At 45.4% G+C, this 139,461-nt stretch overlaps 3 protein-coding genes and 1 non-coding gene across 12 annotated transcripts in view; 3 read left to right on the top strand and 1 right to left on the bottom strand.

Moving 5' to 3' along the window:
• FAM81A (family with sequence similarity 81 member A) overlaps positions 1 to 9,415 on the top strand; it is a 23,192-nt gene extending 13,777 nt beyond the window's left edge. The window contains exons 4-8 of the mRNA XM_035132252.2: positions 17 to 146; positions 4,384 to 4,490; positions 5,232 to 5,367; positions 6,859 to 7,054; positions 9,309 to 9,415. Of these exons, the coding sequence (XP_034988143.1) occupies positions 17 to 146; positions 4,384 to 4,490; positions 5,232 to 5,367; positions 6,859 to 7,054; positions 9,309 to 9,415 (676 nt within the window). The remainder of the gene's footprint in view (positions 1 to 16; positions 147 to 4,383; positions 4,491 to 5,231; positions 5,368 to 6,858; positions 7,055 to 9,308) is intronic.
• Positions 9,416 to 19,900: 10,485 nt separating this feature from the next.
• Positions 19,901 to 66,421, top strand: TBC1D2B (TBC1 domain family member 2B). The gene is made up of 13 exons (XM_035130903.2): positions 19,901 to 20,442; positions 24,830 to 24,983; positions 30,663 to 30,828; positions 39,082 to 39,233; positions 40,342 to 40,559; positions 44,361 to 44,756; positions 45,735 to 45,845; positions 46,480 to 46,673; positions 49,822 to 50,316; positions 52,953 to 53,070; positions 54,194 to 54,379; positions 55,684 to 55,805; positions 62,156 to 66,421. The coding sequence occupies exons 1-13, from the start codon at positions 19,960 to 19,962 to the stop codon at positions 62,349 to 62,351; spliced, it is 2,991 nt and encodes a 996-aa protein (XP_034986794.1). The 5' UTR covers positions 19,901 to 19,959; the 3' UTR covers positions 62,352 to 66,421.
• LOC118093335 (small nucleolar RNA SNORA72) lies at positions 61,212 to 61,345 on the bottom strand. Its single transcript, XR_004693626.1, has one exon. It is a non-coding gene; the product is annotated as a small nucleolar RNA SNORA72 (small nucleolar RNA).
• Positions 66,422 to 73,772: 7,351 nt separating the features above from the next.
• DAPK2 (death associated protein kinase 2) lies at positions 73,773 to 137,300 on the top strand. 9 transcript variants are annotated; one of them, XM_060282979.1, is made up of 12 exons: positions 73,788 to 73,899; positions 75,126 to 75,164; positions 85,794 to 85,877; positions 89,687 to 89,785; positions 111,389 to 111,610; positions 113,330 to 113,468; positions 114,464 to 114,593; positions 115,229 to 115,277; positions 116,158 to 116,184; positions 119,708 to 119,860; positions 121,332 to 121,377; positions 123,021 to 128,548. In XM_060282979.1, exons 4-12 carry the CDS (start codon positions 89,709 to 89,711, stop codon positions 123,669 to 123,671), a joined length of 1,494 nt encoding a protein of 497 aa, XP_060138962.1. In that variant the 5' UTR covers positions 73,788 to 73,899; positions 75,126 to 75,164; positions 85,794 to 85,877; positions 89,687 to 89,708; the 3' UTR covers positions 123,672 to 128,548. The 9 variants fall into 9 exon arrangements, 8 of the variants coding, with proteins under 8 accessions (XP_034986821.2, XP_060138962.1, XP_060138960.1 ...); XM_060282977.1 differs by having other exon boundaries at positions 75,126 to 75,213; XM_060282982.1 differs by lacking the exons at positions 73,788 to 73,899; positions 75,126 to 75,164 and adding exons at positions 128,557 to 128,640; positions 130,952 to 137,300 and having other exon boundaries at positions 75,865 to 85,877; positions 125,753 to 125,842.
• Positions 137,301 to 139,461: the final 2,161 nt, after the last annotated feature.

The raw sequence follows: 139,461 nt of genomic DNA, 5'->3' as shown, positions 1-139,461 counted from the left end.
TGTTGTTCCTGAATAGGTGTGATACTGGGCTAGCCAGATTGTCTGCTGAACACAAAGTTACCTATGAAAGACTACAGAACCTAAGCAAAGATCAGCAGGCGACCAAGTTGATATTGGAGTCTAAGATAAAAGAAGCAGAAATACAGGTAAGATATGAAAAAACAATGGATCCCACATAATTCTTAGTTACTGTATCAGATGTATCTGCTTTTCAGTTATGAATATCAAGGAAAACTGGAATATTTCCCAGTCCTAAAATAATTCTCAGCATAGGGCAGCCTGAAAAGGTGAACACAACCCTCAGCTCCATGAAGGAGAGCATAGTGTCCAGATCTTGAAAAGTCACATTTACTCTTTATTCCATTCTGGGTACTACATTTAAGAAGAGTGTAGACCAATGGGAATGTGTCCAGAGAAGGGTGATCAGGATGGAAACCAAGTCCTATAAGGAATGGCTGAAAAATATGGGCCTGGTTAGCCTGGAGAAGAACAGTTGAAGGGGAGATGGGTAGGGCAGTTTTTAGCTATCTGATGGGATGTCTCTCACACAAAAGATGGAGCAGGCATTTGTTCTCTCTCGGGCCACAGGGGCAGGACTAACACCAAGGATGGAAAGCAAACTGGAGTGAGACAAACCATGAGCTCAGGAGCTGACAAGCATGCTAAGCCAAGCCATAGTTTAGTGCAGCCAGCTGTTCAGCAGCAGCAGGACCAGAAGATGAGCAAAGTGGCTGTGATCTGTCTGGGTCCACACACCCACACTAAGCCATGATTTGGCTTATTGCTACATATGAACCACACACACACACACACACACACACACCCAGATGGCCATGAAATGCAAAAGACAAGAGTCTGTGACAATTCTATGTAAACAAGAGATGTGCTTTGACCATTTAGAAGAGCAATAACTGACAAAGGTGGGATCTGATTGTCCAGGGAGGGTCTTTTGAGAGGTGGCAATCTCTGTTGAGTGTTTTGAAAAGAGAGTGCTGCCACAGCTTGGTGTAGGTGACACCCTCCACCTCCAGCTAAGGGGTTGTGGGGGACAGAGCCTGATGCCAACAGTGTATGTGCAAAAGGGTTGGCAATGGAGAGTGAGAGGCAAAGAGAGCTGTGAGACAGCTGAAAACACCTTGAAGCTGAGAGGCTTCTCTCCTGGAATCTGATTTGGGTTAGTGGATCTGTTGCTTTCTAGGAGTGCCACCTGTTTTCCCTCCACTTATGCTCTGCTGGTATATGTGAATATGAACCAAATGTTACAAAACACCTCAGGTCCTCCAGGGGAAACCCAAATCCAGACTGTACACCTGCTGGAAGGTGGGAGCTCGTTTTGGCTTTACAGTACTGGCATTCTGTTTGAGGCAGCCCACAAAGATGCACACAATGCCAATAGAATTCTACAATGCCCTCTGCTGGAGGCCCACCTGGCTTCATCACTGCTCACCTTTCGAAGGTGACAGCTCGTGAAAGTCTTTGTGGCAGATGACTCTCATGTTGTTTGTAGATGTGGGCTAATGTAGTTGTTGAGCTGAGTTTACGGCTACCTATCTGTAGTTGTTGAGGTTATGCCGTTCTGATGCTTTTGCCTTGTTTCGTAATTTTTATTAACTGCCTTATATCCTTTGAAATCTGTTCGAAACCACCTGGGTTGGGGAATTCTTTTGGGATTGGAAGGCAGCAGGGAGAAAATGTCACAAACAGAAAATGTAAATGAGCCACCTGCCAGGCATGCTGTAGCAGCGGCTCTCCTGTATTAGCCGAGGTGGATCAGCAATCTCCTACCTTCTCAGACCCAGGATCCACCTTTAACCCAAATGTGCAATTGGGGACCCATTTTGTTAATCTTTTGCCATATATTTGCATGGTGGTGTTGCCCCTGATGCAACCCACCTTGGATCAGGCCACAGCCCACCAGTGGGTCTGGACATACCAGCTGAAGACCAATGGACTAGATGAACTACCGTAGATGAAATAACTCCCAACTCTATCTAGAGTTCTATGCACCACAATCCTGCATTTCTCCCCCACTGCGTTCTGCCGGATGCCTTTGGGAAAACTGCAAACAGGTCCTGGAAATGTCTTCTGACCCATCTGTCTTCTTGAAGAAAGCTCGTGTTTTTTATCCTGCCTTGCCAAGGCCCACTCACAATCTGGAAAGTCATTTGCAAGGAAATTTGTTCCATAAAAATATGTAAAGTCATCATCTCTCCCCCCCCCCCCAACATACCCAGCCTGCATTACTCTGCAGCGCTTTCGGTCTATTAGTCACAGTGGAAAAACGATCCCATGACATCCAAAACATCTGTACTGTATTTAGACATCTGTGGTTTTCCTCAGTAGGGGAAGAAGGTGGTCATCCTAAATCCAGCAGGCTGGCTATGCCTGGCTATTCAGATTCTAAACTGGGAAATTAGCCCCCAGTTGACCCATTTTAGTTTTCATCTTCCAAATGCTGTGCAGTCTTGAGGTTCAGCAGCAGGGATGGTGGATCTCTTTTGCTCCTGAAATTCCAAACAACCTCCCATCACACTTACACTGTGGTACTAAACACACCACCCAGGTGTGGGAGAAGCTGTGGGAGGCTGCAATGAAATCAACCAGATATGTTCCTTTTTGCTACCTTTTGAGTGTGGCCAAAAAGTGTGGCTGGAGATATTTTTTTAATAAATAAAATTGTTATTGTTTCACTGCTTTTTCTATTGCTTGTTGCAGGCTACCCTGGAAGGCTACCTTTGCCCTCAAAGGCAGAATATATAAATAAGTACACATTATCTGGATTGAGGCAGTTTAGTGCTACTGGTTTCACGGAGCTTGAGATGAATTTTCAGTTGCTCCCTGCACCAGCAGTTTAGTTTGGGATTGTCATCCTTGGTTCACTCCATTTTTACATGGAAGCCAGTCAGCCCATTTTATCTTGCTGTTTTCTGTATATATATATTGCTATTTGTTAAAAAGAAGAAGAATGAGAAGAAACTAATAATTAACCCCCCCAACCACCACCCCAGTGGAGAAACAAGGATGTACAACATGAAAGAGAAATTCAGAGAGGCTCATCAAGGAGCAAGTAACAGGCTCCTCACGAGTAACAAGTGGAACCTGAAACAAAATGTTACAGTACATTCTTTATATCCTCTCAGGAGTGGTCCTGCCTGCCAGCCAGGCTCTCCCCTAGAGGACCATTCCATTCCGCCCTCCTGACCCTCCCTCCTTTCCATCTTCCTTTTCTGATATTCACCGTTGACAGATGAACATGCTTGGTCCACATTCAGCTGGAGTGTTTTAGGCAGTGGCAGGTGGGGAGGGCTTCGTTTTTTCTTTAAAACTTTTTTAAAAAAACAACTACTGCAAATATCAGGGTTTATGCCAAGCTCTTGTGTCTCAGTGGACCTGTCTCAACTCCAGTCGTTTCAGTACTCAGCCTCCTCACCTTGCTTTTAGAGGGAGTGATTCCCTACTAGGGGCCGTGAAAGGGGACAAGGGTCCTGCAAGCAGGAAACGTTTAATCAACACTGGAAGGGACCTTTGCTGACCTTGATGTACTTTGGAATAAACATTACAAAAACATCTTAGTTGTGGGTAAGGGTACCGCTGGATAAGGGAGCACACACTCTTAAGTGCTGCGTGGAATGAGAGCTTTAATTCTGCTGACTGCAAGTCTGCAACAAAGCAACACCTCATGAGCACTTAAAGTCCCCAGTGTGCAAGCAAATGCAATCAGCGTAAGTGAATGTATACATATATCTATATCTATATATAACCCCATGGTTGGTTACCTGGCTTTGGGAACAGGCATCTGCGATGTCTATTTCTGATCTCTCCTCTCTCTCTCTAGCTAGGAATGTGTGGGTGGTCAGTGCTTCCCTCTCCTCTTGCCCCAGCTTCTGCTGGGTGTTTTTCTATACAGTACAGTGCTTCTGCTAGTCCCTAGCAAAAGCTCACAACAGTGACAAAATCCAAACTTAAGCCTTCATAGGCAAGACATCTGTTTAGCCTCCAAAACAGCCACTTTCTGCGTGATCATTCAGGTGGTTTTCATTCCAGGCAACCAAAGGTATAAGCACAGGTGTCCCCTCCCTTGGAGAAAGGGCCAAGATGGAAGATCATCTCCATCCAAAGGGTCTCTATTCTTTGGGGGGGGGGAGGAATCTCTCACTGTGGATCACTGTTACAGGATGGTTCTCATTCACTGGGTGGCCTTTTGTTTTCCTGAAGGATGTTGAGGAGTTTCATAAAAGCAAAATGAAAGGAGCTGTTTTAAGTTTCAGCTACTTTCAATTTTATCAGTTTATCAGTTTTCACTCATTTGCAGAGGTGTTTTATCCTTCGAAACCATGATTAAGTAAACAGGTAGCGGAAGAAATGTTCTTTCCTCCCTTTCAGATTTCACACCTTTTAAGCAGAATAGAACAATCAATCATGCAACAGGAAGCCAAACTGAAGCTCACCTATAAAGAGAGCAACCAACAGCTCCACCTTCTGGACACAAAGTGAGTGTCACCATATATTTCAAAATCCAGTTTTCTAAGTTTGTAAAAGTTTGGTGTGAAACCACAGAAGACTTTTGGGTAAGCAACCTTCTGAGAACTAAAATAAAAGGCTTGTTTGCAAACCACAATTATCTATATTTGCATAATGGGAAAAAAATCAATCAGGAAAAAGGTTTCACGCTACAAAACCTTTTTTAAAAAATTGGACAACTTAATTGGGGATAAGCCTATTAAAGTCTGTTAGTTAAATAAATGGAGCCTCTTTGTTAAAAGGCAGTGTAGTTCTAAGTACCAGATGTCAGGGGATGAACAACAGTGGAGAGGAGGGCTGCTTCTGTGTGATCTCCATATTCCCCAGGCTACTGTTCACTGCTGACCACAAATGAAAGTGGAATGCTGAGCTATAAGGAAGCAATGGGGTAGTTCTTGCCTCTTTAACCTTGCATGTTTCAACATAAGCTCATTTTCCTCAGGTCAGAGTCTCTTATGAATCCAAAATTATTGTTTTAAAATTCATTTATGATGTACTGTGTAATTAAACATTAACATTGTCTCAGATTTTAAATCACTAACTGATTAATTTGCCAACATTTGGTATTTTACACTTTTTCCTTTTACAAAAAGCCACACTAGAACAATATAAATTTGAATATTTGCAAGGAAATTCAGTTCAGTTCTGCCAAATTCATTCAGAGGTTATGTTTAAAAAATATTTTCTCTTAATTCATTTTATTCCCCTAGATTACAGGATGCCATTGATTACCTCAGTAACCAGATCTCATCTGCACGAAGCTGGATGGAACAGGAGCATGACCGGTTTGAGAAAGAGTTTCTGCAGAAGATTGATCAACTGTCCCTGGCCATTAAGGAAAAAAGTGTACGTTTCCTGTCTTCCAAAAGCTCCTGAAAAGTAATTTTACAATCCTGGCCACCCACCCACACAAACACACCTGGAAAGACCTTCACAACCCCCCCTTCTAGATCTTGCTATGGTGCAATTAGGGCTGGACCTCATGCCTGATATCCAGGGCCACTCAGCCCAGGGGCCCCCCAAATAACCACCCAGGAGGCAGCAGCAAACAGACTCACCATCAGCAACTGGGTCCACCGGGGGCCGATGCTGGTCACTATTATATCCTTGCTTTCCTCTGAATTATTAAAACATTTTAGAGTTAGTGGGTAGCCAGCCGGGGATGTGCATGGTTACAGATGTTCATTTTAATTAGCAAAAGCAAACTCCACTCTCTTCCTGCAGATGTAATGTAGACTTTTGAGTTGTGAGTTTAAATTGAGAAACTACTTCTGTAGAGTATTCTTTTTATAAAAAGATCAGAGTTGCCAACTGTTTTTTTGTTTTCTGCTCCAATATATTAAGAATGTAAAACTTTACAACTTAATAAATATACATTGTGCCTAAAGGGGACCACTGAGTCCAAGGCCTAAAATCGCTTAGCCACACCAGTGCTATGGGCTCTGGAAATGTATTGTTACTTCAACACCTCCCCAAATCTTCCTATGCCCTCTATAGAATGGTTCTGAGGCCCCTCACCATACATATTTGATCCTAGTTTCTTTTAACTAAGCATAATTAGAAAAAAAACACAGTTCCCTGATTTCAGATGTAATAGAAAACTATAGGTAAAGGTAAAGGTAAAGGTAAAGGAACCCCTGACCATTAGGTCCAGTCGTGACCGACTCTGGGGTTGCGCGCTCATCTCGCATTATTGGCCGAGGGAGCCGGCGTATAGCTTCCAGGTCATGTGGCCAGCATGACAAAGCCGCTTCTGGCAAACCAGAGCAGCACATGGAAACGCCGTTTACCTTCCCGCTGTAGCGGTTCCTATTTATCTACTTGCACTTGGATGTGCTTTCGAACTGCTAGGTGGGCAGGAGCTGGGACCGAGCAACGGGAGCTCACCCCGTCACAGGGATTCGAACCGCCGACCTTCTGATCAGCAAGCCCTAGGCTCAGTGGTTTAACCACAGCGCCACCTGGGTCCCTAAACCATCTCATCCTAAACCAAATCTGAAGCTTCCATTTTCCAAGGAGAATGAAAAGAGCATGTAAGCCTGAGATTTGAGCAGATTTATTCTCATAAGAGCGAGCCAGTTCCCCATTATATTTGAACTGAGTTTCAGCCTCCTGCTGTGATGCCTTAGTGCCTCCTGCTGTGATGCCTTAGTGCCTCCTGAGGCAAGCCATCTCACCTTTATTTGTGCCAGGGAAATCCTGCAAAAAAGAAAAAAACCCTTGCAGACCACAGGCCTTGGTTCATGTGGGGTCTTCCTGAATGACTTAGCCTAGAAATTAACCATGTGGCAGTTTTATCTTATCATTGCAAGTCTTAAATTGTTTGACTGATCCCAGGAAATGGACAGCAGCGCCTTAGAGATGCAATTCAGCGAGATCCAAGGGAAACTTAATAAAATGGAAGACGGGCAAAAGATCACCACAGAAGAACACGGAGCAAAGAAGACGGAAGACAGAATCAACATCCAGCTCAGCAAGCTTCAGATGGATATTAATGAAGATATAAAAGAAGTGAAAGCCGAGGTTAATGCTGGTAAGAATGCGTTTATTGATGTAATAACCTGGCCAGCATTGTGGCTCCCACTCAAAAATGACAACAGGGGCACTTTATTGGAAGTAAAGAAGTGAACGTTTCTATAGCAGACTAATGGGGCCAACTCAGCATTGGAGAAAGAGCGACTATCGGGGCTACGGTTAAGGTGTCCAAATAAATATATAAATTAAAATTTCCACCAGCCCTGTTAGGCGGCCTTTTTCTTAAAAAACCTTTCATGCTGATAAATAAATTGGGATTACTTATTGATGAAAAGCTTTCATGGAAACCCTGTCTGGATGCAATCAAGCTATTATCTGCCCACTCTACTGGACAGGTTCCTCCACAACGAAAGTGGGGCAATTAATCCAGCCATCAAGATCTATATGTCAAAGATCATTGCACAAATGCTTTATGGGGCTAAGATTTGGGGAAGCAGTATCAAATCAGAACTAGAAGCCCAACAAAATAAATTCATGAGGCAGATATTGGGGCTTCCACCAGCGACGCTGGCAACTCACCCCAGAGCCCAATTGGGTCTCCCCTCAATGACAGCCAGAATAGATCAAACCTATCTGGTGCAGACTTAATGCCTTTGAGGACCATATCCTTACCAAGCTCTGTTAGTTAGAGCAACTAAGAACAGGTGGCTGGGTGCAAAAGTGTTAATAAGCTTAGGGCTTACAATCTACAAATCTATATATATATAAAAGTAAATGTCTGTTTGTACAAAATCAAAAATCTCCGAAAGTTCTTGACCGATTGTTTTGAAATTTCGACACAACGTTCCAATCGAATATGGGAGTGTTTGTAGATTATTAGATTATATAGATGTAACACCTGTGACAGGTAAAAATATGGTTTTTTGGAAATGCAGCGCCATCTATTGGACGTCAAAGCAACACACCCTATGGTAAAGTTCTTTACTCCCAGGATGCCTTGGGGTACGCAGTGGCGTCCTTCCGGTGCGCCCACGTAAAGGTACTAGGAGTGGATGGCCGGCAGCTACTTCTGGGAGAGCAAGGGTTCGATCCTCTCCCTTTGTCGCCAGCACCTCGGCTTTCCCCGCCACCCTCGGCATGTCCGCCTTCAATAAGGACCTGCAGCTGACTGACTGCCCCCTCGGCTGCCAGAATCTGCCAGGGGAATCAACCACCCCCTCCCCAAAATGTACATACAGTAGGCGACTCCTTTTGGGAGACCGGGGGCTGGATCCTGTCCCTTCGCCGCCACCGCCTCTCCTCTCCCCCCCACCCTCAGTATGTCCGCCTTCGATAAGGGACTACACCTGGACTGCCTGCCCCCTCGCCCACCAGGATCCCCCGGGGGAACCACCCAGGCCCTTCCCAAAATGTGCATACGATATACAAGGGGGAGAGAGGGATTGGGGTGGAGGGTCATGTAACGTGGGGGGAAGATGATGCCACGCGCCGGGGGCAACAGAGAGAGGGGTGTCATTATGTCATCCCTCTCTCCTGGGAAACAGGGACCCTGACTGAGCCACAGCAACGCGGGGCCGGGTACACCTAGTGGATAAATATTTAGTCCTCAGTCCATGTGACCTAAGAAATTTGATATTTGCTCAGGATGCCAACCAAGATAGACCATCCATAATGGTTGCCCGTTATTCTATTTGGTGCCCCCAAATCAAGATCAACCACTCAAGGCCCCATTACCTTGAGACACTGACTTTCCCGCAGCTGTGTAGGGCGTTTGTTGAACTAAGGTTCCAACAGATGCCCTCAGAGTATTTAGAGGGGAGATACCTGGGAATTCCCCATATGGAACACAGGTGCATATATGGATACAATCAAGCTGGGGGTGTCGCACATTTCCTGCTGCTTTGCCCTTTAAATTCAATGCCCATATAATGTTTTTTATCATTGGTTCTTGACTGTTTCTCAGGGCAATCCCCCCAGGAGATGACAGTTGAGCTCCTAGCCGATACAGATATCAAGATTGCTCATCCGGTAGCTAAGTTTACTCTGGCAGCTAATAAGTTCTAGATATGTGAATGATTCCTAATTTTAAAACCTCAAACTGAAAATTTTCATGTTTCAACTTTTATAGGTCATGTTGCGTGATTTCAGCCTTGATCTTATCCCCTGCTGCACATTGTAAAGGCCTTTGGCTATATACAATAAAATGATTGATTGAGAAAGATAAACTGAAGATGAGACTTGCTTTTAGTGTCAGCATAGTTTGTTTCAAAATAAAAAAGATAGCAAATGTCATTTCAATTCTTCCCGTTTAGGATTTGCGACCATCTATGAGAGCATTGGATCCCTGCGGCAAGTTCTTGAAACCAAAATGAAACTGGATAAGGAAGAGCTGCAGAAGCAGATTCAGCAAATGAAGTAAAGGCATCTGAATGCAGCTCACCTGAGCAGCTGGAATAAAAATGGATCTGGTCTGCCTATAATGTTATTGATCCAAGCTGCGATATAAATCTGATGCATGGACAGAGCTATGTGCTCCCGATCGTGTGGAGCTGTATGATTACTGTAAATAGTAAAAAGACAGCATTGCTATCAAAAAATACTTTTTACGGAAGACCTGTGAGGACCACTGCCCTGTAACTCCAGATCTAAGCCCCATTGACTCCAGAAGAGTTATCTCACATAACTTGGGTCACAGATTTTTGTCAGGGACTCCAAATGCTTGAGCAGAGCCATGTATTCCAACATGCCGAAGGATGCAAGATCTCCAGTCTTCAGGGCACTTAAAAGCAATTCAGGTCAATTCAATCAAGTTTCATTCACCACCATGGGACTGAATTGGGTTTAAATCTGTGTTGCCATCATTGGTTTCTGTTGTGAGGCATAAAAGTGCTAATCTATATTCCACTAAAATCAAGAACAAAAATCCACCAGAGAACATCCATAATCAGTCAGCTGGCCAGAACAGGTGTTTGCAACACAGCCTGCTGCTGAAGGGCTGATGCTCTATTGCATGTTACGCTCCTCCGTTGGTTGCACAGATGTATACCCTGCCTTGTTTAATTTATTTATTTAAGACAGGGATGGGAAACCTGTGGTGTCCTTCCAGATGTTGTGGGACTCCAATGCCCCCCCCAATCCCTGATCACTGGCCATGCTGGCTGCTGGGAGTAGGGGGCCCATCTCTTTAGTTACGTACCGCTGCTCGGCAAACCTCAGAAAGCGGCTTTACATAAAAATGTTAAAACAATAAGTATTAGTTAAAACCATGTACAAGTAAAAGAGACAAGCTACAGGGAAAGAAAGCTTTTTGAATCTGAGATCTCTCCTTGCCTCTGGAAAGGATAGTTCTTGGCCAGCCTTCTATAGGCGGTTCTTGGGGGGAAAGAGAGGCCACCTCAGCTTGCAGGGCGTGATGAGGCGATTGCCCAAGCTGCTCTGTGTCCATTTTCCATGCAAGGAAGGTATTGAGAAGGTTACAGTATTATTGCAAATGTTTTGCAGCTTTGGGGCTTTCCCCATGAAAATAATCTCTTAAAGCTCAATCCACAGAAAACCTGAATTGACATTTGCTCCAATTCAGCTTCAAACAGCAGGTTTTCATGGGGAAAGCTCAAGGCAAAACAAGAACAAAACACTTGGACAGGGAGCGTTAAAGCCTTGACCTCTGCCTAGAAGGGGCAGAGCAAAAGGTAAGCGTGGATAAGCCCTGACTGTTCCCGGGATCCTTAATTTTCCCCTCCCCTTCCAGGCCACTCTCTCTTGCAACTCTTGTATCTTCTTGTGTCTTATGCCTTCCTCCTGGCTCCCTCAGACTCTTATTCCTGCCTTCAGAGCTCTTGCCTTCTCCCTGGCTGAACTGCTCAGGTCTTTGCCATCCTCCTGCCAGGCCCCTCTGTCGTGGTAGGCTACCTCATCCAATCACTGCCAGAGGCTTCATGGCCACTTGCTTTCCACAGAGGAGACGCCAGGGCCAATTCCCAGAAGCCTCTTTGATTAGAAAAAGTATCCCTTAATAGGATGATAGGCAGCGACTTTCCGGGGGTTTCAGGCAGGGAGTCCCTTTCAGTCCAACTGGCGATGCCACGAGGACCTCCATTGGACCCGAGACCTCCTGCATGCAAAGCAGGTGCTCTGCTGCTATCCCTTCCTCAAGTTTACAAGTGAAAGGGAAGACATTTTGCTCTCAGAAACTCTGGAGAACCATAAGCTGCTCAGAAAGGACAACACTGCCCTACAGGCAGCTGTCTATGTCCACTGCCACCAAATTCCCTCATCTGTTATGAGACCCCGCTGCTTCACAAAAGCTTGCCAAGCCATCTAGACCAAGGTTATCAAACTCCTGCCTTAGTTTCTCTCAGACAGAGTGAGGAAACCTCTTGGCCTGAGAGCTGAATTCCCTCTTGGCCAACCCTCCAAGGGACAGAGGCCACAGTGGGCATGGCCAAATAGCACATGTACAACACACATGTACTTGCATGCAAAGAGTATGCACACTAATGTATGCATTCCCTCCCCTCCCCTCACGCCAGCAATTAGGCTGAAAAGGGGTATTTTGGCTGCTTTCAAGCCAAACTGCTGGAGGAGGCAGAGGTATTCTTCCTGGAGATTGCAGGAAGCAGATTGCTTCTTCCACCCTGCAACAATTGGGCTTGGTGGGTGAGGGAGCCAGCAGAATACTTTTTTCTAAGCCTAATTTTGTCGTGGGGGCTGTTTTCAGCAATGGGGGTCTCTGTTCAATGGGAGGGGAGCCTAGAGCTAATGCAGCAATGGGCTTCTATACCCAAGCATGTAAAATTTATATATAAAGGTAAAGGGACCCCTGATCAATAGGTCCAGTCTCGGACGACTCTGGGGTTGCGGCGCTCATCTCGCTTTACTGGCCGAGGGAGCCGGTGTACAGCTTCCAGGTCATGTGGCCAGCATGACTAAGCCGCTTCTGGCGAACCAGAGCAGCACACGGAATACCTTCCCGCCGGAGTGGTACCTATTTATCTACTTGCACTTTGATGTGGTTTCGAACTGCTAGGTTGGCAGGAGCTGGGACCGAGCAACAGGAGCTCACCCTGTCGCGGGGATTTGAACCTCCAACCTTTTGATCGGCAAGCCCCAGGCTCAGTGGTTTAACCCATAGCGCCACCCACATCCCTAAAAAGCCATGGTTAATTGTTGCTGGAGAAACCAGAGCCTGTTTTTTAATGCCAAGACCACACGCGTGTCCAAATTATGCATTTTGAAGCCCCATTTATTTTTCACAGGAATTAAACACACCTGCAACCAGGGCTGGCCCAATGTAGATGTTTATCACCAACTCCCGTTCCTGATGTAAATCTTCACTCACTCCTTCCCTGGTGGGGGTGAGGGAACCATTTTGTGGTTCGCCTCAAGGCAAACATGTATTGGGCCAGCCGTGCCTGCAGCTGTTTCCCACTGAAATCAGCGATACTTAACACTGCACTGCCACTGCAAACCTTCGGTTTAATTTGTGTTTGAGCCTTTCTACAGGACCCTTTCCCTGCTGTCTTCAGCCAGAACAGCAGGTGACTCTGTACAGGTACTTTGGCAAGCAAGCACCTTTTCTCTCTCTTGTGTTTCATTAAGATTAAGGGTCAATTTTTTGTAATAGCGCACGGTGCTGCTGGATATTGTGCAACATTTCCTTCTGATTCATAAGAGTATAATGAAGAGATACACCAAGTGAATAGAAAATGCAGAAGTGTAGTGTATATTGGTTGTGCCAGGGAATATGTTGGTGGGTCTGCCCCACTCATGGAGATTCAGGGAAGAGCCACAGCTCAGTGGAAGAGTAGATTCAATCCCCAGCATCTCCAGGTAGGCCTGAGAAAGTCTCCCCAGCCACCCACCGTCTGAGGCCCTAGAGAGCCGCTGCTGTCAGTCAGTGTGAGTAATACTGAGCTAGATAAAGCAATAGCCTGACTCATGTACAGTATTTGACAGCTTCCTATATTCCTGATTTTCAGCTTTAATTTCTTAAAAATTAAACCTTTTTAGCCCTTTTAAAGGGAAAAAATATACAGGCAGAATTCTATCAGAGACTCTGTTAAGTCACAGACTTGCTCCCACCTCCCATTGTTTTGACCAATGAGCACAAAGGCACTAGTTTGACTGACATGTTTGATGTTTATTTCATAATTCTATTAAAATGTGATTTTATTACAATCTTGCATGGGTAAACAACCTTAGACATATTAAGTTAATTGCAACATAGGGCTTTCCTGTATTGCATGACATACTGTGATCCTCCTCCCCCCCCCCCGCATACAGTATTCCCTATTTCTGGCTATGGGCTTCAGTCACATTGCTTGCCTAATTTGGGGGGCTCCTTGTGCAATAATCCCACCTGCACTGGATTTGGAATGCCTGTAGGCTGATCAACAGCAAAGCCTGATAGGTTTGCTCATTTGCAGTTTCTACTTTGATGGTTTAGCTGGTGGTGGGAAGAAGCCATGCAGGAGTGTTTCATGGCATCAAATGCATTCATTCATTCATTCATTCGTTAAATTTATATACTACCCTTCATCTGAGTCTTAGGGATGCTATGGTTGGCTGATTAATTTACTGTTAGTAACAAATTTATCAGACATGCTTTGACACTTTTCATAGTCCAAGTTGCTATCTCCAGATTCAGCCCTACACTTAACTATTTTAAAGGACTAAAATAAGCCACTCTTGATATACTCTTGGACTGCACTTGACTGACCCCTCTTTTCTTGTTGCCCATGGCAGCCATTGTGCACTGGCAGCCACAACACTTTTATCGAGCTGTGAGTATCGGCGGCACCTCATTATTTACCAGTCACTGGGTAACTGTAAATTCCTGAAAGCACGGTGGAGGTGTGTGGGTGAGCATTCATCCAAGTTTAGTTCTGTTCCTTTTGGATTCCAGTGATAGAGTCTCCAAAATGCACGAAACACTTGCTGCAGAAGCAGAGCCATACCTAGGCTCCCTTGCACCCTTGGCAAGGAGCTGTATCAGCTCCTTGTGTGCTCCTCCAGACTAGGAGCAGACTAGGGAGTGTGCGCATGTGCAGGCAGGCTCCTAGCCACTCTGAGCAACAGTGGAGAGCTTTGATTTTTGCGCCCTCCTGGGCCTGCACCCTTGGTAGAGGCCAATCTAGCCAACCCCTAGAAGGGAGGGAGGGGTTGCAGCAGGCCTCTCTCCCTCTTGTGGCGCACAGAGCCAGTGAGTCTTAAAGGGCAGCACCTTCCCACAATCCAAGGGTGTATTTGCAGCCTCACTGCTTATGCACCAAACTCCGCTCTGCCCACAACTTTCACCTCCAACTTGGCAACCCACCAAGCACTTGGATCAAGATGAGAGCCATCACAACTGGTTCTGGGGCCGTGGGCTGCTCTGCCCATGACTGCCCTTTCATTTTTCTTCCTCCTTGCACCAGCAGGATGGCACAGAGCAGTCTGACTTGCTCTGTTTTACCCTTGCAGGGGAAATCAGAAGGTACCAACCATTCTCCGCAATTGGCTATGGCCTGAGCTCCCACTTGAAAAGCTTGGTTCCTAAGGAAACAGGCATGTCACACCAACAGTATCTGTGCTAAGGATTCTCTGGGAGAGAGACATGAGCTGCAGAGGGACAGCTGTCTGGGTCCCCTATTACTTTCAATGGTGCTTGCTCAAGAATTGGCTCATATCCATGGGTTAGAATGCATAAACTGTTCTTACGTACACTCTGCGTATGCAGATTTTTAAACCAGCTTACTTCTCAATGGGGATCAGTCAAATAAAAAGCTCTTTGCTTCAGTGCTTTGAGACTGTCCTGCCCTGTTGTTGGTACAATCCAGTCCTGCAGCAGCCCAGAAAACACTACAAGTACCTTACAGCTCAGTTTATGTCCTTGTTTGTGCAGTAGAACTCACTTTTCAGGATCAATATCTGGAGAGCAGAGTGGGCCCCTGATACTACAGAAGGTAGTTGTACCACCAGGATTGTGAATAAAGCATCACAGAGGAAACACTTCACAAAACTAGGGCTGAGCATTTTTTTTCTTCAGTGATGATAGTTCCATTATAAGAAAAATTAAAAAGTTGTCAAGCGACAGTGTTTACCCACCAGCTGTGCACCTTGATTTGCAACATCTTGCAAAAGAGCTTACCAGAGGCTATTTTGACTCAACTTTGTTAATGAAGTATAACTGCTTTAAAATTCAAATTCAAATGGCAGCTGAATCTTGTCCTGTTTACACAAAGCTAATGATATGAATAAACATTTCCAGGTATTTCTTCAACAGAATTGTGAGGGGAAAGAAATACATGTATTTTAGTTATCAATCTAGCAAATATGCAGCCATAAATATTAGGAGAAAGTCCATTTAGCCTTTTATAAACAATAAAATACAGTTTATTGGTATTGTAAAAACTATAACTGTGAGAGGACAAATGGAGGAAAACAACAAATATGTATAGATTTGAATAATTTTTCCTGTAAAACTTTGCACAGACAATTAGATACAACTTAAGACATTCCAGTTGGTTACCTGGTTTTTGAATTATCTATTTTAAAAATCATTTAAATCTGAATAAAATTGACATTTTCATGCTATACATTATACTCTGTATTTTTTCCTGTCTCAACAAATAGTAATTTAAATCAGAATATGAATGGTAAGTTCCGAAGTTGTTGATGAGAAACCTTCTGTTCTGCAAACCCAGAAACTTGGGTGTATGTTAAGGAGAGAAAGAGTAAGTTTTTTGCATACCGGTATGTGTCAATCTTCCAACCCCATGATCTTCAACAGGACCGTGTACTGTTGTTAACATTTATTTATAAACTTTTACAACTTTTAAAAAGCACAACAAAGCAATCAGCAAGATTAAATATAGCAATGCAGAAACAAAACAATGGCACAATAAAATATACTCAGGGGCAGGCAGAAGGTAGAGATCATGCTCTCTTGGTATATCTTTTAGTGATTTGCAGTAGAATTATCGAGGTTCCTGATTCTCAGTTGTTTAACAACAGTAACTCCTCACCCCCTCAATCCAAATTAGGCTGCTTAAAAGAAGCAACTTTGGGGGAAACCAGGAATAGATTTTTGTATGAAAGGAATGTGATATCAGTTATGGAACTAAAAACAATTTCCCAGGCTAAGATAAACTGAGAGGTGCCCTGTTTCGTTATTCTCCCTCCTTTTCCTTACATTTTTATTTTGCTCTTGGGTGCTGGACCTCTGCCTTGTAGGAGAAAACAAATGTGGTTCAGATCTGTGCTTGAAAGTGTGTATTTCTTCCACAGAAGAACTAACCTGCAGAAGTAAAATTCACTGATGCTGTGACAGCTCAGAGGCATGTTTCTGGTGATAAGGAAAAACAAAACTTGGGATGTGGGATTGCTCCGCTGCCCAGCTTGTCAGGGTGCCACTCCTTGCGGGTCCCTCCGGTCAGCAAAGAAAGAGTCTCCAGTCAAGTTAGAAGAAGCAAAACAGCAGTCAATAGACCCAGTTCTTTATTGTTGCAACAAGGTTCAAAACCCACAGCGAGTAAGAACCCCAAGCAAGGGGTTGCACAGACTTTTAAAACTTCTCTCCCCACCTTTCCAATCATATACTTCCAACAGCATTATCAGTACATCACAAATTTGTCATATAGAAGGAGGGGGTGGCATGTGGAATTCGAGCCTGTCACCCACTCCTGTCAATCACCCCTATTTTCCACACCTAATTAGCAGCTTCCCTAAGAACAATAAAAATATTTACACTTTTCCTCTGGACTCTGGACTTTCCTGTTTTCAGGCTTTGAAAGTACAGTACCTGGTCTCAATCCACTCTACCAATGGATTTCTGTCTGGGTCATTGTTACTCCCAAACACATCCTGTCTCCTATTGTGTTAATATCTATGTAGGGGTAGGGAGTATGTGACTGTACACTTGGAGGATTATGGAGGAAAGCGGTGCCTTGGATCCACATTTCCAACAGGAGCAAAATGCCATTGGAACCGAGGGGATTGGTTAAACTAGGGGTCAGCAAACTTTTTCAGCAGGGGGCTGGTCCACTGTCCCTCAGACCTTGTGGCGGGCCAGATTATAATGGGGGGGGGGAGAGAATTATGCAAGAGCGGCAGAGGGACAATGAGTGGGGTGCAAAAGGGCTCCGGAGAGGGGCTGCTTAAAATGACAGCCGCTCAAGCGCTGCTACTGCTGGCACCAACAAAGCCCAGTCCCCTTCCTCCTCTAGGCAGGGCGGGAAGAAGCCAGGAGAAGGGAGGGAGGGAGGGAGGGAGGCGGCGGTGGTGACACCGTGTGCGGGAGAGGGAAAGAACGTGTGTGCTGGCGATCCATGTGGCGATTCCTGGACTGTCCGTGGGCTGGATCCAGAAGGCAATTGGGCCTGATCTGACCCGCGGGCCTTAGTTTGCCTACCCATGGGTTAAACCGCTGATTTTCTGTTAATTTCTGAAGGTTTGTACAATATGTATTTTCTACTCAGCCAAGTTCAAAACTACATTGTATCACTTAGAAGAAGAAGAAGAGGAGGAGGAGGAGGTGGTGGTGGAGGAGGAGTTTTATCACTACCCGAAGGAGTAGAAGCTTTATCACTGCCCGAAGGAGTCTCAAAGGGGCTAACAATCTCCTTTTCCTTCCTGCCCCACAACACACACTCTGTGAGGTGAGTGAGCCTGAGAGACTTCAGAGAAGTGTGACTAGCCCAAGGCCACCCAGCAGCTGCATGTGGAGTGGGGAAGCAAACTGTTCACCAGATTATGAGTCTGCCGCTCTTAACCACTACATCACATTAAGCAATCAAAACCAGAATGGATACATTTTATGAACTCTACTCCCATTGTTGATTCGTCATGCACAGCATGGGAGGCACCCAGTGAACTGTGCAAGGCTGAGCTGGCTGTCCTGCACGGGCATTGCAGTAACTTCCCTGCTTATTGTGTGTTCCAGACACTATGGGCCACTGTTTTGCAACATCTGATTGGCTGCCTGTCAAAATCTAACGGTCCTGATTGCAGAAGACCGTTCCAGAAGACCGTTCAAGTTCTGAAATGTTCAAAAACTGAAAACTCAAAATGGATATCTCAATACGGAAATGGTAAATAATTAATTTAATTATGTGCTTGAATAATGGGTCATGGGACTTGAGACTCCAACTTTAGAACTCTTGTGTTTGTATGGCAGAAAGCCTGGAAGTTAGTTCAGCATCCAAACTTGTACATATAAATAACATGTGCATCAACTCAGTAAGGGAGAGTTGATTAATTTTTTAATTAATTTTAATTCTAATTTTGAACCCACATGGTATGGATTAATCATGTGAGAATAAATGATAAACTTTGTTTCTAATAAATCTGTCACTGCTAAAAATTTGTATGAATAAACCCATGATGGAAATAAGTTATCCTGGAGTAAAAATAACTGCCCATAACTGTAACAGTTTTTTCTTCCATAATAATTTTGCTTTCTACAGGTAAGGAGTCTGGAAATTCTTACTGCTCTCTACAGCAGAATGTTTTCTATTGTATTTGAATTACCAAAAAGATTTTCTTTCTCTTCCCTCCCACTGGCAACTAGGTAAAGGAAATTAAGCAGATAACAGGAACAGTTATAAATAAACTAGGATGAATAAATTTTCTAACTTAAAAACTTTATATGGTTTACGGCTTACAAAAAAAGGATCATCATTTTGGAAAACCCTTCACCTGTTTATCATTTGTAACCCCCTCCCATGCTAACTAACTATGTTTTCAGTCCCAGAAGCAGTTTTGTTCTCTCTGCAGACTTAGGTGCTCCAGAGATGCATCTCAACCCTCCTGATTAATGGAAGAAATCTGCCAGGAAATCACTTAGAATAATGTTACAGGTAGGTAGCCGTGTTGGTCTGAGTCGAAACAAAATAAAAAAATTCCTTCAGTAGCACCTTAAAGACCAACTAAGTTTTTATTTTGATATGAGCTTTCGTGTGGTATCTGATGAAGTGTGCATGCACACAAAAGCTCATACCAAAATAAAAACTTAGTTGGTCTTTAAGATGCTACTGAAGGAATTTTTTTATTTAGAATAATGTGTTTATTGCAAGCTTAAGGCTTCCCAGATAACAGCAAAGTATCAACAGCTATTTATTTTCATCTGCATGAAACCAGGACTTGTGGGGTGGCAGGCAAAGGGGGGCCTGGAGGAAGGTGACTTGCAAATATATATTTTTGGACTACAACTTAAGAGTTGAAGCTCCTGGAGATTGAAGATATTTGTGAAAGCAGCAAGAATTTTTTCAAGACCAAGAGATTTCCATAAATAATTAGATATAGAATTGGTATTTTGTGTTATATGGTAGTTTGAATTTAGTTGGAACTGTAAATTGATGTATTTAATTGGGTTGTACCAGATTATTTAAAAGTAGGTATGAAGGTTTCCCCATGTGTTTTATGTCTTTGAATAGATCAGGTTTTTGTGAAATCCAAAATTCAAAATAGGTCAATAGGTGACCACATTTCTTTGTCTCTACATGTGTCCCAATCTTCCCTACCGGTATTGATCCAATGGTTTCAGGAGAAGCACCATGGGAAACAAGTTAATAGTAGCACATAAATATACAGTATGCTTTGATACAGTATGCCTTGAGCTCCTTGTAAGAAACGCGGTATGAAAAAGATTTCAGGAAATAAACCACTAAAAAGCCAGCAATAATGCTTATAATTTAAATTAACCCCACCACCACTAAGCAGAACCCCCTTGCGCGCCTCCTGGCCTATGTGTCAGGGGCAGCCCTCACCCATCCCTCCTCGGGGCCTACCGAGGAGGGCGGAGGCGGAGGCGGCCAGGCCCTTCGCCTCAGAAAGACCGGACTACAAGTCCCAGCATGCTCCGGGGGCAAAGCCAGGTCTGGGGAGGGCGCTGCGGAAGGCAGCCCAGCCCTCTAGCCTCACACCCTCTCAGGAGCGCAGAGAGGCGGTGGTGGCAGCGGCGCTGTTGCTGCTCTTGCCGCCACGATGCCTTCTGCGGGCTGCTGCGAGGAGGCAGAAGGCGCCGCCGCCGCCCCTGGGGAATGTCCCTTCTCTGCGAGCCCTCCGGCGGCGCCCCCCTCGGCCTCGGAGAGGCCCCGGCTTTGCGGCTACCTGCAGAAGCTGACGGGGAAGGGCCCGCTGCGGGGCTTCCGCAGCCGCTGGTTCGCCTTCGACCCGCGTTGCTGCGCCCTCTACTACTTCAAGGGCTCCCAGGAGGCGGTGCCCCTCGGACGCCTCGACATCGCCGGAGCCTCCTTCAGCTACCACCAGCCGGCCGAGGCCCCCAGCGCTGCCGCCCCCAGCGCCGCCGTCCCGGCCTCCGCCTCCTTCTCCGCCGCCTCGTCCTCCTGCTCCTTTTCCGGCGGCGGCGGCGGCAGCAGCAGCGTCGGCGTCGGTGTCGGGGATGTAGAGGCCGCCCTCGGCAGCACATTCGAGATCCACAACCCCGGCGGCGTCACCGTCCTCAAGGTAGAACGGGGTCCCCCCCCAGGGTGGGTCCGGGGTAGCTGCCCCGCTTTGCCGGCCCCGCCGCACGTTCGTCGTTGGGAGCTCCCCAAAGGGGTCCTGAGGGAGGGTCAAGCGGGGCAGGGAACTCTCCGAGGCGGGGATGGACCTCCAAGTCAGCCCCCTTAGGCTTGTGGGGCGGGGCTTGCTCTCAGGTAAGTTCCTCATGTAAGGTCGCTTACAGTAATTATTTCATAAAATTTACATACCGCTTGATTGTTGGTAAAAACAAACCTTCAAATCTCTGCTCCTCCACCAATTGCCCTGTCTGAAGGAACCGGATCCCAAAATCATCTGGGCTCAAGCAGAGCCTGCTTCTACTTAGAGGTTTGTGCAAGTGCCTTCAGCAGAGTTAGACCATTCCTCCATCCAGCTTAGTGTTGACTGCTTAGCAGGGGTTCCCCAGGATTTCAAATGGGTATTTCCCAGCCCTGCCTGGATATACCTGTGACTGTTTGTATGCAAAGCATGTTCTGGCACAGAGATATTCTTTCCTGATAGGTTAACCTGTCTGGGCATATCGTCTGGCACTTCCTTGGAAATCCTTATTCATCTATATGCAGGATCAGAGGAAGAGATTGTTGGAGAATTTAATTTGGTTTGCCTAACCTTGTATTTGTGTTACCAATATGATTACACTAAAACACACACACAAATCAGCATTAACTAATCTGGATCACCTGTTCTCTTTCCCCTTTGATAACTTCTGGTTCTGTTTTGAATCTCTTTCACCCAAGCAAGAAAGACTGAGGAAAGGAAAACCTTCCAGTTTCATATCCAAAGGTACCTATCCCTAAAGCATGGCTAAAGTGCACACTTATCAATGTCATTGTGGGCAGTACCTAGAGAGCTGCTGAGCTGGGATGGTGGCAAAGACCACATGGCACCTCTGTCCAGATAGTGTGTGGTGTAAGCCAAGAAACCATCAGTCAGCATTTGAGGAAGAACTGGGACAATTCACTTCCCCGTTATAAAACAAGAAAAGCAAGGTGAAAAAACTGAGTTGCAGAACAGAGCTAGACCTTTTACTCCACAGTTCATACCAGAATTATTTCTTCAGCAGAGTAGTCTAGCCCCACAAGCTAATAAAAAGTATTTCAGTGCTGTCTGTGCCTGAAGCCATATGCCACGTGTAACTGCAATACCAAAACATGTCCAAACAGTAATAAAAAACAGAAATTGCATTTACTGCTCTGCCTTTGGTATTGCTATCCATGTACAAATAATTTAATAAACAATGCATTTAAAACTGTAAATGAAAATGTTTCTCTGATTTAACCAGTTCTGAGAGAGCTGTGCTCTTCAGTGTTAAGTTTCCATAAGTAATTTTCTCTTGTAGGTATTAGGTGCTCTGTTACAAAATCATTCTGAGAATTCTAGCATCTTGCTCAGTAGGTTGGAGTTGAGGGCCTGAACAGCAATCTGTATACAGCATGAAGGCAAAATGTGGTATAATAGCTGGCAGCATATTTGGAATTAAGTCCTGGTGAACATTGTGGGGTTTATTTCTGAGTAAACATACTTACAGTGGGACTGTAAAATGATGAATTGCTTCAGTAGCCAGGATGAGTACAGTATGTTAAAATGCACCCTGGATGTACCTGCTTCCAACATTTGAATGTTGCCTTGCCAGTAGCCTTGACCTGTGACTGCAAGAGGCATACCTTTCCCTTTTCTAGTTGAGTATCAATGCAGTAATTTCACAGTACCAGGTGGCACTAATGTTTGGTGGGGTGGAGTGACAAAAGAATAAGGTGGTCAATTGGTTCTTCCTTAATTGTTAGTTTTATCATTTTTGTTGGGCTTCTCTTCCCTTTTGCTCTGATGTTGCTGAGCTGGCTTTGAGCCACCTTCTGTGACTTGTTACACTTATTCTTTAGCTGTGTTCGGGCCACTGTATTTCATCTTAACATTCTGCTAAATGAACAAACCTTATTCATTCATGTGTTGCTGCTTCATTCTTTTCCACATAGGAGTGATCAAACAAGCCATAGCTCCCTGTTTTGTCCAAGCTGGGAAACTATGGTTGATGAAACATGGTTTCATGTTCTGTAGCTGTTCACGATAGTAATAACCTCCTTTATCTTGCAAAAAATCCAATGATGGCTCTGTGGAAAGAACATCCTGGAATATCCAAGCATCTTGTCCTACTACATTGGCTCTTAGGGTTTGGGTGTGAAGAGGATTCCTAAAGCCTATTAAAAGAATAATATTTTTGCTGCCAAATGTTTAGTTTAGGCGTTGGTGTTCCTAAATATTTATTTCAGGATTAAACGGAGCCCATTACTGAATTTGTGCTTTACATTTCAAGCTTACTGGATTTATCCTTTCAAGGAAAAACTCTGTATAAGAGCAGAACAATATTTTCAAGGAAGAAAGTCAAATCAAACATAGGCTTCTTCATGCTCACATGCTTTAATATTCCTAAACTTGCTGCTTATTCACGGTTTCTGAATGTATCATTGTCTGGACTCTCCCATCCATTATTCTTAATATTATAGGAGCACTAAAAACGACTTGGAAATATTAAATCTGTGTCCTTTGGGGAGTTTTTCCAAGTCACCACTTTACAGCTAGCAGTTGTGCTGTGCTTGTGTAAAGCAACTTCAGGCCTGTTGTACTAGTGCAGTGTGGCTTCTGGCTGCATTGGGGTGCTATTCATTTAGGCAGCCTCCTGTTCCAAGGTCAGATATGTTAAGTGTGCAAAATGTGATGTAGGTAATGATGTGATGATGCTTTCTGAACTATATTGGCTTAAGCTGGAGGTTGTGAAAGCCATAAGGAAAGAGCAAAATGGTTTTAGGTCTGCCAGCGGGTAGCACTCTGGGTTAAACCACAGAGCTTAGGGCTTGCTGATCAGAAGGTCAGTGGTGTTTCCGTGTGCTGCTCTGGTTCGCCAGAAACTGCTTTGTCATGCTGGCCACATGACCTAGAAGCTGTATGTCGGCTCCCTCGGCCAATAATGCGAGATGAGCGCCGCAACCCCAGAGTCGGTCATGGCTGAACCTAATGGTCAGGGGTCCCTTTACCTTTTAACCTGAATCCTAAGATAAGAACCCACAGGCTCAACCTTGATAGACAGTTATGACTGAAAAGTTGCACAGCAAAAAAATTTTTTGCAGAAAAGCTGTGTCTGTCGCAGTGTCACTGGTTGCTGTGAGTTGCTTCCAAGTAAATGTTGTACATCCTAATTGAATACAGTACTTGTTTACCCAGACATGCACGCCACTGAACTCCAATCTTGTTAGGCCTACCTGAGAAAAAGTTACAGGGGTTACAGTGGGACTTCTGAGAATGGTGCTGTTATTCAAGCATGGTGCAATGCAGTTTCTTGACATTTGGCTTCCTCTTGTGGGTTTTTCCTATTGAGTAAGAACATCCCTTCCCTTAACTAGCCATCAAGCACTGTCTCTTCCAGATAATTTCATGCCTTTGACAAAGTGAGCTCGTGCCTATGAAAGCTAATGTCACAATCAATTCATAAGTATTTAAGATGCTTATTTGCCTGGGTGATATTGACCTTTATTGCTTTTGCTGTGACAGGAAGATGAATTAACTTACAGCATATGTTGTGGTTGCCTGTTTCTTTGAAGTTTCAGCTTTCTTTCCTGTTCCTCGATCTTATCGATGTGTAACATGTTTTCTTTATAAGGAAGACAAACTGTAAACATTCATCATTAGACAGATATTTTAAGTTTTGGAAAGGCAGTCTGAAAAATGTAAACCACATCATGAAAAATGGACTCCCCAATAATCAAGGGTCCATTGTGGTCTCCCCATCTGCCCCAAGTTGCTTTCTATATGAGATTCATTATTCTGAAAGTATTCATTCTGTTACTAAACATGATCCTATTATTATTATTATTATGGGGAAATCTAGATCAGTTTGAAGAAAGTAGTGGCAAGCATGGATAAAGTGTGAACACATAGAGCACTGTGCTGATGCCTTCCAATAACAACATGGCAATAGTAGTCAAATATTCCTGTTGTCAACTACAGAGAGAGGTAGACATGTAATGGGATACCAAGCCATTGCAAAAAATGCAATAGCTAGGCTTGCTTGACAGGTCCCCAACTTAGATGAAATTTGGACTGCATGAGCCACATTCACATATCAGAACTGCATCTTTTATCTTGTAAACGAATACTTAGCATAGAAGGATGCATATCCCTGAACACAGTTGTTGGTTTATTTCCATTTTAGTGCAGCTTATGGCCGACCAGCCTTTCTGTATTTTCCTACAGATGACAGACACCTTATTGTGTGTCCCTGCATATGCAGGCACCTTCCATTCCTTGTGCATTATTCCTCTTGTAATGTTTTCAGCATTTTTGCTTGTGTGTGTAACAGGCACCAACACACCAGGATATGAAGTACTGGCTTCAGGAGCTTCAGCAGAGGAGATGGGAGTATTGTAACAGCCATGATGCAACTAAGAGAGTCAGTCAAATTTCACCGACACCATGTGACTCCTCCAAAGGGCTTGTTGCCAAAGACAATACTGGTAAGCTAATGTTGAGACCGGTCGAGAATGTGATTCATATAACTTTGTTGGTGGCAGTATCATAATGTTTTTCAAATTCTAAGTGCAACTGCCAACTCTGCACATAGCTCAACTTAGTTTTCATGAAAGGTAGATGGTGGGCACATTTAGCTGAAGTGTAGAGAGGGTGCTTGATAATGTTTAGTGGATTGTGCTGTAACTGCTTATTCAGCTTTTAGTGGCTTCTTTATTTAATATTCAATTTGATTTCCTGTCCTGCTCCAAATTCTCAGGGTGAGTTGGAACATTTCAACCACTGGTGGCATAAAATGCAATGTAAAACTTTAATTTGTCACCGGCATGACACCAGCACCACTATATGCTAAAACATAAAATCTGTCATGTTCGACCCATCACAGATGTCAAGGTTTGTGAAGTTCATTAGATTCTCTTAATCCTGAGAAGAAATAAATAAAGAAGAAATAAATCTATCAGTCTCATGTAAATAACATTTGGAACAGGAAATCTTAGGATAGTAAACAATTCAAGGGTCATCCCAGTTGCTTGTTGGTTTTTATAGGATCGCCCTGTAAGTCCCAGTGTTATCTCCACAATCCTTCAAAGCAGCCCCAGGTATGTTTTAACCTTTGTGTGATGTTCAGTGCTAGTAGTATAATATGTGTATGTTATAAATGGGTGGGAATAGTAATACTGGTTCCCCTCCATATTTTTGTGAAAGATATACAGTATATAAGTACATGAACATTAGGTAGAGCACAGAGCCTCCAAAATGTGGTTTTAATTATAAGAAAGCTCCGGAAATAGTGGAGTTGTGCCAGTAATCCAGCCGCATTCAGACCAATGAAGGTCATCTTCTGAAGAAAATACAGTACTGCATTTTCACAATTTCTGTTCTTTAGTTAGATTTTTATTTTAAAAAAAATACAAAAACAAACCATATTAACTATATGGAAACCAAGATTTAGAAAAGCTATAAAATGCTATTCTGACTGAAAACAGAAAGTATCTAGCATGTAACATTTTTTAAGAGTTCCAAATTTTAGCTGTCAATACAGTGGTACCTCAGGTTACAGATGCTTCGGGTTACAGACTCCGCTAACCCAGAAATAGTACCTCGGGTTAAGAACTTTGCTTCAGGATGAGAACAGAAATCGTGCGGCAGCAGCGGGAGGCCTCAATAGCTAAAGTGGTACCTCAGCTTAAGAACAGTTTCAGGTTAAGAACAGACCTCCAGAACGAATTAAGTTCTTGACCCGAGGTACCACTGTATTGGCAATAGACTTTGTAGATCAGCATTATTGGCATAAGCAATAAAACCCCACTAAGTAGCAGAGAGAGCTTCTAGGTCCTCAGTGCCTTTCAAGAGTTAACTTATCTTATCAGAAATGGCCGCAATTCGTTGTCCCAGGTTTTGAATACTGAGCTTGAGTGAGATTTCCCCATAAGAATGTGAGGTTTCCTCACACAAGTCATGGATTGAATCTTTAAGATCAGGTAAAGGAAGACAGGAGTGCCTGGCGTGCTATGGTCCATGGGGTCACGAAGAGTCGGACACGACTAAACGACTAAACAACAACAAAGAAAGTACATGTAAATTGGGCCAAAATAATTCTGTAAGTGCATTGCCAAATGTCTGTGTTCTGACCAGTAGGCCAAATTATAATTGGTCAAATTTTGTTGAGACAAAATAGGTACCTTAGTAATATCCTTACCCAAAATACAGTTATATGTGGGTGTGATTGCTTTTCTCTTCCCAACTAGTATCATGCTTTAAACATTCAGCTTCTGAAAGTTACTTGGCAGTTTTATTTTTAACACAATTGATCTGGGAAGTGGGATTTTCTACTTAATGGGCCATCTTTTTAATTTCATTACTCCTGGAATTTCATAAATCTGCTGCAGAATAAGTACAGTCATACCTCGGAAGTCGAAAAGAATCCGTTCCAGAAATCCGTTCGAAAACTGGAACACTCACTTCTGGTTTTTGTTTGGGAGCCGGAACGTTCGACTCCCAAGGCGTTCAGGAGCCGAGGTACAACTGTACAACTTTTTTGAAGCTGATTTGAGAAATAGCATTTTTAGAAACCTTATTGATTTTATGATAGTTATTCAGTTATGCCGATTGTACCTTTCTAGACCCAAAAACTTTGCGATAAATAAAATGAGATACGTTGGCAATCTACTATTGCTGGGGTTTTTGCTGTTTGTTCTATGACTTATATTTTTAGGGATTGTAATTCAAGGAAGTAATTTATTGTTAACTGAATTTTTGTAGACAGCACTGCCATGTTTATAAGTCAAGATACAGATACTTTAAATATTTTAAATGAAAACTTTATATTACAATTTACAATAAGTGTGATTTTGCATTACTGTTTGTCATCCAGCTGAAACAATAAGGCATTCATGGTAGTTTTCTTCCTAATGTTCATGTTTACAAAGAAGTGGGCAGTGGGTGTAAAATATAGTGCAATGTTGTGTATGGGGACCATTGTACTACCAGCATTTGGAAAATTATTCCAAATGAAAACTGCTTTGAGCTTTCTCTGATTTACGGTAGATTTTGTGTGCAGAGTCTTGTCTTTCTGGCTTCATTCCTATATTTGTATGTAAGTGAATACAAGCAATAAATAACTGCAGTATTACAGATAACTGAGGAAATTGTATGTATTCATCGGGTGCTGTTATCAGATCATAAGGTAATTTAAATAGCACATTTCTGACTGCATCATTTTCATTTAGGTTAAATTGTATTTATAATTGATATAAAATAAGTAGTGGAGGTATCTTTTGTTGAAACACCTTCTGTGCTGGTAAAAGTTTTATGTAAGGTCCCACCAAAACCATCCTTTTGAGTAGATGTTTTTAAAAAAACCTAGATGAGAACCCAAGCAAGGTTTCATGCCAGTCAACAGCCTGTTGTTCCAGTAGAATGCCACAGGTGTCCTAGTCATGATTAAACCGGCAATGGACAGATGATATGGGGCACTCCCTTCCAGTGTTTGTATTAAGAGTAAGTTGAACATAAATTACCTAGCAATTGAATAACTTGCTGCCTCATCATACTGTTTTTCTATGGTCACCAGTAGGGAATGCCACTTATTAATCGCCTTCTAGCTCATAATTACCCTGCCAAGACCACAGTTGCAAGCACTCTCAGGCTGAGAGTTTTGTGGTTGATCTCTTCCAACACCATGGTTTTTCATGAAGTGAATGAGCCTATCCTGCTACCATGCTCTTCCTCCTATGTGGTTGGGAGGAAGGCTTTGGAAGCCTTTACTCTCAGTTAACTATGATTTCCCATTTCCTCATGGCCTGACCACTGACAAAAGTCTGTTTCAAAACAAGCCCACTTTAAACAAGCTAGCCTGTTTAAAACACCCAAGTTCCCCAGTTCAGGTGAAACCGTAAACAACAAAAAGTGAAAGCTCCCAAACTCCTCATAGCCATTTTGTGGAAAGAGAAGGTTCCAGGAGGAGGATCAACCCATTCACATGCCACTAAGACATTGTTTAGATTTGTGTCTCAACCTAGGAGTCTCTCCTCCCTTGCTAATCACAACAGCCCCAAGAATGAAGGTGAGGGAACTTCATGTTGTGGGGGCACATTACATGATGAATATTTGGGAACATGCAGAGCTCACTTAACTTAGAAAGGTTGTATTTGGTTGTCTTCCACTGATGTAGCATTTTATTTGGCTAAAAGCTTTTCCTGCCGAATCGTTGATGGTTGTAGTCTGTTTTATGTAATTTTAATAACTGAGTGTTAAGCAGATCTTTGGCTTCATCCAAGCTGAAAGACTGTGTCCTTGATTGTAGGTTATGTAAATGTCCTCACAACACTCCAGCATTCCTGTGGATTTCATACTGGTTGTGATCTGGAGAAGAGAATCCATACAAATGTGATGTGGTTTTACATTACTGTATATGCATTTCTGTCATAAAACAGCAAGAAGTGTGGGCATTCTGCAAACTGTCTTGTTAACTGGGCATGAGCATTCTTTCCTTGGGCCGTGTTGGTTGGGGAGGGGAATTGCTTTGCTTTGCTTCATCCGGCTGGTTTTCACACAGTACTCATTTTAGCAGAGTGCTGATAACTTTGTACTGTAGTGGAAATTGTTGAAGGTGTGTCTACAGCTCTAAACTTTGCTTACCTTGGAGCAGTGGTTTTCTTGAAACTTGTAAATCATTGAATGCTTTAGATCCAGGGTATACCCCTTGTTAATGGAGACAAAGTCTTATATGGTGCAGCCATCAAATGTATGCAATTTGGTGCAAGGAGGAGGAATACTTCAATAATCTTTTCTCTCTTTTTCTTGCTCTATTCTTCTGTGATGCTGATGACAGAGGGAAGAGTACTAGGAAGGACTACCTGTTAATCTATCACTCTTGATAACACTGAGGGCTAGTGGGAGGTGAAGGAAGGAAGGGCCTCCTTGCTAAGAAAACTGGGCCCTATGGCTTTCGCGTGCCTGCAGAACTTTGGAGGTGGGCTGTCCCACTTCAGGTGGCATAATAAATGAGGAAGCTTCAAGGTGTATGTAAAGATGCTGCTAGACTGCCCAATGATTGCCAGCTCCTCTCCATGCTCTGGGCCCTTTGACAGAGCAAAGGAGGAATATGGCCCATTATGAGTGTACCTCTTGTACTTCCTGAGATGGTATGTACTCATTCGAACTCTTGAATTTGCACTTTTAAATACCTGTGTGCATTTAGTGGGGAGGGGGGCTACACAATTACACATAAATAATGTTTGGCCTAAAGGTACGCGGGTGGCGCTGTGGTCTAAACCACAGAGCCTAGGGCTTGCCAATCAGAAGGTCGGCGGTTTGAATTCCCGCAATGGGGTGAGCTCCCATTGTTCGGTCCCAGCTTCTGTCCACCTAGCAGTTTGAAAGCACGTTAAGTGGGTGGGAAGGTAAACAGGGTTTCCATGCACTGCTCTGGTGCACCAGAAGTGGCTTAGTCACAGACAAACGCTGGCTCCCTCGGCCTATAGAGCGAGATGAGCGTGGCAACCCCAGACTTGTCCGCGACTGGACCTAACGGTCAGGGGTACCTTTACCTTTAATGTTTGGCCTAATCCTTAGGTACCTGAAGCATTAGAATACCTGCATGTGCTAGAATCTGTTGTGAGAGACTGACATAACTGTTGGTTTATCTTGGTTGGTTTCTGTTACCCTTCCCCACACTCATTCTGAATTCCAGTTTTATTCTCTAAACTTTAATGCAGAGCTTTTCAAACATTAGTGTGTCAGCTGCAGTGTGCAGGTGTGTCACTCAAATGTTCCCCATGCTCCTCCCAGGGCTGGAAACGGGTTAGTTTAACCTCCAGTTTGCTAGTAAAACTGAATTTCTGTGTCACAAAACGATGCATGTCTAAAAAGTCTGTCACCAATATGAAAAGTTTGGAAAGCTCTGCTTTAATGGCTGCATGAGATGCTGTGAGTTATAGCCAATTTGCATGACTTTCTTAGCTGGCCTTGAGGCAAGTATTAACTCTTCAGCACCATAGTTCTTGGACTGCAATAGTTTCCTGAGCTACTTATGAGGGGAGCTCAATACCTTCCTTCATAACATGTTAGAAGTCCTCTGTATTTGCCCTCCATGAGCCTTGATGTGGACTGCCGGGGTGTCACCTGCATTATTAAGTTCTGGTGGTATTTTTTGCCCTTCTTAGATTGGACCACCATGTTTTCAAATGCATCAGCAGAGAAAGCTAGAAATGTCCTAATGACGGAGGCAGCACGCACAGAACTGGTGGGAGAACAGGCAGCATGCCAACCAGCCCCAGGCCAGCCAAGTGCCATTAACTTTTCTTTGAAGCAACTTGGTACAGATATCAAGTGAGTATTGTGTGTTGTGTTACTTTCAGTGTTCATCTGATGGGATTGGCATAAATACTACTATGTGATTGCAAAAATGTTTATGTTCAGATTAAGGCTGTGGAGCAGATTATATTTCTTCCCCACCCCCAAAATAATACATTTGGAACTGAAGCTGTTCATGATTTAGCAGAGGTAACATTTGGACCTAGGTTTCCAGCAGCAACATTCAACTTGCAGCCCATTGGCTTCCATAATAACCTTATTATGTTTCAGGAGAAACATGTAGGCTAAATCTAAGCAAGGCTGTGGAGATGGAGTTAAGCTGACTAGAGATGCCAGTGATCAGGGAACAGGGCTTTAAGACAAAGTTAAAACAGTGGGAACCTATGAAAATCCATATGGGAGTCCAGTTCCCAAGTCAGTTTGCTACCTAAAGCATCTCAAGGGTGTGGAAATGGAGTGATTAGAACAGGGGTCCCCAAACAAAGGCCCGGGGGCCAGATGCATCCCAATTGCCTTCTCAATCCGGCCCGCGGATGGTCCGGGAATCAGCATGTTTCTACATGAGTAGAATGTGTCCTTTTACTTAAAATGCATCTCTGGGTTATTTGTGGGGCCTGCCTGGTGTTTTTACACGAGTAGAATGTGTCCTTTTACTTAAAATGCATCTCTGGGTTATTTGTGGGGCATAGGAATTTGTTCATATATTTTTTTCAAAATGTAGTCCGGCCCCCACCACCCCAAGGTCTGAGGGATGGTGGACCGGCCCCCTGCTGAAAATGTTTGCTGACCCCTGGATTAGAATGTACTAGAACCTGCTGCACAAGGTGCATCTCTGAGTAAAAAATCTCTTCTCATAGGAAATTTTGTCCATGGTGTGATTATTTTCCATACCGTGTTTGTGTTATGAGCAAATGGTGGTTCTTTTGTTGAACAGCTTTTTCCTCACTGATGCTTTCCACCAGTTTGCATGGAGCAGAATTTAGTTGGCAGATTTGTAATTTCATAATAAAAAAATACATTGGTACCTTTCAGCTTTCTGGTAAGGAGAAAGTTTTAGCAATGATGAAATGTAGCCTCTTACCCACCATGCTGCACCAGCTCTTTTGATTGCCCTTCGAAAAGGACATAATACCCTGTTCACATAATACACTGTTACTCCTGTTTAAAAAGTTCTAGATCATTTATCTTTGAAACAATATTGGTCATTGACCATAATAAAGAGATTGATTGATACAACTTTAAAACAAATGTCTTGAAACATTGTAAAGAGAAACACCCCATAAATATATCTCTGCCTTTGTGTTCTCTTTTTAAACAGTGGGAAAGGCACATTGAATATCTAAGAAGTAACCATTTATAAGGCCTGAGCAGCTGCTGAAGTCACTGTTTTGACCTTGGCCAACTTCTGGCAACAGTTTTGTGGCAACTGACCTCCAATCACTTCTCTTCTTGCATTTCTTACCATCCCCACTCGCACCCTTTCATTAATGCTGAAAGGCTGCCCAGGGGAGTAAGTCTTGCAAGGGGGCAAAGTTTCAGTACTTGGAGGATTACCCCCCTGCTTACTTTTCCAGATGGTTAAGGAGCAGGGCACATGTGGCAACTGTTGCCTTGTTCGCTCTGGAAAAATTAAACCACATCCTTCTTGTGTTTTCAATGAGTGTGATTGATACCCCCACCCCTATGCTATTGAGTTGCACAAAAAGGCTTTTGAAAGGAAAACGTTGGATGTGCAATTCTGAATATGGTCTAAGAATTTTTCTCTGCATGTCAGTTTGACCACAAAAATGTCCACAATGGGATTCTGAATCTTGCATACTGTTTGTAGGAGAACTAAGGCATCTCTGAATTACTCCATATCCTCCCTCCATGTGATGACTTTTAGCTCCTAGTGTATAATGTTAACTTTTACTTCAGGCATAACATAGGGAAATATCAGCCCTGCACAGAACTTCAGCCACCATCTGTTTTGTGTTACTGGTCAAATTGTGTTCCTAGGTGGCAAACTGGTTGTGTGCATAAAGTAGCCTTTACCAACCTGGTGTCCTCCAGATGTCCTGAACTACAGCTCCCATCAGCCCCAGCCAGCATGCTTGTATGGTACTCCTTACTTAGGAAATCAAATGAACATTTTTCTTGGCTGGATCAAGCTTTTGTGGACATTGTGTGGAACCTGCAGCCCTCCACATGTTGCTGGACTACAACTCCCATCCTCTCTGACCACACCTACATGATATTGTGGGTTGATGCCTCAAGATCTGGAGGGGCACAGGCTTCCCACCACTGTAACTTTCACGAACTTGGTTCCAGGGCTTGCCCAAGATACTTTGCTGCCTGAGGTGAACCAGAAAATTATGCTGTCCTTGGGAATTGTGGTTTGTTAAGGGTTATCAGGCTAAGGGACCAATGCAACCTTCCAAACCTCTATGTTGGGGCTCAGGCCACCCCTCTCCAGTACTGCTTTGCACCCTCAAGTTTTGTTTTGTTTTGTTTATTGACTGAAATGGTTCTTTGGATGGAGGACGGTACTGTGGTGGTAGAAGAGCACCCCCCTTCCCTGCAAAAATCCCCCCATGCCTCCTCTTTCCATTCCACTGACTGACCTGGCTGGAGGCTGAAGCTGCTCTCTTGCAAAGCTGGAAGCCTGCATGTCTGGAGGGAGCTGTGCACACAGCACAGAAGCTGAGTGGGACTCTGTGGGCTAGAGGTTTGATAGAGGTATAGAAAGGGAGGGGAAGTAAGACTCTGAAATGGGGAGGAGAAACATTGTGGTGAAGCAAGGGGGACTAAATGGAGAAGAAAAATGGGGGTGAGGAGGGAAAAAGAGGAAAGCCAGAAAGCAAGGGGAAGGGTGTGCAGCCAAGGAGGCAGAAAACAAGTGCAGGAGGTGGAAATGTTGCTCCTTGCAGCTGTGTGGAGCCTGCCGTCCTGAGGCCACTGCCTCAACCTTGCCTCATGGTGCCCTCCAGATTTTATGTCTAGAGCTGTGGGAGCTGTAGTCCAACATCTGGAGGGCACCAGGTTGACAAAGGCTGGTTAGCATCTCTCACAAGTACTTTACCACTAACTCCCTCCCCAAATATATGAAGGAGGTTCCAAGATCTTGCGGAAATTGTAGAGTCAGCCAAGGGAAATAACATTAACTTTACCAAGTTCCCCCTTGTTGACTGCTTAACAAAATTACCAGGCTTTCTCTTTCAGAAATGCAGCAGTTTTATCATGTGCTTTGAATGTTTCTCTCTGCAAAATTAGCCAAAATGTGTTCATGTGTTTTAACAGCTACTGAGCAATTTTAGTACAGTTGTTGCAGATCCATAGTAAAGAGTGGTTGCTGTTACCAAGATTGTGTTACACAAATTCAACACTGCACTTTTGACTTCATTTCTTGGCAAACATGATTGCTTGAAATACATCTGTTCTGGTAAACTTCCTGAAGCTCGGTGCAGATTAGCATATCTTAAATGCATGTACTGTAGTAACCCTTGAGTGGTGTAATCATATGTTGAGATGTTGCAACCGGAATTCTTATATCAAACTAACAAATGGCAGTTTTCACTCTTTATACGTTTCCTCATAGTCTTTATAAAGTTGCTTTACATGCCTTGATTTGTTTTAATATATATTAATATATATATATTAATATATATATTATCATTTTCAATTTTACAATGAATAAATTATAAATTTAAAACATACAAATTAGGTCAACTTCCCTCCTCCCCTTCTATGGTTCCCTTCCTTTTCTCCATTTTTTTTTCTGCATATCCACATTTTTCCTTATTTGTTTATTTTACTTCCAACATTTCCCCTTACAATTATATTTTAACAGCTGAATTTATTCTAATCCTGCTAGCGTTTTAAGTTGCTTACAATAATTTTTCAGATAATCCTCAATTTTTCCCATTCTCTATTGAAATTCTTTTCTTCCTGGTTTCTTACTCTTCCAGTTACAGTAATTTAGCCATTTCTGCGCAGTCCATCAATTTTATCTGCCAGTCCTCCTTAGTTCTGCATCTTCCTTCTATTTCTGATCATAAATTATCCAGGCTGCTTTTGTTGCATACATAAACACTCCCCCCCCCCAAGTTCTTTGAGTACTTCTGAACCTATTATTTCTAAAAGGAAAGCTTATGGTTTTTCAAAAATAAAATATATTTTCAGCATTTTCTTCAGTTCATTATAGATCATTTCCCAGAAGGCTTTCGCTACCTTACATGACCACTATGTATGGTAAAAAGTAACCTCTTTTGCTTTGCATTATCTGATTCTGCTTTATATATCTTTGCTAATTTACTTCATGTTAAATACCACCTATATATCATTTTCATAGAATTTTCTTGTAGTGCCCAACATGCTGTACATTTTAAATCCTTTTTCCAGAGTCTTTCCCATTCACACATTTCACTATTGTGACCTATATTCCTTGCCTAGTGTGGTGTCAATGCTGACTTTACCAGCTCGTCTTTAGTCTCCTATTCCAATAGCAATTTAAACATTTTTGAAATTACTTTCTCATTATTTTCTATGAGCTCTCTTTCAGATTGTGAGCTCTGATTTGTAACACCATTCCTTTTATCTAGTTTAAATATCTCATTAAGTTGATAATACTGTAACCAATCCGTTACCACTCCTTTAATGTCTTAAAACCTCTTGAGTGTTACTTCTTGCTCTGAATTATTTAACATGTCTTGATTTGTATCTGCTGATTGTTATGCTGAGTCTTGAAGTACAACTTTTGCTTCCACTGGTTTTTAGCTCTGCAGTTGAATCTTTATTGATGTTTGATTTCAGGTGGTGGTTTGTACAAAACAGGGCCATCTCAAGCTTACCGGTATCTGGCCCCATGTTTCCCTCCGGGCCAGCAGCAGCTGGAGGGAGCCTAAATAGCACCATTCTCTACATAAAATGTTTACTCTCTCAAATCCATAAGAGGTGTTGCCCTAAAAAAACACAACCCACAAGCTTTATTGCAAACCGTCTAGATTTGGACGTGTCCGCTAGACTCAGAAAACACAAGATTTTGGATATAACAATGACAAAAGATTCATGGTCTAATTCTTCCTGGCACCCAGTTTTTTAAAGGAGGGGGGAAGCAAAAGAACACAACATATGTACCATTAGAGAGGTGGGTGAAAACCCCCGATTCCTTCTCCCACCTCATTCTCAGTGTCAGTCGCCCAGTAAATCTTGCAAAAAAGACACAACGGAACACGACAAGAAGCCAACAGGTGGGGGGGGGGTGCGAGTTAAAACATTTTCCTAAAAGAAAAGAAAAGCTTTGTGTTCATTTGCAAAAAGCCATGCTCCTTTCTTTCCCCTCTTTGTAAATCGGAGGGACTCAAGCTTTCTGAAACGCGATTAAAAAGACAAATACATACCGTGTTTCCCCCTTTTTAAGACACCGTCTTATAACTTTTTTTACTCAAAAAAACAGACGGTGTCTTATTTTCAGGGGATGCCTTGTACCTTAAGGCCTCCTCGGAAGGGCCAGGCCACTGGCTCGGGGTGCTGCTGGGCGCTCTGCGCGGCACCGAGGCGGCAGGCTGCTGGCTCGGCGCTCCGCCCAGCGCTGCTGGGCGCTCCGGGCGCTCGGCGCTGCAGACCGCTGGTTCCGGCGGCGGGGGGCAGGCCTCGGGCAGCTCTCCCCCCAAAAGAAGAGGCCAGGCGCTGCAGGGGGCTCCGAGCGCTCGGCGCTTCGGAGCGCTCCGCTCTGCAGCCGCCGGCCTCGGGCAGCCAAACAAAAAGAGAAGAGGCCAGGCGCTGCAGGGCGCTCCGAGCGCTCGGCGCTTCGGAGTGCTCCGCTCTGCAGCCGCCGGTTCCGGCGGCGGGGCGGCAGGCCTTGGGCAGCTCCTCCCCCCCCCCAAAAAAAGAAGAGGCCAGGCGCTGCAGGGCGCTCCGAGCGCTCGGCGCTTCGGAGTGCTCCGCTCTGCAGCCGCCGGTTTCGGCGGCGGGGCGGCAGGCCTCGGGCAGCTCCTCCCCCCCAAAAAAAGAAGAGGCCAGGCGCTGCAGGGCGCTCCGAGCGCTCGGCGCTTCGGAGCGCTCTGCTCTGCAGCCGCCGGTTTCGGCGGCGGGGCGGCAGGCCTCGGGCAGCTCCTCCCCCCCAAAAAAAGAAGAGGCCAGGCGCTGCAGGGCGCTCCGAGCGCTCGGCGCTTCGGAGCGCTCTGCTCTGCAGCCGCCGGTTCCGGCGGCGGGGCGGCAGGCCTCGGGCAGCTCCCCCCCCCCGCAAAAGAAGAAGCCAGGTGCTGCAGGGCGCTCCGAGCGCTCGCTGTTTCGGAGCGCTCCGCTCTGCAGCCGCCGGTTCCGGTGGCGGGGCGGCAGGCCTCGGGCAGCCCAAAAAAAAGAAAAGAAAAAAAGAGGCCAGGTGCTGCAGGGCGCTCCATGCGTTCACTGCAGCAACAGCAGCCGGTTCCAGGCCCCTCTGGCTGGCTGGGGCGCTTGGCGGTCTCGCATGGAGGTATGTCTTATTTTCGGGGGGTGTCTTAGATTTCACTAATGATAAAAAATGCTGCCATGGCTTACTTTCTGACTACGTCTTAAAAAAGGGGAAACACGGTAAAAACCGTGCTAAGTTTGACCTTCTCATTAAGCCTTGTGGCCAGCGAGAACAAATTTTAACGCCACAATGAAACAATTCCCTTGGGTGGGTTTCTTTTCTTACAATGGGGGGGATGGGGGACTGAGACGCCTGGCAAGGAGGAGGAAATTACCACCACCACCCCTAGTAGGAAAAGTGCCCCCTTCCCCCTTCCTTCCCTGCCCTACTCTAGTCTGAGCCCTGCAACCTCGGTGCATCTTTCGCTCAGTAGTAGTGGTGGCGGCGGCCCCAAATCTGGGCTGGGTCTTGTGCAAAGGAGGCCCCCCCCCCGCCCCCCAGCCAAGAGGGCTGCTGCTTGCTAGGCAAGCAGCTGCGGCGGCTGCTTTTAGCAGCAGCCCTTGCACTCTCCAAAGCTGTGAATGAAGGAGCAAAGGGGAGGTGGGAGAGAGGAGGGGAATCTTGGAGCTCCGAGGCCGCCAGCCAGGAGCCTGCTGCTCTACTCGCGCACCTCTCCGCTTGCCCAGCAGCGGCACCCGCCCCCCTTCTCTCGGACCTAGCGGTGCGAGGAAGGAGACGGAAAGCGGGGGGGGGGGAGAAAAGAAGTGCAACTGCAACCAAATAACAGCGCCTACCAGGAGCCACCTCCAAAACATGCATGCATACAGAGAGCGACGGGAGGGCAGCTCCTCCGGCAGGGAGGAGGCTCCAGCCTCAGTGCTGCATGGTAGAGGCCGGTGAGGGTGGCGCTGCCGTAGGAGCTGGAGGGCTGCTCCTCTGGCAGTGAGGAGGCTCCGGGCATGCATGGCATGGCAGAGGTGGATGAGGGCGGCGAGCTGATGCTGGGAGGTGCAGCGTCCAGCTTCCGCCTCTTCCACAGCGCCCTCCAGAACTTGGTGTCGTGGTTCCCTGTGCCACTAGCTCCTATGGTTAAGACGCCCCTGGTACAAAATGTCATCATTTTCTAGAGGCCATTAGGAAGAACTTCCTGACAGTAAGAGCTGTTTGGCAGTGGAATTTGCTGCCAAGGGGTATGGTGGAGTCTCCTTCTTTGGAGGTCTTTAAGCAGAGGCTTGACAGCCATCTGTCAGGAATGCTTTGATGGTGTTTCCTGCTTGGCAGGGGGTTGGACTGGATGGCCCTTGTGGTGTCTCTTCCAACTCTATGATTCTATGACTGCTTATCTTTGTTGTCCAGTACTTTGAATTTAAGTGTAGTAGGAAGTGATTTACTATTTGAAGTAGAAAGGCTCAGGGACTCCTTGAGTGATCCATTGTTGCTGTCATAGATTGTAGCAGAGTCACTTATTGCATTACCATATGCTACAAATGGCATTATGAGGATTATTTGGAGCAGGCTGTCATTGACAGGGTGGGAAATGTCTGAAGCCTAGTCCAACCTTCCCCACTTGATGTTTCGGATTGCATTTCCCATCAGCCATAGCCAGTGCGTGTCAGCTGAGCACCTTTCTATATCATCCTGGGAATAACTTTTAATCAGAAGTGTATAAATTAAACTCTTAGCCCTTGATATTTAAATGCACATTTGGCAAACTTTTGTTGTGTAGGCATCTGCATCAACCGAGTTCTCTGCTTTGGAGTAAATTTGGAACCAAGGGAAATTGAACAAAACCGTAGTTTTGTTTGCTTTTGATTTCTACAGTTGTGTATCCTTTATTTTAAAAATTATACTTCTCTCTGTTTGTATAACTACTTCTTAATTTCTGTACTTGCCAGGAACTCTGTGTCTTCACTAAGAACTGGAAAAGGAAGCAATGACAACCGTAAGAGTATTTTTTATACAGAGGAGTGGGAATTTCTAGATACGAAGGATTTGGAGGAGTCGATAGTTCAAGATCGGAAGAGGTTTTCAGCAGAGCAGAGCAAAGGTACTCCAGTGTTCCTTCTCCCCACATTTCCCGTCCCTATCTTTTCTACTATTGTACTTTCTAAGATTCTTTATATTTCTACACCATTGACCCTTAGGAGTTGATGAAAATGCAGTCCACTCCTAAAGGCACACCATGAAAATGGGTTATCCATTGATAAAGAATGCTGATAATATCTCTTATTGGAAACTGATTTTTATAATTTGCCTTTGGATTCTTCTGCTTTAGCTACCGGGATACCTGGACTCAAACTTGCACTGCTGTGACTTATTTCCATCAGATCCATGCTGTTGTCAAGGCATTTTTCTTGAGTGTACTTTTAAGCACAAATACCTCTTTATTAAACGATATGTTGCAAATTGGTTATATTGTACTATATGCAAGAGTGAATTGATAGGGGTTTAGATTCAAGTAGAGAGGTTGTGGGAGGTGGGGAGACTTGAGTTCAAATCCACACTCAGCCATGGCAATTGTGGCTAAACTTCAGTTACAGGTAGGTCAGTCTGAAGTCTGAGGAGGAAGATGGATAGGATACAAATGTGATGATTTAAAAAATGGTAGGAGTTTGTTTCAACTTTAAATTGGGAAGGTCTTCCATCTGATCAGAGTTGTTTGTGGTGACTTGTGGTTAGTCTGATGAAGGAAATACGTGCTTCACTACTCAGTTTCCTTTCCTATTGTATTGAGTTGGAGCTCACTACAGACAACGGATTCTGAGGCTAAATCTCCAAATGTAATCCTAGTACTAACACAAACCACAGAGGATAAATGAGAGTGCATACTAAGGGCTCACTTCCTTGTAGTGGCAAAAAGAGTTAAAACTAACATCCACTGAAGTAGCAGGCACTTCTTTTTTCAGTTCTAATTTTGTCCTGGTATATGATTTCTTAATTGTGCATGGTCTCGCTGCTTAGAATAAAAGGGACAGGGAGAAGAGAAGTGAAGGGAACAGATGAGTTACAATTAATTAACCAACTTGGAAGTGCTTGTTCCAGTCTTTGTTCCAGATTTGGTGATTGAGTACAGTTGTGTTCTTTTAACAAAGTGAGGAATATGTCCAAATACATTTTGGTCTGAATGAGGAAAAAATATATATCTCCTTGTGCAGGCGTGTCTGGTCCAGCCTTTCCATTTGATTTTGGCCGCATTCCACACAGAACAAGGCGTCCTTTAAAGGAAATGATTGCAAGCAGCAAAAACCGGAATAGCACAGAGTCTCCTCCTGATGAGTGTAATGGAAACAAGCTGGCTTCCGAGATGCAGCTGAAGTTCCAGAGCCAACAGGAAGAGTTGGAGAGTCTCGAGAAGGAGCTGTTGAGTCAAAAGGTAGCTGGTCTACAAGCTAGAGAGGAACAGTAGCTGGAGATGAAGCCAGCATTGGCATCATATGGCAGGTTTTGCTAAGCAGTACAGGAAAACCTGCCTGGCACACATTAGAGGCGGGTGGTTTAGACTACAGCGCCTCTTGGGCTTGCTGAACAGAAGGTTGGTGGTTTGAATCTGCTTGACAGGGTGAGCTCCTGTTGCTGTGTCCCAGCTTCTGCCAATTTAGCATTTTGAAAGCACGCCAGTGCAAGACTGTTGCAGTGGGAAGGTAAATGGCATTTCCATGCGCTCTGGTTTCCATCACGGTGTCCTGTTGCACCAAAAGCGGTGTAGTCCTGCTTGCCACATAACCTGGAAAGCTGTCTGTGAACAAACACCAGATCCCTTGACCTGAAAGCGAGATGAGCACTGCAACCCCATAGTCTCCTTTGACTGGACGTAACCGTCCAGGGGTCCTTCACCTTAGAGGCATGTTAGAGGATGTAATGAAACACTCCCAAATTTTTGTATGTGCATCTTCTGGGACCCAGCCCCAGGCATTCTGCACCTGCCCTGAGTTCTTTATACTACAAATGTGCAGTTGCCAGACCCAGGGGTGGGCCAGGTTTTCCCTCTGTAGCCTATGTGAAGACAGTAACTAGCATGCATTTTTTTAAAAATAGCTAGCTGACCTCTTAAACACATTTTTAAAGAATTACAGAGACCTCACTGCTGTTAAGAACTTTGGGGGAGGGTTGTTTGTTTTTTGTCATGCACAGGAGCTGAATAGAAATTTAGAGATGGCTGCTTAAAATGCTGTCCAGCCCAACATGATCCTTGTGCCTTGGTGCAGCCTTTCCCACCCTCATTCTTCTAGATCTTGAGTGGGTGACATTTGTCCTCCCCGACACAATGTTGCTGAACTGTGGGATGATGGGAGTTGCAGTTCTGCAGCATCCGGTGGGGCAAATTCCCCATCCCTGTTCTAGATGTTGCTGTGCTTCAATTCCCATCATCCCTGCCCATGCTAGCTAGGGCTGGAGTCTGACAGCATCTGGAGAGTACTATGTGGGGGAAGGCTACCCCTGTTATCTACAGTGAGAGGGGAAAGTATTTGATCCCCTGCTAAATTTGCCCGTTTGCCCTCTGACGAAGAAATGACCAGTCCATATTTTTAATGGTAGGTTTATTGAGAGACAGAATAACAACAGGAAAACACCCAGAAACCCAGTCAGAGATTGATGTGCATTATAATGAGTGAAAGAACTCACTTTACTTACCTGTAAAGGTAAAGGGGCCCCTGACCATCAGGTCCAGTCGTGTCCGACTCTGGGGTTGTGGCGCTCATCTTGTTCTATAGGCCGAGAGAGCCAGCGTTTACCTTCCCGCCGGATCTACTTGCACTTTGATGTGCTTTTGAACTGCTAGGTTGGCAGGAGCTGGGACTGAGCAACGGGAGCTCACCCCGTTGCAGGGATTCGAACCGCCGAGCTTCTGATCAGTAAGCCCTAGGCTCTGTGGTTTAACCCACACCGCCAATTGTCCCCAAATCAAAGCCTTAAGCCAGGGGTGTCAAACTCAAATTCATCGGGGGCCGCATCAGCAGTTTGGTCACCCTCAAAGGGCCGGTTGCGTCTGTAGGACTATGTGTCCACTCTTTATTATCATAAATTATTGTCACTGCATTCAATTATTACTGTTTTTTGTAATAACGTAAGCTCATTCCCGCCCCCACGCGGATCACATTCCTGCGTCGTGGCGCGTGTGTGGGAGGGGATGCAAATGAGGGAAATTTGAACAAAAGGTGGGGATTGACGGCTTCCGGGGGGGGGCGCTCAACTAAACCTTCGGCAGGAAGGAGAAAGCCACTGCTGGGATTAAAAACCTGCAGATGGAAAGAGCGCTTCCCTTTCCCGCCCTGCGCACACCCAAACCCCGCTAGGCAGGATGCCACACGCTGCAACCCACCCCATGCTTTGGAGAGGGGCAGGAACATGCGGTGCAGCGCCAACTCCCTGCTTTGCTTTTGCATCCTCCTTCCTCAGCGGACGTGCATCTTCGCCTCAGAGCTGCTCTTCCCCCCACCCGCGCTGTTGTCGTCTTCGCCGCCGCCTCTCCCTACCGGGACTGCAGGCAGAGGAGGCTTGAAAACCTCCCCCCCCCAAAAAAAAATTCCCCTCCCACCTACTCAAACCGTGAGGCGACTCCATCTGGAGCCCTACATCACGAGGGGCTGAGAGGAGGAGGCGGTGGCAGAGCGGGAAGAGCAGGAACCTGTGCCGTCGTTGCCGCCTCCCTCCCGGCCGCCCCCCGGGGAGCAGCTCCGCCGGAACTGAGAAGCCAAAGGGCGGCTCGGGGGTGGGGGGCAGAGCAAAAGCCAGACACCCTCCCGAGTGTCTATGAGGAGAAAAAGGGGGAAGAGGGAAGAGAAACCCGGCTCCATCAAGAGAGCGGCTGCTGCGCTTCGCCTACTTCCCCCTCAGGCTCACTCCGCGTCCCTTTCGCCCGCTCGCTCGCCCACCTCCCTGATGCAGCCGAGGAGAGGAAGGGAAGCGGCGGGCGGCGGCTCCCCAGTGCCGCCTCACTCGCTCTCGGAGACAACAGCAAAGCCCGCCAAAAAAAAATCCAGCGCTGCTCCGTCCCGGCACCAACTTTGCCAGCGGCGCCTGTAGGGCTTTCCTACCTCCTCGGCGGGCTTCCTCCTCCTCCTCCTGCATCTCACTTCCCCGTCTGGCCGCTGTGCCACCGCCTCCCTCAGCCTCATTCGAAATTGAAATTCCCTGGCCAAGGCCGTCAGCGCGGCTCCAGCGCCCCGGCCTCCACCTGCAGCCCCGCCCCCAGTTTTGACCCTCGGCTAATCGCAGACTCCAGAACTACTGTCAGCGGATATTGTCGGCGGTGGCTACGCGGGCCACATGACGAGGTCTGGCGGGCCGGATTAGGCCCCCGGGCCTTGTGTTTGACACCCGTGCCTTAAGCTGTCCAGAATTTTTTTAAATGTTTGTAGGTGTGGGGAGAGAGATTAACTTGCAGCAGAATTTTGGTGGGCTTGGTTTAAAAATGGTACCAGTTGCTATCCTAATTGTTTGTTTTGAAGATCTACTGTAGGTATGGGCCAAAGGCTGGCATCTACCCAGAGATTTGATTCTTCTCTTTAAACAGAATTCAGTTTCATGTTGCAATGGTTCTAAAACTTTCCTCAATTTAAAAATTGGTGTAATGTCTGTCACGAGGGGTAGATGCACAAGTGATGGAAGTTAAGAACCCTCTTGGTTGCACAGACCTAGTTTATCTTTTATTTACCCAAATAGATTTTATTTATTTGGTTTATTATTTATTGTAAAACAAACCTCTAAGCAGTTTACAAAAATATAAAATATTGGGACCACTGCTTCTGCTCACTCCACTTACCAACCATGTCTATCTGCCAACCGCTTTCCAAAGCCCCCCTCCTGCCAGCCTTCTCCTGGTTCAGAATAGAGCTGCTATGCTAAACGTCTGTGAAGTGCCTTGGTTAAACCTTGTTGCAACTGCATTTAATGGAGGCAGGTGCTTCAGAGTACCATAGCTTGCTAAACTAGTCTGTGAAGCACCTCTCCTTCCTCCTGGCTGCCATTTGTCACACTGGAGTTGGCATGGGGGCCATGATGTACATGATGTATATAGGAAGAAAACAAACATTCTCCGTAAAAATAATTAAGCACAAGCATATAAAAGCTGTCAAAGGAGGAATTAAAATCAACAGTGGCTAAGAGGTAAAACACATCTAACTAGCACATGCCACCATGTTCACCAATATCCTTTTTTTCCTTCTCCTTAAAGGAACTTGTGCGGCTTCTGCAGCAGACTGTCAGATCTTCACAGTATGACAAATATTTTGTAGGGCATCTTTGTGATGGAGTCCCCAAAGATAAGTTAGAGCTGCTTCATGAAAAAGACAATCAGATATTGGGTCTCAACAACCAGCTTGAAAAGCTTAATCTGGAGAAGGACAGTTTGCGGCAGGAAGTAAAGAATTTGAAATGCAAGGTGGGCGAGCTCAATGAGCAGTTGGGCATGCTTATGGAGACCATTCAAGCCAAAGATGAAGTGATCATGAAACTTTCCAGGGAGCTGAGTGAATGTGAGGGCCAGTCATCTGGCCAGAGTGGAGGATCAGCCCATTCTCCCATGTCTTCTTCCATCAACAAAGAACTGCAGGAGCTTGACAGGCTGAAAGTAAGGAACATTTTTGCTTCAGTAGTGGAGGCCATGAGAATTCCATGTGATGTGCCCTTCTGTAAGCTGAATATTTTCAGGAAATAGTTTGAACCTTGGTTTGGAAGCAAGGCACATTTCACTAATTTTGGACACAAGGGCTAAGTTTGGTTGGCAAAAACTATCAAGTAGAGAATGTGAATGGAAGAGAGGTGGATTGAGGATCATTTGAAGGTGGCCCTGACTTGCCAGACCATGTTTTGGCATTGCATCTATCTGAGTTGAGCTGTAGGGGACCCAATTCTCAGATCACAACAGGTGTTGCAAACAAGGTTTAAGGAATGGGGTCACATCCAAGAATAAGTAACAAAATGTCATAAGAGCAACAATATGGGAACCCAGATAGCATGATACAAACAGGGATTAAAGAGAAATAGATAATATATGTGGCAAGATGCTGCCTTATTTGACAACCTTCAGACCTGAAGATCGAGTCTTCGGGGAAGGCAAAGCCCAGCAGAAACAGTCACAGTTTAATAATTTGAAAATATAGAACTCTTTTATAAAATTTCCCTATTTATGCTTGAGACACATTTGATTTTTAAAGTAGAGCTTCTCAAGAAACTCAGCATGATCTTGAGGGATTGAGCAACAGTTGGAAGTCAGTGAATCAGATCATTGTTTTGTCATTAGAGTTTCATTGTACAAAATTGGAGAGCACAGTTTTACTAGTTTTCTAGCCCTAAAACGGTCCACCGTGTCAAGTTCTAATGAGTGGAACTTATAGCACGCATTTGAGTTCTTTGACTATCTAGCTCACCACTTGCGCACTTTCTCTGTAATTCTGGAGTCGCCCCCCCCCCGTGTCAATATACTGTTTTAAAAACAAAAGAAAAATAGAGCTTCTTGGGTCAAGCTTCGCTAGTCTTTACTGCTTGTATTCCTCATGATAGATTTTTTAAATAACCTATATTTATCCATATCTTTTGTTGTTCGCAGGATAGTCTTCAGGGTTATAAGAACCAGAACAAATTTTTAAATAAAGAGATCCTAGAACTGTCTGCTTTACGGAGAACTGCTGAAAACAGAGAAAGAGACTTGATGACGAAGGTCAGCTTAACACAGATGCTCATTGTAAAGCTTTCACTTGACACTGAAAGTAAAATCCTGCTAGCTTTCATTGCCAGAAGTGAAAATTTCAAGCAGTATATAGAAAGAGGAACTTAAAACTTATTGTTATGCTGATTTGCAGAAACCTCTGTCTTTTTCTGGAATTGCAACATCCTCATTTTATCTCAGAGGTGGGGAACCCTTTTTCAGTCTTAGGGTTGCAGCATTCCTTCACGGGCAGCCTTCCAGGCGACACACACCAGTTGTGGGCAGGGCAGATGCACAAGTGGATGTGACTCTTACCTTTGTGCAGAAGATTGTAGCCATGCAAAATATCATTGGTTACTGCACATACGCATCTCTACATCCTCCTTCCAAGTCAAAAAATTCGGTTGGCCAAGCAAAAGCACTTCAGGAGGTGTTACGGTCTGGGGAGAATCCCAGGCATAAAGTTAGAGAAGTGTAGGTAGCTGCATTTGGCCTCTGGGACTGAGGTTTCTCAACCCTGTTTTGTTTAAATGGGAGAGGGACAACTTGTGCACACACACTTGCTTATTGAAATGGATTTCCATACATCACTGAAATGTTTCTGCAAGTGCCAATTTGAAAGAATTCTTTGGTGTATTCTCTGCAGTATACAAGCCTTGAAGCCAAGCTCTGCCAAGTGGAAAGTAAGTATCTTATCTTGCTTCAAGAGATGAAGACCCCAGTTTGCTCAGAGGAGCAGGGTCCTTGTCATGATGTGGTGGCCCAGCTCCTGGAAGATGCCTTGAAAGTGGACAGCAGTGAGCACCTGGAGCAGACATACTTCAAACCTCACATGGTCAGGTAAACAGAAGACTCTTGATAACTTCACATTTGATACAACTATATAAATAAAGTAAAATTTAAAAACACCACAGCCTTTTCTGAGAGCTAGTGCAGTGTAGCAGCTGAGGGAGTGAGCTGGAACTCAGTTTTAAATCTTAACTGCAACTATGTCTTTGCCTGGTTGCCCTTTGGCAGTCCTTTTGGACCCGAAAGAGGGCAGAATCGGGATGGGGTGAAACGGGGCGCGCTTATGCGTGCTCCACACATGGGGGCTGGGGCTGGGCCCTCTGTGCGAAATGGTTGCCACCTGTACTAGGATAATACAAGACTCATGTTCTTAGGACTGTTGTAAGAGTTATGGAACTACCTCAGTGGCTGAGCGCCTGCGTTCAAGCCGTCAATTTCCAGGAGAGAATCCCCTGCCTGAAATCCTGGAGAGCTTGTGCTGAATTGGATGCCATACACCAGACATCCCCAAACCGCAGCCCTCCAGATGTTTTGGCCTACAACTCCCATGATCCCTAGCTAACAGGACCAGTGGTCGGGGATGATGGGAATTGTAGTCCAAAACATCTGGAGGGCCAAAGGTTGGGGATGCCTGCCATACACTGAGTGAGATGATTGGTCTATCTAGCTCAGTATTGTCAACACTGACTGGCAGCAGTTCTTGGATAAGATGCTTATGAAGGACAATTGTCTGGAGTTCTATGTTTAGAATACTATCATTCCCTCTTCTCTCCTCATATCCTTCTTCCTTTTCCTTTCTTGTTTTGATCTCTTTATTGTTATTACTGCATTTTGTGTACTAGAAATTGAACATAAAAGCAATTACCAGGGGGGGGGGAAATTAATTGGCAATGACTCCAGAATTCTAGACCTTCCCTTCTCTACATGGAGATGCTGCAGGCATAACCTAAGACCTTCTGCATGCAAAGTGCCCTAGATAGTTCTGTGCTAGCTGGTCATTTGTCTGACTTGTTAGAAGGCAGTTTCCTATGTTCTTGTGTGAAGTGTTGTGTTATGTTAAAACACCAATGCAAATACTTTATTTACTTTTATAATAATAATAATAATTTATTAATAATTTATTATTTATACCCCGCCCATCTGGCTGGGTTTCCCCAGCCACTCTGGGCGGCTTCCAACAAAATATTAAAATACAGAAATCCATCAAACATTAAAAGCTTCCCTAAACAGGGCTGCCTTAAGATGCCTTCTAAAGGTCTGGTAATTGTTATTCTCTTTGACCTCTGGTGGGAGGGCATTCCACAGGGTGGGCGCCACTACCGAGAAGGCCCTCTGCCTGGTTCCCTGTAACTTGGCTTCTTGTAGCGAGGGAACCGCCAGAAGGCCCTCGGCGCTGGATCTCAGTGTCCGGGCAGAACGATGGGGGAGGAGACGCTCCTTCAGGTATACTGGACCGAGGCCGTTTAGGGCTTCAAAGGTCAGCACCAACACTTTGAATTGTGCTCGGAAACGTACTGGGAGCCAATGTAGGTCTTTCAGGACCGGCGTTATGTGGTCTCGGCGGCCACTCCCAGTCACCAGTCTAGCTGCCGCATTCTGGATTAATTGCAGTTTTGCATTTGGCATGGGTGCCAGTAGCATTGTATTTTCTTTGGGGAACGGTGGGACTGAATTTAACACCTTTCTAGGGGGAACTGCTCTGGGGTAGAACTTCTGCAACCTCCCTGGCAAGATGACCCCTTAAATATTTTTAAACGCTTTGTGGGTTCTGTGTGTGTGTGTGTGTGTGAGAGAGAGAGAGAGAGAGAGGGGGGTGTACCATCCCTTAAATAATTAGTTGAAAAACCTGGATTAACTTAATTAACTCAAGTATAATCAGCATGAGAGCTTGAGAATTTTTTTCAGTTGTCTGAACACTTATAAGAAGTATTTAACTTAATAATAATAATAATAATAATAATAATAATAATAATAATAATAATCCGTCCTTCACCAAAATATTTCAGGATGGTTCACAAGATATTTGGAAATATTCTCTAAAACAGGAGACTGGAAACTGGAGGTGAAGGAAGATCACTGAGTGCTGTTGGGAAGGGGGAGGATGGAGAAGCTCTAAGTCTAAGTCCTATCCCTTGCCATCGGAAAATAATGGCTAAAATGTGTGAGACTAGAAACTTTTAATTTCACAGTGTGATGGCATTACCATTCTGGTGAGGCATTCAATAATTTTGGTGAGCACAGGTGTAATTAAATCCTTGGTATTGCCATTGGCAATTATTTTGCTATTAAATCTGTCACATATGCTTTGAAGTGTTAAATCAGTGTAAGAGACCACCAGTAAATTGTTGTAGTCTGTAGAAGATCTTAGAGCAAGACTTTCAGGGTGGCCACCCCTGTTCTATGGAATAGTATTCTTGTTGAGATATGACAGACTCCCACTATTTGCACTTTCCAGAAGCAATTGAAGATATTTGTGTTCTGACAGGCTTTCCCAGGTCTTTCCATTTGCTAGGGTTTTTGTCTTGTTTTAAATGTATTCGTAGGCTTTGTATTTTTCATTGTTCATAATTACCTTATATGCAAATTGCTTTGAGACAGTGTCTTAAAAGATTATTAATAAATTGACAACAAACAAACAAACAAACAACAACAACAACAACACATACCTAAAGGTTTAAGGACTCCTGGACAGTTAAGTCCAGTCAAACTTGACTATGGGGTGCAGTACTCACCTCACTTCAGGCCAAAGGAGCTGGCATTTGTCTACAGATAGATTTCTGGGTCATGAGGCCAGCATGACTAAACAGTGCAACAGGGCACTGTGACGAGTGCCAGAGCACACGGAAACGCTATTTACCTTCCTGCCTCAGCGGTACCTATTTATCTACTCGCACTGATATGCTTTCAAACTGCTAGGTTAGCAGGAGCTGTGACAGAGCAATGAGAGCTCATCCCATCACACGGACTCAAACTACTGGCCTTCCAATCAGCAAGCCCAAGAGGCTCAGTGTTTTAGACCACAACACCATCTGCTCCCTTACTAAAATGAATGAGTTAACAGAATGGGGGAGGGGGGACTTAGTGCATTTATCTGAGCTCACAAAAGCTATAGCAGACTTCCAGAATATAATCTATCTCTTGCTTGAATTTTTTTCATTCCAAAAATTCCCAGTTAATCAGTTTTCTCTCTCCTTTACAGTGAATATGATATTTATGGGTTTCAGACCGTCCCAGAGGATGATGAGGAAGAGAAGCTGGTAGCGAAGGTTCGGGCCTTGGATCTGAAATCCCTCTCCCTTACTGAAAACCAGGAGATGTCCACAGGGGTGAAGTGGGAAAACTATCTGGCTAGCACCATGAACAGGGAGATGGTACGCTCTGTGGAACTCAAGAACCTCATTCGGTGTGGGATTCCGCATGCCCACCGCTCCCAGATGTGGAAATGGTGCATTGGCTTGCATGTAAAGAAGTTCAGAGAACACATGGACCCAGGCTACTTCCAAGCACTGCTTCAGAATGCCCTGAAGAAGCAGAACCCGGCTTCAAAGCAGATAGAGCTAGATCTTCTGCGGACTTTGCCCAACAACAAGCATTACTCTTCTCTGACATCTGAAGGAGTGCAGAAGCTGCGGAATGTCTTGCTTGCATTTTCTTGGCGGAACCCAGACATAGGATATTGTCAGGGTCTCAACAGGTAGAATCTGTTTTCTTCATTTTCTGTAGTCATTTGGCATGTCTCACTTTTATTTAATTTTTAAAAAAGAAATATTTATTGTCATTTTGTTAGGAGAAACAAATTACATAGAGATTCCCCTTTATCTCCACAATAGGAACTGGTGATACTTATTGTTAAAGCAAAAGGCTGGGTGAGCTAAAATAGGAGTTAAAGGCGACGGCAAATGAGCTAAATGTGATTGTCATTTATGCCATATTCAAAGAGTCAGCTGTAGAAACGGGTTACTTATTTTGCTAATGTGAGCCCATGAAGTTTTCAGAATAGGTAAGATGTTAAGAGAGAGTTGCAAGGGTTCCAGTTCCATTTTGGCCCATAGAATTGAAGCTGAGTTATTAATCATATGTGTCAACTGTTTCAATTGGAAAGCCTCGTAATACAACTTAAGATTTGGGGTACCAAGACCTCCCTTCGTTCTTGGTCAATACAGGGTTAGACAGCACACCCTGCTTTCTTTACCTCCTGAAATAAAATTATCAATCAAGTGTTGCCATTTGAGCCAATTGAGAAAGAGGGATAGTTATGGGCAGGGCGTGAAAGAAAAATAGAGATTTATGAAGAATGCACATCTTCACAGCTCCAATTTGGCCTAACCAACTTAAATTTAAATGCTTCTGTAGCCTCATGTCGATATTCCCAAAATTCCTTCAGCAAAGTTGACATAACTCCATGGTTATAACTACTCTGAGATATCTGAATACACCACATAGCAATTTAAAATCAGAATTAGAGTGTAACCAGGTGTGTTCTGAAATCATGGAAATAGGAAACATCACTGATTTCTTTTAATTGATTTTTCATAGAATTGTAGAAGGTCATCTAGTTCACACCCATGTTCACACACACCCAGAAACCTTAGCAGACATACTAAGAGTCTTGTAGAGGCAAGAGAGCTCTTTTAGGATCATAGAACATTATTAGCAGATCGTGTGCAAATGTTTATGTTCAGTTCCCTGAATTTGGATATCTCTTAGATTTGTAGCTAAAGCCTCTATTGCCGCTGCAAATTGGAGTGGCAATAGTGGATAGCCTTGTTTGGTCCCTTGTTTGATTGTGAAATTTGTGGAGTTAACTTAGAATTCCGAATAAATATGCTCAGTTACCGGTAAATGTAAAAATCTGTTCCCAAACAACTCTTTGATAAGAGTCTCCTGAAATAACTCCATTCAATACAATCATAGGTCTTGAAGGTGTCTAGTGAAATTAAAGTTACAGAAGAATTACAATTACGTGCATGGTGAATTATATCTTGGTTTTATATCTTTATTTTATTCTGTGAACCACCCTGAGACCCCCGGGTATAGGGCAGTATATAAATTCAATAATAATAATAATCAGAACCCTTCTAATAGCATCAGCAATATTCCTTTGAGCAATAAACCAGATTGGTCTAGAGCTACAGGCAACTCCCAATTTACACAGTGGTTGTGTTCCAAGGCACTGCACACATACACTGAATTGTGTATACAGTGGTACCTCGACTTACAAAGACGATCCGTTCCGCAGGCGTCTAGGTAAGTCGAAGTCTTCAGTTGTCGAAGCGCCGCTTCTGCGCATGCGCCGACTGCGTGCGCCGCTTTGCGCAGGCGCAGAACGCACATGCAGCAAAAAGACTTCCGAAGTTGTTGACTTCGGAAGTTGAAACCTTCGGAAGTTGAATCGTTCGAATGTCGAGGTACCACTGTAATTGAAATACACATACCCTCTAAACCTCTGAAACCCCTAGAAAAACCCTTTAAAAAACCAGCAGTACTTACTAGATGGGCAGGAATTGTGGCAGTGGTGGCTCTCAGTCTTCCTCATCGTTGAAGGATGATGTGGAAACAGACAAAGGAATAGACCGGTATCCTGAAGTGCTTGGCTGCAATTCGGATGCACTTGCTGCTGCTGGTGGTGGTATTTTGCAGAGGAACATGGTGACGGACAGCTGGTGCTTTTGCCTCTTCAGCTGGTCAGACATCTCCCTTTATGGCTCCATGCTGTCTGTAAGTGCACACTGGATCATTAGGCTGCATTCTATGGAGAGGACATGCTGGGAGATGATGTCCTTCACCGTTTATGTCAAATGACCCCCAGCGACTCGGGACAAACAGCAATGCTTCTACTGGTGAAAGAGCTGGGACATAAGGGTTGAGATGGTCCCTGAGGTTCACCCTGGACCTAAGTTGTTCAGTGATATGTAAATTAATGCAGAAATCTTGAGCCTGGCTCAGTAGTAGATGGGCAGCCAGTCCAGATGTTTTAACAATTGGGTCATAGGTCATTGGCTATGTGCCCCTATCAGTGGTCTGGCTGCCACATTCTGCACCAGCTGGAGGTTTTAAACCAGGCCCGAGGGCAGCCCCACATAGAACACATTGCAGTAAACTAGCCTTGAGGTTCCCAATGGATGGATTATCCCTGTCCAGGATCCAGATGAAGCTGGTGAAATACGTATGCATATATGTTTAAACAAGCCAAGCAGCGCTCGTTTTAGCCCTTCTCTGTGGTCAATGCATATATTAGTGCCAATCACTTACCAGCATCAATTTTAATGGCACCCAGTCTTTTGCAGTTTTGTAATATAAGATGGTTCTGTTTTATCTTCTGTCTTTCAGACTGGTGGCAATTGCGCTTCTCTACTTGGAACAGGAAGATGCCTTTTGGTGCCTAGTCACAATAGTGGAGGTCTTCATGCCCCGGGACTATTATACTAAAACCCTTCTAGGCTCCCAGGTATGGAGTGTGCCAGCATGCAAATTCAGCCTCTAAAGGCCTAGTTCTCTCAAACACCAGAAGAGGAATCTTGGTAGGGGCTTAAGCAATAAGCTCTTTCTCCATACATGCAACAAATATACATCCCTGCATATAGAAAACTCACATACTGAAATGGAAGTTAGGCTAGAACCTGTTGCCCTGACTTGGTAGATTATTACACACAGGGGTCTTTCCTTTTGTTTTGCATGTAAAAGCATCCAGTCATGTGAATCTTCAGCTGCAATCTGGCTCTTGGTTACGAGCCTCATGCTTTTTTTGAGAATTAGACACACTAGTTGAAAGCACACAGTGCAAGTAGATAAATAGGTACCGCTCCGGCGGGAAGGTAAACGGTGTTTCCATGCCCTGCTCTGGTTCGCTGGAAGCGGCTTAGTCATGCTGGCCACATGACCCAGAAGCTGTACGCCACCTCCCTCGGCCAGTAAAGTGAGATGAGCGCCGCAACCCCAGAGTCATCCAGGACTGGACCTAATGGACAGGGGTTCCTTTACCCTTTACTAGTCGACTTGTATGTATTTAGATTTTTGCTCTTTCACACTGATAAATGTCCCTTCTGCCAATGTATATTAAATTTCTGCATATGGGGCTGTATGGTCTATAGAAATTATCCCTACTTTTAAGTGCCACCTTTTTAATCACATACCAATTTGCTTTGGCATTAGAGGTTCATTCACCTTCCTTTAAGGCCTTGTGAGGCTGCCATGTTTGTTTTTTTAAAAGGTACAGTGGTACCTTGACTTACGAACGACTTGACAACCGAATTTTTTGACTTGCGAATGGGGGTAATGGCCGCACCCTTACGAATGTGTCTACATCCAGAAAAAAACCCGCGGCGGTTTTAGATAGGGATTTTTCGACTTATAAATTTTTAGATAGGGTTGCTTTTACTTACGAATTTTTTTGTTTCCAATGCATTCCTATGGGAAATCGCATTTCTAATGGCGTTTTTCGACTCACGAATTTTTCGACTTATGAAGGTGCCTTCGGAACGGATTAAATTCGTAAGTCGAGGCACCACTGTAGTACTGTGTGTTCCATTTTTTCCTGAATGAGAGTTTTCCTTTGTCTTGCACTCCTTTAGGTTGACCAGAGAGTCTTCAAGGACTTGATGAGTGAGAAACTCCCTCGGCTGCATGCCCACTTTGAGCAATACAGAGTGGATTACTCGCTCATCACCTTCAACTGGTTCCTTGTTGTGTTTGTGGACAGTGTGGTCAGCGACATACTCTTCAAGATATGGGACTCTTTTTTGTACGAGGGGCCAAAGGTACATGGCATAACCCTGAATGTTTCTTGATGTTTGTAGAAATTGTGGGTAAAGCTGAGCTGAGATGCCACCCAGTGGGATGTTCTCTTGCCAAACAGTGAAATGAATAGGAGCTGTGCAATTGATCAGTTGTCTCACTCATTTCCATGTGCCTTGGGCAGGAGAATTTTCTGCTAGGTTGTGCCCTGTATCTCTCATGACTGGCGATGAAACAATTGCTTGAGGAAAGAAATTGAATTGCTGGCAGTGTTCAGACTAAGCTATGATTTAGCATAATGTGAATGAGCCTTAGACTTGTCTGTTCCCTCCCTCCAGTACAGCCATGAGGAGATAGGAAGTTTTGGTTTCTGTTTTAACTTACTGCAGTTTAATGTTATGGCTGCACCCTGGCCAGCTGTGTCCAGTCAACTATGACTGGACCTTGGTTTATGAAGTTGACTTGTTTCAATATAATGTAGTTCAGATTAATCACTGTTTAGGGTTCAGACATAATGCTAAACTGCAGCCAAGCCAGGGGACGGGGAGGAGAGGAAGGGGAATGAATGAACAGCCTGAATCTTGTTCACAATAGTTGAGTGTTATGTCTAGGGCTTGCCGATCAGAATGTCAGCGGTTCGAATCCCCGCGACGGGGTGAGCTCCCGTTGCTTGGTCCGAGCTCCTACCAACCTAGCAGTTCGAAAGCACGTCAAAGTGCAAGTAGATAAATAGGGAAGGTAAACGATGTTTCCGTGTGCTGCTCTGGTTCACCAGAAGCGGCTTTGTCATGCTGGCCACATGACCTGGAAGCTGTACGCCGGCTCCCTCGGCCAATAATGCGAGATGAGCGCAGCAACCCCAGAGTCGGTCACGACTGGACCTAATGGTCAGGGGTCCCTTTACCTTTTATGTCCAAACCAGGCCATTAAGTGTTAATGTTTTCTGAAGACTATATTTCATACTGCTTAGAGAATTTGATAGGATGAACTAAATTTACCTCTGGAAGGATATTAACAAATAGTTCTGTGTGAATTACATGAGACTCTGCTGTTGCGCTATAATTAAATATCTCACCAATCTCTGCTTTCTTTGTGAAAACTAGGGTTCTAGTCCTTGTGCCTTGAATGCATGTGGGCAGTGCCTCATGGAGTTTCTGAAGCCAACAGAGTGGGAAGCAAGACTAACCATAATTTTCTAGTAGTTGAGGGGATGAGGCTTTTGTGGCCTAAATAGTTAGTGATCTCTTCCATGCAGTTAACTGAAGTGGCAAGGAATTTTAAATACTGCTCATTCTCTTTTGTAACCTGATGTTTGTCAAACATTTAGGTAATGTTCCGGTTTGCTTTGGCGCTCTTTAAATACAAAGAGGAGGAGATCTTAAAACTGCAAGACTCAATGTCCATATTCAAGTACCTCAGATACTTCACTCGCACAGTCCTTGATGCTAGGTAAGGGCCTTTTGGGAAGCTGCTTGCTTAGAAAGAATATCTATGTTCTGTTTTGTTTTTATTTAAGTCTCTGACTTGACCTTCATTCCATGAGCTCAAATTAAAACAAATTAGTGTAAAGTTTTCTGTGCTGCCTAACTTTCCAAAGAAACTCAAGGCAACTAACAAATTGGTAACAAAATGCAGTGCTACCTCAGTTTAAGAACTGTCCTGTTTATGAAAGATTTGGTTTACAAACTCCGCAAAGCCAGAAGTAGTGTCCCGGTTTGCAAACTTTGCCTCAGTCTAAGAATGGAATCCGAACGGTGGAAGGGTGGCAGGAGGCCTCATTAGGGAAAGCGCGCCTCGGTTTCAGAACAGTTTCAGTTTAAGAACAGACTTCCGGAACGGATTAAGTTAATAAACCGAGGCACCACTGTAGTATAAAACAAACAATAATAGTCACTTAAAGCCCTATAATTCAACTGAACATTAACAAACTGAAAACAAACAACAGTTCCAGAACAGCCATCAAAATTGATTGGTTTGATATGATTTATTGTATTTCTTTGGGGTCAGTGTTCTTGAAGCCACCAACATGAGTCTGACCAAACTGTGAGAGGCAGTGGAAGACAGGAGTGCCTGGTGTGCTCTGGTCCATGGGGTCACAAAGAGTCAGACACGACTTAACGACTAAACAACAACAATGCTGCTTTTTATTCAAATACAGCATAAAAATAATACATAACAATTAACAAATCACCAATAAAACTATTTTAACCTATAAAATACTATTAGCAAAGCAGCAACTAAAAAATAAGCTGTCATTGACCGGCTGGATGCAGAGGAGTGGTGGGAGGGAAAAAGACCCGGAGCCAGGGGAGTGGTGGTGGGCGACCAGGAGTGGTCAGAGGGAGAAGACTGGGGGGAGGAGGTGTTGGAAGCTGAAGAGGCAACAGGGTTTAGTGAGCAGGAAGAGGCAGTGGCATAGGGCAGTCCAGAATCAGAGGCAGAAGTGGAGGCTGGAAGGTGTGGGGCAAGAGGCAGAGATCAGGCAAGCTGCTGAAGAAGCCAGGGGGTCTCCCCTTCCTGCTTAGACCTGCTCCCCTCCCCCCATATCTCCCAGAATCTGAAGAGGTATGAAGAGGGCAGAGCAAAGACAGACAAGGAGAAGAAGTCTCGGGTTGCTTCAGAAGAACCTGTGGGAGGAGGAGACTTAGAGAGCAATGGGAAGGCAAGGACCTTCAATCCTTGCAACTGCCTCATGGGGGCAAGACCTACTGGGAAGTGTATTACCAGCTGCCTAGCCTAGTTTTTAGAGCAAGGTGCAGGCAATAGGTTCTTCTGAATCACAGCAGATGGAGAACCAATAGGCCACCAGGTAAAGAAGAGGGCAGTTTATTAATGGATAAATATTAATAATATGACACTATAAGCTAGACTCTAAGCACAAATACAAACAGATACAGAGACAGATAAAGATAAATAATCATATAAGCTCAACTGCACGTCCTGCCAACTGCTAAGACTGCTCCTGACCCTTCAGGCTGGTGGGCAGGTGGTAAGTGAGCTGGTCCCTGCACCGCTGATTCTTCAGTCCCTCGTCAGTTCACCTTCAGTTCTTCTCCCTCTGGTTCCTTGGTTCTTCAGTGCTTCTTCTGGAACTCCCTCCTTTGCTGAGACGGGTAGCATTTATAGACATTGGACAGGCTCCACGCCAGGTTGTGCAGGTGCTCTTAACGATGTATACTTTCCTGCCTTCATATTTTTTGGGGTGAGCTAAGTTCATGTCTGGGCGCCAGCTCCATGGCTGGGTTGAGGTAGGCCTGTCACACAGTTGACTCCTTTCCTTATCAGGCCAGCTGGCTAGCCTCTGGTTGATGCCAACTTCTAATTATGCAAGTAGATTTATAGTCTTCTTCATTATACTGATAGATTTATAGTGGCATCTAGCGCTAAGTGCTCATTATAAATGGTATATCAGAAGCCCTCATTATATAGATTGATATAGCAAAGCTGCATTGGAAGCAAGCACACCACCTAGCAATTGCTTTCTGCCACTGCCACTACAGATAGATATATAAAGAGTTACTGCTGCAATTACCTTGATATCAGGAGACACCACTTACGGGCATTGTTTCGGAAATACAGGAAGAATTGCTGGTCTCGCTAGGCCTGAGCTGTTTTGCTTCTTCTTTGAATACAGAGTTAACTTTACTGACACCTGGAGAGTTATTGCTGACTGGCTCCCTGCTCCCAGTTCCAACCTTGACATAAGCCAAACATCACAATTACAGCAGATGCCATATTAACACATTATATACAGCATTTACAATCTATAAAACAATATTAACCCAAAAGGAACCCCAAAGCTAGCAATTAAACGAGTATCTGGCTGGCTACCCAAAAACCCCAGATTCTTACAACTACCTAAAGCAGTACAATGATGGGGCCTGACATGCCTTGCTTTTCCACAGATGGGTGCCACAATAGGAAAAAAAGGGGACGTTTTAGGTCTGAGTTGAACAACTTGGGCTTTAAAAAGCTCTAAATTAGCATTTATATTAAACTATAAGCAGGCAAAAGGAAATGTAAACAGTATTGATTTTTAATCTTCTCCATCCTTCTACAGTTGTACCTTGGTTGTCGAACGCCCTGGAGCTCAGACATTTTGGCTCCCGAACATCGCAAACCCGGAAGTGACTGTTCCAGTTTGCGAACTGTTTTTGGAAGCTGAATGTGTTGACAGGGCTTCCGCGGCTTCTGAATGGCTGCAGGAGCTTTCTGCAGCCAATCAGAAACTGCAATTTGGTTTTCAAATGTTTTGAAGGTGAACGGAATTACAGAACGGATTCCGTTTCACTTCCAAGGTACGACTGTATTCTACAGCTGACAGGACAGCTTATAAATACAATTAAAACCTTCAAAGCAGCATTAAATAGATATATCCAACATTATTAAATGCCTATGTAGGTAATAAGTGTTCCACTCCCCTGGGGCTGGGAAGACATAAGATTTGGCAGTGGTGAGAACATTCCACAGACGGTGCCACAACCAAACAGGCTCTGCCTCTGATCTTCAACCCCTGTGGGGGCACTTGGAGAAGGACTTCAGAAAATCACTTGAACATTAGGCAAGTTGATGTTGGGAGTAGATAGTGCATTGTGACTCCAGTGAAAAGGGATACATTCCTAGTCACTTATTGAAGGTACATGTCTGGTTATGTCCTGATCATTCTGGCAAGTGGGGTGGTGAATGTTTAAAAGGCAACTCAACACAGGAATAGCTTGGTCCCAGATTTTTCCCTCAGGAGTGACACCTGAGGTTTTCATTCAGAAACAGATGAATTGCCTTCTCTTCTCAGGAGACTTTTAGCCAACTTACATTGCATCATGTTCTTTCTTGTTTTGAAATGTACAGGCCCAGGTACTTGAGGTTGTTGACCACTAAGCAGTCCAACAAGATCTCAAAAACTCCAGTGATAGCCGTGTTCCTAAGTTGTAGGTGTCAAGCTCAATAAATGTGTTAGTTTGTTCCTGAAGGCCAAGGTTTAGAAACCTGACCTGACTTTCTGCATTGTTGACCTAGCAAAGTTGGAAACCTCCCATTCCCAACTAGAGCAGTCAGTCCTTTTCAAGCACTATCTATGGTGCTGGAATATAGCACCCCCTGGCCGATTAAATTCAACTAGCTACAGTCAGACTTCTGAACTCTTCATAGACTTGATGTCATTGTTTATGCTGTTCCTGCCTCCACCACATGGACCCCAATCATACATTACAGTACTAACGCAAATACAAAACTTTTTCTATAATACAGACACTAGCTGTGCCCATTTTACACACAAAGTAGTATAAGTTCTTTAAGATTTTTGTGATGCATAAGTAATGGGGAGAATTATGGGGAAATGCTGCAGGAGCTCATCTTCCTGATAAATGTGCATTTAGGTTCATTGAGTACAGTGAAGTTACACTGAAACAGCAAGAAGTTTTTTCTAGGCAGAGATAGATAGATGTACTTTTTTCTTTGTTTACAAAAGTGCATGCCTTGTTTCTTTTTTCAAGTTGTAGTTCTTTGTTTGTTTTTTACCTTTGAAAATGATGTATACTTCTAGGCAGATTTTGAGAGGGAAATAAGCAAACAGCATCCAGTTCCTCTTTGCCACGACAGATGAAATGTTTCATCATAAACAAAGGAGACAGAATGATGAGAAACAGCTGGAACCTGCAGCACTGCTTGAGTAGACCAAGCATGGCTTCATACTTCTCAGGAACATGAGACTTCCTCTCTTTGTAAACCGGATCTAGACTTGGATCTGCAGCTAATTTCTACAAGCTGGGAGCATTTGAGCAATTTTAATTTTGCAAATTGTGTGTCCAGTTAAATTTAGGAACGTGAGAGAGGCTTTGGTGGGGTTTTTTTTTTAGCAAAGTTACCCAAGTAGGTTAGCAGACTTGCACTGAATGATACATATTTGGGGTCAACAGACTTCTAACTTGCAGAATCTGCTTTGTGGGAGTCAGAAATCCTTGCTAATCTACTGCAGATCACTCCCAATCTACTTTATGCCACCTATTATTTAACGAGGCAAATTTAGGCAGTGGCGGGGGGTAATCTCTTTTGCACACTCCTTCCACATCTTTAGTGGGTTTACATTTACACTTCGTTGCCCTTTAGATTTCAGCTCCATGAAAAGCAGAAACGTTAAGACCTCATCTATTCCATATTCTCAACATTTTTCCAACCATGGCCACATTCCAACCTTGTTTCCTTTCTGTGCCCCCCCATGGGCGTAGCCAAGGCGTGCAGGGGGGCAGCTGCCCCCAGTAAGTAAAAATCAATACAAAAGCCCCTCCCCAAATCTATGCTCATGTCCCCTCCCGTCCTAGAAAGGTAGCTATTTAAATGTTTTGTTTGTAAACCCCCTGCAATGTAGGAAACTCCGCTAAAGCATCCATGCCAGGTGGCCATCCTACCTCTGCTTAGAAACCTCAAGGAATGAGAGTCCAGAACCTCCAGAAGTAAACAACACTTATTTGACCCCAGTTATTTGACACAGAGGAAACCTACAGATTTAGTCCAAAAGGTGCACAGGGAGTTCTGAATATATGAGAATTTTAAAAAGCAAGTGGCCCTCACTGACATGGTGCAAAAATATACTATCATCCAGAGGAGCCCTGGCTGCCTAGATAAAACACTATAGCCCCACATGCCCTTACCTGGGAGTAAGGCCCACTGAACTCAGTGTGGCTTTCTTCTTCTTTTGGGGGAAGAGGGGGAAAAGACATATTTTTAACAAACACTTCATAGCAAATGGCACTGCACAATTCTTCATATCAAGATGCCAGAAACCCATTCTTCCTTTTAGACGTCCATTCATATGAACACTTTTCTAGCATAAATTCAAAACTTTTAATTATATGGGGAAGTACACTCTTGCAGTTAAAAACCAGAACTAAGGAGGCAAAACTAGCTCTGGGGACACACCACATAGTTTTAATATAGTGAATGTCTAGCCTGTCCTGATCACTGAAATATCAGGACAACGAGAATAATGGCAAGTGTGGCTTTCATCTGAGTAGACATATAGTTATTTACTAGATGCAAGTCAGCAGCACCAGATGACCCCACTCAGCTAGGTGCTGGGGTGGATTTTACCCTGCACCTTGCAGAGCTGGGCCAACGCTGCCAACAGGCCCTCTGTCCCTCGGCAACATCCGAAGGCCCTGATCTGCTAGGGCCCTGCACTCTGCAGAGTTGGGCCCAGCACTGGCAGCAGCAACAAGCAGCTCCAGCTCGCCCAGCCCTGCCCATTGCTACCGCACTAATGTGACCTGGGGTTTTGGATCGCAGGCTCTACTGGTCAAAATGGGACACTCAGCTATCCCTATCTCACTATGGAAATAAACCAGGGCTGCTCCAAGAAAAAGCATGTGGTGAAAAGGAGCATTGGACCCTGGTGGGCTGCCCCCTTACCCACTTGTGATTGGCCAAGCGGATAGCCAATTAATCAGGACCTTTTTTTATTCCCATCACCTCTCACTTCCCTCTGTGCCCCCCATTTGCGTGATTTTCACGTGCCCCCTTGGAATATCCTGCCCCCACAGAGGGCCATATGGCCACTGGTTGGGAAACACTGGTCTAGCCCACTTACAAACAAAAATGAGCAAGGAGTCCCTGTGCCAGGCTCCCCCATCCCTGGTTATCATTTGTTCATGAGTTTTGTGCTGGTTATCATTTGTTCATGAGTTTTGGGAGTGTGTTGCAACAGCAGAAATCTGTTTGGGACTGAACTTTGGTGGATTACACAACAAACCCTTTTTAAAGGAATGTGGTTGGTCATCTGTATTTTCTTTTTTCTTTTATCCCAGGAAACTTATCAGTATTGCTTTTGGGGATCTGAATCCCTTTCCATTGCGCCAGATAAGAAATCGGAGGGCCTACCACCTGGAGAAAGTCCGCCTGGAGCTCATGGAACTTGAAGCCATTCGGGAAGACTTCTTGCGTGAGCGAGAAACTAACCCAGATAAAAGGGACCTCATTAGTGATGATGAAGAAGATGGTTGAGGAAGCCCCAGGGGACAAGACTCTTTCTGGAAGCTTGACCAAAGTTTTGTGAAGTGGCCTCTTCCGTAAGGATCCAGCAAAACTAAGCAACATCAGCTGGAAATTTGCAGGACAGATTTCCAAGTCTTTAGCATGCCGTTGCAGAAATCTCCACCCCCTGCTAAAATTTCTCTTTCCATTTCTCTTTTTTTGCCAGAGTGTTAAAGAGCACTTTTTCTTGCACCTTGCATCTGAGCTGCCGCTTTCCCCCTTCTCTGAAGGACTCATTTTTGAAGTGCCTACACATAGGAAGCAGTAGCGCAAAGTCCTTAATCTTTTTAATATCCACCATCTTACACTTATTTCCCGGTTGCTTTCCCCAATCTTTCCCCTGCCCCAAAATCCATTTGGGAGAATCGCTCCTCATTAGCCTTGAGAATATTGAACTAAGCTGGCATTTTTCATTGGCAGTCCACCTATGTTTGTTTAAAACCAGCCCAAATATTGACAGTTCTTCAGCATATCTGTGCACGTACTTAAAAACCATGAAAATGTGAAGAGGCTGCATGGAGCCAGTCAAAAGCCTTTCAGTGCTTTTGCCAGGGAGCAAAGTCCTCTGAAGACATCATTCCATTGGTCCTAGTGGCTCTGTTTTTAGCAAGAAGAATTGCTGACGTCTGTTTTCACATAGTGCTAAATGAGCACCTTGAGGACTATTAATAAGGCTGCCTTGGACACCATTGGTCTATCTCACTTTAAGAACTGTGGAAGGCAAGAAGTAGTTCTGCTGGAAGAGTTTTCTCTGGGTACTATGGGAATGAAATAAATTGTGCTTTCTCCCTTACATGATACTCTTAAAGGCATAGGAGTCCTCTCCAGGATGGCAGAAGGATATGTTGTGTTTTGCCAGCACCTACCTGTTCTGGCCAGGTGAGGGTGCTCTTGCCTGATGGGCTTCCCCCTCCATGTAATCCCAATGAGCACTTGATCCTTGGAGATTTATATTGAGATGCATTTTTTTTATGAGTGGCAGATTGCTCAACTAAGCAATCATATTGGCTTGACTTAATGACCTGTGAAAGTGCTATAAATTCACCTGATTTTTCTGCCACAGAGAGGTTTGGCTAAGATTAACCCTAAAAGAATCAAACAATGTGAATTGTGTATTTCCTATCTCTTATGAAAGGTTTAATTTCTGATAATATTTAAACTTGTTTTTTCTTTTTCTTTCTGCACCTCTGTACTTCTTTCTGTTGCACATTTTTAGGTGCTTGGCTCCTGTCATTTTGCTGAAACTTAACGCCAGTGAAATTACAGGTGGATTCCTTCTATTGTATTATTCTGATCTTTGCAGAAATATGTGTTATCTTAGATACAGTTGATGAACCTGGAGAAAATGAAGGCAGGTGGTTCAGGTGGTTCATTTTTTTGAGGGATGGGTGTTCTTTTTCATTATTAAAGATGACTGTTCTGAGACTCTCCCCTTCATCTTTCCCACACTTGATGTGCCTTTTTATTAGGCAGTATAATTCTCAAGAAAAAAAGGTAGACTACAGTGTGGAGAAGGGAAAAGTAATACCCCAACTTGCCTTATTAGAAGAAGATACGGATATGAATGCAATAATAATAATTTTATTATTTATGTAAAAAAGAATTCCTTCCTTACATGCTCTCCTTCCAAAAGTCGCCATGGCCTTTTCAGCCCTGGGGATGTTTACCTTCATCCGACAAGTGGCCTGCAGTCAAGATTCCTTTCTCTGAAGAACAGTTTCCTCCTCTGCCACCTTGTAAGCTGCTCTTGACAGCAAAGGCTTAGAGATTGTTTGCAGGAGTGGCGTGCAGGGAATGCGGAGAGAAAGAGCACCTCTCTACCTATGCGCAAGAATCTGTGAGCATGTTATAAAGCCTCTTTTTCCAGACTGTGGCCATTCTCTTTCTGATGGTTTCTAAAACGTATCATCAATTGACAATTTTGTTGTGGGGTTTTTGGAGCTAGGGAATATTTTGGCCATGAAATTTTCACCTGTGCTCATAGCAGTGCAAGAGTGTACCATTTTATTTCACTCTTTATTTCATGTGGCATGTCAGCTTGGTACTATCTGGCAGCACTCAGTCCTTTGACGGCAGGATCGGAACCATCCGTGGGGCAAGCAAGGGAGGACACAGGAGATAGATACAGTGCAAGCTGAACAGATGGGCCTCGGAATACATTAGTGCCACTTACCATTTTTAAATACATTGTACCTGAATAATACTAAGATTCCTCTGTGTATTACATGTACTGTATCTTCAATTCCTGTTGTAAGAAGTGTTGAAAACCACAGATGGAACCACTTGGATTTATGCCAGGCTGTCAGATTTTCTTAACTGTCTTCTGATAGGGCTGAAAGAGTCTCAAACCAAATGTGGGGTAGAATATTTTTGTTTTCTTAGCACTTGCTTGTTAAAGGGGATCCATCTGTGTTCTTTGAAACTCCAATATTTGGATAGTGAATAGTAGTTGAAACACCTGACTTTTATATGCTTGAAGAATTCCCACAAACAACTAAACATAGGTGATGGTGGAGAGTGAAGACAACACCCATTGTGCCAATGTTATTTTGTAGGCTGCTGCAAATCCTCCTCAGTTTTGTAGCATCTTTGTTATTACTTACCTTGAATCTACTAGATTGTTAAGGATGTTCGACTAGTTAAACAGAAAAAAATCGATTATTGCAAATGCTGTTATTGCCACTGCAAAGACGGTTATGTTCAGTGCACCTGAACTCACATGTGAAAGAGTTATCCCCCCCCCCCCGGGGGGGGGGGTTGGACCCACTTTGGAAATTGGATGACAAGCTCCTGCTGCCTGACATTTGTATGCTGGCCTAGAAATCAAACCCATGAGACAGACCACAGTTCTGTGAGATGATTCCAAGCCTCAAACTTTAGGATCGAACAAGGCAAGAATATTTGAAAACCTAAGAGCAGAGATCAACAAAGAAAGTTTGAACAACTTATATTTTAAATTCTACACTTTATATAGATACATATAATCTTTCTTTTTGGTTCTGAAAATTAGATGTATCTGATTTTTTTTTCTCAATAAAGTTTTTCAAAAAAGAAAAAGAAAAAGAAAGTTTGAACAACCGCCCCCTGCCCCCCGCCACTCAATATGTGCCATCTTTTTCAGGTCTCATTTACTGCAATGAGGTTTTTCTGGTTACTCTTTCTTTTTTTGTAAAGAATTTCAAAATGTGTTACATATTATATATGCAAAGTATCTTATGCATGATTTCTCTTTTAAGTATTGTATAATCCACACCACTGAAGCAGTTTGTGCAAGTTTCCAAATCACAGACCAATTTTTTATTACACTAGAGGCAGAGAGAATGGGGATCAAGCAGTACATGTCTAGCCCTTTACTGCACAGTAGGCAGATTTTCTCTATAGTTGTCAAGTGCTACTCAGTAGGCAGAAACTGATCATGCCCAGTCCCCTTAATCTAGAACAGTATTTGCCAACCTGGAGCCTTTCATGTGTGTTGGACTACAACTCAAATTAGCCCCAGCCAGCACACCCTACAATGCTGGGTCTCATGAGAGTTGTACTCCAAAACATCTGGAGGGCGCTGAGTTGGCCAGGGCTGAGCTGGAGCATCTTTTGTGCAAGCCTGGCTAAAATGAATAGGAAGTGTGGATGAGCCTTCCTCTTTTGAGTGGGGCTTACATGGAATATGTTCCTACTGGAAAGTCCCTTGTTAAACATTGAACTTGAACAACTCTTTCCTCTTCCTACAGCTGTAGTTGTCTTCTGCATTAGCATGAGGAATTAGGCTTGTCGTTTGTCCAAGCCATTACAAACCACTACTTAGTCAATTTGACAAACACATTCATAATCATGCTTTGCTTTGGTCCCTCATGAAGAAATTTAAAAACTTGTTTCTCTTTTGGTGTTGTTAAACTTTTGTACAGCTCTTAAATCATCCCTTGGGAAGTATTATGTATTAGAAACAACCAGGGATGTTGGCACAATGGTTGCATCCTTGAACTGTAACCTGGTTCTGTACTGGAAATCTTTGCCAAAAATAATAAAAATCAGTAATTTTGTAATGCTTTAGTTTGACTTTGTTGCTAAATTGAGACTGATAGCGATTTTATATCCGGCGTGGGTGTTCTGGGACTCTTTCCAGGGCCTTCAGGCTGGAAGGTTCTGGGGGATACTTAAGCCTCATTCAGTACCAATAGGAGCAAAATATTACTCTGCCTGGGAAGAGCTTGGTCTGGGAAGCAGCAGTTGATGTGGCTGGTGGAGATGACAGTGGGCGGAAGACCAGCATATGCATCCTTTTGGAGGAAGCCTGAGATTCTTCACACAGCCATGTTCTAGCGTTTTCTCAACCCTTCTTTCCTGTGCTGAGAGTGGGGGAGGGGAAGGAGCGGAATCAGGATTAATCTGTTGCAGAGCAGGAGATGCACCCCCTGCTCCTTCTCTTATCAGCGTCTGTGGCTACCTCAAGCTTCTCCCCTTCACTCTCACTCTCTGCTGATGATTCCTCCCTTTCCCACCAGTCTGAACCTGGTTCAGAATCCCATTCCCCGTCAGGTGCCTCCTGGACTACTGGCTGCCACCAGTCTTCCTTGTCCAGCCAGTCCTTGACATTAAACTTCTCTGGCCAGTACCAGAATGTTACCTGCTGCCATTGAGAGACTTGGGAAGGAGTGATCCAATCTAAATGTTGGTGATGGTCAGGGTGCCCAGGTAACCCTAGAGCAGATCAGAGCATGTTCATCTCAGCGATGGCAGTAACATTGCCATTTTACTTCCCATCATGCTTGACATGCCTTGCTTTTCAGTAGCACCAGTTAATTTGTGGGGCTGGTGGACATTTAAAAAGATATGCCAAGTGGGGCCTGCAGCCCGGCAGTTTCTTGATGCTAAGGCACTGGGATTTTGGTTCCAGCCTTCTGGTGACTTTGGAATTTCAGGCTGAGACCTTTTTCCCAGGCCTAAATTTTCTTTAAAATTTTAGTAGAACAAGGCTGGCAAGACTCCTTCTGAAGGAAGTTTTGCTAAGTTTTCATCCCACCACAGAAAAGGCTCTGAAGTGAGAGCTTTATCCAGGATTATTGCTTTGTCCATGATACAAAGCAATAGGGTGTCTGTTGTTCCCGACTTTACAGAGAACAGCCCTCTCTGGTTTAAGAAATGATCGCCAACAAAGTACTTCCATTAGCACAAGGAAGCACTTCGTGGCTTAGCAACAGGGCTTCTTCCTGCACTAGGGTTGCCAGGTCAGGAGCATCCCAAGAGGTGGTCCCTGGTGATTCTTCCTCTGCAGTCCCTCTCACCACTGAGCTCTAGAGACGGAGGTAAATTTGGAGAGGGGAGGGAGACAGACTTCCCATCACAAGATATGCAATAATTGCCATCACCTCCTGTCAAGCTGAAACATGCAAGCTGCACACATAGTCTTCTAATGAAAAAAATGTGGTTTTGTTTTTAAGGCACTCTCACAAACTTTGATATTCAAGCCCTACCTTTGCCACCCAAACCATGATTATGAAATGCAAGAATCTGGCCTTTTATGCCTCATGTCTTTGTAGCTGTAACTGGCTGTATTCAAGTTTTTGTGCCTTAGGGTGGACATATTTTGTAAGAAAAAAATTATGTACAAATATAAAAAAGGAAGAGCAGAAAGGGACTTAAGTTTCCTGTCAACAATTAGCAGCACAGCGGGTGGCACGGTGGTCTAAACCACTGAGCCTTGGGCTTCCTGATCAGAAGGTTGGTGGTTTGAATCCCCACGATGGGGTGAGCTCCCGTTGTTTGGTCCCAGCTCCTGCCCACCTAGCAGTTCAAAAACACATCAAGTGCAATTAGATAGATACCGCTACAGCGGGAAGGTAAACGGTGTTTCCATGCGCTGCTCTGATTCACCAGAAGTGGCTTAGTCATGCTGGCCACATGACCCGGAAGTTGTCTGTGGACAAACACTGGCTCCCTCGGCCTATAAAGTGAGATGAGCGCGCAACCCCGGAGTCGTCCGCGACTGGGCCTAATGGTCAGGAGTACCTTTACCTTTAGACATTCACTATCATTACTATCTCTGGTTGTAATTTTTATATGTTGTGAGCGGCCTCATGAGAATTTTTAGAAGAGCACAATACCATATATAACATAATATACTTGAATAAAGCTGGCTGGATATTTTTATTTTAAGCTAGCTTGTTCCAGAAGACTAGTTTCTTGGCAACAAATACAAAACAACACCACTGGGACAAAGCTGAGTGAATTTAAAACAGGGATGGACCACCTATGGGAAACATATGGACAGAAGCAGCTTAATTATCCTGAGCCCATCAATGGTGGATCAGAATTGTCTTCACTGTTTGGCATTGGGTCTCGGATGGGAGCCTTTTTCCTGCCCTACCTGGAGATGCTGGTGATTGAATGTGGGGCCTTCTGCAGGCAGAGCAGATGTTTTATCACTGAGCTGTGTGATGCCCTTTCTGTGGAGAGGAGAAAATAACTGGAAACCATGTAAGGCATTCCCCAGAGAAGTTCACCTGGCACCTTCATTATATATTTTAGGTGCCAGGTGAAACATTCCTCTTCAACCAGTAATAAGTAAGTAAGTAAGTAAGTAAGTAAGTAAGTAAGGAAAGAAAGAAAGAAAGAAAGAAAGGTGGGGGAGTAACTATTTAAAAAATCCTCTGGCATTTTAAAGACTGGGTGTGACACTATCCAACAGTTTCCCATGCTAAACATGCTTCCTACACAAAGATTTACACAGATTGAGAAGCTGTTTTGCAAAGCAAGATCCAAAAATAAATAAAGCACTTGATTTTTGTAAGTAAGTATGCCATCAGGATATATTGTTTTATCTCTTAATCTCACCCAATTGGTGACAGGAAGGGTTAAGGGCCTCCCAAACAAGCAGCTTCTCTCTGTCCTCCCCACCTTCTTTGTTGCTTGCCCTGTGTGATTTGCTTAAAAGAGGCAATTTTCACATATAAACTATAACTAATTCATTCTCTCTCTGTGGTTGGTTGGTTGGTTGGTTGGGTGTCTGAAGGTTTATATAAGGATGTGATCCTAATCAAGCTTATTTAAAAGTTAACCACATCAAAGCGACAATACTTTCTTGGGAGAAAATATATTTCAGGATAGGAACATTAATATGAAATACGTACATAGCTACTCATTAGCCACAGAAGAAGACACCCTTACTGCTGTTCATTGTGTACTTTCGTGATTAGACCTTTACTCCCTTGCCTTATAATAAGAATATACTGTAATTGTGTAAGTCTTGTAGGTAGCTATTAAATACATTTTTCTTTAAGAAGGTTCACCCTAGAATGTGACCCAGTTAGTTTATGGAATATTAATTGGGCAGTTGTAGAAATGATTTTAGTGCTTTCAGTTTATTGAGTTGGTAATCTTTTTTATTTTATCTTACTGTAGAACACTTTGAAAGCAATTTATAACAAAAGAAATAAAAAGAAAGAAAGAAAGAAGTGATTATGGGAAGGGCCAGTTGTAGAGTGCCAGCCTCGCCAGCAGAAGGTCCCAGGTTCAATCTGTGGCATCTCTAGGTAGGGTAGGGAGAGACTTCTGCCTGAAATCCTGAAGAGCTGCTGCCAGTCAGTGTAGACAATACAGAGCTAGATGAACTAATGTTTGATTCAGTATAAGGCAGCCTCTGATGTTCCTATTATATAAAAAACTTAGGTAAAAATGTATTATTTTACATATGTCTGATGAATTGCCATCCTATACATTGTTCTTGACTTTTATATGCAAGTTAATGTTAATCAGCCAGCCAACCAAGGGCATAGCCAGGATTTTTGTTGTTGGGGGGGGATCTCAGTTAGCTATGGTTTTGGGGGGGCAGCTGCCCCTCCAGGCCCCCCTGGCTCTGCCCATGCAGCTAGCGCACTCCTTAGATGAGTGAAGCAGATAGTGGAATGGGATGAAATAAATTGAGCGCATCAAGGTGTCTCAGCCAGTTTCCGAAATTCAGGATATCTTTGCAGCACATGCCAAAGATGTTTGCTTTTGCTGTTACGTGCAGAAGCACACTATTTATGCCTGTTACGTTGGAAAATTAAAATGTGATTTTGTAAGTCATCTTCCCTTGCTGAAATTTTACTTCAGTGGCTTGGCTGCCCTTGATTAACCTTTCGGCTTATTCTGTGGGAAAAATACTTGAGGGCAGTCACATACTTCCTTTGTGTTATCAATGTGAAATAAAGTTTTGTACTGGAAAACCTCAGTATAATTGCTATCCCATAACTGGTGCGGGGGGGGGGGGCTGCTCATCCTTTAAAGTGAGAACAGTTTTGTGGAACTGAATGACTTTTCTTAAAGGGACTGACTGCACCATTCAGCTGTTTGGTCTGGCAGTGCAGTGAACATTGACATTTTTAACGGACGGGAAATTTAATGATGCCAGAAGGCTGTGTGGCATCATCCAAGCCACAAACCCTCAGCCCCCTCCCCTGCCTAATTGCAATAGGACAGACAGGTGCCCACTCATTTCACTGAGGGCTGCCAGGAGAATATAATGGTGGTTTTGTCCACTCTGCCACTATTTGTGGTACCCTAGAGTTGCCACATCTTACTTTTACGGCAGGATGGTGTGCTAGAGTGCTGTGGGGAGACCCTATATTTTCTGGCTTCTGTAAGGTGCATTCCTTTTCCAGGTGGCCACAAGGTTTTTGAGACTTTCCTCCAGTTCCTTCTTCCTGTGACAAACAGGGGCATAGTGTGCAGTGGAGCCAGGGGGGCCATGGCTCAGGGTGCACAGTTTTGACCTACCATGTAGGTGGTGGCTTCCACAGGTATCCCAGCCCCACCCAGGCGCATCCTGGCGGGCCCCATCCCCACATCCTTCCCAGCCTGCTGCCAGGGGTCTTTGGTCCCAGCGCCCAGCCTGGCCTCACTGTTTGCTCCTTGTTGGTGTGGGAGGTGAAACACAAGAGCAGTCAAGTACAACATCCCTAGAGTGGACATAAAAGGGGATGTCTGGACCAGCCAGTCAGAACTTCCTGTTTCTCCTAGGCTGGAACAGACTTCCTTGCAATGTGACTAGAGGTGGGCATGACCTCACGTGCCCAGGTAACAAAAGAGCAGGACTGGTCAGCCATCTCTCTCTCTCTGACCAAAGAAGCAACATCTGCTTAGCCTAAGATGCTCTCTTGGCTTCCAGTCAAGAGAGGACAAAGGGACTGTCTCCTTATGGGATAGTTTCCAGGTATATTACTTTTCTAACTTAAGTCTGGCTTCTGGGACCCATTTGGGAACAGAATGTGAGTGAGTAAACTCTTTTTATACTGTGTCGTGTCTATCTTTTTATGAGGGACTAAATGGGGAATTACCAAAGAAACGTATTTTAGAGGCTTTAGCAAGCCTAGACAAACGCATCCGCTGTACAAGTTTAAAAAGGGGGGGGTGTTACTCTGCTAAATTGTATAACTTGTTAACACAAGTTGGAAAGGATATAATCAAACAATATATTCTCTCCTGCATCCCTGAACATTCCCACAGTTGGACACGCTCCCTGGACGGTAAACAAGCGCGGAAGGAGGGAGGCAGGCAAGGCCCCAGCATGGCCTGGCTTGGTACTTCCTTCCATGGGCGTGGGGAGGGATTTGCCTGCCAAGGGCTGCATTGGCCAGCTGGGCTCCCACCTGTGTGAGCAGTACAGCACGGCCCCGCTTGGTTGGGGGGGGGTTGTCACTCCGGCGGCATTGGCAGCAAGAGCTGGGCTCATGCGGCAGGCTCCTTTCACCCTCCACGCCCCGCCAGGTGCCCACACACCAGCACACTACACTACACCGCTGGTAACAAATTATGGTCATATTGTGATTCTTCCTCTTGAATTAGGAGAATCTGCAGGGTGGACTCAACTTCCTCCTCGTGAACAATGCAGGTTTTATGCTCACTGGGGTGGTGAGAGGCACACTTTGGAGTCAGCACAGCAATGGTGGTTGGGGCATGCCATTAATAATAATAATACATTAATAAATGCAAATTTATAATGTAAATATGAAAGAAGTCTGAACTAATGGGTCTGACTTCTGAGAAGATGTGCCTAGGATTGCACTGCTAATAGCTTAAATTTGCACACAGGTAAAAAAAGCATTGCTCTGTCTGAACAAGAAACAACATTTATTATGTTGAAAACAGTCTGATCAAGATGATCGGGGGCTGGAACATTTTTTATGGGAGGCAGATACCGGTAATTTAGAAAAAATAGCAACCAAAGGGGTGGAGGATGGTGGTTTACAGAAAGTGGATAGAGAGAGATTCTGTAGTTAGGTGGAACTTGTGAGGACATCATTTAAAATGGGTGACCCTTAGGTTAGGTGGCTTCCTAAACGAATTAGACAAATTGATGAACACAAGAGTATAAGAAGAACCTTCTGGATCAGGCCAAAGAAGGCCCATCCAGTTCGGCATCCTGTTCTCACAATCCGTGGGAAACATAAGAGCTCTCGCCCTTCCTGTGGTTTCCAGCAACTGGTATTCAAAACAAAAACAAAAAAAAAATAAAAATTCTTCCAGGAGCACACACCTTAGAGACCAACTAAATTTGTCATAGGTATGAGCTTTCGTGTGCATGCATGAAAGCTCATACCTATGACAAACTTAGTTGGTCTCTAAGGTGCGCGCTCCTGGAAGGATTTTTAAATATTTATTTATTGTTTCTACTATGTCAGACCAACATGGCTACCTACAGTACCTGTAACTGGTATTCAAAAGCATTGCTCCCTCCAGCGGTGGAGGCCAGGCATAGTCATCAAGGCCAGTAGCGCCCCCCCCCCCATGAATTTGTCTCATCCTGGGGGAGTAAGGTTCCAGAATAAAACGAAGTGCTGTGTGAAGGACTTTCTTTTATCTGTTCTGAATCTTTCAACATTCAGCTTCATTGGGTGTTCAGGAGTCCTAGTGTTATGAGAGACACGAACTTTTCTCTATCCACTTTCCACAGGGCCTGCATACCATTTTACAAACTTCTATCGCGTCGCTTCTTACTCGTCTTTTCTGTAAACTAAAAAGCCCCAAACGCTACAAATTCTCTTCATAGGGGAGTCGCAGCCTCCCTCACCCCCACCCCTGATCACTTCGGCTGCCCTTTTCTTAACCTTTTCCAAAGATGAGCCTCTCCATGGTTTATTAGCTTAGGCGCCTGCAGGATGCCCAGAAGGAAAGCGCACTTATTTCTAGAGCATCTTCGGGATTGCCACCCATTGCGTTGTCCACTGGGCCTCTTCCAGATCAGCGGGCGGAGACTTGCAACCTACCGTCTGCAATCTGTCGAGGAGAGCGGTGGGAGCGCGAAGCTAGCAGCGGCCGCCCGGGATTGTTCCGCCAAAAGCCGGCAGGAGGCGCCCCGGACTGGGCTGCGGCACAGGACCAGCAGCCGGTAACGGCGGCGGCGGCGGCGGCGGATCCGCCTCCTCCCCGCCTGCCCGGCGTACGATCTCTGTCCAGGAGGCAGCCTCGGCGTGCGCCCTTGCTTGCTTGCCTGCCAGCCTGCCAATCGTCCGTTCAGCTGAGCGCGCAGTCGCCGCTCCTCCCGGTGAGTAGCCCCTTTCCTCTAGCTGCGCGTGCCAGCTTGTCCAGCTCCTCCGCCCCAGGCAGAATCAGCCCCCCTCGAGCCTAGAAGGCTTCCCTTCCTCGCCAGCCCCCTTCTGGCGCCGCGCTCCCAGCCTCTTCTCCACGCGCCGGGACTCCGTTTAGGGGGCGCGCGAGGGGGGCGAGAGCGATGCCTGGCGCGGAGAAAAAGGCTGAAGAGAAGCTTTTCTTCGCCCTCTCCAAAGGGTGGGAGGTGGAGGGCAGAGAAACGGCAGTCCTGCTTCACGCGGGGTCCAGTTAAACTATGGAAAACGCTGCCCCAACTTCCCAAGAGCTGTAGAGTTGAGCAGGTTTTAAAAAGGATTTGGCCCTGTCCTGGATGAAGAGAAGGTTACAAATGGATATTCCATGCCGCATCCCGTTATTAGAGGTAGCATACCTTCGTATCAGTTGTTGAGGAGGAGCAATGGAGACCTACAGGGGGGCATCCCAGGGCATCTGGTTGTGGTGGCCATTGAGGGAGGAAAAAGGATGAACTTGGCGGGCTTTATTTGATCTGATCCAGCTCTGGCATTGTGCTCTTGCAATTCCCGTTTTCTAACGGTGATCCCATTTCCACTTGTTAATTAGCTAATCTCTAATGTGGATTTCAGTTTCACTCATCAATACTTGGTGTGTGTGTTTGCCCCTTTTAATGCCTTCATAACTCTAATTATGACTGCAAAAGGATTTGTAAAGTGTATTTCAGTGGGGAGGGTTTTCTTAAAAAACAGGGTTTTTTAGCCTGCACTTCTGGCTATTCTTTAGCTATCAATATGGGTGCTTTAATAGATGCCTCCTAACTCCCCCCCCCCACCATCTCCACCTTCTGCTTTTTCTTCACATCAAATAGTTTTCAATGCTTCCAGCTCCCTAGCCATCCTTCGCCCAGGAAGGCCTTTTTGAGCACTGCCTAACTCTCCTTTGGGTTCCAAGGTAAATGTAGATATTAAATATTTTTCTATGTATTGGGATTTTTGGTCTCTCAGGGACCTTGACAATTACTGCATCTTCAGTTATTGATCAACTGGGTATTTATGTCCAGATATTGCAGGCTTGAGTTTTAGGGCATTGGCCTTAACAGAGGTTTGTTAGCGAGAATGCTCCGTTCCCTTGTTGTTGATAAGCAAATATGAGGCAGAAATGTAATATACTTGTTAAAATTCAGTTTTTTGGCAACCCTATTCTCAGGTGCTCCAGGCTGCCTGAAAATGCACTGGAGATTAGCAGGTTAGTGGAAAGAAATCTACAGTACAGTCCTTTATAGGCTGACTCAAAAGTAAGTTGTGCTTACCCTCGGGCACATGTGCTTAGGATTGTAGCCTTGATGTACGCATGAGACATAGTTTCTTGCATGAGGGGCCGGTGTTGTTTGCACTGCATGACGAGTCGTCCACTTCACCATGAATTGTGGGGCTTACTCATGACCTGATCTTCTTTAAATAGATAATATACGAATGCCAAATGCCACTGATTTTTTTGAAATAATATTTTATTAAAAGGTTTTCCGTCAGTAAAAAGACTACATTCAGCATCTCTAATTTCAAATTGTAGATTGTAGAGGTCAGAGGCACCAGCTTGCAAGGGGGATTAGGGGGGACAATTTTGCACTCCTAAAGTCAGGACTGTCAGAAGAAGCCCTGGGGCAGAGTCGAATGCGGTGGCTGCCCTGCTTCAGTGCCTCCTTCCCCTCCGCAGCAGCAGGAGGAAGAGAAGGAACAGCCACTGGAACCACACTATGCTGGGCTCTGGGCTCAGCCTCCTCCACCCCCTCTCAACACTGGGGGCCCAGGCCCCATGCCAAAATATATTGGAGGGCAAAACAACTCAGCCCTGGGAGTTGGTGCCCTTGTTACAGGTCAATAATAGTCAACTTGGGACATTTTTGTTGTAGGCAGTGTGGGGTTTGAGGGGGTGGGTAAGAGAAGTGGGGAGATGGAGGGGATAAAAAGGAGAAAGGGGGTGAGAGAGACCATAAACTGTCCTCCTTTGCAGAGTATGAGTCGTGCTTTTTTTGTCAGTGTCACATGGATGGGTGTCTTTATTTTTGCGGGTGGAGTGAGAGATCAGAGGGTCCAGGGCATGGTTGCCAAGACAATGACTGACCCCCACCCCACCCCCCACAACATATAAATCAATATGGATAACTTAAACTAGCAGACACCACTGTTTCGTGACTTGGATCTTATTCCTGAGGTGGGCCTGGGATCCACACACCTGTTCCTGTTGCCATCTTCTTGGAAGTCTCTGGGTCGGAATAGGCCAGCCTTCACCAAGCTGCTGCTCTCTAGATGTTTGGGACTTCCACTCCCTTCAGTCTCAGCTGGCACAGTTGTACTTCTGTTAGGGTTGCCGGCCAACACAAGCTTGAGACAGCTGCCTGGATGAGTTTCCTTTTATGTTGGCTAAACATATGCTTTTCAGCAGATAACGATTCCTTATTCAGTGAAGTCCTGTCAGACCCCTTTCCCTCCCCAGGGTTACAACTGTTCTACACTAACCGGTAAGATACGACAACTTGGGCTCTCAGAGGACCTTCTAGGAGCTGTGGCTTTTCCAATTGCCAAAGCCATGTTAAAAACTAGGTTATGGGACATAGAGCTTCAGGAACTGACTTTAGCTGCGAGAAAAACATGTTCCCCTCTTTATTTTCAACTCTCTTGGGAGCAGGAATCTAATCCTAATTATTTACAATTTCTGTTTTACCCGCAAGAAAGAAGGGCTTTCTTGCTAGCTAGGTTCAACACCAACCCCTCTAACCTCCTCAGGGATAGGTTCGCAGGGACGGCAGAAGGAGACAGGATCTGCCCATGCGACACCCATCTGGTGGAAACTTTAGCTTATATGGTCCTTAAATGCAAAATGTATGATGACATCCGCCAGCAATACCTGGACCAACTATGTATCCCTAAATGGAAACCAGAGATAGAGGTTATACGCTTCCTATTACAGGGGAGAGACCAGGAGTGTACCAAGATTGTAGCTAAATTCCTCTATTTGATCTTTTGCTGTCGAAGTACACTACAGGATCCTGCCCCCATTGGATACCCATAGAGGTGAAATAAATTGCTGGCCTTCTTTCCCCTTTGGCAAGTGACTGTTCTGATAAGCCGGCGACAAGATCGCACTGGATTATGTATTTTAAATGTTTGGAAATTATGCCAATAAAGGTTAAATGAATGAATGTTAGGGTTGCCATACGTCTGGAATTTCCCAGACATATCCGGAATACCGTGCTCAGCAGCAGTGTCCAGGCGGTAATCACAAAAATATCCAGGAAAATCCAGGCGTAAGGCAACCCTAACAGAAGCACAACTGTGCCAGCAAAGCTCAACAACTTTGCCCAACCCGCCTCCAGCCCCCACCCCAACAACTCCCCCCCCCAAAAAGCTCAACCTTCAATTCTGTCAGCCCTGGCATCTACAGCTGTGTTGACTAGGTCTGATGGGAGCTATAGTCCAGAACATCTGGAGGACACCGGGGTTGAAGAATGCTGGAACAGGAAGCAGGAAATACTCTTGCCCATCAGCACCCTTGTTTATATGAAGTTCTGATTACATTTTCTTTGTCCCTTGTGGGGAAAAGGAGCTGGGACTGGGCTAGGTGGCTAAAGGTTTGAGCCAGCATAAAGCAGATGAATTTATTCTTAGCATTCAAAAAAGATTACCCAATAATGGGATCACAGTAAAGAGCATATGCTCTTTCTTTTGGTGGTGTTTCAAAGTAAACGGGGGTAGGGCGTGGGGTTTTTGTTAGAGAGGCGTTTTACCTGAGTGTTTGAAGGGAATCTTTTCCTCTCTCTCAGGCCAAAGCTTAAGTGTGCTCCATAGGAACTCAGTTGCCTCATACTGAGTTGGACTGTTGGTTCATCTCGCTCAGCATTGTCTACACCGACTGGCAGCAGCTGTTGTAAGGTTTCATATGGGCAGCATTCACAGCCCTACCTGGAGATGTCAGAGATTGAAAAATTGGGTCTTCTGCATGCAGAGCAGGTGCTCTGCCACTAAGCCACAGTCGCTCTGGCTCTTGTTACTGGCTGAATATAATTCCTTGCATTTGGAGTGCTTGTAACATGAGCCTAGGAGTCCCACGGATTGTGAATTTCCAAGGAGGAGTACATTCACAGAATGGTGCTGCTTCTCTTTTTAAGTAAACAGTAGGAAAATAAAGAAGTAAACCATTCTGCCCCAGCCTGGTGCCATCTAGGTATTGCTGTACGTTGTTTTAAATGGCTTTTATCAATATGCTTTAATTAATGTAATGAGAGTGAAGGATGGGCAAGAAATTAAAATAAGTACTATAACTACTAATATCACCCCTGATGGGAGTTGTGATTCAAAATGGCTGAAAGGCACCAGATTGAGCTTGTTATATCCATATGTATGTATGTTTGTGTGTGTGTTAGTGAGGTAATGAGAAGATACTGCTTAGGCTTAATGATGGTTTATGAACATATGTAATTATATTTCATAAGACCTGCTGTCTTGTGATGAAAAGGAAGGAATTTATTTATTTCTGTCATTCATTTTGTAACAGTTTGCTGAACCATTCAGTGGTGTCTGGATTGCAAGCTTCTTGTGGGCAGGGACCTGCATTTTTGTGTTTTTCGATGTAACAGACTATGAATTTTCAGACATTCAGAAACATGGGATTATTCGAACATAATCATTGACCATCATCATATCTCTCTCTCTGTGTTTGTGTGTGTGATTTAATTGAAATCAATAAAATTACCAGCTTGGTCACAGTAGAATGATAAGTGTGCAGCAAATCAAAATGAATGAAGTTAAAGAATAATGCTATGTAAGAGACTGCTTCAATGAGGCATGATGTAAGTTAATTACACTGTCATTTTGCCAATCTGCTGAGTGACTCCTGCATATTGTCCATTTTTCATTGCTCTCCCTTCTCATTCTTGTTCAAAAGGAATGTGGGTGGATCAAACAATACTTTTTGGCAAACAGAGAAATCCATTGTAAGTGTTTTGAACCTGACTTTCAGAATAAGGGGAGTGGGGGGCCAGTGGGTCACTAGTGGCTGTGAAGCAAGGGCTAGGAGCAAGATTCTGTGCACAGCTAGGGATGCTGAAGCCTGCTGAGTTCTTTCTGCCCATCTTTCTCTCCAACCAGCTGCTCTCTCTTTTTCCCTATCTTTTATGTCTGTCTTTCTTTCTCTGTTACCCATTTCTTCCCCCTGCCATCTTATTATTACTATTGTTATACATTTATTTATACTCCGCCTTTTCCCCTGACGGGACTCAAAGCAGTTTATAGAAAAGAACTGCTAAACAATAATAGAAAAAGCAATAATTAAAAAAAACATTGATGGAATTAAAACCACGTACATATACGGTAATTAAAGTCCTGTTTAAACCATACAAATAATTACAATAAAAACAGCACAGCACCAGCCCTTTCATTAAGAGCAGTCAGTTACCAAAAGCCTGTTAGAACAAGAAAGACTTCACCTGCCAGCGCAAGGACAGCAAGGAGGGAGCCACTCACTTTCACGGTGCAGGCGTACTAGCTTTGACTGTGCAAATGCACTCCTGGCCACTGCAGAGACCTGGGCATCCATGTTTAGGGTGGAGTCCGGTAGCATGCCCCAAACTGCAAACCTGTGCCTTCACAGGGAGAGTTACCCCACCCAGCGCAGACTGAATTCTTATTCATTGTTCTGCTTTCCAAATGACCAAAAGCACCTCTGTCTTGCCTGGACTAACTTTCAGTTTGTTCAACCTCCTCCAATCCATTCCTGAGACAGCTTCCTTGGATTTGGGTGGAAAAGATAAATAAAGCTGGGTGTCATCAGCATCCTGGTGACACCAAACCCCAAAACTCTGGACAACCTCTCTCAGCTCCACTTCATGAGAGGGGATGCTCAGGAGTGATCATGTCAACCGCCATTCCAGAGATCCACCAGGGCTTTGACAGAATCACCTGCCAAGGCAATAGGAAACTCCAAAAGAGCCATCAGGAAACCATCCAGATCCATCAGCCTTCTGGGGCACACCTCTTAATCAGCCCCCCACCCCTGGAGAGGTTCTCAGTTCCAGAGAATCTAAACCCCACCGGTAATGATCTGACCACGACAAGGGAATGGTAGAAATTTCCTCCACTCTGTTAATCCCCATCTTCCCATCCTCATCTTCCCTATGCGCCTTGCCCCGTTGCGTCCTTCTCACATTGCCCTCCAGCTGTAGAGCACCTTGAAAAGGACACAACAGCTCACGGCCCCCTGTGCCCTTTCTTTTGAAAAGGCATTTATTATTTAAACTATTTTCAATGCTGCAGTTTATGAACAAGGAGAAGGAGGTCAAGCATAATTCCAGGTGTCTGGAAATGTGTCATTTTTACAACAATGGGGTAATCAGTGCTACAGGGGGAGGTAAAGGTAAAGGGACCCCTGACCATTAGGTCCAGTTGCGGACGACTCTGGGGTTGCGACGCTCATCTCGCTTTACTGGCCGAGGGAGCCGGCGTACAGCTTCCGTCCGGGTCAAGTGGCCAGCATGACTAAGCCGCTTCTGGCAAACCAGAGCAGCGCACGGAAACGCTGTTTACCTTCCCGCCGGAGTGGTTCCTATTTATCTACTTGCACTTCATGCTTTCAAATTGCTAGGTTGGCAGGAGCAGGGACCAAGCAACGGGAGCTCACCCCGTCACAGGGATTCGAACTGCCAGCTTTCTGATCGGCAAGCCCTAGGCTCTGTGGTTTAGACCACAGTGCCACCCATGTCCAATTAGCTATCTCCCAACATTATTCTAAGCTTAATTGCCTATTATCATAATTAATTGCCATGAGGACTACACCACAAACTCACATCATTTTTATACCAGTTTAACTGTCATGGCTTCCCTCAGAGAATCCTGGAAACCATTGTTTGCTGGGGTTGCTGAAAATTCTCCAGTGGGGGTCCTTAGCCCTCCTCACACAGCATTAGTTCCTGGTGGATTTCTGGCAGAGAGAAAGATGGCTTAAGCCACCTTCACTTTGCCATGTAGATATGTCCAAAGGCTTCCATGGTACAATGACAACTTGGCCGCAGCTGAGGAGACTGGAATGATTTAAGGAGACCCATTCTGAGAGTGTGGGAGAGATTCCTGAGCTTTCTTTTGTTTGAGCTCTCGCTCTCCCTCTATCCCAGGAACACATGCTTTTAATCCCCACCAGAGCCTGTGGCCTCTGTGCCACGCTTATAGTGGCAACCCCAGCAAATAGCTGGTCTCCCTGGCTGAGAATTAGTTGAAGAGAAGAGTCAAAGGAGAGGAGGACTAGGTTGCCCTTAACAAAGATGGCTTACCTGAGCCACGAACAAAAGCTTCTTGCTTGCATGACCTTGGCTCTGAACCTCGGAGAATATGTCCCTAACCTGGTGCCCTCCAGATGTTTTCGTTGGACCAAGTGATTGGACGCGGTAAGTCCAAAACATCTGCAGGCCATCATGTTGACAAAGGCTTCCCCTCAGCAACCTCACATTCCACACCAAAGCCACAAGAATCCTTGACGCGGCACATTAAGTAAATTGTCTGTCTGAGAAATTCCCAGTCTTTGTTGTGATACATGTCTTTGGGTAAGCGTCATGTCCAACCCAGCCTTGCTTGACCCAGAGTTTACCTTTTTTCTTTTTCTTTCCATCATGGGTGGCAAGTATTTGTGGTAAGTTTTGAAAAGTATGAGTTCTCCATAACGGTGCCCTCTGCCCCTGGAGAATCTAAAATGCAGCCCCACTAGATTCTCTGGTCTCCTTTATGCTGATCTGCTACAATCGATGCTCAAAAGCCTCGTTTTTCACCAGAGCATCCTTCCTCGCTCCTGCATTCCCCCTGCACTACAGCTCTGTGCACAGTGGAAGGGCTTTTGGTGGTAGCTGGCCTGTCCCGACATATTCTTCCATCAAAGTTTTGGAAAGATTTCTCTGGAGGGTTGTGCACACACAGGGGAGAGGCAGCATGGGACCATGGATAAGAAGCTGGGGAGAGACGGAGGCAGAACAAGCACAGGCTTCCCAGCCTTCCAGGCCTGCCTTGCAAACTTGCCTCTCTTTAGTGCTATCATTCATAGCTAGGCAGGTTTCAGCATGAGAGCCCAGCTTTCTTGGTGGTGGAATCCAAGACCTTGGAACGTGCTCCCCATGGAGATCTGCTTGGCTCCTCTTTCTTTTCAGACAAAGTGAAAACATTTTGATTCATACAGGAGTTTAATATTTTGTTTTGCTGCCATTTTTAATTATGAATCTCCTCAGCAAGGGTACCCCACCATTTTGGCACTGCCAACAATAAGTGTTTTAGATCTGTAGTTTTAATGCTGCAGATACTGTTGTAACATTGTTTGTTTTCTGCTGGTAAGCTGCTCTTTGTTTTAGTCAAAGAGTGGGATATAAACTTTAAAAAATAATAGACAGGCAAATCAAATTTCCAGGTTTTGATATGTAGTCTTGAGGGCTGGGAACTTGTGTAAGCTAACATTCTGAGGCGTTTAATAGGTGGCGGCAGCTGGTGGCCCTCGCCCAAGTTAACTGACCCATACTTGGCCCTGGCCCAAGCGTACCTGTTGTGAGATTGATGCTGAGCACAGCAAGTGTTCTTTAGAAAGAGGTGTGGCTGCAAAAGCACATAGGTAGCCTTCATACAGGAATCTGGGAGCGGAATGCTTGAAAACTAGGGCCACTTGAAAATGCTTTGGCAATAAAGGACACTCTGCCATGAAGTGGTGTTACTTCAGTGGAATCGACCTTGATACATGTCTCCCAAGTATGCAAGCTCTAGCCATATCTGAATCAGGATGGCCTAGCCAATGTACTGTAGTTCATGCAGCGGTAACCTTGAGACTGGGTGACTGCAATGTGGTCTGTGTAGGACCACCCCTGGGCCTGATCCAGAAGCTCCAGCTGGCGTAGAATGCAAGGGCTAGACTGCTGATGGTGGCAGGTGGTAAGCAATGCCTGGCTCAAGGCTCTTGTGCTGATACACAGAGCCCTGAACAACTTTGGTCCAGTATGCCCTGAGGACCACCCTTATATCCAAGCCTGGTCATCTGAGATCATCCAGAGGAGCTTTGTTGTTCCCCATGCCTCAGGTGTCTGCCCGGGTTCAGCTAGAAGTTGGGAGCTTAGTGTTGCCAGTCCTATGCTGTGTGGAACTGTCCTCCAGCAGATTGTCACGCACAAGCCTCCCTTTGGCCTTCCAAGTGTCTCTTGAAGACCTTCTTATGTCAACAGGACTTTTGCAGCTGTTTAATTTTTATTTTTGACTGGGCAGTCATCTTAGCGATTATCTGTATCTTTATATTTAAAATTGTGTTTTACGTTTTGACATACCATCTTTATATATTTTATGATATGGTAGTATTGAAATGGTTTAAAAAATAAATACAACAGTGCAGTGAGAGATCTCAAGATGAAACTAAGCCACAGCAGAGTCTCCTTGCTGGGCAAAATGTAATTTTTTCCTTGATAGACTTTTTCGCTCACTTTTATTATCAGTCCTGTGTTGATTACAGCCAGCTGGCCAATGAGGCAAAATACAAAGTATAAAATACAAAATAACAACCTCAATACCTCGCTTTAAGTACGCTTCGGTTTGAGTACTTTCAGTTTAAGTACTCCGTGGACCTGTCTGGAACGGATTAATCCACTTTCCATTACTTTCAATGGGAAAGTTCGCTTCAGGTTAAGTACAGACTTCCGGAACCAATTGTGTAGTACTTAAACCGAGGTACCACTGTAAAACCAATTTTTAAGAAGAAACAACAAGCTAAAAATTAATGATCAAAGCAGGTCCAGGAAACAAGAGAAGATACAGATATTTTGGCAGCTGCTCAGTCATCAATTAATTGGTCTCCTCAAGAAAGTTACTCAGAAGGGTCGCTAAGGATTGGCCAGGATACTTTATCATAAGAGGGGGATATATTAGGCATTCTCCAACCCCTGATTAAAAACTACAGTAAAACAACACATGAGAGACTATTTCAGCCTTTTCAGTGAATTAGAGCAAATCTGTCTTCTGAAAATGAAACACTAAAATGAATCAATAAAATAGCGCTTCTTGAAAAATTAAATATGGCATGCAGTTATTGGAAGCAAGCCAAGTCAGGCCCAATGATAAGCACTGGACTGACTCAACTAAAGCTTTTATAACGGAAGGTGATTACTTTAAAATCTCTGAAAGTTGGTGGCTATTGGTAATTTGAGCGAAAGTTGGTGGAAACGTGTCTCTCACACACCTGACTTGCTGAAGGAGAGAGTTTTTTTGGTGCAAATCCGACTAGAGAATGAGGAGCTTGTCTTTTTCAACAAATGTGTTGTAAGGGTTATTGTTGCTTTTGGAGTGACATTCCTTTTCAACAGCTGCTTAGGCTCAGCTTGTATAAAAACAGGAGTCTCAGTGCAACCAAACTGACCCTGTTTCTTGTTACTTGGTTCAGTCTCTGGAATCTGCAATCCATATTAAAAGCAGTGGTGTTGAACGGGGATCAATGTGTAGAAGCTGCAGAAAACATGTATGCATGAGGGCTGATCCCTTCAATTTGGAAGCACCCTCAAAACAGATCATGCTGGACTCGATGAACCATGAACCATGATATAAAGCAGCTTCCTTCTGTTCCTATATGGAGCGATATATTTTGCTGGACTTAACTGGGGCTAGAAGTTTAACATTGTGAAGCAGCAGATAGAGTTCCTCACTTGCAATCAAGTACTTGCCTTGGCATCTCTTTGCTTACCTGGAGTGACCTCATAGTATGTGAAGCCTTAATTAATTCCATTGTGCCTTGACTTGCAGTAATCTCCTCAATGTTTGCATGACTACTAAAGGATTTATGTGACAGTGCTGAAGAGTTTACTGAAGAACGTGCAAGGTGGGCAGCCTTCCCAAGCCGTCTTAGGAGATCCTATCAGCTCCATGATGGGTGTTTTCTCTTCCTTCTCTTGGCCACCCAAATCTGTGAACACGGTTCCCAACACCCCATAATTCATAATTTTTGGACCAGTGAGTGTGTTTCAGAGAGTGCTGTGGGCTCCAGCTAAAAAATGGCTGCTGGGGGGGGCAGTGGCAAAGCATTCCTTGCTGGTGCACACATGGGGCTGCACTATCAGAGTGACCCCCGGCCACTCGAGCTAATTGGGGCTGCATTGTGCCACTTGCCTGGCCGACCGTGGGGAGCTTGGCTGGGCAATGCCGCCCTGCTTTGATGGGCGCACTCACAGCACCCTGCGAGCCCAGTGCTGCTTTGCAAGACTCACAAAAGTGGTACATGAATGACGACTGAACATAACATTTTTAGGCACCAGTGGGCAAAAGGGGAAGTGACTTAAATTTTACTACCTGGGTCTTCTGCTTGCCTTCCAGTTTGATGAACACAACACAGTTGTGAAACGCCCTAAAATTGCTGGGTGAAAGGCACCAGAAAGCCATGTGTAATTACGTTGCTGAAGGTGTGATGATTCTCTAGATTAAATATTCTTGGAATGTATGTATACCTGGGACGTGGGTGGCACTGTGGTCTAAACCACTGAGCCTCTTGGGCTTGCTGATCAGAAGGTCGGCGGTTCGAATCCCCACGACGGGGGTGAGCTCCCGTTGCTCGGTCCCTGCTCCTGCCAACCTAGCAGTTCGAAAGCACATCAGCGGGAAGGTAAACAGCATTTCTGTGCGCTGCTATGGTTTCGCCAGAAGTGGCTTAGTCATGCTGGCCACATGACACGGAAAAACTGTCTGTGGACAAACGCCAGCTCCCTCAGCCTGTAAAGCAAGATGAGCGCTGCAACCCCAGAGTCTGCAACCTCAGAGTCGTCTGCAACTGGATGTAACTGTCAGGAGTCCTTTACCTTTTTTTATACCTGGTGTTTATGTTGTGTAGTGCGTATTCAGTGATTTCAGCCCAGTGCAGATAAGAAACTGGAGGCGAGGATCTGGTACAACATCTCTTTACTTCAAAGAACAGGTAAGAGCCAGAAGCAGGAATGGGGAAAACTGGGGCTTATATAATAACAGAGGACTAGCAGGGAAAAGATACATTTTGGTGGGAACCAATGGCACTGACTCCCTCCCACGGAAACCAATCCGGCAGAGGATCCAAATCCTGCACCTTGAACCAGCAAATGATAGATGTTCCCATTGGAACTTGTACATTCAAATAAACTCTGTAATACAATACAATAAACTCTATATTACAATACATACTTGGCTGTGCTATTACTTTAATACGCAACACCCCACACACACTTAGTGAGAATTACACATGAAGTCTTTCAAGGACTTAGTTTAGTTTTTCATGTGCCACATGACTCCTTGTTGAATCTCACCTAGCTGCCCCTCTGACTGCAGTCCTGTACATGGAAATAATCCTCATTGAACTCAGTGGGGCTTACTTCTGCGTAGAGATGTATAGGATTGTGCTTCCAAAGCTAACGTCTACATTTATTGGCGGATGTGACCTTATGCATCTCAGACCATAATCCTTAAAACAGTTTTGTAAAATAGGCTAGGTACAGCCCTCCCAATGTTTGGAAATAAAACTCCCATAGACTCCCACACTAACTGGGGCAGATGGGAGTTTAGTCCACTCCAAAGCCTCTGGAGGGTGTTAGATTGGGTAAGGCTGGGCTATGAAACCACTCCCATTTTGCAGATGGGGCAAGTGAGGTTGAGACAATTAGGTCCCAGATTTATTCCCATTATGTGGCATAAATCAGTCTTCAACTAGTGGGTCATAGCCTGATCCAAGGTGGGTTGCAATAGGAGCGCTACCACCATGCAAATATATCGTAAATAATTAAGAAATGTGTCCCTAAATGCATGTTTGGGTAAACGTGGGTCCTGAGTCTGAAAAGGTTGAAGATATCTGGTATAAATAACCCTCTGTGACTAGAAGATTTTGTATTGTTAGTCCACTAAAATATATTGCTCTTTTCATTTTCTGTGTCTGATATTTTTTTGAGTTATAGATATAAGGGTCATAATTTCCTATTCCTATTGTAAATAATTCCCTTTAAGCAAGTTCATATCTCCCATGAGAAATTTGATTCCAAAGGAGTCAAAAACAAAGCATCATTGCACTTTCTTACTATGCAATCCTATGCAATGAATCTAATGAAATCCTATACTGTTTGGTCTATTCAGAAGTACATTCCATTGAATTGGGCTCACTCCCAGGTAACTTGGCATAGGGTTGCAGCCTTGGAAACTTACTTTGTCCAATCGGAACTGTTTTGGGGGTGTCAGGTGAATGAGAGCAGATCCCGGGTAAAATCTTCAATATTCTGTTGGGGAGGATTGTGTGAAGAGAGAGAGCCATAAGGAATGTTCGCAGTTGCTTTTTTATAGCCAAGGGAAGCATAGCTATATCAAGGGTTAGATATTAGATTATAAAGTCCTTGGGAAAGGAAGTGGATTTGAACAGTGCCTGAGCTGATGGCGCTCTCTTCCTGGAACTGAGCCTCATCAGCTTTGAACAATACTGCAGAATACATTTACGTATTGCCAAATATGGGGAAATACACCACTGCTTCAATTTGCATGTTAATTTGTATGTGTAGATGCAAATTTAGAAATAATTGCTATAATTTAAAATAGGCATACAATCCATCTCACCCCCATGGAGAAGACATTAGGCATTAGGTACCTACCGGTACTTAGTCTGCTGTCCAAGAGTGGGCCACTTCAAGGCTTTCCCTGCCTTCCATATGTAGAGTTCTTTAACTTTGACTGGAACCCTTTCAAACACAGAACTGTTCATTGACAGCCTTTCAAATAGAGGGCTGTCCTCACTGAAGTTGGGCAAATGGCCACTTTATACATTATGGATTGGGAACATTTTGTGTGCTCCATATTCCCTGGCTACTTGTGCTTTTCTCCTAAAAACGAGACCCTTGTTTTAGTTAAGTTCCTAGTTCTCATGATGGTTGCATTGTAAAATGTAGTGATCTAAAAGGTGCACAGAACCCAGCTATGTTTTACTCAGGTTGAATTGGTTAAAATTAATGGACCTAATTCAACCATGTTGATTAATAATTTCAGTTTCATTTATGACTAATGCTGGATACAACCCTTAGTTTATTTTTATTTAGACTTCTTCAATTCCTGGAACTTGCGGTGGGTCACAATATGAAAATGCATATCAAAATTTTAATCCAGACATGCGAAAACTTCCCACCTGGTGAAAAGCCTTGCCCCAGCCACCAGAAGTCCAGCTGATTAGACAAGTCTTTGTAGTGACTCTAAGAGGAGGGAGCTCCATTGTGGTACAGCAGCAGCAGGCCATCACAAACAACTCCCGCCTTTGTGTATTCTTGCAGCCCAAAATTGGCACAGAAGTGGAATAATCTGACTCAAAAAACCAAGACACATTATATAAATGCTAAGCATTGTTGTGTGTGAGGTTTATGCAAATATGACAAACGGGAATCCTTTCATTCTCCTCCAAAAAGCCCTAGAGAAGTGAGTCAACAGAGCAATCGGCCAACTTCCCAGGAGGCTTATATACTAAACCACGCTCTTGTTTTTAAAAAAAACATATATTACCTTCCTGGATGATGTGATACATTCTTTAAGAGGTGTTCTCTGCCCTGCCCCCACCTTTTAAAGACCCACACCTTTCCCTAATGAGGAAGCCAAGCCCAAAGGTGTGTTGGTGGCGGCAGCATCTTGCAGAACAATGCCTTGCAAAAGTGGAGGCACTTTCCCGCTGATCTATCTATCTAAACATGACGTGGTCCTGAGAGTATTTCTGCAAAAGGAACTGTGACTGCAATTTATTTACTTATTTATTTATTTCATAAGAATGATATTGTTATGAGCTGGGGTGGGGTGGGGAAGAGGGGTTAGGCTGAATGCCTGGATCCAGCATGGATTCAGTTGCTGGAATAGCCAGCCCTGCCTGGTAATGGTCTGCTGAATATGAGTCCTTAAGGGAACAAAGGAAGTGGCTCTGTGCCAGAGGACAAATGGGTGGGCTTCCCTCTCTGGTCAGTTAGAAAGACAAAAGGTCAGAGTTCAGAGTTGAGTTATGTGAGCTGGAAGCCAGATGCAAAAGCTGCAGGCTGGAAAGTCAGACAGAGAGCCGGGCATGCTGGAGAGCCAGATTTCTGCTGGAATCCAAAGCTGGGACTGTGTGAGAAGCAGGACCTTTTGGGAGAGGGTTGATGCTGTGAAGCCCTCCATTGTAGGCTCATGTTGTGTATATGTGTAAACAAACCCTATATCATAAAGGCACTACAGTCTCTGTTGTGCCTCCTTCCAAAAGGAAACAGGAACCCTGGGTAAGTGCCTGGAACCCCTGGAATCTTGCCATGCTCAGAGATTGGGATGGCATGCAACCATTTAACCACTCAATTGTACACCCACAAAGTGCAAGGAAGGCCAGCCCAGCCTTTCCTCTGAACCCTGAGATCTTCAACTACTGAAATGAAACAACCTAAGAATGAACAGCTGATAGATCATGAACTCTGTCTAACTGAGCTACAATACACAAGATCTAGAAGACTCTCTCTCTCTCTCTCTCTCTCTCTCTCTCTCTCTCTGTGTGTGTGTGTGTGTGTGTGTATGTAAAAGCCATTTTAATTAACTGGTATACAATACTGTGCTTTGATTCTGGTTATATGTTGCAACATCTTTTTGTCTGAATTTTTTGGGGGGGGGCACTGAGGGCAATGTGGTGCATAATCATTCTTTTCTTAGAAATTGTGGCTAGCAGTCTTTGACCACAGTACATATACAGAGCTGATCTCTGACTGTTTCTATTTCATTTCCCAGCTAAATTAACCAGCGTACATCAATGAGGAGTCCAGGCATGTCTGTGTTTAAACAACAGAAGGTAGAGGACATTTATGAAATTGGCGAAGAGCTAGGAAGGTAAGCCTGAACTTTTCCTACTCCTCTGTGCAAATGTCACATGCGAGCTCCCTTAACCATTGGCTGCACCGCTGAGATGTCATGGAATGTTTACAAACAGATGCAAACTGTACTGTCCTAACATTAGACTAAGTTTGTGGCAGTTTCAGTAAAATACATTGCATAGAGGTGTACCGTTTATACTCCATTTCAATTTCTGGTTAAACACCAGGTGGTTTATGCAACGAACGAACTGGGTTGGGACCATGGTGTGAAGGGGAGGGGGCTTTAACCCTTTGCCCCCTGCTGCAGTCCTATTCTGCATCAGGGACCTACTGCCTGCTATTTGTATGGGGCCAGGTGTGTGGAAGCTCCCGTTCGCTCCTGCTTACCTGTTTAAAAAGTCAGGGTGAATGAACTGATTTTAGTCTGTCTACCTTTTCTCTGCAGCCACAGCCAGGCATATTTCATCAAGGTGGTTTTATCTTCTGAAGTAGACTTGAGCATGGCAGAATATGAATGCATAAACGTAAAGTAAATTAGACATAATTTAAGAATGTTTGGGTCCCAACAAGCAAACTCTGTGGGACAGCTCTGAGGGACAAGAGGTATCGCTTGATATCTCACCTGTGGGAATGCACTCCACTGAATCAACTACATTTGAGGGGGTTGGAATTTGGTTTCCCATCTCTCATTAACAACCTGTGATAACTTAGGCATCAAGGGAAAGCCTGTGTGAACTAGCCCCATGTTTCCTCCCCCAATGCACAGGGACCCAGTCACAAAGGCCCACCTTGAGATGTGCTGTGAGGGTACAGGGCGCGGCCGAGGCAAGCAGTCGCATGCTTCATTCATACTTTCAGTTCAGTAAACAAGATTGTTTTACGTTGTTGTCAGGTCACAGTGCCTCTTCTCTCTGATTTGCAACTATTCAGGGTGCTGACAGGTGTGTCTGGTGGTTACGGAGACTTATGTCAAGATACCTTCAGAATTTGCATCACTTGCACGGAACAAAACATGTTTTTTGGTAAAATAGTTGTCAGGGATTATAAAAACCCATTGCATCTTGTTGTTCTACAGGCAGAACTAAACTGCTACCCCACTGATCTACTGCCATTTGCAGGAAGGGAGAGGCTGCATCTTTCCTTTCCCATGCTGCTTATTAAAGATTTACTTCAGGCCAGTTATGTGTTGGCTACTGTATAGAAGTGACACGGCTCCTCCCTAGTAAGCTTGCATCAGGGATGCTGAAACCCCGCTTTGGGACGGGGTGTGTGTGCTGATGTGGCCGTCAGTTATTTCCCCCTGTCTCCCCCAAGACACTGCTGCAAGAAGATTCCTTTTTAAAAATTATAATACGGTAATAATTGACACATCTCTGGTGTGGGTGGAGATGTTTATAGCTCTATGCCGGTGGTTTTCAACTGGTGTGCCGTGGAACCCTGGAGTGCCTTGAATGATGGTCAGGGGTGCCACAGTCAACACTGGCCTCTGTCCCTCTGTCCTTTCCTCTCTACTCTGATGCCCTCTCATTTCTCTGCCTCCCAAAGACTTGTGCGGCTGTTGGTTGCAGCAGCCCTGGCTACAAGATCCCCAGTTTAATAATGCCTCTGGAGTTGGCCAGCGGGTGCTGGTTGCCAGGAGCTGAGGTGGCCTTGAAGTAAGCAAGCGAGCAGGTGAGGGAGGCAAGTAAGCCAGCCCACCAGCCCTTGCTGTTGGGAACAGATGGACAAGTGGGAGGCTTGGATGGGCAGTCGGGCAGGCAAGCGCTGTGTTGGCCTTTCTTGTGCTTGCTGTGTGCAAGGCCTGCCTGGGAGCCTTTCCACCATGCAGACCTGGCAGTGCCTGCTGCTGTCACTGCTACCTCCCAAGATGAGTAAGGTGCTGGCCTCATGTTCACCTTGGGTTGGTCTCCATTGGGGCACTAAGGGTGGGGGCATCCTCTGCCAGGACCCCTGGGGCAGTGTGAGAAGGCACTTCTCTTTGGAGGGGGGCAGCTCAGAGACCAGGGGCGGCAGCAGTGGCTGCTGGGAGAACTCCCAAGGAGAGGGGATGGGAGGGATGGCTGAGGAAACACTCCACAAGGGAGGGTGTTTGAAAATGGGTGACATAACTGGGCTCCTGAGCCCCACAGGAGTGCCGCAGAAAAAATGTAGTTGGTCAAGGGAGCTGTGGACTCCAAAAGGTTGAAAACCTGTGGTCTGTGCACAACCAAGAGAATAGATGTGGATGTGCCCCTGTGGCCACTTGGTTTCACTGGGACTGACGGATGGCCAAGATGCCAGTTCATAGAAGCAGCTTCTCTGTTATTGTTGTTGTTGTTGTTGTTGTTGTTGTTGTTGTTGTTGTTGTTGTTGTTGTTGTTGTTACTACTACTCTAGGCAACTGAGCCCTGAGATCTTGGGCAGGGGGCAGGAGTTGTTTAGATGCTTCTCTGCCTGTGGCAGCTTCATGTTCCAGGCCAGCCCTAGATCAGACCCTGGTCCCTCTAAGCTTCATCCTCTCAGCCATGTATTTCACACAGGACATCCCTGGTGAAGCTGTGGCAGGAAGTGCTCATTCAACTTGTAATCTTGCTGAGATGCCTGTCAGCATCTGATTCAGCGAAGTGAATCAGCCTATCAAAAATGAAATGGCTTATTTTTTTTTGCTTTTTTGCTGCTGAGTTTTCTGCTAAAAGCACTAAAGGTGGTGGTTGTCAATTAAACTGTTGTAGAATCTGCTCATTTAAGCACAATAAACTTAATTAAATAAAAGTATGCACTCCCCGCCAAAGCAGAGGGCCAGCCAGGGGAGATGACTGCCTTAATTTGATTTGGAAGGTGCATGAGCCATATTTAATTTCTTTCCAATAATGAGATTTTTTACAACAAGTTTTCTAAAAAAAGTCTAAAGCAAGAAACAACAATAAAGATTTGATTCTCGTTCCATTTCAGCAGCAGCCTTTGTCAACCTGGTGCCCTTCAGATGTTTTGGACTTGAGTCCTGCAGGGTTAGATCTTGGCCCTGATCCAGCTGATTCAGGGCTTTTCTGATGTCCTATAAAGCAGCAGAAAGAGGAAGCAAAGCATCTTCTTTTGCCATTCAGCTGGTAAATAAAAAATTATTCCAGCGGCATGGCTTCTTGAGGCCCAGTGTTTATGGAATAATTGCTTTTGCCATTGCGCTTATATTTTGGAAATACAGTATTGACAACTCCCCTGAGTAGTTGATAGCTGATTTTTACAATGTCTGGAACGAAAAACCAGGAGGGTTGTGAATAGCAGCAGCAGCAGGGAAATGACTGGTGCTTGTACCTGGGAGCTTGACATGATTTGTCAGCTCTGGACAGGACTAATGCCTTGGGATCTTAAAATCACCCTCCAGCCCTGTCATCAAGTCACGTCTACCTAGAAGTCCTTATTTGGCAGCCATGCCAGTGGCAGACACCCAGAGGTTCTGTAATACTTTTGGGAGGTAAAGCTTCTGCAGACGAGTTGTTTGCGGTAAAAGGGAGGGTGTGTCAGTTGCTGTCATAAGCATTGTGTCATCATATGTTTGACAAATTGATGTTCCCTTAACTCTGAGAAGCAGAAATCCTATTACAGGACAGAACTTGCTCCATGGCCAGTTCAGACATATTGGCATCTGAGTTGGTAAATTGTAATGGGACACCCCCTCTCTCTCACACACACACAGATTGAGTTTCATTTACTTGTATAATTAATTTGTAGCCCATCTTGTTTTCACAATGGAGCTCAGGATGGTAATAATACTAATACTACTACTACTAATAATAATAATAACAACAATACCCCACCCATCTGTCTGGGTTTCCCCAGCCACTCTGGGCAGCTCCCAGCAGAATATAAAAACATCATAAAACATGGGAGTTCCCTTCCAGATGCTGACCGTCCTGAATCCTACTTAGTGTCAGTAGAGAGTTAATGGACTGTGTGCCTTGCACGGGATAGACTCTGGACTTGCAAAGGCCATGGGAGCAGAGGGGGACAGTGAGAGAGGCAGGAGCTTCAGAGCCACAGCCAAAGTACCCGGCTAGCTGGCTGTGAGGCTGTTTGAGACAAAGGGAAGCACCTGTGTGGATCGGGACCTGGTAAATAATACATTCCGTATGAAAATATGTAATACATAAATAAATAGCTGCATAGTGCTGTTATAAGTTAGAAGTGATTAATAATATGTAATAAGAGAAGGAACTGTTGTTGTTTTACTCTACATATTTTCCAAGTTAATACACAAAACATAATTACTTTACAACAAGATTAATCCATCACGGAGGGCACTTATTATCTGCGATTAAGTTTTCTCACGCCTGTTCAGCCAGGAGTTCCATATTAAGTAGTAAGTTGTTCTCTGCAGTACATGATCTTCATAGCTCTCTACTAGGCATTCACCTGTAACTAAAACAAGACCCCTATTTTCAGCCTAATAAACCAGACCATGGGGAGATGGGGATATCATCCCAACTGCGGTACATCTGCAGTAAAGCAAAACCTTTGTGTGTGGAATTCATATTCTAATTCAGTGCTTCTGATTGCTGGATTTGCTGGATCTTGGATGGTGCAGAGCTGACTTGGAAAACATGTGAATCTCCGGAAGGTGTTGGATTCCAGTTCCCATCAGCCAGCCTGGGCAATGCTTGGAGATGATGAGAACTGTAGTCCATCCACATTCCTTCTTCTCCTGCTCCAACACAGTAACTGATGCTGAATTCACTGGGATCCCTTTTGGGTGGCTTCACTCTTTGGATGGTAAATAGAAATCAACTTGGCGATCTTCAATGCTGTTGAAGGGGAGCGAATGAAACTTTGACCAACTCATACATGCACAAGTGAGATTGTTGGGTAAATATTGACCTGCCAAAGCAAAAGTGGAGATAAGTGTGACGTATTGCTGAAGGGAGGAACTGACTGAGGGAAGATAAGGCATGAGGCCACAGTTCGAACACCGTCTCCCTGCTGGGGATCAGGTAATGCGAAGGCAGCAAGAGAAAGTTACAGTGAAATGTACAATCACAGCTTGACTTCATGGGTCCTTTGCTTGGATGAAGAATCCATTCAAATGGTTGCCAACAAACACAAAGCTTTACAGTAGTGGGGTGGGGAACACTTTTCAGCCCAAGGGCTGCACTCCCTCATGGGCCCTTACAGGAACCACAGGCCAATGGTGGGCGGGGCCAAACGGAAAAGTGGGTGGAGCATCAGTTGTGTGACTCCTCACCTTTGCACAGTAGGTGCGCATTCCAACCATGCAAAAGTTCAAACACTTATACTCCAAGCATGCAGGGTTATAATAATTTATTTGTACTCCACCTATCTGACTGGGTTGCCCCAGCCACTCTTGGTTGCTTCCAGAATATATAAAGACATAGTAAAACATTCAACCTTAAGAAGCTTCCCTATACAGGACTGCCTTCAGATGTCCCCTTCAAGAGACATTGTCACGGTTCAATGACGCATTTGCAGCCAAGCAAGTGCAGTTTAGGAGGCTGTGGAGCAGGACCAGTGAGGGCGTGATTCTGAAGGGAATCCCGAGGGCCTGATAAGCTTGATGGGCTGCATTCCCCCCCCCCTGCTTGCAGAACAGCATAAGTGAAAAAAATGACAATATCCCTGCTCCTGACAATTAAAAAAAAGTGGAGAGTGGGAAGGAGACTGGGATGGATGTGAGTCAATGCGATTCCATACAAGCTGATTTGGCATTTCTGGCTGTCTCCTGTGCTCATATGGTCTTCCCACCATCCCATTTGTGTACACTGCTTTTATGAGCTACTTCCACTTCCATGGAAACCTAAATCTGCCATTTCACCCAAGCCAACAAAGCTATGGTTTGTGCCAGACCTTCAAACTAGGGTTTTGAAACAGCTGACACATTCCACAGGATGAGACTTCAAGTCCCTCCTCTCAATAGCTGGTCAGTCATCCACAGTCAAGAGAATTCTGTGTCAAATTGAGGAAGCCTCTGTGGCTGAGGCTGAGTGGATTGGCAGGGTGGGAGGCATTCATGGGGGAGGCAAGGGCAAAAGGATTCTTGTCCAAAGGTTTCGTTGAATCAGCATTTATTGCAGAGAACAAATTTGTAGAAGCATTTTTTGAAAATGGTAATGTCTCTGGGTAAAAATAATAATAAATTTTATTTATACCCTGCCCTCCCCAGCCAATGGCTAACATTAAAATACAGCTTAAAAACAAGATTAAATACAACATTAAAATGCAGCCTCATTTCAATAGAAACTCAAATCAAAAACTGTTTTGGGGAAGAAAATGTCAAGTCTTCACCAGGTCAACTATCCAGACTGGTCCTACGTGGGCCAGAAAAAAGCCAGGGAAGTCCCGAAATATGAGTTCCACCACAGAAAAAGGAAAGAGCGGGAGGGGATCAAGTTGGTTCCAGGCCAAAGGCCAGGTGGAACAACTCTGTCTTACAGGCCCTGCGGAAAGAAATCAGATCCCACAGGGCCCTGGTCTCATGAGACAAAGCGTTCCACCAGGCAAGAGCCAGTGTTGAAAAGGCCCTGGCTAGAGATGTACAATTTCGGAAATTTTGAAGCTCAGAAAAAACCCGTTCCCCTCCCCCCCTTTTTTCTGGGGGGGAAACGGAAATTTTTGGAAAAATTGAAAAAGATGCTACATTAGCACTTCTTTTTTCTTTTCCAGATTGAAAGTCATTCTGTTACTTTAGAAACATAAAATTTAACTATGGATAATTTTAATGGGCAGAAAATTATCACAACTAGCATATTAGAAATACAGTGTATCCAAACAGGAACTGTTTTGCCCATGTTTTGCCCATGAGACCTTATGTATTTCCTCACACTGATGTGTGTGGTCTGTTAACCACTTTAGCTACTACTACCGGTATATACTTAAATTAGTTTATTTCACTTTTTAAAAGACTGTTTTACAGCATTTAATGTTTAAAATATTTTCATTTCTTTTTTTTTCATAACACTTCTCTGATTGCCACAACAACACATATACTTGAAGGCCCTTTTTGTTGCTCTATCTATATTTTCTTCCAGTGCTTTGAGGCCTAGTGAAGAGGAACAGAACCAATGCATATGCAAAAACAAAACTGAAACCTTTTTCTTTTCTGGTGACAGCAGCACCTCCTAAAGCAGGCACCCCCAAACTTGGCCCTCCAGATGTTTTGGAACTACTGTATATTCCTGCGTATAAGACTACTTTTTAACCCAGGAAAATCTTCTCAAAAGTCGGGGGTCGTCTTATACGCAGGAATATACGGTACAATTCCCATCATCCTTGACCACTAGTCCTGTTAGCTAGGGATGATGCGAGTTGTAGCCCCAAAACATCTGGAGGGCCGAGTTTGGGGATGCCTGTCCTAAAGGAAGAAATGTATCTTGTTCTTGCATTGGAGAGTTCAGTTTGTAACCTAGGACTTGCTTGTCTTCACAGAAATTAGAATAATCTGATACCATACATATTTTTAAAAAATGATTTATAAGATATTCGATCCCCTTATCTTAAAATATTTTATTCATCATGTTAAAATAAAACATTCCATAATCTATTTTTGATTTTTTTCAATTTTTCCAATTTTTTGGGAAAAAACAAAAAAAGGCTTCAGGAAAAAAATGGACACCCCCCCCCCCCTGAATTTTTCCGGTTTTCCCCCCCAGGCCTTCACATCTCTAGCCCTGGCTCTGGTTGAGGCTAATCTGACATCCTTAGGTCCCAGGACCTCTAGGGTGTTGCAATTTATGGACCTTAAGGTCCTCCGCGGGGCATACCGGGAGAGGCGGTCCCGTGGGTACGAGGGTCCTAGGCTGCGAAGGGCTAGAAGGATTCTCTGATAGAGGACAGTGTCCGGGGAGCATTATCCATCGTGTTTCTGTTTTGCACTTCTGCATTTGTATCTTAAAAAATAATAACCATCAGAACCCACATTGTTGCCTGGGCCTTTCAGCAAGAAATTGTCCTTCCACATCCATCAGTCCTCGTGGGACCTGTTTTCCTGCCCCACAGGTGCTGGGTGGGGCTGTTTTTGTCACAGAAGCTTTATTGTTGAAAGGAAAGGCAGCCTTTGAGACACAGAATGGACAGTGCTGTTCCGAGGTCAATTATAAGTGTGCAGTGCCCCCAGGCAGTAGCATCATCATAACAAAGGAAAGCAATTGTTGCATGTCCCTATGCAAATGGTTGATCTTTTGGTCATTTATTTTAGCTCCCTGTCTGCTCAGAAGCCGCATCAGGAGAGGAGGAAAAGGACAGTTCCAACTGCTTAATGGAAACATCAGAAACGCCTCTGCTTTTGAAATGCATCTCTGGGTTATTTGTGGGGCCTGTCTGGTGTTTTTACATGAGTAGAATGTGTCCTTTTATTTAAAATGCATCTCTGGGTTATTTGTGGGGCATAGGAATTTGTTCAATTTTCCCCAAAAAATATAGTCAGGCCCCCCACAAGATCTGAGGGACAGTGGGCTGAAAAAGTTTGCTGATCCCTGGCTTAAAAGAATGGTGCCACAAGTGATCGAACTGAAAACATTGCTTTCAGTAGGACTGAATGGAAGGCCCCCTCCTCAGTGTCATGATCTACCAGAAGCACTACGGTAGCCTAGGGGTCAGCAAATCTTTTCAGCAGGGGGCTGGTCCACTGTCCCTCAGACCTTGGGGAGGGTCGGACTATATTTTGGGAAAAAAATAATGAACGAATTCCTATGCCCCACAAATAACCCAGAGATGCATTTTAAATAAAAGGACACATTCTACTCATGTAAAAACATGCTGATTCCTGCACCGTCTGCAGCCAGATGGAGAAGGCGATTGGGCCGCATCTAGCCCCTGAGCCTTAGTTTGGGGACCCCTGCACTAGCCTCTCCTCCCACCTCAGTGGTGGGTCTATGATTCCCTGAATGACTGCTGCTTTTAGAAATAGTTCAGTGCGCCTATGATATCTTGGGCCAAAGGCTCTGGGGGACTGAACTGTTCGATAAAATAGTCAGGGCTGTCACGAGTGACCTGAGTGCAGTCCCACTTATATGGTAGCATTTGGCACTGAGCAAAAATGTATCTGTTTGCCCAGGCCCTTTCCAGGTCATAAGATTTTATTCTGTTGGAAGATCCATAGCCTGCCCTGCCGTTCTAACAGTTCTCCAGGCTCCTTGTTATCTTAGTTGCTTTCATTAACCTTTTCGGCTGGAGGGCACATTCGGAAACCTTGAGAAATTGTCATTGAGCTCCCATTGCTCGGTCCCTGCTCTTGTCAACCTAGCAGTTCAAAAGCATGTCAAAGTGCAAGTAGATAAATAGATACCACTACAGCGGGAAGGTAAATGGCGTTTCCGTGTGCTGCTCTGGTTTGCCAGAAGCGGCTTAGTCATGCTGGCCACATGACCTGGAAGCTGTACGCTGGCTCCCTCGGCCAATAACGCGAGATGAGCGCTGCAACCCCAGAGTCGGTCACGACTGGACCTAATGGTCAGGGGTCCCTGTACCCTTTACTGTACCCCCCCCCTGGAATCTGTTAATTAAGGGCAGGACAGAAGCCTCCTAAATAATTGAAATTAATGTAAATATTCTGCTTGAATGGATATAGAAGATGTAGCAAAGCCTCTGAGTGCCCTTGGGACTGGGGGGTGGGTGGGAGTGGGGCAGGGGCACAACTCTTTCTCTGCCCCTCCAGCCGCAATAGAAACTGCCTTTCTGAAACTTCTTGTTTGCATCTCAGGGGAGCTCCCCCCCCTTTAAACTCTGCCACCCACTTCCAAGCGGCATTCACTTTCCAGTTTTATCCAGGACTTAAATATCACTTCTACACACACACACACACACACACACACACACACACAGCTGAACCCCTGCCCCACTCCCTTTGTATCTGTGTGGCGTCAAAGGCAGCTGCTTGTCATTCCAGGCATAATTGCTCTGGTTCCCGTTCTATCTTTAGGAAAGCTATGCAGTGAAACAGGAACTACCACGGGACAAGAGGAAATTAACTCTGACTTTGCTGAGGAAAACCCCAAACAACAACAAAAACTCATGGCCATCGGGGAGGGAGGTGTCACCTGGTCTGTCTCTAAAAGGCAGCTATTAGCAGGCTACACTTTCCATACACTCACTTTCTCAGTCAGAGGGCACAAATCTGTTGTTGCTTGGAGCCCAGCAGTGTTTGAAGTGAACACAGCAGGTGGGAGGGGTGTGTGCAGATGACATGGCAGGCCACTTTAGGGTGTGTGTGTGTGTGTGCGTGCGCGTGCGTGTGTGCATGTGCCCTACAGCTGCTGTGATTGACTTGCTGGATGCGGAGGAGTGGTGGGAGGAACCACCTGGGGAACCCCCCCCCCCCAGGAAGAAGGCTCAGAGCCCGAGGTATGGTGGTGGGATGACAATGAGTGATCAGAGGGAGAAGAGGGAGCAGACTGGGAGGAGGAGGTGTCAGAAGCTGGAGAGGTAACATGGTTTAGTGATCAGGTAGAGGTTGTGGCAGCGGGCAGTCCAAAATCAGAGGCAGAAGTGGAGGCTAGAGAGGAGCGGGGGGGGTCAAGAGGCAGAGATGAAGCAGGCTGCTGAGGAAGCCGGGGGGGGTCTCCCCTTCCTGCTGAGACTAGCTCCTCGTCCCCCTAGTCTTCTAGAACCCTAAACGGTATGAAGAGGGAAGAGCAAATAGAGATAAGACAATAGTCTCCAATTGCTTGGGAAGGACCCAAAGGAAGCGTAGACATAGCCAACTGCATCATAGCCGCAAGTTCTATCAAGGCGAGTTGCTGTGCTCACTAAGCCTGGCTTCCTGAGTTGAACTCATTTCCTTGAATAAAGAGTTAACCTCATTGATGCTGTGTTATTTATCACTGACCTGCTACTGACACCTTGCTCCTGACAGCTGCAGTGACAAGCTCATGTCCTCCAACAGCCCTCTTTGACCAGGGAATGCTCAGGAAGGCAGCGCCCCACTCTGTTCCTTTTAGGAATACCTTAGTCTTGTTTCCCTTACACCAGAGCTTTCCAAACTTCTCATGTTGGTGACACAACTTTTAGACATGCATCATTTCGTAACACAGTTTTACTAGCAAACCAGAGGTTAAGTTAACCCCTTTCCAGCCCCAGGAGGAGGGTGGGGAGTGTTTGTGCGACCTACACACTGCAGTCAACACATTAATGTGTCTCTCTCACACACACAGTTGGGAAAGTTCTGCCTTACATGGTGCTCCACAGCTTCATCTTTGAGTATTAGTTTATTACTGTACTACCAGCTTAGTAGTTTAGTAGCACATTCTCCTTCAGAAGCCAGAGCAAGGCAGGCTGTGACACTCTAGCTGAATGCCTAAACAGCTTCGGCTGCCAACTTTTCAAGTGGCTTCTGCGGCTGTGCTCTACAGCTCTCTCTGTGTGTATACATGCAGTAACGTAGGAAGATGCCTCCCCCCCCGCCCGCACTGGGTGCCCCTCCTCCGCAGGCGGCGCCCCTGCTCCCAAAATGCACGCCACACCCTGCCCCCAGAACGCGCTCCACCTCCCTGGGGGCAGCGCGCCTGCTCTCCGCCCCTCTCCACTGTATACACGTGTGTGTGTACACGATCCTGATCATTTATTTTTCTTCTGCTCATACTAAGAGCAGGATACAGCAAATTCTGTCCTCTGTTTTCTCAGGGATATTGCAGAAGCGGATGTTGCAGCATCTGCTGCAGTCTTCTAGGTCTGCTAGTTTAATTCTTACTTCCATGCGTTCTCTTTTTGGCGGTTGTCCGTATCAGCTAATTTGTTTTTCAGACGTGTGTTTTCCTCTCGGAGTTGCTCTATTTGTATTATTTGCATCTGGTTTTCTTTTTCTAGAGTGGAGATGGTGCCCGTGAGGGTTTCCACGTTGGAGGTCAGGTCGCTTATTGTCTTCAGGGGAGTCACTGTTTTCTTTAATAGTTCTGCTATTCTCAGTTCCATTTCCCTCAGGTCTCTTTTTGTTGTTCGGCAATTGTCATCAGGAGGGATGTTGCGATCTCTTTGTCATTCGCCATCTCCTTGGTTGGTGCCATCTCAGTTGTCTTGGTGGCCTAGTCTGTGTTTTTTTGAAGTAGGGGGATGTTGTGGTTCGGTGTTTTGGTGTGGTGGTTCTTGGGTGTTGTGGAATTATAGAGTTGTACAGGCATTGTTAATTGGTGGCTTTCTTCAGAGCATCGGCTATTTTTATCATATTTGGGCTGTGACTTAAGGACTTCTTTTGGGTCACCGTAGTTGTCTCAGCTCTGTGGTATTAAAATTAGCCCCTTCTCATGCTAAGTAGCCATAATATGGATTTGTTAGGTTTGGCCGCTAATATACCACAATGTTCTCATGCTCAACATTTCTGCTTCCTAAAGTCCAGATGAAGAGGGGAGCCGAAGCCACTTCTGAAAGCCACTCCCTTCCTCCCACCCTTGATTGTGGATCGGTTGCTTCTGCCTCCAGCTCATGATGTGTTTTTCTACAGACTTTTTTTGCCTCAGATAGATGGAGAAAGTGCACCCTGTCCAGGAAACCAGGATATGGAGGTGGGCCTATTGCTTTCAGAGTAAGCATTACACAGAGCCTGCTCTCTCTCCTTCCCCAAACGTTTCCGTGCTGATCTAGTGCTGGACCTGTATATATTGGACGCTTCACCCTCTGTTTCTACTTCCTCAGCCACCTTGAGTGTCCAAACTGCCTGCTTGCTTCTGTTTGGTCTTGTCCCAGTTAGTGTTCAGCCAGTAGCCTAGTTTGACTGTGCTCTGTCTCCAGGACTAGGAGGGAAAGCAGTGAAGATGAGCAGGGCAGTTTTCTAGTGAGTAACCAGAATATTTATTTGTTTGCCCCTTGGACATTTCACTGAGATCACCAGCAAAGGATCACCAGCAAGAAATAAAGATTACATTGCAGATGGTGAGTGCCTGGTAATTGCCTTTTTAGCTCACTAAATGGAGGTTGGTGAGTAAAGAGCTTGTGGTGGAGCTGCTGAACAGTTCCTTTGTCCATTTATCTGCAAGCGAAGAGGGAGGAGGGCCTACGAGAGGAAAATTCCCAAAGTTCCTGCCCTGCGCATCATATTTTATCAGCTTCCAAGCTAAGAATAATTTGACAAGTTCTTTAAGGATTGACCTACAAATGCACACACTCCCTCCTTCCCTCTCGTTTCTTCACTTTGAGCAGCTGCTTCTGCTGTTTGGTGTCAAAGGAATCTTCCAGGCATCTCCAGTCCTTCCTCTGTCCTGCTATAATTTGGGGGCTTGAGCCATGGTGAGGCAGAGCAGGACCAAAGCAGGACCAGGTACTTCACAACAGGGATGGTGTTGTCATCTTCTTAGGCACTGTTTGTTGGTCCTGTGCATGCCAAAGAAATAAGCATGTTCTCTGAGATAAGCCCAGCAAATCAGCTGAGTTGGGTATGTGGGTGTCTCAAACTTTCTCCCCCAGGATAGAGCTGAACTTAGTGTGGGTGCAGAAGTGCAAGGATGGACTTCCAGATATTGCTGGACTTCAGCTCCTATCATTCCTGACCATTGACTGCCAGTTAGCTGGGGCTGATGGGAGTTGGAGTCCAACAATTACATTTGAACAGGACCTTTCACAGGAATAATTAAAAAAGCAATCATGTACAAGGTGCCGGTAAATATTCCACAGGAAAAGGACTGAATGCCTTCCTTTACTTGTAGAAGTCTGTTAAACTATAAAATAGCTTAATCTTAACCCTCACACTTCTACACAAGCATTATTCATTTATGATTTATTGTTAACGTTTGTTTCTTTTTATGATTCATATAGTCCAATAAATTCCAAGATGAAAAACTAGAGAAGTTGTACATGCATACACATATATAGATACATATAAAAATGGACAGAAATAAAAAGTGATAAAGTTATCTACACTGATGTGAAATGTCAAATTAATACTGATTTACACTCATATGACGGGGTGAGCTCCTGTTGCTTTGGTCGCAGCTCCTGCCAACCTAGCAGTCCGAAAGCACGTCAAAATGCAAGTAGCTAAATAGGAACCGCTACAGCGGGAAGGTAAAAACGGCGTTTCCGTGTGCTGCTCTGGTTTGCCAGAAGCGGCTTTGTCATGCTGGCCACATGACCTGGAAGCTGTACGCCGGCTCCCTCGGCCAATAATGCGAGATGAGCGCGCAACCCCAGAGTCGGTCACGACTGGACCTAATGGTCAGGGGTCCCTTTACCTTTACTTTACACTCATATGCAAAAGGAAGTGCAAATAATTAAATACATAAAAATGATAGCAGAGACTTAGGCCCCATCAGCACTATACATTTAAAGCAGTATCATGCCATTTTAAACAGTTTTGGCTTCTCCCAAAGAATTGTGGTTTGCTGAGGGTGCTGAGAGTTGTTAAGGAGACCTTTGTTTGCTTTGCAGAGTTACAGTTCTCAAAATGGTTTAACAACCAGTCTTTCTTCCCCAGGAACTCAGAATTGTATATCCTAACTGCTCTTAGCACCCTTAACAAACTACAGTTCCCAGGAATCTTTGTGGGAAGCCACAAGTGTTTAACATGGCATGATACTACATTAAATCCATAGTGCAGCTGTGGCCTTGATATTTTACAAGGCTCCTCACAATTTGTATGGATGAATGTTTTTCTGAGTCCTGTTACATTTGGAGGCAGGACTATGCAGCTGCACTAGCTAGACTGAGAAGTTGTGATCTGCCCCAGAGGAGCCTCGTGAGGAATCATAGCTGAGTGGGGATTTGAACATGCGATTCCCACACTGGAGTCCAACATTTCAGCTGCTGCACAAACAAATGTGGGGATCAAATTCCTGTCTCATCCTTAAACAAAATTGAAGATACGGAAGGGAACAAAATTGCTGCAAGTTCCAAAGTCCTATGGAAGCACCTGATCAAACACAGAAATTCTTGGAACCGTCTGTTGCAGTTGTAATATTACCATACTAATAACTCTCAAGCTATTCTGGCTTCACCCATAGACTGAGGAATAGGATAAGCCAGGTGTGTTGATTTCGGGTAAAGCTGCTCTGCCACATTCTCCAGCCAGCTGCGAGATGTGGGTGATACTTTGAAGCTGTGCCCCTAGTTGACAATTTGGCATCAAATGACGATTTCAGATTCACACCAAATATCAATCTTAAAAGCAAATCTTAGATTTTGTTTCCCACAACCCTTTGCCATGCTGGGAAGCTAAAAAAGAACCTTGTTGTCTCCAAGAAGAACAGCACAGCACTGAAAAATCCAACTCTACCCAGATACACTTAGATCCACTGCCACCTAGTGCCTAAACCATATAGTGACATTATCCACACAATCTGAATTGATGTACCGTAAGGAAATTTCATGTGTTCCTAAAGCTGGAGAATAGAGGTACCCAGGGAAGAACCTCAGTGGAAGATCTTGGCATTTGGACACATTTGTATGGGATCAGACAATTCTTTAAATACCCGGATCCCAAGCATAGCTGCCAAGTCTCCCGTATTCCCTGGGAAACCCCTGTTTTTCCAGCTGTTCCCAGCTGAAAAAACGGATTTTTTTTGTTTTTTCCTGGTTTACCTACTGGCCGGGGGAGGCTCCTTCTGCGCATGTCTGGAGTCTCTGGACATGCACAGAAACGTTTTCTGGCGTGGCGGTCATTTTGGAACTGGGCAGCGCATGCTCAGAAGCGACTTTTGATGCTGCTCTACCCAGTTCCAAAATGGCTGCAGCGCAACTTCCGGCGTGGCGGCCATTTTGGAACTGGGCAGAGCAGCATCAAAAGTCGCTTCTGAGCATGCTCCGCCCAGTTCCAAAATGGCGGCAGCGCTACTTCCAGTCTGCTACTTCCGGTCCGATCCCTTATTTTTCCGGCAGGAACTTGGCAGGTATGATCCCAAGATGTATAGGCAGATCCCTCGCCTGGTCCATAATCTCCCAGCGCTCGATGAAATGGTCTGGAATGACCCTGCAGATTATAACCCATCTCTGTGCGTAGATCAGGCTAGCAATCACAGAACTAGAATTAGTGGTTGAGGGTCTGTACTACAATCCTAAGGCATTCCAGGCCATGTGAAGGTCAAGTGTGAGCCTTATCTCTGGATTTCTGGGCTTTTATGGATGTGCGAGAGACTTTAGACCTGACTTTGGCTGTGGTCTCTCTGTTAATTATATAATACTCTTGGTATTACATTGGGAAATATGGCATTTAATTGCAGGATATGCCACATAATGTATGCCCTCTGCATACATATACTGTAATTACTATACTTGTAATGTGTTTAATGACAGAGGGAAAGTTTATAGTTCAGAGGTTCTGCTGTGTAAACAAAACCCTGTAATTTTAATCAGTCTGGAATTCTGAATGGGATTCTGTTGAGAGGTGCCCTAGGGAGGATTTTCTGCATCCTGAATAGTACAGCCCCTGCTGGCACTAGGTGACAGGAAGAGGACAAAAAAACCCATTCCCTGAACTTGGAGAAAGCGCTCTTCTGGATGCTTCATCTTCTTGATGAGCAGATTTTCCACCTGCAGATCTGAATATGTGGATTACTCCAAACAACAGGTTGAATGTCTGCCTGTGAGTCGAGTTACGGATGCAAAAGGAGGAAACCCATCATATTTTGCCGCATCCATTCACCTGAAACTGTTGCAGAATTGTTTCTGTGGTGCAACCCCATGGGATTGTAGTGAGAATCTTTTTAAAATGGAAAAAAGGTAGGGTGAAGAACCACACATACCACTGTGAGCTGTTGGGAGCAAAGATGGGATATAAATCTATATACTGTATATATAAATGTAGACTGACTCTGTTTGTTCCACATGAATGGTCACAAAAACCGCTGGACCAATACCCCTCAGGTTTGGCCACAACCTCACTTGCCACCAAGAGAGTGACACCATACCATTTCCGTGGTCAGATGCCATACCTGTGCCGAAAAAACACTGTTTCGGCAAATTTTGGGACCCACCACTCAGATACCCAGAGAAGCTGGGAATTATTCCAAAAAATCTGCATCTCCAGGGGCGGATACAACTGACCACGCCCCCACCCAAACCCCACCGCAAACCTCGCCAGGACGCCATTTCCAACCATCGGAGTCACCACCACAGGCCTCAACAGAGGGCTCCCCCCTCCACCACCACACCCGCCACATCCACCACAGGAAACACACCACCCCGACGTCGACACCGAAACCTCCACGGCCCGACGACATGACTCTCAACACACGGTCACTCAAAGGGAACCGGGGAATGGGGGAAGGAGAGGACATAATACGTCAAACCACCAGACGGTGGGGGGGGGAGCGGGAATGACTCAGGGGGAGAGGGAACGGAATACTTCATACCTCAGCACAGGGGGAGGAGAATCACAAGGAGGACCCACAGACCTGGGAGAGGAGGGGACGGGAGACCTCATCCATCGGACACCCCTGCGGGGAATGATATAGATCACCCACACCAACCAAATGGAGGTGGGGACTTACCGGGGGGGACTTGGGGGGGACGGGGTCTGAATACCTCATGGGTCAGGACAGGGTGACCCCAATCACAGAGATGACCTGGGGGGTGGGGGAGAAGAGGGGACGGGATAAGTAATGGATCGGAACAGGGTTGGGGGACTCACAGGGATACCCCTGTTTAAACATAACACCTGTAAAACAGTGGGACTCTGAGGCTCAGGGGGATCTGAGGGGATCTGAAAGGGGACTATTACCCTCCATTTGACAAGACTAATGCACAGCAACACGTGCCAGGGCCAGTTAAGCACAGTTATATCTTTCTTCAGATTCTTTCTCCAAGCTGGCCTTTTCCCAGTAGTGGACTGGTAAATTCTTGCCATGACAGCCCCACCCCCACCTGGTACTTACACCCACAATGTCCCATAATGTAGGAAGCTGTGTCGACCTATCCCCTAAATTTATCGAGGTCAAATATCTTCAACCTTTCCCCCCAGAGCCATAACCTGCTTTTGACCCAAACATGCATTTGGGGACCCATTTCGTAATCTTTTACCACATATCAATGTGATAGCAATACTCTTGTTGCGACCCACCTTGCATCAGGCGACAACCTACTTGTGGGTCCCAACACCCTACCACCACCAATTGAAGACCAGTGCACTGGATCATAAAGAGTAGTAAAGCAGTAGTAAAACTTGGAAGCCTCCTTATTTCCTTCTCAGAGCAGGTGGAGCTCATTAACCGCCCTGTTGTTGTTTTTGCTGCTGCTCCGGCACACAGTGCCATGGCTCCTTCACAGAGCTGTCTTGTCCTGCATTCTCCCTCCATGGATCCCATTACACCTTTCACAAAGCCTTTGGCTTCAAACCCATGTCCCCAGTCTCAAATGAAACAAAATCTAAGGACACATAACTCCACTGCATCTATGCCCCATTGCAGTTTTCTTCCCCACTGTTAACATTTACACCATGGGTAGGCAAACTAAGGCCCAGGGGCCGAATCCGGCCCAATCGCCTTCTCAATCCGGCCTGGTCTGGGAATCAGCGTGTTTTTACATGAGTAGAATGTGTCCTTTTATTCAAAATGCATCTCCGGGTTATTTGTGGGGCATAGGAATTCATTCATCCCCCCCAAAAAAAATATATAGTCCGGCCCCCCCACAAGGTCTGAGGGACGGTGGGCCAACCCCCTGCTGAAAAAGTTTGCTGACCCCTGATTTAGATTGCAATATCATCTGGGCCCCTCTGTTTTGCTTATGTTATTATCCAATGCAACATTCAATGTTTTGTGCTGTATAAATGCAAAATAATAATCAGCCTTCCCCAAGCTGGGTCTGATGCATAGCTGCCAAGTTATCCCTTTTTTAAGGGATTTTCCCTTATGCTGAATAGGCTTCCTTGCGAGAAAAGGGAAAACTTGGCAGCTATGGTCTGATGGGAGGTGTAGTCCAAAACATTTGGAGGGCACCAGTTTTGGGAAAGCCTGCTGTAAAGCATCGTGTGAATTAGGCCTCTTTTCCGCCTCGCCTGACTTGGGTTCATTGCCTGGAAATCGTGAGAAGGTTTAATACAGCAGCCATCTCTCCGCTCCCACACCTGATCTGCATTCAAATCATACCTAGTGTTTTCATGTACAAGAGGAAGACAGGAAGCGGCAAAGTGATCTCATCCACACTGTACTTTATGTGGAATTCTCTGCTTCCTTCCTTGGCTGACTAATTACTTCCTACCTGGATCTGAGGGGGGCTTCCATCACACTAAACTACTAGAGGATGCAGCACTTGTTTCCTTTTTCTGAGCTTTGGAGGAAATACTAAAATTGGTGGTTGAAGAATAACCTTGAAACGCAGCAGCTGTGGTCAAGTCAGGCCAGCTGACATTTAAGAATAGTCTCAAGTTGTAAAAAAGTTTGTAGTGTGCTAAAACATTTAAATAAGGTATTTGACTGGGGGGGGTGGCATAATCCCCCCTGTAACTTTTAAAGTTTTTTTTAAAAATTGCATTTGTAGACTTCATAACTCTGAAATCAATTTTAAAAAGTTGTATTAGGAGGTCTCCCTCTCTTGCCATATCAGGATTTCATAAAGATTTTTCATTTGTTTGTGAAGGTTTTATAAATTTCTATATAGTGTAATAAATAACACAAAAATAATAGCAAAAACTAGCCAGAATTGCGTAGCATATCTGGACAGTTTACAAGTTAACAGTGGCGAACGGTGCCGCTTGGCTGCCCGGGGCGGCACCCCCTTGGGGGCGGGGTGTCGCTCCGCAGCGTGCATGTGTCATGACGCACGCACCAGGACGGACTGTGCATGTCTGCACATGCGCAGTCCATCCGGGTTGGTGCTGCTGCTGTGCTCGGCCGGCACGCTCTAAAGCAGAGCGCGCTACGGAGCGGTTTGCTGCCGCCCATAGTGCGCTCCGTAACATGCTTTGCTTCTTCCTGCTCGGGCAGAGGAGGTGAGGGGTGGGCCAGGGGCTGGGGGCACTGTCCCTGCATGCTGCCCCCATCAGAGTGGAGCTAGGTGCGGCCCACCCCCTACGCCCCTCCCTTGCTACACACCTGCAAGTTAATACTTTAAAAGCCTGGGAGATTATTATTATTATTATTTTAAAAAATTAAGTTTGCCTAGAGCCAAAAGGGTACATTAACCCAAGGCTAACTTCTCTGAGCCCTGAAACTCTGAGCTAAGAAAACCCTTTTTATGCTCACATTTCTCTTTTAGACAAACCAAATAGACATTATTCAAAAACAGACTCAAAGCTTTCAATCTTTGCCAGGCTGCAGTGCTTTGTGTTGGGTGTGTCCAGCTGCTTGTGCTGAGTGGCAGAGCATCTGCTTTGCATTCAGAAGGTCCCAGATTCAATACCTGGCACCTCCAGGTAGGGCTTGAGAAGGACTCCCGTCTCAAACCATGGAGAGCCATTGCTGCCAGTCAGTACAGAGCTCAAAGGACCAATAGTCTGACTTTGTGTAAGGCAGCTTCCTATGTTCTGGTGAGTGTCTTTGCACTCTCTGTCTCACCTGTAGGCCAGTGGGTGGGTAGTGGAGCACCTGCTTTGCATTCTGAAGGTCCCAGGTTGCAACAGGTGATGGAAAGGAGACCCCCCCTCTGCCTGAAACACCCCTCCCCCCTCTCGAGAGCCCCTGCTAGCCAGAGAAGACAACACTGGGATGGGATGGAGGGAGAAATTGTCTGACTAGGTGCAAGAGAGCCAGTGTGGTGTATTGGTTAAGAGCGGTAGGCTCGTAATCTGGGGAACCGGGCTAGTCACACTTCCCTGAAGTCTCTCAACCCCACTCACCTCACAGAGTGTTTGTTGTGGGGGAGGAAGGGAAAGGAGAATGTTAGCCACTTTGAGACTTCTTCTTCTTCTTCTTCTTCTTCTTCTTCTTCTTCTTCTTCTTCTTCTTCTTCTTCTTCTTCTTCTTCTTCTGTCCACAAAGGCAAATTGAAAAAGCATGAGAAGCGATGCGGGAGATGTGTCACTGTGCCGCTGCTTGTGGCAAAACAGGAAGTGCCTGCGCCACCAATTTTGGGTGATATCATGTGAGATCTCACATTCCCTGCATGATCTTGCCAAATTTCAATGAGATCTTGCCAGAAATTGGCACATTCTCACCCAAAATGCTGCTGCAGCTTCTCTACTGGAGGAGGTGTAGGCAAGATGACCAAGGGAGTGTTGCCTTGGGGGCTTTGTCCATCTTAGAGAGCAGCCTCATCCTGCCTAATGGGTACACCAGCCCTGTGAAACACACACTGTTTAAATAAAGGCATTTGTAGGGATTTGACCAAAAGAGAATGCGGGCAGATTCATGGAGGGCAAGGCTACCAATGGCAATTTGTCGCAATGGCTGTGCTCTGCCTCTAAGCTCAGAGGCAGTGGTGCTTGAATACCAGTTGCTGGAAACTACAGGAGGGGAGAGGGCTGTTGTGTTCAGGTCCTGCTTCTGGGATTCCCACTGGGACATCTGGTTGACTGCTGTGAGAACAGGATGCTAGACTAGTTGGGCCATTGCCTGATCCAGCAATGCTCTTCTTACATTCTTATGTCTTGAATATTAGGGTTCTGTTGACATTTTTTAATGCATTTTAGCATATCCAACTATCTTTGTTTTGTCTGTAGCCGCAACTGGGGCTACTCTAGGAATTTGAACCCATCTCCTGCACCCACTCCCTGGCTTCCCAAAGGATTGCCAGTTTCCCTGGTGTGGGAGAATTGCCTTCAGCTCCTCTTTCTTCTTTGCAGCGGCCAGTTTGCTATAGTGAAGAAATGCCGAGAGAAGGTCACGGGGATGGAATACGCCGCCAAATTTATCAAGAAACGACAGAGCCGTGCCAGCCGCCGTGGAGTCCGACGAGAGGAGATTGAAAGAGAGGTCAACATCCTCCAGCAGATCCTTCACGCCAATATAATCAAGCTGCATGACGTGTATGAGAACAAGACTGATGTGGTCCTTATCCTTGAGCTGTGAGTAGGAGAGGCTGCAAATGTGCTGGAATGCATAGGAATGCACTTTTAAAACAAATGAATGAATAGATATAAAAGTTCTTAAAATAAGCTAGAATATGTGCAAGCAATATCTGTTGAAATATCAGAAGCCCACTGGGGAGCTGAATCAAGTATAGTGTGCAGAGAGTAAGGGTTTGCCCATGAAGAGTAAAACCAGACTAAGTTATGCTTAATAAGCGATAGAAAGTGTGCAAATTATTTGAATAATTGCAAAGAAGTCTGCTCCATCTATTCCTTTGTTTGCAAAATTTGAGCCCATCAAGTGCAGAATTCCAGGCCCTCTAGCCCCTAAAACCACAATTGGGATTGGACTCTTCTTGTTTCCCCCCCAGCAGCCTAAGATTCTTGGGATTTTCCATAGAAAACTGTGTTGGTGCTGAGGGCCACCTTGTGGAGAACTTGTGTGCAACATGTTAGCTGTCCATCAGAATTTCAAGGTTCAGTGACCAGCTTTGGTGGCACGTTGTATTTTGAATAAGTTCGTGTATATCGGTGTTGGTGTGTGTATGAGTCTCATACACACCCCATTCCTGACTCATTATTCAGGGCAGTAAACTGCTTCATTATATGCATTTAACTTATATCCAGTTTCCTGGACCACAGGGGCTATAAAATCAGTTTGTTCAACTATTCTAAACAAAGAATTGAGCTGCAATAGGAAACACTTGCAGCGTAAGACATAAATCAAATTGGATCCTTTTAAAAGGAACAAACTTATAATTGGCAAGGTGCCCATTTAGGGGGGGGGGGCAGCAATGTTGATAGCATGCTCAGGTACATCCCAGTTGTTCTTTCTGTGCAGTAATTGGTTTGAAGCTACGAACATGAGTTTGACCAAACTGCGGGAGGCAGTGCAAGACAGGAGTGCCTGGCGTGCTATGGTCCATGGGGTCACGAAGAGTCGGACACGACTAAACGACTAAACAACAACAATTGGTTTGAGGGTTTTATTGTGCTGCTGATGCCATTGACCATTCATTTCCATAAAGGTCCCATATGGGATAGAAGATGAGGATTATAAATTATCTTAAAAATAAGTGCATAAGTGATATGCATATGTAGTGTATCAAAATATATTTAACTAGGGGACAAAGAAAAAAAAGTGTTGTAAATCTTCCTCCCAGCCTTATCCACAAAAGAGAACTGTTGGCTCTTGAGAGTGTCAGTAATTTGTGATAGGGATTCAAGAGCTTACCAGATACCAGAATGTTAGGACTGTACATTTAAAGCAGATTAAAATGCTGCGTTGCCCTAGTCCAACAAAAAAAAAATTCAATGGACTTTTTGCAGTTTGGAAAGTGATGGGCAAATGCATTTAAAAATGTGGGGTGAATGAATGATTAACCAGATTATGTATAAACACTCAGCAAGCAAATCAGGAAGAATGCAGGATTAGTGCTCATTATCATATAATCACTGCTTAAACAAATTGGAACAAATGCTCAATAAAGACCAGAGACTTTGCAAAATAAAAATAAAGATTGGACACAGTCTAACCACCTCATAAGCTTTCTGCAAAGAATTCAGGATGAATGCTCTATTCAACAAACAGCAGTAGTAATTTGTTAGAAACATCCATTAGACTAATCCAGGGAACCAGAAGCAGAATAGTACAATGAATCTGCATCGTTTTGCTGTCAATGCAGCTATCACAATGCTTTCTTGTTGGTTTTGTAGCGTGTCTGGAGGAGAACTTTTTGATTTCCTGGCCCAGAAGGAGTCGCTGAGTGAAGAGGAAGCCACACAGTTCATTAAGCAGATCCTAGATGGTGTCAGCTACTTGCATGACAAGAAAATAGCCCATTTTGATTTAAAGGTAAGCAGGGAAGTCAGGCAGAATGGGCTTGGCAGCCACTGATGCCAACTCTAGGGGGCCCTGGGGGACTGGGCACCCATAAAATTCTTGTTGTGGGTGCTTGGCACCCACACCACAGGGCCTTGGACAGGACTTCCAGGGTTCCCAGGCACCTCTGCGGCACATGTGATGCAATGTGATGTCATGACATCACAGCGCAACGTGACATCATGGCGTCACATTACATTGCATGTGCCTCTGAGCACCCATAATCTGGGTCCCAAGTTGGCGACCCTGTTGGCAGCTGACTGTAGATCAGCTTTCACCAGCCTGGTGCCCTCCATATTTTGAGGGCTACAACTCCCAGTCAGCCCTCAGCCTTTCTTAGCTGTGCTAGCTGCAGGGCTGTCTTAAGCATATGTGGCGCCAGGGTGCAAAAATCCACCTGGCACCCCACCCCCCGGTTGCCCATTCCCAGGCGCACAGGAGGGCGGAGCCGGCTGGCCGCCTCAGCGTCTCGCTGGCTCAGTCACCCCCGAACTCATGGCCCAGAGCTGCCCACAGCAGAAGAGCCTACCACAGCGTGCCGACCAACAAATGGGCTCTTCCCCAAACTCAACTCTCGGGCCCCGGACTCTCAGCAAGGTGCCCCTGAGAGCCCGGCACCCGGGTGCCCAGCACCCCTAGCACCTATGGGTAAGATGGCCCTGGCTGGCTGAGACTGGTGGGAGTTGCAGTTCAAAACATTTGGAGGCACCAGGTTGGGAAAGGAAAGGCTGGGGTGTGGTTTAAACATGCTTGGTTTTTGTGGCTCCTGTACCATGTGGACTTGTAAGCCTTTGCAACCTTCTGGAGAAAGGGCAAGTAAGACATTCTATAAACAAATAAACCAGAGCTCAGCTGATTTGTATACATTGGCAGATTCTTACATTCCTGTTAAAAAATAGGGCTGGATCAATCCACAAACCTGACTTTATTATTTCTTTGTATGTGTGTCTTCCCTGTTATCCAATAAGCCTGAGAATATTATGCTGCTAGAAAAGAATATCCCCATCCCGCACATAAAACTGATTGATTTTGGTCTGGCTCATGAAATAGAAGATGGCGTTGAGTTTAAAAATATTTTTGGGACACCAGAATTTGTAGGTAAGTCTCAGCCATTTCACTGTTAGTTGTTGATTGTTTAATCATTCAGTCAAAGTTTAGACTACAGTCACTGGCATTCATTGTGGTTGCCACTTGTTTAGATTAGAGCGACTGAAAAGTACATGTGCTTCATGGAAACTGGTCTGTGGGGGTCCCTGCACTGTAGGGTACGAGAACCCGTGGCCCCCCAGAGGCTGGCGGACTACAGTTCCCATTCTCCCTGCTTATTGGCTCTGCTGGCTGCGGCTATCCAAGTCGAACAACACCTGGAAGGACACATGTTTTCCATTCCTAGGTTAAGCTTCCCCCCCTTCACCTGCAAGTCTGAAAATGTTCTCAAATGTTATGAAATGCCAGCAAGCCCTCCCATGACCTCCTTCCAAAGGAGACCAGCCTTTGGTGTGAGTTATGCCCCGGGAATTTCTTATTGTTTGTGGAGGTGGGGCATGAGCAGTAGCGCTGAGAGTGCGGGTTGGGAAGGATGAGGGGAATTGTGTCCTGGGGGCTCCAGAGGGTGTGTGTGTGTGTGTGTGTGTGTGTGTGTGTGTGTCTGCCTGCCTTCTAGGTTTGTGATTCTGTACTTGCCTTTAAAATCCTTGGTGCACCCTCTTGCTGATTCTTGTTGTTCCTTTCAGCACCAGAAATAGTGAACTACGAGCCTCTTGGGCTGGCTGCAGATATGTGGTAAAGATTTTCCTCTTTCCATTCCCTTCCAGAATAGCATCACTTCTTGTTTGATGGTTTGAGATCAGTCAATAAAAGCAAGATACCATCTGCAAACATTCTTATACTGTGTTGCATGTGACTGCTTTGAACTCCAGTTATTATCGGGTTATTTCTAATTAGTTCAGCCAGTGGTTCTAAATAAAAAGGGTGAAAGTGGACAACCTTGTTTTGTTCTCTTATAGACTGGAAATTGATTAGAATCTCTACCACCAACTCAAATATGTGCTAAATTGCTATCATAAAGCTGATTAATAATCCCTATAAACTTTGGGTGCCAAATTCTTGTAACTTTAATAATTCTTTATGAAAATCCCAATTAACTTTATCAAAAGCTTTGGTTGCGTCAAGTGAAAGAGCCACTGCTGGGGTTTTATAAGTTGGTAAATATTCAAAACCTTCTTAACTAGTTTGGCCAAGTTCTATGGAAAAACACCAGCAATGCCAACACTCTCTTTATATTATTATTAAAGGTAAAGGGACCCCTGACCATTAGGTCCAGTCGTGACCGACTCTGGGGTTGCGCGCTCATCTCGCATTATTGGCCGAGGGAGCCGGCGTATAGCTTCCAGGTCATGTGGCCAGCATGACAAAGCCACTTCTGGCAAACCAGAGCAGCACACGGAAACGCCGTTTACCTTCCCGCTGTAGCGGTTCCTATTTATCTACTTGCATTTTGACGTGCTTTCGAACCAAACATGGTATAAGATGTGTTTATTTGTCAAAGTTAGGTCCCACTGTGGCTTTCTTTTCCCCACTTTCCATCTGCATATGCCAGTAGATTACACAATAGTGGATGTTAATCTAAATGTTTCCATTTTTCTCTTTTGCTTTGTTTCAGGAGTATAGGAGTTATCACTTACATTCTGTAAGTACTGCACTGGCTTATATATCTGTTTTTGTATTGCTTTTATGCCCTGCTTTTCCTCCAGGGAGCTCAATGTGACATACATGATTCCCACCCCACCATTTTATCCGCACAAATTGGCCCCCAGCAAATTAAAGCAGAAGTCACTCCCAGTTACTGGATTTGTTCCAGAGAACGCTGGGTAGAACTCAGTCGACCTTACCCTTGATAAAGAGCAGTCCCTCCCCGGAATCATCCCTTCTCCTCCACCCCGAGATCATAGCTAAGAGCAGGTTATTGGCAGGGATTCCATGGGGCAGGGGGAAGCCACAGCCACCCACCCCTGTTGTTAGCCCAGCACCTCTCTAGTCCCCAGTTCAAAATCTACTTGAGCCACAGCTGCCTGCTTGCCACCTCTAAGCATGCAGGTGCCTTTCTCCAAATTCCAGTTCCACAATGCAGTTGCCAAGGCTGCTCGCTAGGTGGCGGTGCCGTGTCTTCCTATGCTGAGCTCTCCCCCCCCCCCAAAAATCAGCAGTAGGTTCTTGTGTGCTTTGAACACTTTGATGCAAACTGTTGTTACCCATGCTTGGCAGGGTGTTGGACTGGATGGCCCTTGTGGTCTCTTCCAACTCTATGATTCTATGTCCTTGGGCTGGAAGCAGAATTTGTGCAAAGTCATTGTGGGGGAGTCTGCAGAAAGCAAACTAAGAGGGTCTGTGTCCATGGAATGCTCCCCAGTCTCAATGAAGTCGTGTGTCCCCAGTGTCTAGTCTTTTCCTCAGTGTTCCTTTCCTATCATCTCCCAACTCCCCCCCCCCAAAGAAAAACCTTGGTCAAATAGAACTAGTGTTGGGTAGTGGTAAGAAAGTCCTCAGCTCAAATTTTGCCTCTGCCATGAAGCCCTGAGGCCTTAGGTGAGCCACGTGTCTGTCTTTCTGCCTCCTTCCCCAACAGCTGCAATATGCAGATACTGAGACTGGCCTACCCTACAAAGCAACTTACATAATCAGAAAAACAAAAGTGATGGACAAAAGCAACTGCAGTAAAACAGCACATAAAGTAAAGAAGAAGAATTATGATAGCATCACCCACACCAGTTTATTATGGACAACTGGCCAGAAATAAGACCAACAATATAACATAAAGTCTTCCAAAATCTCAAATGCATGACAGTTGTTTTTAAGTGTAACAACAGCTTGGTTCTATGCAAAATAGTGAATAACCCTGGAAATAATGCATTGCAATGCAGAAAGCAAGATAGACTCCCATCAATTATGCTGACCAGCACAAAAAATCCTCCCAAATTAATTGAGAATGTTTTCAAAGCTCTGTATTGATGCAGAGTGAGAATATGATTCAGTGGGGAAGGGTTAAGCATCCCCTGGTGCCAGATGAAGCCTCTGTCCACTCCTCCACAATGACCTCCTTTCCTGTAACAGGGACATTATTCCTACATTATGGTCATTGGTCAGGAGATGCTGCCACAAACATTGTTGGGATGTAGGAAGCAGCCTTATACTGAGTCCACCCATTGGTTTCTCTCACTCAGTATTGTCTGCACTGACCGGCAGCAGCTCTCCAGGGTTTCAGGCAGGGGATGTTCCCATACCTACCTGGAGATAAAATAAAAAAAATTCCTTCAGTAGCACCTTAAAGACCAACTAAGTTTTTATTTTGGTATGAGCTTTCGTGTGCATGCACACTTCTTCAGATACAGTGAAATGGAAGTTTCACTGTATCTGAAGAAGTGTGCATGCACACGAAAGCTCATACCAAAATAAAAACTTAGTTGGTCTTTAAGGTGCTACTGAAGGAATTTTTTTTATTTTACTTCGATCCAGACCAACACGGCTACCTACCTGCTACCTGGAGATGTTGTGGGGCCTGGACCTGAGACCTTCTGCATACAAAAACAGATGCTCCACCTCTGAGCTAAGGTCCATCCCTATAAATAGCATTTAAGCTGTGCAGCCTAAATATGGAAGGTGACTGTTATAGACCTGAAAGTGGGAGACTGTTTCAACCCTTGGGACAGGAGCAGCATTTCCCTGTCTCTTGATTTCACAACTCAGCATCTCTCTCCAAAGACAGACAAGAAAGTGCTGTGGCACATTTTATTATTTTTTTAAAAAAGGTAAGCAAAGGACGTCGCTTACAGTGAAGGGCATTTGAGAAAGAAGCCAGGCTCCTCTCCCAGGCTAAATAAAGACTGCTGAGCACCCACTGTATTATTAGCAGGCAGGCCCTCTTTCATTGCAAACAAGGCCAGCTGCTGAACCTGCAGAAAAATAACTTCCTCCCTGCACCAGGGGCTTCCTGGATTTGATTTCACTGCATCTTTCCTATCCCTTGTCTCGAGTGAATTTTGGGTAGGAGGAGCCCAAGACATTTTTGTCCTGAAATAGGAAGTCCAAATGGCACTAACTGACATAGGGCACAATCCCCTGGTGATTTATTTCTGTGGAAACCCCACCATTTATTTTATATATTTACTAGCTGGCCCTGCCACGCGTTGCCGTGGCTAATCCCCATGACTGCCACCACCCTTTGTCGATCCATGACGTATCCCGCCCCCTGCTCCCCCCACCCCCAGGTTTTCCCTGTGATTCCCCCCCAACCTGTCCTGTCCCATGACGTATCACACCCCCTCTTCCCCCCACCCCCGGGTCATCCCTGTGACTGGCCCCACCGTGTCCTGACCTATCCTGTCCCCTCCTCCCCCCAACCTCCCCCCAGGCAAGTCAGTAGCTCCATTCGGCCTAGTCTGTAAATGGCAGTTGAGGTGCTGTTGAAAGGGAAGGTTCTGTAGGTTCTATAGGTGTAGTACCAGTGTAGCCGCCACTAGAGGGTGCTGGTTTGCAACCTGGTTCTTTTCCCAGAATGCACTTTCGTCTGATTTGTGAGTTCTGGAACACGTGGTTTGGGTTTTTTTACCTAGTCCAGGTGTGACATCTGTCTTTGAAAACGGTATGGGCTTGCTCTCACATCCGCATGCGGCATTGTGTCAAAAAAAATTTTTTTTCTTTCTCCATTGTGTCAAAATTTGAGCGCAATCGGTCAAGCGGTTTTGGTGAAACGTGGATACTAACGGACATGGCCAGTTTACATATATATATATATATATATATATATATATATATATATATATATATATATATATCCCACCTTTCCTCACAACAACCCTGCAAGGTAGGTTAGGCACAAAGTCACGCAGTGAGATTCATGGCTGAGTAGGGATTTGAACCCTGGTCTCCCAGGCCCGAGTTCGACACTCTAGCTAGTGCACCACACTGGCTCTCAATAATAAATAGGAGCCCCACAAGTGCATGTTTTGCTCTTGAAGAGCTCCCATTTATTTCACAGGGGAAATCCCCGGGTGTTGTTCCCTATAAGATCAGATCATTCTGTCTCCTATTTCAAAGCTCTTCATAGGACCCTAGATTTAAATAGCATTCTCTGCTTTGGGGTCAGGAATGGGGCCAATTTTCCCTGTTTTTCTCTGCAGGCTAATGACCCTTCTCTCTCCCTATGGTCCCTCTAGGCTTAGCGGGGCTTCGCCATTCCTCGGAGATACCAAGCAGGAGACGCTGGCCAACATCACAGCTGTGAACTATGAATTTGACGAAGAGTTCTTCAGCCATACCAGTGACCTCGCCAAAGATTTCATTCGGAAGCTTCTGGTAAAAGATACCCGGTGAGCCCCAGATGACCCGCTAGGAGGAGGATGAGAGGAAGGCCAATCTCAGAGCTGACCCATACCTTGGCTTAGCGTGGATGGTGACCCCCTCATGCCGCCTTCAGTTCATTCCCCCTCTTCCACAGGGAATTCTCCTCCAACTACTGATGTCTCACACTCTGTGCTTCCTTAGCCCACAGATTCCCTATGTAATTAATGTAGCTCTCCTATTTGCATCTTCTTTTTCTTCTCTTTTAATATATGTTTATTAATTTTTGAGAATACAATTTCAAAAACCTCAAAAGCATAACTCTAACCCTCAAAGCATAGGGTATCTATGGATTTAGGGAGGAAAAAGTGTGGGGCAGCAGTAGTTGGAGGGGAGTGTTGTGAAAGCTGTAAGATGCATGGATGAGGGGAAATTAAAGGAAGCGGGAGGGATTCAGCTGAGGTACAGACATGCCCTAAAGCTTCCTGGTCCTGCCCCCCCCCCAATGGTTTGATTGCTTCGTTTATGCCTCACAGCATAAACCTATCTAGGCAGCTTACAGTAAATAGCAGGAAAAAATGTAAATATGAACTATGAAACCACAAATGTCCTAAGTACCAAAAATGCAACCCAAAGCGGACTGAACCCAAAATTTAAAAACCACAACTACTACATAGTTGTTTAGAAGGGCTGGGCGAGCAGAAAGCTCTTCTGGAGCCAAAATGGTGCCAGGCAGTCCTCCTTGGGAAGGTTGTTCCACAAGCCCAGAGGAATGATCACTACCAAAAAGGCTGTCTCCCTGCTGGTTGCGTGTGCCACAGGGACACTTGGGACACGGCCTGCGGAAGAGAGCTGAAGCTTTCAATATTGGAGAAGGCAGTCTGTTCAGGTAACCTAGTCCTTAGATGTTTTAAAATGCAATTTGAAGGTAAATTGGGTCTGGAAATGAACCTGGGAGCCAATGTTGCTTACAGAGCACAGTGAAATATTGTCCCAGTTAATAATCTTGTGCCTCTGTTCCAGGCCACCTGTAGTTTCTGGGCCATTGTAAAGGGGCAGTGGGTGGGGATGGGGACCTTTTTTGGCCTAGCAGGCTAAATTCTTATCTGTCAAGCACCCTGTGGGCCAAATTGGGGCAGATGGGTGGGGCAACCCACCTGTCAATCACATGGCATCATTATCACATCAGATGATTGGCAAGTGGATTGTCACGCCCAATTGTCAAAGTCTCAAGTGCCCCAGCAGACAGGTGGTTGTTGGGTGCTTGAGAAGCACAGCACAAGGCCACTTCCTCCAGAGAGTGTCCCCCATCTTCTTCTCAGGTAGCCTCCCATCCAGGCAGTTAACGGGCACAGGTCTGCTCTGTTTCCATGTGTCCTTCATCTTCAGCTCATCCTCTAACCTCTCTTCATCCTCTAACACGCTTCAAGAACAGTTGTGACCAGCAGCTCTTCCCTGCAAGGAAGGCTCGCTTACTTAACACATTTTCTCTCTTTGTAGGAAACGACTCACCATCCAAGAAGCTCTCACTCACCCCTGGATCACGGTGAGCCTGGAAGTGGGGCATGTGGTGTCACAGGGGAAGGGGGTATTTTTTATTTGGACAGAAGTCAGACAGAGCTTTGTATGGAGTTCTGCATTTTGGCATTTAAATGTCGCCTGTCATAATTCTCACTTGCTTTTGCATATCTGACTTTAAACAGTATGGGCAGCATGACAATGACCTTCTAGTTTGGTTTCTCACAGTTTTAACCTCATTGGGGGAGGGAGATCCATTTTTGCCAAACATTGCCAGAAACTTTGTAAAATAAAACAATAATACATGTTGCCTTTTTTAATGCTTTCTTGTCTTGAGCAAGAGATTAAAAATATGCGATGCTGAGATGCGTGTTGACAAGCATACAGTTTTCTGCCATGGAATGTGTTCTGTGATGATGATACATCTGCCTACTGTTTGCATGAACAGACATAAACCACATTCCAACGGTGTTTGGCTGGGCTCTATCTGGTATGAATTTGCTCCATCCAGTCCACCTTGAAATCTATAGGAGGTTGTAAAAGACACTCCCTTGCATTTGTACAACTTTTCAAGGGTGGCTATAGCCTAGAAGTACCCAGTGGACCACACGCCTCTCTGTGTCTTCCTTTGTGTTTGTGTTTGTGGTGTTCTGCTGTGTAGAAGATACAGTGGGTGTCCTACATTTGCCCAGTGTCAATACTCACATCTGAATGTTGAAGACCCCAGACAAATTTTGTGAATAATTGAGAACACAGTGATATGTGATATTATTATGGGGAATCCATTCAGTTCATCTGGAATAGCCAATTATTTACAGGTGACACTCAAACGTTCATTCATTGCTGGACATCCATTGTAACATGGAATATATGCAGCTGGTCTTTGCATGCTGGAATCTGGAGTGCTGGACTCTTAAGATTTTTTTCACATCACAATGAATCAGGGGCTAACAACCTTTTTGGATCAGTGGGCACATTTTGAGAGTGTTAGGGGTGCCAGTCGCAAATAGCTGCTGTGCGGGGCATAGCACAAAATTAGAGAGACGGCCAGCCCCATGTACCGTACTTCTGGCTCTGATTGTTGAGATCACACAATATTGATTATATATACACATACACACAAACACACTGATACTCTTGCTTTTGAATGGCAACCAGAAGCAGTCCACAGAAACAGGAAAAATAGCCAAACAACACTCACACTCATTTCACAGAAATCACTTAGAAATGACCTTGTTTGTTTTGTCCCATAACTTGCTTTCCAGGAGGGCTACAGACTTTGGTGACCCCAGTGCACACACACACACACACAGAGGGGGGGTGGCGTGGGGTGGGAATGCTCAATAGTGTATTTTCTGAAATATTTTCTATTTTTTTTCAAAAAATGACCACTTTTGAAACTGTAAATGCACAGATGCCAGCATGCAGTCAGTCATAGTGCTCACAGGGATGTTTTTTGTTCCACCAACCTTTTTTGGGGGGTAAAAATAAAATAAAGTCTGTGACATGCATGACGGAATCCTGTTTTCACCCAGCACCATGGATATGTGTTGTGTGTTTGCCTTCCTTTTGCCTGCTGTGTTGTGGTTGATGCTGTGGTGTCTATAGAAGCAGTTTGCATGATTCTGCAGATCAGTAATAATAACCATGCCCTACTACTTCTGTCTGAAGACTCACCAGCCCAAGGAAGAAACAAAGGTCCCAGAAAGCAAAAGGGCTGAGAACCAGCAACTGAAGACCAAGCGCCTGAAGGAATACACCATCAAGTGCCACTCCAGCATGCCACCCAACAACACGTACATCAACTTTGAGCGCTTTGCCTATGTGGTGGAAGACATCTCCAGGATGGAGCAGAACTTCAGTGCTCTGGCTGTGTCCCATGATGCTTTGCAGGAAGACATCGATGCCCTCGTTTCCATCTACAACGAGAAAGAAGCTTGGTACAAAGAAGAACATGAAAATGTGAGACATGAACTTTCCCAGCTGAAGTACGAGTATCGCAAGATTGAATCTCTGAAGAAGCACCTGCAGGAGGACATCAGACTTGTGGGGAGCAGCCTCAATGGGGTTGCTAGCAAGTACATGGACCGGCAGTCACATTACGAGTCCTTGAGTAAGGAATTGTCCGAAGAACTCAAATGGATTCAGGAATTTATAGGCAGCTCTCAGCTGGAAGATGGAAGTGACGCCTACATCACTGGAAATTTTGGCTCCGTCTTTAACAAAGATATAAATGACTCTCTTAGGGAGCTGCTAAATAGATCCTGCTGTGAAGAATTCCTAGCTGCCTTGAACCCAGGTGTTGCAAAATCAAGTCAGTAACTCTGTCCAAAATGGAGTTTCAGATTTATTTATTCATGCCACCTCAAGATTCCTGCACACTAATGATGAAGCCCCACTTGTTCACTTTATTTCTGAAAAACATAATTGACAGTCACTGTCGCAGTTGGCTTTTTGAACTCTGAAAATATATGTGCCACGACACAGGGCATATGAACTCTTGCCATTGTTTTACCCTTTTTAACAGGTAGGCTGTGAATTTTGCCAGTTAGGAATGACTTGAAATTCCCTGTTCTCTTTTTGGAGCATACTTTGCATTTAAAAGTGAAAGCCTTTGCTGTCATTGTACTTTGGAAGATGGAAGCAGCTTACTGTTACCATGCAATACCTCCTAAATACCTGATTGTAGATAGTTAAGCATCCTTAACAGCCTCTATTGCTGTCCTGTGAAAGAGTCAGCAATAAGAATGCATCGATTTGAAACTCAGTACGACTGGTGCTTTTAATAGCGATGGATTCAGATGTACAAGCTGTTTCTTGCCCACAGCACCCTCTGCAATCCTGACCGCAGTCTACTTCAAACAGTAGCCGGCATTTCAGTTGAAAAGCAGAATCGTGAATGTGTCACGGAGTGAATGGAGAGCTCTAAAATCAACTCTACACTCAGCATATTGACTGGGGTGATGCGTAAGGCATTGTCAAGAGACTTGACATTCCACCCCACCCCAAGCAAAAAACATGGTCCAGTGAAGGAGCCAGATGACCGAAGACTCCTATGGTGGAATCTGAGACTTTCTTTTTGTTGCTGTTTTGACTCAGATTATTAGAAGGAGAAAGTGGGGGAGTGGGGGAGTGAGTTATAATTGAATTATGCACATTTTTGTTCCTGCCTTTGAAAGAGAAGAGCATTGCCTGGGCAGCATTGATCTCAAATATGTAACTAATTTCACACTTATAGAGACAATAAATATTTATTTAATACAGTGTGGTTACTTGCAGCACCCTCTGTCTGTATGCTACACAAAAGAACATAATAAGAGCTTGCTGGATGAGACCAGTGGCCCGTCCGGCCCTTCTCAGGACAGCTACCCAGATGCCCGCAAGCAGGATTTGAGCACAAGAGTCATTCTCCCCTCCTGTGGTTTCCAGCAACTGGTATTCAGAAGCATGACTGTCTCTGATTGTGGAGGCAGAGTTTAGCCCTCGTGGCTAGTTTTATTCTTCATTAATTGGCGTAATCCTCCTTTAAAGCCATCCAAATTGGGGGCCACCACTGCCTCCTGTGGGAGGGAGTTCCATAATTGTTTAACTATGTACAGTACTGTGTGAAGAAATACTTATTATTATTATTATTCAGCTGTAGTTGAAAGCCCACGAATTCTAGTATTATTGGCGGGGCGGGGCCGGGGTGGGAGGCATGGAACTCTCTAACTACTTTCACCACCCCATGCATAATGTTATGCCCTTCTATCATGTCGCCTTCACTCACCTTTTCTTGATAGTCTCAAACCCTGCACCCTAGGATTGGTTGAGTGAATAATGTTTGCCCATTGCTATTACCGTAATTTGTTTCTAGTGATGGTCTCAGCAAGATGAGGCTCTCACTTGATGGAGAGTGTGTGCTAAGTACTGGTTTGGGTTCAAGCCAGGGGAAGTCCAGCAAGTCCAGCTTTTTCCAAGGTTTGAAGAAAGCAGCTTCCAAACTGACGTGGGTAGGCTTTGAATATGCTTGGATGCTCTCACTCGTGCGAGATAAGGTAGGTACCCTGAGGCCTGTCTGAATTCTGCATAACTGGGTGCCCCATTGGAGCCAGCTAAGTCCTAAAATGCAAATTATTTGCTGCAATTTTATTGCTGTTACACTTGGGTTGTGCCAGTCTCATCGCCGTCAAACTTCAGACAGAGAGGATGATAATGTCAAAGGCTTGATGCTCGGATGGAGAGCCTTTGGCCTGCCTGATGCTGCTGAGTTACAGCTCCCTGATACTTGGCTGTGCTGCCTGGGACTGATGGGAATTGAAGTCCAGCAACATCTAGATGGCACCACAATTGCCCCCCTCCGCGCCCTGTACTTAAAGCGCACAACCCACATAGGTAACCTTGTTCTCTCTTGTCTTTTCCAGCCAAAGGACAAATGCCAGGCCTTGGTGAGGCGGGAGTCGGTCATTAACTTGGAAAACTTCAAAAAGCAATATGCCCGGAGGCGGTGGAAGGTACTGTACTTGGAGTGTGGTCCAGGCTGATGCATGTGTTGTGCTCTCTACAAAGAAGCAAGACTTCTGTTTTGTTTTGTTTTGTTTTGTTTTGTTTTAAGGCAGGGATGGGCCGCCTTTGGTCTTCCAAATGACAATGGACCTGGTGGTTGTTTACTCCAGCAACTTCTGGAGAGACACAGCTTCCTTATAGCCCTTTTAAAGAAACAACATTATTTTTACATATACTGTACCTTTCAGAGCTATCTCCAGAACTAGCTTCTCTCCCTCTAGAAGCTACCATAGCTAGTAAGTGCAGGCTGGTCTTGTTAATAATAATAATAATAGTAATAATAATAATAATTTATTATTTATACCCTGCCCATCTGGCTGGATTTCACCCAGCCACTTTGGGCGGCTTACAACAGAAAAATGTAATAAAACAATTAAACATTAAAAGCCTCCCTAAACAGGGCTGCCTTCAGATGTCTTCTAAAAATCTGGTAGCTGTTTTTCTCTTTGACATCTGATGGGAGGGCGTTCCACAGGGCAGGCGCCACCACCGAGAAGGCCCTCTGCCTGGTTCCCTGCAACTTGGCTTCTCGCAACGAGGGAACCGCCAGAAGGCCCTCGGTACTGGACCTCAGTGTCCGGGCAGAACGATGGGGGTGGAGACGCTCCTTCAGGTATACTGGACCAAGGCCATTTAGGGCTTTAAAGGTCAGTACCAACACTTTGAACTGTGCTCGGAAACATACTGGGAGCCAATGTAGATCTTTCAAGACCGGTGTTATGTGGTCTCGGCGGCCGCTCCCAGTCACCAGTCTAGCTGCTGCATTCTGGATTAGTTGTAGTTTCCAGGTCACCTTCAAAGGTAGCCCCATGTAGAGCGCATTGCAGTAGTCCAAGCGGGAGATAACTAGAGCATGCACAACTCTGGCGAGACAGTCTGCAGGCAGGTAGGGTCTCAGCCTGCGTACCAGATGGAGCTGATAGACAGCTGCCCTGGACACAGAATTGACCTGTGCCTCCATGGACAGCTGTGAGTCCAGAATGACTCCCAGGCTGCACACCTGGTCCTTCAGGGGCACAGTTACCCCATTCAGGACCAGGGAGTCCTCCACACCTTCCCGCCTCCTGCCCCCCACAAACAGTACTTCTGTCTTGTCAGGATTCAACCTCAATCTGTTAGCCACCATCCATCCTCCAACCGCCTCCAGGCACTCACACAGGACCTTCACCGCCTTCACTGGTTCTGATTTGAAAGAGAGGTAGAGCTGGGTATCATCCGCATACTGATGAACACCCAGCCCAAACCCCCTGATGATCTCTCCCAGCGGCTGCATGTAGATGTTAAAGAGCATGGGGGAGAGGACAGAGCCCTGAGGCACCCCACAAGTGAGAGCCCAGGGGTCCGAACACTCATCCCCCACCACCACTTTCTGAACGCAGCCCAGGAGGAAGGAGCGGAACCACTGTATGACAGTGCCCCCAGCTCCCAAACCCTCTAGACGGTCCAGAAGGATGTTATGGTTGATGGTGTCAAAAGCCGCTGAGAGATCCAGCAGAACTAGGAAACAGCTCTCACCTTTGTCCCTAGCCCGCCGAAGATCATCAACTAGTGCGACCACTATTGATTATTATTATTTTAAATTTATATGACTAGCCATCGATAAAGTTCTCCAAGCAGCTTGCAGCATAGCTGCCAAGTTATCCCTTTTTTTCAGGGATTTTCCATTATGCTGAATAGGCTTCCTCGCGAGAAAAGGGAAAACTTGGCAGCTATGGCTTGCAGTAAAACAATTTGCAGCTCAACATAAAACCACACTATAGAGCAAAGTGCCATTAGGAGAGGTGCCTAGGCCACCCTTTCTGAACATGGTGCCCTCCAGATCTTGTTGGACTACAGCTCTCACCAGGCCTGTTCTTCATGAACTGAAGTTTTCAAACTGGCTCCAAGGGTAGTCCCTAAGTAATCAAGATGGGAGGCTACATCAAACCAGGAATGGCCATAGCTGGCAAATCAGCCAAAGCAGGAAATAAGCACTCCTTGATATCAAAGCTGAGCCTATAATGACCAAAATGGATTCAGGAACACCTCTACACTGTGTACCTGCTCCTTTGGGGGGAAGTATGACCCAGCCCAGAACAGGATAGATAAGAGTGTGTGTATGCTTTGATCCTTCCCACTACTGGCATTTGGCCTCTGATCACCTTCCCTACAGAGGTAAGCAGCTCTCAGGAGCAGGGGGTGGGTGGCTTCCCACCCCTCTGTTATTGCTGAGGAACACAGCTGCTTGTCCCAGTTTAGACTGTCTTCAAGGGTAGCCCCATGTAGTCTCTGATAATCATTTGTCTTGGATGAGATCTGCCTCCTTCTGACCCAGGTGAGCTCACCTGCCTCCTTCTTACCCAGGTGAGCTCACAGTGAACTGGGTCAACCAGAGGCAATAGGGTTCAGCTGAATCTTTTCCGTATTGCTGCATTTTAACGTATCACATTTTCCTGGTTTTGTTAGCTCACTAAATCCCCCATACAGCTTTTTAAGATCTCCCTGGTGCTGCTTCCAAACCTCACCTGTGTATTGGAGGCTGATGACAGGGCAGTTCTTGAAGGTGCCCTTTGGTCGTGCCCATAAAATGGACTGGGGGTTGGGGGACATCCCATAAGTGGCTCTGCAGGGTCATCTTCTGCCTTTCAAGAGTATAACCACAATATCCTTGTTATTCCCCCAGCTTACTTACAGTATTGTTGCACTGTGCAACCATTTATCTCGCACCTTGGTGAGAAAAGTTCGCCTAATGCAAGATGAAAGCTTGGTAAGTACATGGGGGCAAAGGGAGTGGAAAGTTGACGTGCCTGGTTGTTTGTGACAGAGGAGGGGCAGCCAATGCGATGCCTTCCAAATGTTGCTGGAGAGCCCTGCTCAATCAGGCAAAGGATCACCTAGCTCAGCATTTTGCTTCCTTTAGCAGCTGGCTGGCCAACCAACCAACCCCTAAGATGCCTGTGCAATGCAATAGCCCTTCTCCCATTGCTGCTTCTTAGCATTTGTCATCCAGGGGTCTAATGTCCCTGTGCCTGGAGGCTGCATAGAGCCATCGCTCCCCCTAAAAATGACATCAGGTGGTGAGTGCCATTCGAAATAGAGCCAAAACAGGGCTGCTGAGGAACAAGAGGTTGATACTGGCATGCTCTCTCGTGAATGCTGAGAAATACAGAAATACTACCTCGGCACTGCTGCTGCACATGCTGAACATCATGGTTAGCTATGCAAGGCAAAGTTAAAGAGCTCTGAGCAGAGCTCTAGATTCTCCAGGTGGAGGGTCCAGGGGCATAGTGTGGGGGGTGCCAGAGGGGCTGTGTCCCTGTGTGTGTATTTTTGAGGGGGCACGAAGCAGGCACCCCCATGCAGGTGACTGAGGAGAGGCAGTCCTTGCGGTATTCCACTCCTGAGCCATTTAAGAGTTACCTCTCACCCACTCCTCCATCTCCCCGCTTTGGAACGTCTTTGCTGCTTGGGTTGTTCAGTGCAAGGGCAGACAGAAGACAGGTGGGGATCTGCTGGAAGATGACGGAGTGATTTGCAGTAGAGCAGCAAAAGTTCTCAGCTCTCAGTAGCTTAACCATAGTAACAAGGCGGCTTTTTCCCTTCTAGATTAGGCTGCTGGGAATCAAGACAACCGGGGATGAAAGGAGCCGATGTAGGGTGTGTGTGTGTGTGTGTGTGTGTGTGTGTGTGTGTGTGTGTGTCAGAGAGAGAGAGAGAGAGAGAGAGAGAGAGAGAGAGAGAGAGAGAGAGAGAGAGAGAGAGAGAGATTCCTAAGCTGAGCGTGTGTGCAAAGGCACTGGGACCTGCAATTCAATGCTCATCACCTTGAGTGACTATTTTGTACCTTCTCTGTTTGGTGGACCTTGGGTTTTGTAATGAAAAACAAAGTTGATCATGCAAGCCGGAAGTCTACCCACCCAGCAGTGGAGTGTGTCTCCATGTTGCCCAGGGTGGGTGGCTGCACCGTGCACATGCACCCATGCCAGGGGCGGCATGAGGGGCCTAGGACAAACGGACCCCACTGTGCCTGTCCAGCCCCTGCTGGAGCTGGAGCAACACCAGCCCTGGCAGGCACGGCTGTTGCACCCTCCTCATGCCACTCTCCCCAGATCCTAGCCTTGCAAGGCTGCAGGGGGGGGATGTGGCAGCCATGCACCCCTCGATCCTAGCCTTGCACAATGCTGGGATTGAAGGGCACAAGGTTTCCGTGTCCCCATGCCTACCCAGCCCCGTAGCCAAAACAAACAAACAAAAAACGTGTGCTGTGCCACCTGCCCTGGGGGGAGCCCAGCCAGCCGATGTGGCACTTAGCAGGCACCCCCATGCCAGCACCCCCAGAATGGCCTGGTGTTCCTCTCCATGAGTGTTGGTTCCTCTTTGGTGGGCAGGGTTATGGTTATTGTTTATTACTACGGTATGTTAGGTAAAGGTAAAGGGACCCCTGACATTTAAGTCCAGTTGCAAATGACTTTGGGGTTATGGTGCTCATCTCACTTTACAGGCCGAGGGAACCAGTGTTTGCCGGCTTCCGCAGACAGTTTTCCGGGTCATGTGGCCAGCATGACTAAGGTGCTTCTGATGAAGCCAGAGCAGCACACGGAAATGCCGTTTACCTTCCCACCAGAACAGTACCTATTTATCTACTTGCACTGTGTGCTTTCGAACTGCTAGGTTGGCAGGAGCTGGGACCGAACAATGGGAGCTCACCCCGTCATGGGGATTCGAACCGCCGACCTTCTGATCGGCAAGCCCAAGAGGCTCAGTGGTTTAGACCACAGCGCCACCCGCGTCCCTTATTACTATGTTAGGTCTTTTTATATTGTAAACTGCCCTGTGTTCCTCAGATGGTGGTATAGAAAAATTCTTCTTCTTCTTCTTCTTCTTCTTCTTCTTCTTCTTCTTCTTCTTCTTCTTCTTCTTCTTCTTCTTCTTCTTCTTCTTCTTCTTCTTCTTCTTCTTCTTCTTCTTCTTCTTCTTCTTCTTCTTCTTCTTCTTCTTTGTATAAAAAGAGGGGCGAGGAAATGTCTGCAGATGCTGAGCCCTGTCTGAAACATCACCTATTTTCTCCTTTGTTCCAGCGCAATTGTGAAAGTGACCACGAGGAAGATCTTCCCAACCGGCCGGCACCTCACCATCTCTTGAGGAGGAGAAGCAGTATATCTTAACTGCACCAAACAGAAACGGGTGTCGGACTGAGATTTTCAAGTGCCTAACAGCACAGCTCTTGCACAACTGTACACTTTGTCTCAGGGGCTCTTTCTACCCCCAACGTATATGCAAGCACAGACCAGAAAGGCTCATGTAGCCCCTTGGTGACTCTGGGTCCTCCAAAGGCAGGAAGAAGCTGCAATGAAGTCCCAGTCTTGTTTGGTGCACTATAAATTGTCATATAGAAGCCAAGATGGGAGTGGAGTAGGGAATATGAGGTGTCATTTATAGGGGGGGAATTGACTCCATTATTTTTAGTGCAAATAACAAGACAAGTGTGTGCAGAGCTGGTGATCCAGGGGAAAGAGCTGGGCAGGAAACTGAGGTGTTGGAGCAGGAGGAGGCATGATAAGATGGGAATGGTGTCCATTCTAGGTGCTCCCCAGGTAGCCAACTGATCTTGGGTGCTGTGTAGGTGAGAGCAACCTCCACCTTCTTCTTTGAAGCCCTTGAGGGCAACCCAGGAGATTGTTACTACAATGGGCGGCAGAGAGGAAGAGCCAAAGCAGGCTGCAGGGTATTTTTTTCCCATCAGTCTCTGTTCTCCTGCAGAGTTGGGTGCATTCGGCAAACATTTGATCCTAATCAGTTAAATGTGGTGATTGGGCATCAGCCCTCAACTCCTGGTGAAGGCCAGAGGAAGAAGCCTCCTTTCCTTGGCACCTGCTGCATCGTCCTTCTGAAAACACATCCTGCCTCCCCTGCCTCTCCCCTCACAAGGATCGAAGCGACTTAGTCAATGGCACACCTGGGCTCTTCTGCCCCCCCCCAAATAGCAGGACACCTTAGCCCAGAGTGGAGCAGACACCAATTTATTTATTCATTTTACAAAATTTATACACTCCTTGATTGTTAAAAGAAAAGCCTCAAAGCGGCTTGCAAAAGATAAAACAGTAAAATCTAGAAAAAATGAATAGCCCTACTTTAAAAACCACACAAAAGTTAAAAATACTGAAACAGATTAAAATGACTTCAACTTTCTAAGCATCTAGGTCTAAGCATTTCTAAGCATTTGTCTAAAAGGGATGTTTTCAGCAAGGGGCATATTTCAGATTTAGAGAGAGTCACAAAATGGCTGCCCTGCGGCAGGTGGAGATGGCAGGCCAAACATGGTTGTCGTGGGCAGCAGGCAGGACCGGCGCGTCCATTAAGGTGAACTAGGCAGCTGCCTAGGGTGCCAAAATGGAGGGGGCGCTGGCCAGCCTGCACCCCCGCCCCCCTGAAAGGCGGGCGAGGTAGCCCCAGGCTCGCACTCCCTGCGTGCCTCTGGAGAACGGCCTGAAGCCGCTCAACAGCTGAGAGGCACAGTGGAGGCAGCCCCAGGCTAGCGCTACCCGCATGCCTCCGGAGAGCTGCCTGAAGCCGCTGAGTTCAGCGCCCTTTCCGCGCCCCTGATGGCCAGGCGCCCTGGCGCCTTGCACCACCCAACCCGGGCCTAGGGACGGCCCTGGAGGCACCCTCTCCGCTCCCTCGCTCGCTCGAGCCGGGCCTACCCCTCCAGCAGCTAGCGCGCCGAGATCAGGCTCCAGATGAAGCAGGGGAAGGCCGTGCCAGAAACAGGGAAGGCCGCTAGCTGACAAGGTAAAGAAACTGCTTTTTACCCCTTCCCCTCACCAACAACCAAGGAACTCTCTTTTTATTTTTTATTTTATGTTTATTTTTCATTTTATTATTTTTTATTCCACTTTTCCTTTTTTCTAAAAAAGGTCAACAACTCTGGGAAATGGGGGGGGGGGGCTGCCAGATGGTGATCTCGCCTAGGGCACAAAAAACCCTAGCACCGGCCCTGGCAGCAGGCATAACTCAAAAGTTTGAGAGTGCAGTCAACACTGCTGCTCCCCCTCCCCTGCTCCAGCTGCTCTAGCCAACCTCATGCTTACTATGGGAAATCAGATTTGTTCTGCTGGTAGATATAGAGATGTTAAAGGCACAATAACCCTGTTTTCCCCAGTGACGGCCCTAAACCAAAGCCTAGGTTGCCATCCTGGACACAGTTACTTAGGACTAAGCCCCATTTAAACACAAAGAGTCTTGCTTCTGAAGTAGACATATATACCATTGTTTGGTCAAGTGAATTCCTAATACGCCTAAACATCAGCTCCTGCACAACCAGAGACATGCCTAAGTGTCTTTGCAAAGTTTTCACATTTTGCATTTGCCATTTGGATAGGGGATTCTTTAACATTGTCAGGCACCTATTATGCCAGGATTACCTGATCTGAGAAGAACCCACCTCAGGAAAAATGCATCCTCGTTTCTAGGGGAAAAGGAAGGGCAAACTATGGAGATATAAAGACTTCTAGAAAATGATTCATCTGTTGTCCTTTGAGTCAATATGGTCAAACTTGTGCTGTAATTCCTGCTGTTCTTCCCCCTCCCCTGCGTGATTTATTTCATTCCAATATATTTCATCCCATCCGCCACATGTTTCTGCTTCCTGAGTCCTGTTGGGATAGGCCTATGGAGGCTCTGTTCTCGAAATTTATGTTCCTAGTTCTTGGTTTCCTCCTCCTCCTCCTCCTCCTCCTCCTCCTCCTCCTCCTCCTCCTCCTCCTCCTCCTCCTCCTCCTCCTCCTCCTCCTCTTCTTCCCTGCCTTCATCACCTACCTGGAACGAAGAGAAGCCTGCTGGGACAGCTTTACATGTCTTTTCATGTAGTATTAAAGGGGAAAGGGGAAACAGTACTTTGCTCCTAGTGAGTTATAAGCCATACTGCTGTTTCTACCAACATATTCAATTTTATTTTGGAAATGTACTCTTCAGTTAAGTTAGTTGTATCATGTTGAAAAATCACTCTGCTGTGCTTTGTGGTCCTTTGGTGCCATAGTCTTCTGCCCAGATCTCCATGTTTTTTACTTAAGGTTTGTGTGTGAGTATATATTTTCAAACCTCATTATGGTCAGCATTTTGCTTATGCACTTGTATTTTGAGTTTTGATATTCACTGTGATGTATGGTGTGTTTTTGTTTTTCGCTTTTTGGTTGTGTTGCAAAAATTTCCAATGTACGTTTGTTGGAATTGCCCTCTCCTCTGCATCTCCAAAGACAAAACACCAGTGAGTTAAATGTTTGAGGGCAACTTCTTACATTCATAGCAAATTATCCAAGAGGCAAGACCTGTGATCTTTCACATCCCGGGGGGGGGGGAGTAAAGTACTCCAGGACGTGTTAAATCTCAGCTTTCAGACGCTCTTTTCTTTGCCTGCTCTTCCATTTTGAAGTTGCCATTCCTTTTGTCCTCGAGGCACAGTTCCCCCCCCATCCAATATAATCAATTGCAGCATGTGTACCTATTTAAGGGACCCAGGTGGCGCTGTGGGTTAAACCACAGAGTCTAGGGCTTGCTGATCAGAAGGTCGGCAGTTCAAATCCCTGCGAAAGGGTAAGCTCCCGTTGCTCAGTCCCAGCTCCTGCCCACCTAGCAGTTCGAAAGCACGTCAAAGTGCAAGTAGATAAATAGGGACTGCTCGGGCGGGAAGGTAAACAGTGTTTCCGTGCGCTGCTCTGGTTTGCCAGAAGCAGCTTTGTCATGCTGGCCACATGACCCAGAAGCTGTCTGCGGACAAACGCTGGCTCCCTCGGCCTATAGAGCGAGATGAGCGCCGCAACCCCAGAGTCGGACACGACTGGACCTGATGGTCAGGGGCCCCTTTACCTTTTAAGCAGCCCCTCTACCCGCTTTTCTCACGTTGTGTTCTGTTATCAGCTGTATACCAAATGTACCACCCCTCTTATCCTGAGGAACATTTTCCAGAATAAAACAGTTACATACATTTGCTTTGTTAGGAGCATAACGAGTTAAAAATCCTAAACATGATACTGTATTTGGGCATTAGATCTGTAATACACATTGAAGAATATACAGAAGGTTAAAAAAAAGAAAAGAACTGATTTGCAGAAGATTCAGGAATTCTGGGGCTCATCCACTCCATGGAAGCAAGTTGCAGTTGTTCACTCCTGTAGAGCAACTGCACCTACAGTGGTACCTCGGTTTAAGTACACAATTGGTTTCGGAAATCTGTACTTAACCTGAAGCGGACTTAACCTGAAGCGGACTTTCCCATTGAAAGTAATGGAAAGTGGATTAATCCGTTCCAGACGGGTCCGCGGAGTACTTAAAGTACTCAAACCGAAGCATACTTAAACCGAGGTATGACTGTACTTCCACCTGCAAAGGACACTTTAAAGGCTAGAGAATGCAGGAAATAAAGCTCAGGTTTGCTGTGTTCAGCTGGTCATAATGCAGAAAGGGGAAACTGTGTGCCATGGTACCAGTATTACATTAAGCTTGGCACCGTAATCTTGATCAACTGCATCAGTGTTTTAACATGCGTAGCATCACTTGAGATTGATTGTACGGGAGATCATTCAGCATTCAGCAGCTACATAAACCAAATCAATGCAATCTGCATTGCAAAGGAGTTTAGCTCATTGCAGTAACGGGAAATGTTTGAACCATTTCCAATGTGAAGTTCACAAACTGCCTTTGAGGTTTGAGGCAGTGAAAGCTTTGACTTGTTCCAAATGTGCATTTTGCAGTTAAAAATTGCAAGCTTTGTTTAAAACCTGCTTATTGGTGCCTTATTAAAGGTCAGATTATTCATCCATCTAGCCCAGCATTGTCTCCTCTGATTGGCAGCAACTCTCCACAGGGATCATGGGCAGAGAGGAGGGTCTTTTCCATCACCTTGCACCTGGATCTTTTTTTAAACCATAGATGCTTAATATGAATTGGACTTGGAAGCTTCTGCTGGTGCTCTACCACTGAGCTATGGTCCTGAATTGGCTAGGGACTAACATAGCATGTTCAGTGTAACCACCTTCTCATTCCATGGGTAGAAAAAAGCAAGTTACCTGCAGATTCCCTATCCACAATCTGAGAGGCACACCCCACAATTCCTTCCAATGCCAGCATGTGAACCAAGCCAACTGTGGCACTTGCATATCTGACATTGCAACACTCAGTAGCACCTTTGCTAGATGTTGTACAGTTGTGATACCCCCACCTTAAAAAAAACCAGTAATTCAAAACAGTCTCTTGATGTGATTGTGCACTCAGGCTGGCCCTAAACGCATGTTCCACCAGGCACAATAAACGTCTTCCCTTTGTTTAAGAATCTGTCTCCTGTGCCAAGTCACAGTTGTTGCTTTTTGAGGGTACAGCAAAGATCTGGCGTCTGCATGTTTCCAATAGCAGCTACCTCTGCTGGCTATCTGATACCTCCTTTGCGTGGATGGAGTGGGCACAGGAGGTGTTGGTGATGAAATGGGCCTCTGCAGCCAAAAGCTCCTGCCTCAGTCCTAACATTGGTGCAGTGGAAAAGCCACCCATTGGTTTTAATGCTTGCTTTGAAGGTGGGACTCGGTGAAGTGCAAGGAGCTAAAGTCCTGGCAAGGTTCAGGTTGCACTGGATAGAATGGGTGGTGATTTGGAAAGGAACTGAAGGCTACCCATCCCAAGTGACTCAGCCACCTGCAAAAGGGTAGTGGAGATTCACAATCAATGCAAGTGAGGGTTCAGGGGAAGGGATGATAGAGCTGGGTCAGGGAAAGTGGGTCTTGATGCACTTGTTCCTAGGGCTGGCCCTACCAACAGGGTCAGCCCAAGTGAAGCAGTAAATGGTGGGGAGTGACAGCAGCTGTAGCAGCCCCCACTGAACTTTCATCCTCTGCTCCCCCAGTATGGGTAAAATCAGGCTGTGGATGTAAATTCAGCAAACCCATCAAAAGAGAAAAGTAGGATAGGAATGGACAAAGCCACAAAACCTTTGTGGCAAATATTCATCTCTGGCCCCGCTTCAGTTCTCTGAGTTTTGGCCCTCTGGGAAGAGAATTCAGGTGGCAGTGGTGTGGATGGCCTCTGCTCTACCCACTGAGCTGTCACCAGATGGTTCTTTAAAGCCAGCTCAGTGCATGACCAGGACTGTGCAGCTGGGCTTGCGGGTGTGGGCAGGCAGCTTCATTTGGTGCTCTGCCTCAGTTGGGCGGCACAACATCTAGCCCCAGCTCTGCCGCTTCATCCAAACCTGTAGAAACCGTGATCTCCCAAAGGATTCTGCATGTAAAACCACTTAGCATAATTGTGGGGTAGTGGTTGCAGCTGGCCAAGATGGCTTTGAAAGGGGATTCAAGAGGAAATCCCCTTTATTATTGGGGGGAAGAGGAGAGGCCCATCAGTGACTACTAGTCTTCATAGTCTTCATGGCTAATATGCTTATTGTTCAGAGGCAGTGACTTTCTGTTGGTGTGTGGGGGGGGAATAAGAGGGAAGGCAATTATCGACGTGTCCTGCTTATGGGCTTATGGGCTTTGACAGGCAGGTGTTAGAAAGAGGATATTGAACTAGCTGGGTCTTTGGGGATCCAATCCAGATGGTCCCTCCATGTGTCCTTATATTCTCAAGGAGGAAGTAATATTTTGTGCCAAACATCGGAATTGGGCGTTTGCTTTCACGGAAGAGTGAAAATTCGCAGCACTGCAAGATGACACAAATTCTTGGCCACACCCTTTCCCTGACACTGACAACCTCGGAGAGAACCTTACGCCAGGGCGCGTCTGAGCCCTGGCTGCCCGCAAATGTCCTTGTGCATCCTTTGATTCGGTGGTTTCTCCTCTCTCTTTGCTCCTCCTCCTCCTCCTTTGCCTACTGGACAGCTCCCCTCTGGCTGCCCCACGCGTCTACCAAGGGAAAGCTGTCCTTGCACTGACTGATGGCGGCTTTGTCAGCGAGGGAGCAGAAGCTCTTCAGCAGCTCTCAGCAACTCTGCCGCTGGCGCTTCCGCAGCTGCTAGTGCCAGCGCTTTGCAAGCGCTTCTTCCCGTCTCCGGGCGCCTGGCAGTACAGTATGGTCGGGGCGTGGCGGGGGGAGGAAGGAGGGAAGGAGAGCAAGGGGCGCAGACGCAAACTTGATGCAAACAAGCAAGCAGCGTAATAATACTGTAATAGCTAGTGGGACCGGGAATGGGCGGCGGGGAGGGGATTGCCTGCCAGGTGACCACCAGTTTTTCCGCACAAATTGGAATGGGCAGCTCTTAGCGCACGTCTCCCAACCCTTGATGTCTCTTCCCCTCCTCTTTCTGCCTGTGTTTGTCCCCTTATCTCTCATTCTCCTCCTTGTTGAACCTCTCTACCCCCACCGCCGCCGCCGCCACCTTTCCTTCTCAAGGATACATTCATGAATAATCCTCCCCCTGGGAAATCTCTTCTGCCTGGTCTAAGCAAGCTTATCCTGAGTCAAGCTGATGGTCTGTCGAGTCCAGGAACGGGCACTGGGTCTCCAGGGATTCACACAGGAGTCTCTCCCAGCCCTGGAATGATGGGTATCAAACATGGGGCCTCTTTCTTGCATAATTACATAGGATCAGGGCACCAGGGGTGGGGGCATGGGTGGGGATTTCTGTTAGACAGGGCAGCCAAAATGGGGGTGGGTGGCAGAACCTCAGATAATTGAGTACTTTCAATGCTTTGTGGGTCTAGGGGGGCAGCTGCCCATGGGTGGGGTGGGGGTTCTTTCCAACCTTCCATCCTCAAACCATGGGCATAGCCCGAGGGGGCAGGGGGGCAGCTGTGCCCCCTAAATCAATACAAATCTGAGGTTCTGTCCCCTCAACAAAAATCCTGCTTCACCCATGCCTCCAGCAGGTACTTTTTAACTGCAACAGGGCTTAGAGTCCCAGTCTAACAGGGGAGACGATGGTTTTATGGGAGCTTCCACTGACGGGGTGCACACATGCCCACCCCCTTTACACCTGGTTGCAATTCTATGTAGCTCAGAACATGGTGGCCACATTTCCAGGACAAATATTTTTGTAACCTGCTTAGATACTCTATTTGCAGTCAAGCAGTGTATGCATTTTAAAAAACTAAAAAAACTAGCAGGCGTAATTCTGAACATGGCTGCTGTCAGCTGCTTCTTAAGGTATGTTTCAAAACATGGGACTTGGGGTAATAGATCTCCTGGTTGGATCTCATAGGACTCTAATCTGGGGTTCTTGAAGTGCTGTACTCTTTTTCTCTTGCTGCTGATGCAAGCTCTCTTATTTTCAGCTGCGTTGGGACATGATTTTGCAGGAAGTTCATGAATAAGCATTTCTGAAGCAACCCCACACCCCAGGCTGAAGCTGGAGAGAGCCAAAGGCTAAGTATAAATCATGACTGCTCTGAGAGAGGGGGAGAGGAAGTGGAGTCAAGGATGGATCCCTGCCCTAACCCCAGCACAACCTTTCACAGCCTGTTGCTTTTGACTGCCCAAGGTTTGGGAGGAAATGAAAGGGGACTGTCTCAGCATATGGGAACATCTTTTTCCTAACACAGGCCTCTTGGGACCGACCTGTCACATCACCTGTGCATGTGCCTCTTTGATCACAAATGCAACCTACTCC

Source organism: Zootoca vivipara, chromosome 14 (genome assembly GCF_963506605.1).
Source record: "Zootoca vivipara chromosome 14, rZooViv1.1, whole genome shotgun sequence".
Classification (NCBI taxonomy): domain Eukaryota; kingdom Metazoa; phylum Chordata; class Lepidosauria; order Squamata; family Lacertidae; genus Zootoca; species Zootoca vivipara.
This window is presented reverse-complemented; position numbering and strand designations above follow the sequence as displayed.

Excerpts from the sequence above, each read along its gene's own strand:
- TBC1D2B (XM_035130903.2), top strand. The coding sequence starts at position 19,960 with ATGCCTTCTGCGGGCTGCTGCGAGGAGGCAGAAGGCGCCGCCGCCGCC. Across the intron at positions 20,443-24,829 it reads GCGGCGTCACCGTCCTCAAG|GCACCAACACACCAGGATAT; the intron begins GTAGAACGGGGT and ends TGTGTGTAACAG. Across the intron at positions 53,071-54,193 it reads AAACCCTTCTAGGCTCCCAG|GTTGACCAGAGAGTCTTCAA; the intron begins GTATGGAGTGTG and ends GCACTCCTTTAG.
- DAPK2 (XM_035130930.2), top strand. The coding sequence starts at position 89,709 with ATGAGGAGTCCAGGCATGTCTGTGTTTAAACAACAGAAGGTAGAGGAC. Across the intron at positions 114,594-115,228 it reads TGGGACACCAGAATTTGTAG|CACCAGAAATAGTGAACTAC; the intron begins GTAAGTCTCAGC and ends TGTTCCTTTCAG. Across the intron at positions 119,861-121,331 it reads CTTCTGGTAAAAGATACCCG|GAAACGACTCACCATCCAAG; the intron begins GTGAGCCCCAGA and ends CTCTCTTTGTAG.